Source organism: Pelophylax lessonae, assembly GCF_965119305.1.
Source record: "Pelophylax lessonae genome assembly, chromosome: 2".
In the NCBI taxonomy this organism is placed as follows: Eukaryota; Metazoa; Chordata; class Amphibia; order Anura; family Ranidae; genus Pelophylax; species Pelophylax lessonae.
The window spans coordinates 14208375-14352553 of NC_138769.1; the positions used below are offsets into that span (position 1 = coordinate 14208375).

Consider the following 144179-nt stretch of genomic DNA (forward strand, 5'->3'; position numbering starts at 1 on the left):
CTTCAAGGCTTTGGTGTTGACCGTGGACGTTCCGTATACGGGCAAGAGGAGGAGCGACATACGGAATAACTTTCATCTCCCGCCGCACCTCAAGGTCAAAAACTTTGAAGGAGTTTTTGAGGTGAGATCTTCTTTTTCCTTTCTGTAACTTTACATTCTGGCTAATAAGGGGCTAGTATCAGATAAAGGGGGAATAATGAAGCTTACATGAAGGCTTCTCATCAAAATCATCTCAAACTCAAAGATTGAGATCATTTCCTTTTTTTATCTTACTCTTTTTAGCCACTAAATCTACAACTTTGATCACTTCCAGCCAGAAATATCTTTTTATTTCATTCTGGTAAGAGTGGGAAAAGGTTGGAGCCCTTGTCAGGTTTTTATGGCTAAATATGTGAAAAACATCTGCATCATTTACTCCTGACCCCTAAACTCTGCTTCATTTACTCCTGACCCCTAAACTCTGCCTCATTTACTCCTGACCCCTAAACTCTGCCTCATTTACTCCTGACCCCTGAACTCTGCGTCATTTACTCCTGACCCCTAAACTCTGCGTCATTTACTCCTGACCCCTAAACTCTGCGTCATTTACTCCTGACCCCTGAAATCTGCCTCATTTACTCCTGACCCCTAAACTCTGCATCATTTACTCCTGACCCCTGAACTCTGCGTCATTTACTCCTGACCCCTGAACTCTGCATCATTTACTTCTGACCCCTGAACTCTGCGTCATTTACTCCTGACCCCTAAACTCTGTGTCACTTACTCCCGATCGTAAACTCTGTTTCACTTACTCCTGACCCCTAAACTCTGCATCATTTACTCCTAACCTCTGAACTCTGCATCATTTACTCCTGACCCCTAAACTCTGCGTCATTTACTCCTGACCCCTAAACTCTGTGTCACTTACTCCCGATCGTAAACTCTGTGTCACTTACTACTGACCCCTGAACTCTGCATCATTTACTCCTGACCCCTGAACTCTGCATCATTTACTCCTGACTCCTGAACTCTGCATCACTACTGACCCCTGCATCCCTTACTCCTGACCCCTGAACTCTGTGTCATTTACTCCTGACTCCTGAACTCTGCATCACTACTGACCCCTGCATCCCTTACTCCTGACCCCTGAACTCTGCATCACTACTGACCCCTGCATCCCTTACTACTGACCCCTGCATCCCTTACTACTGACCCCTGAACTCATGTACTCCTTACCCCTGAACTCTGCATCATTTACTCCTGACTCCTGAACTCTGCATCACTACTGACCCCTGCATCCCTTACTCCTGACCCCTGAACTCTGTGTCATTTACTCCTGACTCCTGAACTCTGCATCACTACTGACCCCTGCATCCCTTACTACTGACCCCTGAACTCTGCATCACTACTGACCCCTGCATCCCTTACTACTGACCCCTGAACTTATGTACTCCTTTCCCCTGAACTTTGCCTCAGTTACTACTTACCCCAGAACTCGGAGTCTCTTTAGGTCAGCGCCTATATTAAGTGCAATAAAAGCCACACCCAATTTTTGCTACGGTGCGCGCCACACTTTTTTCTTAGCCAGGGGAGCCCAACTTATTATCTTGTACACAGGCCCACTGCTTACAGAAATGCCCCTGTGGTAAATCTTCATGCCTGTTACGCCTAACGTATTTCCCAAAATTGTATATAGAGGGGGAGGGGGAATAAAATGGGTAGATAAGGGGGTATTATAGGAATCGGCATATTGGGTAGGATAATTTTAATGGGAAATATATAATAATCCATAACATCATATAGATATTACTTCATAGAAAGTTGGTTATGGTTTGGTTATGGGCTTACCTTGGTTGGTTATGGGCTTACCTTCCCATTGCTCCTTCTGGTGATATGGTTTCACTACTCATTCACAGCCTTTTCCACTTTTGATTTCCCCTTTTTTTCTACCCTTTTTTTGACCTACCCATCTTGGTATAGATCATCCCCATACCCCTTTATATTGTTGTCAATGTGGCACCAGTGCACCTTCCATATTAATTCACTTCCTATACACATTTATCGTTATAGATATCATGGGAGATCATTACCTCGATCTTATTTACCATTCATCACTTTGGTCATTCATATGCCATCCTGGTGTGCCTATTGGTTGTGCCCTGGCCCGCAGTTATGGGTTCCTTCAGCCTCCGGCGCAGACTCTATGGCCCTGGATCACTATCCACAACATTCTTATCCACATCAATTCCATCTATAAATATTGACCTGGGATACATCTGCTCCTGATGAAGTGGAAATGATCCACGAAACGCGTTGAACCTACCCTTGATGCATCCCCCACAACTATTATTATAATATTATTTTTTTGGATTTTATATATAGGCCCATCATCAATGACTCCCTTTACAATGTTCATCCTACTGTTTATGTATGATTTAACAACGAGATGTTTTTATTGTTGATTGATCCTTGTCATATGTATCTATCATGTACTTGTAGTATGTTATTATGATGATATTGATTAAAGCTTTACCCTTTAACTGATTATTGTACCATTTTATATCCCAAAAAAGTCCCGGTCCCCCCCCCCCTTCCCCTTTTTTACCTAATGTACTTTTGGAATATCGGCTTTCTATGAAGTAATATCTATATGATGTTATGGATTATTATATATTACCCATTAAAATTATCCTACCCAATATGCCGATTCCTATAATACCCCCTTATCTACCCATTTTATTCCCCCTCCCCCTCTATATACATTTATGAATAGGGAGGGAGGCACTTAGCCCTAGTATTGGCATTGCCTCCTAAAAGTCCCACCATGTTGTATTTGTGTGTGTTTGTGTCTTTTTTGTCTTTTGTCCTTTATGTTATGTTTTGTATTTCCCATAATCCCTTGGTACTGAACATAAGATGATGGAGTCACACTCTTATTTAAATATATCCAATTCTTTGCTGGTGTGAGCCATACATGAGCAGACTGTTTGTTAGCCTCAGACATGAAATATGCATATCCGAATAAGTCACTTCTGACTCCGAGAAAATAAGTGACATGGAAGGGAGCTCCAGCACACAGCCTGTGATTGACATCCTCAGCTCTGTTCCTGTGGGCTGTTTGAAGGGGGGAGTGTCCCTTCCCTCCAATCAGCTCTCACTGAGCTCTGCAGAGAGTAACTTTGGCTCCCCACCTCCTGTTTTCTGAAAGCTCAGACAGTATAAACTATGGACATTAAACAGCTGTAATAAAAAGAGGGCTGCAGATAAACAGGTACAACCTATGTAGGAGAATTTGTTTAATCTCTGTTTGTCATCTGAACCTCTGACCATCTCTTGTAGCATGTCCCCAGCCTCTGGCCATCTCTTGTAGTATGCCCCCAGCCTCTGGCCATCTCTTGTAGCATGTCCCCAGCCTCTGGCCATCTCTTGTAGCATGTCCCCAGCCTCTGGCCATCTCTTGCAGCATGTCCCCAGCCTCTGACCATCTCTTGTAGCATGTCTCCAGCCTCTGGCCATCTCTTGTAGCATGTCCCCAGCCTCTGGCCATCTCTTGTAGCATGTCCCCAGCCTCTGACCATCTCTTGTAGCATGTCCCCAGCCTCTGACCATCTCTTGTAGCTTGTCCCCAGCCTCTGGCCATCTCTTGTAGCCTGTCCCCAGCCTCTGGCCATCTCTTGTAGCCTGTCCCCAGCCTCTGGCCATCTCTTGTAGCATGTCCCCAGCCTCTGACCATCTCTTGTAGCTTGTCCCCAGCCTCTGGCCATCTCTTGTAGCCTGTCCCCAGCCTCTGGCCATCTCTTGTAGCCTGTCCCCAGCCTCTGGCCATCTCTTGTAGCATGTCCCCAGCCTCTGGTCATCTCTTGTAGCATGTCCCCAGCCTCTGGCCATCTCTTGTAGCATGTCTCCAGCCTCTGGCCATCTCTTGTAGCATGTCTCCAGCCTCTGGCCATCTCTTGTAGCATGTCCCCAGCCTTTGGCCATCTCTTGTAGCATGTCCCCAGCCTTTGGCCATCTCTTGTAGCATGTCCCCAGCCTCTGGCGATGTCTTGTAGCATGTCTCCCGCCTTTGACCATCTCTTGGTAGGTCCACAGTCTCTGGCAGTCTTCTGTACCATTACATCTACATAATATTATGTGTGGCCCCTGGTGATGTCAGAGGCAGCAGTTGAGGCCCCCAAACTGTAGTAAGTTGGCCTGCACTGGTCTAAGTGTCCCACATTCCATCTGAAGCCTTAGATACACTTTATTCTTTCTTCTCTCTATAGGATCAGTGCGGCCCTGACAACTATGGTGTCCCAGCCAACACCCTTGACCCTTCTATCAGCTGGAAGGATATTTATTGGCTCCGGAATCTGACCCGCCTGCCAATCATCATCAAGGGAATACTGACAAAGGAAGATGCAGAGTTGGCGGTAGAGCATGGCGTCCAGGGTATCATCGTATCCAATCACGGGGGGCGCCAGCTGGATGGAGAACTTGCCACGGTACGTAAAATACTTGGGGAGAGAGAGAGATACAACAATTGATGTTGGTAAATCCAACTGAACAATTCATTCCACAATTGTAGTAAATACTGTTTATAGGATATGTTTTCCTTGCAAATCTTTGCAAAGTAATTTAATGTTGAACTGAATTGACTTTATTTTCAACCAGACTTACTACGTAACTATATGTAACTATGCTCTGGAGTCACAGGGGTCATGGCATGACACAGGGTGTTCTAGAGTCATGGGGTGTCGCGGATGTTCAGGGTGCCTTGAAGTCATAAGTGTCCTTGGTTGACATAGGGTCATGGGGTGCCACTTGATTCTTAAAGTGCACTGGGATTGTGGGGTGACACAAAATGCTCAGGGTACTTTGGAGTCACTAGGGTCATGACATGACACAGGATGCTCAGGGTGCTCTGGAGTTACAAGGGTCATGGGGTGGCGTGGGTTGCTCAGGATGCTCTGGAGTCACATGGGTCATGGGGTGGCGTGGGTTGCTCAGGATGCTCTGGAGTCACAAGGGTCATGGGGTGGCGTGGGTTGCTCAGGATGCTCTGGAGTCACTAGGGTCATGACATGACACAGGATGCTCAGGGTGCTCTGGAGTTACAAGGGTCATGGGGTGGCGTGGGTTGCTCAGGATTCTCTGGAGTCACAAGGGTCATGGGGTGGCGTGGGTTGCTCAGGATGCTCTGGAGTCACAAGGGTCATGGGGTGACAACGGTTGCTTATGGTGCTCTGGAGCTACAGGGGACATAGGGTGACATGGGTTACTCAGGGTGCTCTGGAGTTACAGGGGTCATGAGGTGGCATGGGTTGCTTAGGGTGCTCTGGAGTCACAGGGCTCATGGGGTGGCGTGGGTTGGTCAGGGTGCTCTGGAGTCACAGGGGTCATGAGTTGACATGGGTTGCTCAGAGTGCTCTGGAGTTACAGGGGTCATGAGGTGACATGGGTTGCTTAGGGCGCTCTGGAGTCACATGGCTCATGGGGTGGCGTGGGTTGCTCAGGGTGCTCTGGAGTCACAGGGGTCATGAGGTGACATGGGTTGCTCAGGGTGCTCTGGAGTCACAAGGGTGATGGGGGGACACAGATTGCCCAGGGAACTCCAAAGAGGTGACCTGGCACTGGAATGGAGGAGAGGGGAGTGTGACCAATCAGCAAGAAGCTTGAGCATTACTCATTGCAGAACTATATGTGGAAGGCTCTGGCTGTACTATAGTCACATGAACCGTCCTGGTGAATTATTGAGGAAAGGCACAGTCCTGGCATTCCTCTAAAACTTCTAGTGCAGTAAACATACAGACATTGCAGGGAATGCCTGTGTTGGGATCTCAGATTCTGTTCCGTAAAGCAAAAGAATGTAATATAGGTGTCTGTACTGGATTACTGACTGTTTGTGTCTCCTTTCTGACGCTTTCCAAACCTTTTCACAGATCGATGCTCTCTCCGAGATAGTAGAGGCAGTCCAGGGCCGAATTGAGGTGTACATAGATGGCGGCATACGAACAGGAAGTGATGTCCTGAAGGCCTTAGCCCTGGGAGCAAAGTGTGTGTTTATTGGACGGCCCATTGTGTGGGGTCTTGCCTACAAGGTGTGTGTACAAAGATATCTTCATTGTCAAATATTACAATTTTTACATGGTTTATATACCAAATATATCCTAAATATACAACCATTTATCCAACTGTCCGAACAGAGCCTCTGGTTTATAGACCGGATACATCCTAAATATAGAGCCATTTATCCAACTGTCCATCCAGAGCCTCTGGTTTATAGACCAGATACATCCTAAATACAGTATAGAACCATTTATCCAACCCAGTGATAAACACAGCTGTTAATATTTTTGTTACATTGTAATTGTTGGAGTCCCTGATTATTGATTTTTTGTTATATAGAATGTTACTTTTGTAGCCAGCTAGATAGGATAGCTTAGATAGGAATTAAAATGTATGCATTGCCAGAACTGTTTCATATAGAGTAGGAAATGGTTCGGATTCCTGGTCATTTTTTCATGCCTTTGGGGCGATTTCCCTTCCCGTCCCAGCAACATAAGAGGAAGTAAGAGGAAATCACTCCAAAGTGAGTAGAAATCTCCACTAAGGCAGTTGTCACCAATAAAGGTGTCCCCGTTGGAAGATTTCCCTTCTATTCCTCCAATAGTTTGGATTTCCCATCACAGTCTATACCAGAGACAAGAGTCAGTAGGACAAATAGAGAAAGTGAATCTTCATAGACGGCAATAAAAAAAAAAAAATTAAAAAAAACTTAAAAGAAAGTTTTAGCTTTACATGCATTTTAACAATTTAGGGGTTCTAGATTGAATATATCATTCATGTTCTTCTATCTCTTATTTTACTGTTAGGGAGAAGAGGGCGTCCGGGGGGTGCTGCAAATTCTTACCGATGAATTTCGCTTGTCCATGGCACTTTCAGGTAGGATTGTGACATCACAGTCACACACTATTATTATTATACATTTATATAACTCTGACATTTACCGCATTGATGTACAGAGATCACTGAGCCAATCACATCTGTCTCTGTACCAGAGGAGCTTACACTCTAATGTCCCCTCCCCCACAGTCACATCAGTCTCTGTACCAGAGGAGCTTACACTCTAATGTCCCCTCCCCCACAGTCACATCAGTCTCTGTACCAGAGGAGCTTACACTCTAATGTTCCCCCACAGTCACACACTATTATTATTATACATTTATATAGCTCTGACATATACCGCAGTGCTGTACAGAGATCACTGAGCCAGTCACATCAGTCTGTGCAGCAGAGGAGCTTACACTCTAATGTCCCCCCACAGTCACATCAGTCTCTGTACCAGAGGAGCTTACACTCTAATGTCCCCCCACAGTCACATCAGTCTCTGTACCAGAGGAGCTTACACTCTAATGTTCCCCCCACCAGAGGAGCTTACACTCTAATGTCCCCCCACAGTCACATCAGTCTCTGTACCAGAGGAGCTTACACTCTAATGTCCCCCCACAGTCACACACTATTATTATTATACATTTATATAGCTCTGACATATACCGCAGTGCTGTACAGAGATCACTGAGCCAGTCACATCAGTCTCTGTACCAGAGGAGCTTACACTCTAATGTTCCCTCCCCCACAGTCACATCAGTCTCTGTACCAGAGGAGCTTACACTCTAATGTCCCCTCCCCCCACAGTCACACACTAGTATTATTATACATTTATATAGCTCTGACATATACCGCAGTGCTGTACAGAGATCACTGAGCCAGTCACATCAGTCTCTGCACCAGAGGAGCTTACACTCTAATGTTCCCTCCCCCACAGTCACACACTATTATTATTATAGATTTATATATCTCTGACATATACCGCAGTGCTGTACAGAGAACACTGAGCAAATCACATCAGTCTCTGTACCAGAGGAGCTTACACTCTAATGTTCCCTCCCCCACAGTCACACACTATTATTATTATACATTTATATAGCTCTGACATATACCACAGTGCTGTACAGAGATCACTGAGCAAATCACATCAGTCTCTGTACCAGAGGAGCTTACACTCTAATGTCCCCCCACAGTCACATCAGTCTCTGTACCAGAGGAGCTTACACTCTAATGTCCCCTCCCCCCACAGTCACACACTAGTATTATTATACATTTATATAGCTCTGACATATACCGCAGTGCTGTACAGAGATCACTGAGCCACTCACATCAGTCTCTGTACCAGAGGAGCTTACACTCTAATATCCCCCCCCCCCCCCCACTGTGTGAATCGGGAAAATACCATATTATGGCCACTAGATGGTGCTGAGCTTCATAGCAATTCAGTATGCTACCTCAAGTCCATTACTGGCCATAAGGTGGTATTTTCTCCATTTACACCGGGTTTTGTTTTTTTTCTTCATTGAATGACATTTGATCTGCAGAGAAAATACGCTGAAAACATTTGATTTTGCACAGAAAAAAAAAGTCTTGATGGATGATTTTTATTTTATTTTTTTTTTGTTGTTTTATAATTACACAAAAATAATTGTCAGATGGTCCTAATTGTAAAGAACTGTCCTTGTTCCTATCATTGAGCCCATGAACAATAGATGACCTCACAACCCAGAACTCTCAGCTGATGTTCTATTCTCCATCGTTTCTCTTTTTTTAGGCTGCCGAAATGTCTCCGAGATCAACCGAAACCTTGTTCAGTTCTCCAGACTTTAGATTGCGGCGCCATCGCTGTGCAGGAGCTGGAAGAACAGGAACTGCAGGAATCCCATCCCCGACATTAACCAGGATCCAGTCCGGGGGGAGGGGTGGGGGGAGTGGGGGATTTAAATGCCAAAATCTTTGTCTCATTTTGAGTTAATTGTGAATTATATATTTGATTGGTGGATCATTCCGCCCAGTGCCTTATGATAGGGCGGATATGAGCCCATGTGATTGTAGGACGGGTCCTCTTTATATGAAAAAAAATGGAGACTAATTTTTTCCTAATCAAAAGAAAATCGCTAAAAAAAACCCCCTCTGCCAGGCCTGACAACTGCATTCTCTTCTGAAGAAAAAGAAATAAAAGGGCCCGTCAGATCTTGGTATCCTGCAGTATTAACGCACGTGGGCTGGCAGTCTGAGAAACCAGACATGCACCATTTTTTGGCAAACGCAGCACACCACAACCCGTGGCACCGCATTCATGCTGCACTGCCTAAGGCTGCGTTCACACTATACAGATGCAGCAGGAGATGCGTACGCTCCCTGCGGGTCGGGGGCCCAATGGAACCCTTTGTTTGTCTTTATCCGGCCCTTGGGGTACTGTTCCATCCGCTGACACCATCCAAAGGGCACATTTCCTCCCACTGACACCAAAGATGGAGCACCATTCCATCTATTGACACCAACAATGAAGCATAATTCCTTCCACTGACACCAATGATGGGGCACTATTCCTCCCACTGACACCAATGATGGAGCACCATTCCTTCAATTGACACCAAGGATGGGGCACTATTCCTCAAACTGACACCAATTATGGTGTACAATTCCTTCTACTGACACCTACGATGGGGCACAATTCCTTCCGCTGACACCAACAATGGCCACAATTCCTTTCATTGACACCAACGATGGGGCACTATTCCTCCCACTGACACCAACGATGGGGCACAATTCCTCCATTCCTCCCACTGACACCAATAATGGGGCACAATTCCTTCTACTGACACCAATGATGGGGCACTATTCCTTCCATTGACACCAATGATGGGGCACAATTCCTTTCACTGACACCAACGATGGGGCACTATTCCTCCCACGGACACCAATGATGGGGCACAATTCCTTCTACTGACACCAACGATGAGGCACTATTCCTCCCACTGACACCAACAATGGGGCACAATTCTTTTATTGACACCAATAATGGGGCACTATTCCTTCCACTGGCACCAATGATGGGGCACAATTCCTTCCACTGGCACCAATGATGGGGCACAATTCCTTCCACTGGCACCAATGATGGGGCACAATTCCTTCCACTGACACCAATGATGGGGCACAATTCCTTCCACTGATACTAACGATGGGGCACGCCAGGACATTTTCCACTCCTACTGACCACATTGCAGCCCCCTAAAGGTGAGAATGATGTTTTTGTCCTCGCCCCCACTCCAGGGATCTACGCATGTGCAGATGTGCTTCAGGGCTTCAGGAAGTGAGTGATCCTTGCAGCACATGTGCGGGTTCCCCAGACATTCACAAGTGTGAATGGAGCCTTGGTTCACACCTACATATGCAACCAGTGCAAGCGCATTTTTCACGCGTTCCCGAGCATCACATTCAGTACAGCCGATTTATATTAATAGCAGGCGCGTGGGGAGCGCGTTTCGTTGTGCGTCAGAAAAGTACGCAATTCTGCAGCATGCACAAAGATCTGAACCTAGCATTAAACCACACTTAAACTATAGTAGCGTGTGAGCGCACGCAAACTTTGCGCATGTTCACAAAACGAGCCAAAAAAAGCACTGATGTCATTCGTTGTTAATCGCACCCAAAAACGCACCAAGCAAGACGCTCACAAAAATGCGCGCCACATGTGGCAAAATGTGAGGTTAAACACACGAAGCCCAAAAAGGTACACAAGATTGTTTGCCATGCCTAGGAGAGGCCATTGAAATGAACCGGGTGCCCTGTGCGCGCCAGCGTGATGACGTGCCTACGTGCGACGCCACATAGTGTAAATGAGAGTTAAGGGGCCAAAAACGCTTCCCTGCCGCTGTGCATTGCATTACAAACATTGGGCGTTAGGTTAGGTACATTGGGCATTGCGTTGGGTACATTGGGCATTGCACAAACCACAATGCCCAACGGTGCTTCACCATGCGTTGTGATGTGTCGCGTTTCCAAAAATGATATATGTCTGTTTTTTTTGGACATTTTGGTGTTGCCAGTCCTTTTCATATCAATAGGAAACCTAAATGTAAAAGATAAAGAGCATTAACACACGTGGGTTATTGTAACGCACCAAGACGCCAAGGTTTAAATGGACCCTTAATTCTGCACAGCGCTGACGGTACTGCGCAGGATATCGTTCTCACGGCGCTCCATCTCCTGGTAACAGCGACAGGAAAGCAGCACCAGCCTCTTACCTCATCCAGACAGACGTCCAGACCTCACCATCAACCAATTATTCCAAATCTTTCTACTGCTATCCCACCCCGGAGACCAATCTGATTATCTGATCTGATCAATCTGATCAAATAAAAGGTGGAAATTAACATGGCCGTGATGTCTTTCCTTTACATTTTATTTCATGAGATGTAAGTTACCAATTTCCATACTAGTCCTAACAGTCCCGGATTTGGGGGGGCAGTCCCGGATTTGGAGGGACGGTCACGGATTTGGAGGGACGGTCACGGATTTGGAGGGACGGTCCCGGATTTGGAGGGACTGTCCCCATACTGGAACCAAATCTCTGTTAGTTTGCTATTTTCTCCCTGGGTTGAATGTTAACCACTTTAGGACTGGAGGATTTTCCTGCTTTACATCCAGGCCACTTTTTGCAACTTGGCACTGTGCGACTTTAACTGACAATTGCGCGGTCATGCAACGCCATACCCAAGCGAAATTTACGTCCTTTTTTTCCCACAAACAGAGCTTTCTTTTGGTGGTATTTGATCACCTCTGCGCTTTTCATTTTTTGCGATATTAATAAAAAAAGAGCGACAATTTTCAAAAAATAACAATATTTTTCTACTTTGACAGTTAAAAAATATACAATATATTACATTTTTGTCATATATTTAGGCCAAAATGTATTTAGCTACATGTCTTTGACCAAAAAAATTCTCAATAAGCGTATTTTTAACCGCTTTAAGACTGGAAGATTTTACCCCATTCCTGACCAGGCCATATTTTGCGATTCGCCACTGCGTTACTTTAGCGGGCAGGTTAGGTGTGCCCTATGGCAAGTCCGGGCCTGATTACATCCTGTGGATGGTCTCTGGTCTACAAGACTAGAAATGGTCTCTAGCATGGGGGAAGAAAGTTTCCATGTTTGGAGCTGTGGAAAGATGCAGCCAGGACCTCACTGTTCTGTTCCAGTTTATCCAGATATCCAGTGTAAGCTGTTGACGTTCAACTACCAGAGCTAAGTATTATTTGACCTTTTCTTGGAGATATTGGAAGTATTATTGGATTTTTTGGGATATTGGGATTAGGAGTGTATGTTTAAGTCTTGTTATTTGGTGTATTGTTTATAGTAACTTTTATGCGTAAGAAGCTTTATGTATTTTGATGTCCAGTAAAGTTTTTTGTTTTATGCTTTTTATAAGTCCTGTGACAAAGCGGTACTTCCGCGAGACATGTCGTCACGGCAACTGGGTATTGTTTGCGAGTCAAGCTGGCTCTGAATTCCTGTTTCATCACATCCGGTAGTGACATCCTTCCGGTTTCCGGCTGCACGCATCCATCCCGCTCCGCTGAGCTCTGCAGCATAGGAGGTAGAAGGAGGAAGTGTTAGTGCACACCGGCTGGTTCGGTGTGCTCCCCTCCCCTCGCTGCACAATCAACCAGCTCAAGCTTTCTCCATCAGAGAGCGGACCCCATCCGGCCGGCGATGCTTGGTGTACACCCCTCATCCATCAGGGACTTCACATACCGGATTGGATTTTTATTCTCAACTATCAATTTTCAAAAAACTATATTGGTTCATGTTGGCTGTGGTTCCCCTTTTTCCACTGAGGGTAGCGCTGATCTCCTTGTTTTCTGTGTACTTTTGTGCTGGTTCAGCACCTTTATTGGCATCACCACAGGTGGAGTTATTATCAATCATCAATTGACACTGCCACAGCTCCAGCACTGGAATCTCTTTGGTTTTACTAGATATTTTAGTGGCTGTGCAGTATACCTTCATTAAGTTGGCTTGGAAGAGCCAACTTACTGATATTGTATTTAAACTTATTATTATTCTTCTTCTTATTATTATTTTTCTGGCCGGTAAATTTTTGGACACTATCTCCTCCTAGACCGTTTAAGCTACATACTCCAAACTCGGCACAGACCTTCATACTGTTCTGACTCGGTGTGCTATATCTTTTCAGACTGGTTTGAGTTACGGTTTTCCTAAAAATTAAAATTAAAAACCCAAAAAATGCCCATAGACTTTCATTGACAGGATGTTCAGATGACCCAAGCTCCAAATCCCATTAGACTCAATCAACATGCTAGTAACTTTGATAATCATGCTTGTCTTTAAAAAAAACAAAAAAAAATCCCATGACTTCTATTGCTGTCGCAAGGCAGACAGACAGACAGACAGACAGACAGACAGACATACAGACAGACCGCGGGTGGGGGGGCGGTAAAATTTTTTTTTTTTTTTTTCTATTTAGCTTGTATTTAAAAAAACAAAAACAAATCTGATGACTTATATTGCTGTCGCAAGGCAGCCAGACAGACAGACCGCGGGTGGGGGGCGGTAAAATTTTTTTTTTTTTTTTCTATTTAGCTTGTCTTTAAAAAAACAAAAACAAATTCGATGACTTATATTGCTGTCGCAAGGCAGCCAGACAGACAGACAGACAGACAGACAGACAGACCGCGGGTGGGGGGCGGTAAAAAAAATTTCAAACCTTATCTATCTATCTATCTATCTATCTATCTATCTATCTATCTATCTATCTATCTATCTATCTATCTATCTATCTATCTATCTATCTATCTTCAAAACTTTTCTATCTATCGATCGATCTTCAAACCTTTTCTATCTATCGATCGATCTAAACTTTTCAAACATTCTGGTCAGGCTTTCTCAAGCCAACTTAAAGTTTGTCTCGACGAACTTTTTTTTCTAGTTATAAATATTGTTGTTCCCACATTTGATACAACCGGCGTAGTCGGCTGGATACTGCATGGTCACTAAATATACAGTAGAATATTTGGATGGAATATTGTGTTCTAGAGCAGTGGTCCTCAACCCTGGCCTACAGGGCCCACTAACAGGCCAGATTTGCAAGATAACTGAAATACATCACAGGTGATATCATTTGCTGCTCAGTGATTGCAGTACTCTAGTCTGCATCTCCCCAAGGTAATACCTAAAATCTGGCCTGTTAGTGGTCCCTGTAGGCCAGGGTTGAGGACCACTGTTCTAGAGGGTGTATGAGTATTATTCATTGAATTGCTGCTAGAGTCAGCAGTTTAGTGAATAAGCCCTTAGCACAGTCACTTTGAGCCAGGACACTACATAAAGATTGTGATTGTTGATTTTGCATTTTTCACCCCCTGAGAGTAGAGATGCATACTCTGTTTAAAAAAAAAAAGAGAGAGCGGGAGGGAAGGAATCGGCTTCTAAGCATGGGGCGATTCCAACGGTACTGGAAACCCATTGCAGAGGAATTGATTAACCACTTGCCGTCTGCTCACGTTGAGCCTACTGCGGCAAAGTGGCTCGTTATCGTCTGGCGATAGACCTACGTCGCCAGACACTCCCCTTTCTCTGCGGCGCGTGCGCGCTGCTGGAGGCTCGCTCCCGCTGTATTCAGTCACAGCGGGAGTCGGGCCAGGGGAGGAGCAGCGGCGATCGCCGCTGCTCTTCCCCGATCGTCGGGGAATCGAGTGTGGAGATCCGCCTGCTTGTGTAAACACAAGCGGGCCGATCTCCTAAGTGACAGACAGGGTCAGATTGCAGGGTTCAGCATAGCTGAACCTGCGATCTGTCCCTGTGTCACTCAGTCACCTTCCCCCACACACGTTAGTAAGCACCAGGCATACATTAACCCCTCCCTCTCCAATAAAATTAACCCCTTCCCTGCCAGTGCCATTTTTACAGTAACAGTGCATATATATAGCACTGATTACTGCAGTAATGTCACTGGTACCCCCAAAAGTGTCAAAAATGTCAGTCAAGGGTCTGATCTGTCCACCGCAATGTCGCAGTCCCGCGAAAAAAAATCGCAGATCGCCGCCATTACGCGTTAAAAAAAAAACACCAAAAATGACAGAAATCTTTCCCTTTGTTAGTAAACACAATAACTTTTGCGCAAACCAATCAAAATACGCTTATTGTGATTTTTTTTTACCAAACATAGGTAGCAGAAAACAAATTGGCCAAAAATTTTAAAAAAATTAGATTTTTACATTTTTTGGGGGGAATTTCATATAAAATTTTTTTAAAAATATTGTTATTTTTTCAAAATAAACGTTTTTATTTTTTTGTTTATAGCACAAAAAGTAAAAAGCGCAGAGGTGATCAAATACCACCAAACGAAAGCTCTGTTTGTGGGGAAAAAAGGACATAAATTTCGTTTGGGTACGGCGTCGCATGGCCGCGCAATTGTCAGTTAAAGTCGCACAGTGCCGAATCGCAAAAAGTGGCCCAGACGTAAGACAGCAAAATCCTCCGGTGGTAAAGTGGTTAAATATGCTGCTCCAATCTATTCAGACCTTGGTACTGAACTTGGTATGCAGGTTTTGCGTTTAGATTTGAGCGTATATTCTAAGGAGGAGCGGAAAGCCGCTGCCACTACTGGGTGGTTAGTCATGGAGGCCCTTTGCCACGAGGTGCAGAAGAATGAAGAACTTGAGAAAGAGTTGCAGGAATTGAAGGAGATGTTGGTTATGGCCAAAGAATATATGCAGGGGCGTAACTACAGGGGTTGCAGGGGTTGCAATCGCAACCGGGCCCCATGCTCAAGGGGGCCCATGTGGCTCCCCTGTACACCTGAATAGGAGGGGTGGCGGGGGCAGCATGTAGAGAAATCGCTGTCCTCCTTTTTCCTTCTGTAGCTGCAGGAGGAAAATGGAGGAGATTGGTTCCTCTGTATGCTGCCCCCGCCACTTCTCCTATCCAGTATACTTATGTTCTGCTGTCTCTGGTCCCCCCCCCCCACTTCTGTGCTGCCCCCCCTTCAGAATTCTCCCTTCCCTCACCGTAATAAAGGGCCCTGCAACTAGAGTAAAGGGCTCCAGGGCGCCAGGGGTCCAGGGGGCCCTTCATGGTTTCTTGCACCGGGGCCCTGAAGGTTCTAGTTACGCCTCTGAATATATGTGTAGCACTGTCCCCGCAGGGCCTGCTGAAAAATGACTTGACGGCACACTGTTACCAGGAGATATAGTTTGTGGATCTCTCCTTGCTCCTGATGGCTTGTCACACAAAATAAACAGTCTAGGGGTGTTGGGTTTTTTATGTTTATTTGGAACTTGGATAGGAGAAGAAAATAGTGGGATACTCCAGTTTGAACTATTCTCATTGGTTGATGACTTCTATCTCTAAGCCTTCTAGGTTGATTGGAAACAGCTAGGCTGCTTAGTCCACACTGCCACAAGTGTAGAAAGGGTTAGGTCTCTTGCTCGTCACTTTCTAGCAAAACAGCTTAGTGGATGATAACTTCTCTTCAGGACACTCTCACTAGCATCCCCTTTCAACCGACATCAGTCCACTGACTATCCTAGGAGCAGGGGCGGCCTCCCTCAGGTCAAGCCACTTGACACGAGATTCTGTACTCACTGTACTGCAGAGACAGATCCTCCAGTGTAGAGGGCTGCATTGGGTTTAGGCTCCCGCGGGACCCAATGCAAATCTTGCGGGAGCGGGCGGTTTTACCTCTGCTGCGGGCGGGAGTGGGTGGTCAAAAACTTTTGCAGAGACCCGCAGGGAACGGTGCAATTTGGTGTAACGTATTTTCCGGTGTATAAGACGACTTTTTTTTATAATAAAAAAGATACCCCAAAAATCGGGGGTCGTCTTATATGCTTCAGCTAGTTACAGAACATCCCTATTGAAAATCTTAGTCCGCTGGATGTGTATACAGTACCAAAATACGTCTGTGAAAATGCCCGGAAGGGGAGGGCGAAACGCGTGGACGCAATTTCCGGTCTACGGACATCGGCACGTCACTTCCGGCACGGGTGGAACGCAAACCGGGGCCAGGTGCCATCCCGAGAGCATCCACGGCCAGGAAGACTTTTAGACCCGCCTGATTTGTCTTTTTTGCCTCAATACATCTCAGCAAATGTGAGTGTAATTATTGTTTTTAACTACCATTAAAGTGTTACCAGAATTACACTATTGTGGGGTCTCTCCTTTCTCCTATATTGGAGCAATAAGGACTACAGGGACCATTGGCTACTAACCCCAAGAATACACCTACGTTCCTTACTGGGACACCAGCTCTATTTGACCTTTTTAGGCTATATGGCTTATGGGGTCAACTTAGTCCGGTAAGTGGAACATCCACAGGGGGCGGACTGTCGCCATTGTCTCACTTCACTGGATAAGGCATGCTTTTGCACTGCGTTTTCAGCACTTAAGCACTTTACATTGGGACTTTTTGTGGAATACATGTGGACTGTTGCACGCAATTATTAGCACGTTTTCGGACTATTATTGGTCTTGCATTTCCGTTAATAATACCCCGAGAGGGGGATATTATTTTCACTTTTACATGTATTTGGTATATAATTGCACATTGCATATTGCACTTTAAGTTATGAGTGATACTAATTTGGTTTTCCACTTATTTGATATTTTACCATTATACCTGTTTGCGCTGGTATTTGGCACTATACAGTACCTTTGGCAACTTGCAGAACGTCCCTGTGCTGTAATACTCTATGTACCGTGCTAAGCCAATCACGGCAAGCGGTGTATTCTATTAATGCATACAAAGCCTGCTCGGATTGGCTGAGTCAGAGAGGCGGGCTTATACAATCCGAGCAGGCTTTGCATGCAATAATAGAATACACAGCTTGCCGTGATTGGCTCAGCGTGGTACATAGAGTATTACAGCACAGGGACGCTCTATAAGTAGCCAAAGCTTACTGTATACACATCCAGCTGGCTAAACTATGTTCCGTATGTAGCAGAAGCTACAGTACATATTAGGGCACATCCAGTGGGCTAAAATATTTAATAGGGACATGATGGCTCCACTGATGTTATGAAATGGTGTTGCCGCAGAAGAAGGGGTAGTCTTATATGGCGAGTATAGGGCAAAACTGCAGGAGTGGACACAAACATTGTGGGTGCGGGCGAGAGTTGAACACAAACATTGTGGGTGCGGGCGGTCCTGGTCATACATTCAGCGTGTGCGGGTTTAATAAATCAGTCCCGCGCAGGGCTCTACTCCAGTGTCTCCCCTCTCAGTCAGTTCCTCACTGCTACTCTCCAGGCCCTCAGGACGACCCCCTGAGGCTTCATTGGCACCTCTAGGAGGAGGAGGCAGCCGCCCCCCCTCCCTCCAGGACTCCGCTATCAAGACAAAAGCCCACAAGCACATGTGCTCCTGGCTTTTATACAGTATCCCAACATGCACCGAGGCAACTTTCCCTCCGCCAATCATCAGGACTGTATGAAAAGCCTGTGCACCCATTCGTCAGGTTTCCAACCACTGTCCAACATGCCTCCCTATTGGACCAGCGTGAAACATTCTCTAGACATAATCCTGAGCACAATGAGCAGACCTCACTAACAGATCCTGCTCTCTGATAGGCAGAGAACAATATAGATTTACCTGCAGCCCCTCTGGCAAGCAGACAGAGCTCAAAACTATACTCTCTCACTATCACCTACCTAGGAGGGTGCAACATATGCAAAGTAATGAATGTTGAGTAGTTACCTTAGAGGCAGAGGCGTAACTAGAACCTTCAGGGCCCCGCTGCAAGAAACCATGAAGGGCCCCCCAGACCCCTGGCCAGGGCCCTTCCCTTCAAGCCTGGGGCTCTTCCCACTGATCCTGGGGCCCTTTACTCTTGTTGCGGGCCCTTTATTACGGTCCTGCAGCGGGACCCTTTGACAAGTTCTGCAGTGGGCCCCCTTCCTGCCATCTTGGGGCCTCCCCACGGTGGTGGAATGCCAGGGCCCAGTTGCAAGTGTGACCTTTGCGATCCTGGAAGTTCACCCACTGGTGTCAGTAGTTTTTATTTTTTAGTATTTTAATTGTATTATTTTTTATCATTTTATTTTATTTTTTTACAATGTCACTGACTATGAGTCTGTCCATTCAGAAAAGGAAGGAGCTGGTAAATTACATATTTACTGACCTCTTGCTGGTTCTCTATTGTGACACATCTCCTGCAGCAGCCGGCAGGAGAGGGAAGGGAGCACAGTGGGGGGGGGGGGGGGGGACCAGGGGAGCACACAGGGGCCCAGAGACAGCAGAACACACAAGTGAACAGGATAGGAGGAGTGGTGGGGGCAGCATATAGAAGAAAGAATCTCCTCCATTTTCCTCCTGCAGCTTCAGGAGGAAAAAGGAGGACAGTGATATCTCTACATGGTGTCCCTGCCGCCCCTCCTATCCAGGTGTACAGGGGAGCTGCACGGGCCCCCTGGAGCATGGGGCCCGGTTGCAATTGCAACCCCTGCAACCCCTGTAGTTACGCCCCTGCTTAGAGGAAAAGTGTAAAGCGAGAGCGATGATTGCAGATCCCACATGGAATCCTGAAGACACGCTCCAGTCTGATGATGAGTATGTGTCCTACTCAGATGATAGTGATGATCTGGATGAGTGTCAGGCACGTCCAATAATCACACAAGAGAGAAAAAGGAAAAATTGTGAGCATGGTGGAGAGAATGGATATTGCTCGTGATGAACTAAATGAAGTGGTAAAGGGTGTAACACGGGGGGCTGTTAGCTCAGTGGCAGATGCGTTTTTCAAGGCATTCACGTCAGTCAGCACTTTGGTTTTAGGGCATGGCAGCCCATTTTTCATAAAGAGGCATAAGGAAAGTCCATAACATATAGGGTTTCCCTCGCAGGGGTTCTTCTCCAGTCAATATATGATAAACAGAAAATGCTAGCCAACCTGGCTCTTAAGCTCTCACTAAGCTTTTCAGTTGCAGTACCTCTGCTCTTTATGCTGGTCCCCAGACCCTGAATTCCCCTGAAGCTCAAGCTGACAGCTTCACTATGGCCTTAGTCCTCAGGCCGTCACCTGTCATTTGCAGACACACACGTACTCTGGCTGCCACCTGCAACCTTTGACTCCTAGAGACCTCCTGTCTCTCTTGGGTGGAGTCATTTCCAACTGGGAGCTCTGAGGTATTCCTTCACTTCCATTATAAGGGCTGTCTTATACTGATGCTCCATGGGCCGGGGGGGGCGGCATACCGACCGCACCATACCCCTCCCCCCCCCGGACCACACCAGCCCCCCCCCAACCACAGGGAGACAGGGGAGACAGGAGAGGAAAAGAGAGGATAGACAGGACTCCCCCCCCCCCCCCGGTCACTCACCCCCCCGGTTACTCACCCTGCAAGGATGCAGCAGCAGGCAGCGGCAGCTTCGGCTTCTTCCCTGTCTATTGCATCTCCTCCCTCCTCCTCCATGCCCAATGGCATGGCTTCTCCTTTCGACCAATCGGGAAACGGGTCTCAAAACCCACTTCCTGATTGGCCAGGAGGAGGATCCGTGTGACAATAGCGAATTTTCATTCACTATTGTCACACAACTGGGTGGGCTCGGGGAGCACTGCTCTGCGCCCTGAGCCCACCCTTTTTTTTTAGTCTGTGAGAGCCTCTGGCTCTAATCATATGGTTAAAAAAAAAAAAAAAGCCCCATTAAACTCCATGCGTCCGGCGCCCCGCATGTAGATTAGGGGGCCGGACGCATGGATAGGGTGGGCGGTGCCCCTGCTCCCCATATGACCAGCCGCTACTGTGTATAACTATGTATTGGTCCTATGTATTGATATCCTCCATATATTGACATCCTTACCTATCTATTAGCTCTATGTATTGATATATTATTGATCTAAGTTGTCCTATTCCCAGTCTATCCAGTTGCGGTGATTGTACTCTCATTGTAGAGAAGCCCTCCCATCTCTTGTATGAATTGAGCTGTTTTGCAATTAGTTTCTTCGCCTACAGTGCATCCGGAAAGAATTCACAGCGCTTTGCTTTTTCCACATTTTGTTATGTTACAGCCTTATTCCGAAATGGCTTAAATTCATTATTTTCCTTAAAATTCTACAAACAATCCCCCATAATGACACCATGAAAGAAGTTTGTTTGAAATCTTTGCAAATTTATTAAAAACAAAAAAAAATCCCATGTACATAAGTATCACAGCCTTTGCTCAATACTTCAATACTTTGGTGAAGCTCCTTTGGCCCCAAATACAGCCTCAAGTATTTTTGAGTATGATGCTACAAGCTTGGCACACCTATTTTTGGACAGTTTCTCCCATTCTTCTTTGCAGGACCTCTCAAGCTCCATCAGGTTGGATGAGGAGCATCGGTGCACAGCCATTTTCAGATCTATCCAGAGATGTTCAATCGGGTTCAATCTGGGCTCTGGCTGGGCCCCTTAGAGATATTCACAGAGTTGTCCCGTAGCCACTCTTTTGTTATCCTGGCTGTGTGCTTAGGGTCGTTTTCCTATTGCAAGATGAACCTTCGCCCCAGTCTGAGGTCCACAGGGCTCTGGAGCAGGTTTTCATCAAGGATGTCTCTCTACATTGCTGCATTCATCTTTCCCTCAATCCTGACTAGTCTCCCAGTTCCTGCCGCTGAAAAACATTTCCACAGCATAATGCTGCCACCACCATGCTTCACTGTAGGGATGGTATTGGCTAGGAGATGAGCGGTGCCTGGTTTCCTCCAGACATGATGCTTGCTATTCAGGCCAAAAACTTCAATCTTTGTTTTATCAGACCAGAGAATTTTGTTTCTCATGGGCTGAGAGTCCTTCTGGTGCCTTTTGGCAAACTCCAGGTGGCTGTCATGTGCCTTTTACTGAGGAGTGACTTCCGTCTGGCCACTCTACCATACAGGCCTGATTGGTGGAGTGCTGCAGAGATGGTTGTTCTTCCGGAAGGTTCTCCTCTCTCCACAGAGAAACATTGGAGCTCTGTCAGAGTGACCATCGGGTTCTTTGTCACCTCCCTGACTAAGGCTCTTCTCCCCCGATTGCTTAGTTTGGACGGGCAGCCCGCTCTAGGAAGAGTCCTGGTGTATCCAAACTTCTTCCATTTATGGATGATGGAGGCCATTGTGCTCATTGGGACCTTCAATGCTGCAGAAATGTATCTGTACCCTTCCCCCGATCTGTGCCTCCATACAATCCTGTCTCAGAGGTCTACAGACAATTCCTTGGACTTCATGGCTTGGTTTGTGCTCTGACATGCACTGGTAACTGTGGGACCTTATATAGACAGCTGTGTGCCTTTCCAAATCATGTCCAATCAACTGAATTTACCACAGGTGGACTCCAAGCAAGTTGTAGAAACATCTCAAGGATTATCAATGGAAATAGTAGTTCAATTTTGAGTGTCATGGCAAAGGGTGTGATATTTATGTACATGGGATTTTTTGCTTCTTATTTTTTTTTTTAATTTGCTAATATTTCAAACAAACTTCTTTTACGTTGTCATTATCGGGGATTGTTTGTAGAATTTTGAGGAAAATAATGGCTTGAATCATTTTTGGAATTAGCCTGTAACAAAACAAAATGTGGAAAATGTGAAGCTCTGAATCCTTTGCAGATGCACTGCATATTCAGATCTCTCTTATCTCAGCACACAAGGACAGAGAGGGGGAGCTGCGCCTCTTTAATCTCCAGCTCAGGGTCGGTTGAGGGAGAAGGGACATCCTGGGATCTGGTGAAGGACACATTGTAAATTGTTCTCTATGTATCATTCGGAGTGCAGACCTCACTCAGATCTATGAAGAACGGATTCTGATTGTGCGTGACGAGTCTACAGTGATGGCGGTGAAGCAGTCTGAAGGTTTAAAATGACCCTGCGATCTGTCCATACGAGGCAACGCAGTGGGTTCCCTTTAAGAAAACACTTAACCTTTTCAGGGCAAAGCGGCAAAAGAGCCCCCCAAACCCCTTATGTGGCAACTTATCATTAGATGTGGTGGCTGCATGAGGTTTTCCTCTACCTTTACCCAGTAATCCTGCCAGTACCACACTTTATACATTCTGAAGTGGGTGGTATCTAGCTAACTAAATTCTTTTGTAGTCCCATTTGAGTCTTTGGTGACATTCTTTGATATGCGGATGGTGATTAACATAGACTTGTCACTTCCAAGGCTTGTTGTCTAAACAGGTCTTCAAAGGTCGAGATAGCAATCTAACAGCTGGAGCTGTAAATGGCTTTTGAACACAACAGCTGTTATACAATATGACTTCTCACAACATATACATCCAATATATCTACTTACCATATACTCGAGTATAAGCCGAGTTTTTCAGCACATTTTTTTGTGCTGAAAACATCCCCCTCGGCTTATACTAGAGTCAAGAAAAAAAAAAGTCCCTGGCCGCTCCGATGGGCTTAAGCTTTAAAAATGGCGCCGCCCATCGCATACATGTCACCACGCACGCGCCGCCGCCGCTCGGGAGTGGCCGGGAATAGCCGAAAGTATACGAGCGGCGGCGGCACGTGCTCAATGACCTGTCGGCGCCGGGCGGCGCCATTTTTTAAATGAAGGCGCCTCTGGAACAGGTAAGTGAAACAGCTGCACTACCTGCCATTATGCAGGGCTGCGGGCACACTACAAGGGATGCAGTGCTGCGGGCATGGTCCACCTGTACCATGCCCACAGCACTGCATCTCCTGTAGTATGCCCACAACCCCGGATCCTCTTGTACCATGCCAGTACCCTGCATTCTCCTGCACCATGCCAGTACCCTGCATTCTCCTGTACCATGCCAGTACCCTGCATTCTCCTGCACCATGCCAGTACCCTGCATTCTCCTGTACCATGCCAGTACCCTGCATTCTCCTGTACCATGCCAGTACCCTGCATTCTCCTGCACCATGCCAGTCACCCTGCATTCTCCTGTACCATGCCAGTACCCTGCATTCTCCTGTACCATGCCAGTATCCTGCATTCTCCTGCACCATGCCAGTCACCCTGCATTCTCCTGCACCATGCTAGTCACCCTGTATTCTCCTGTACCATGCCAATATCCTGCATTCTCCTGCACCATGCCAGCCACCCTGCATTCTCCTGTACCATGCCAGTATCCTGCATTCTCCTGCACCATGCCAGTCACCCTGTATTCTCCTGTACCATGCCAGTATCCTGCATTCTCCTGCACCATGCCAGTCACCCTGCATTCTCCTGTACCATGCCAGTCACCCTGCATTCTCCTGTACCATGCCAGTATCCTGCATTCTCCTGCACCATGCCAGTCACCCTGCATTCTCCTGTACCATGCCCGCCGCCCTGCATTCTCACCCTAGGCTTATACTCGAGTCAATGATTTTTCCCATCTTTTTGTGGTAAAAGTAGGGGCCTCGGCTTATACTCGGGTCGGCTTATACTCGAGTATATACGGTAATCATAAATACATATTTGATAATCATAAATAAATGTTTGATAAAAAAAATGGCTGTTCCCTTTTCCCCATCAACAAGTGGTTTCCCACACAAGGGGCTGCAGTGCGAACTGTGTGATCCGTAGCGCCCTATCAAGGTAATATCCTGCAAAAGGACTATTTATCCTGTAAAAGACACCCCTGTGGGCCTGATTTCCATGCAGTCTCAAAATGGAGTCAGATTTCTGGAGTGAAGCTGCCAAACAGATCTGATTCTCCAACTGATTATTACTACTACATTCTTTTTTTTTTCTCTCTCTCTCTCTTATTGCCTTTGTTTTCTGTGGTTATTGACGTTATCTCTCAACCTAGGTTGACCGCCATTGGAGGCTCCCTCTGCTGATTTCCACCCACCCTCAACTGGGGTTCTACTAGTGGTGGATACATGCTGATCTGCCTCCATATGGATTGAACTCAGTTACTGGACGCAGTGATCCTATAGATCCAGTTGGTTTGGACACCTGTTAGTTTTGGGTATAGGCAGTGGTGTATTTAGGTTTTGTGCTGCCCTAGGCCTGACTAAACTTGGGCACCCCTAATTTAAATATGACCCACCCCTTCCTGTAAAGGCCACACCCTTTCCTGTTTATGACCCGCCCTGTCATCTGTAAACCACAGACCACAACCACAGTCTATCAGTGCCCATCAGTGCAGCCTCATCAGTTCCCATAAGTTCATCCTTATCAATGCCCATCAGTGCAGCCTTATCAGTGCTCATCAGTGCAGCCTCATTACTGCCTATCAGTGCAGCCTCATCAGTGCAGCATATCAGTGCGACCTCATCAGTGGCCATCAGTACAGCCCCATTAGTGGCCACCAGTGCAGCCTCTCAGTGCCCATTAGTGCAGACTATCAGTGCATCATATCAGTGCCCATCAGTGCAGCTTATCAGTCCTGCCTCATCAGTGGCCATCAGTGTAGTCTATCAGTGCCCATTAGTGAAACATATCGGTGCCCATCAGGGCAGCATATCAGTGCAGCCCAATCAGCTTTTTTGCTGCCCCCCCTGCAAAGTGCTGCCCTAGGCCTTGTTGGCCTAGGCCAAAATACAGCACTGGGTATAGGCCATTATCTGGACCCCCCTTCCGTTTTAGGGGTGCCAGACACCGGCAGGAAAAGCTGGGTTGATTTAATTTTTTGTTATGTGTTGTTTGTATTGTGTTTGGTTGCTCTACGCCTCTTTAAAGTCCTGTGTCATCATGCTGCCCACTTTGTGTTGCCCTGCAAGATACTTCTCTATTTCTGGTTAATGACAAAACTGGATGTCTATGGCACCCCGTGATGCTGAGGTTATCTCAGTTCTCTCCTGGAACATGAGAGGCCTCAATTCTAGAATAAAGAGAGCACTACTCTTTCAATACGCCAAAACATATAACCCCACATACCTATCTTACAGGAGGGTCTTATATGAGATAGAAAAACATGGGTATGACCTGATAGTAGGGTATTTCCATCTCAAGACCTCTGTCAGATTCGCTGACAAGGCCCATCTGGATAAATCCCCAGTGGATGACTTTGTGGGATGGGGTCTATCTAGGTCTGGTGAGAGTTGATGACTCTTAAAAGACCGTGGGTTCAAAAGGCATTTCATGCTTCATATTCCACTTATGCTAGGGGTGTATGTATATTTGTGAACAAATCATTGGCTGGTATAATTGAAGCAGCTCACACAGACCCACAGGGGAAATATGTAATATTAGTTGTACAATTATGGCATAAGCGCTATATTCTTGTTGGTGTTTACATTCCTCCAGAATTTCAACCAGCTCTGATGTACTTAATTCTGGAGAGGATCGCCCCCTACTGTCCCGCCAATTTACTTCTAATGGGTGACTTTAATAATGGGCTCTCACCAGACCTAGATTGACCCCATCCCACAAAGTCATCCACTGGTGATTTATCCAGATGGGCCTTGTCAGAGGATCTGACGAAGGTCTGGAGATGGAAACACCCTACTACCAGGTCATACTCATGTTTTTCTACCTCATATAAGACCTCCTCTAGAATTGGCCTGGCATTTGCTAACCCCACTATGCAGGCTGACATTGTGTCCGCGGACTACTTACCAAGTGGACTGTCGGACCATAGTCCCTTGGCCTTGACTCTGAGATCCCATTCGGTGAATGGTGGCTCCATGTGGCGTCTTGGCGCTCACTGGATTTCCCACCCCGATATAGCTGATCAACCTCTGCCTGCCTTGAACTATTGAGACTATTGGGACATAAATGCGGGGTCCTCCTCCCCAGAATCAGTCTGGGATACCTTTAAGGCATTCACTAGAGGTCATAATATCTCGCTCATCAAGGCAGTCAAGCTGAATAACCAAACAGTCACACCTTCCTTACAAGCAGAAGTTCAGAATATGTCTGATAGCTACACCGCAGACCCTTCAACTGTTAATTTTGATTAACAGCAGACTACTAAGAGAGCATTGCACTTGCATATGTCAGAGGTTACCTGTTTAGATTTCTATCATTCCAAACAACGAATTTTCGAAACAAGGGTACAAAAATGGGAAATTGTTAGCCATGTTGTCAAATCATGATGCCCCACACACAGTGGTCTCTGAGGTTACCTCTCCCACAGGTGAGGCCATTTCTTCTCCCACGGTTATCCTTAGTGAATCTCGAAATTTCTACCAACGCCTCTGTGATTCCATGCTGCCAATATGACTTTGACCCGTCCTCTTTAGCCTCACTGCTGGACCCAGTAGCTCTGGGATGGCCTTCGGATGAGGAGCGGTCAAGCTTAGTGCGTCCAATCACTTCGGATGAGGTTTTATCAGTAATCCAATCCCTCTCGGTAGGCAAATTCCCGGGGCCTAATGGTCTTCCCATGGAGTTTTATAAAGCACACAGTGCTCTGTTAGCCCCCTTACTTGCTTCCCTTTATTCACACTGCCTAGCGGAGGGCATCCTGACCCCCCTTCGATGTCGGAGGTGCATGTTATTCCCATTTATAAATCCCCTAAGGATTCCAAACAATGTGCCTCATATAGACCTATTGCACTCCTCCACTTAAGCCCCGGAGGATTTGGCTGCTAAAAGACCAGGGGGTATTTTGCGATTCGGCACTGCGTGACTTTAACGGACAATTGCGCGGTTGTGCGACGCTGTACCCAAACGAATTTGACGTCCTTTTTTCCCCACAAACAGAGCTTTCTTTTGGTGGTATTTGATCACCTGTGCGATTTTTTGATCATGCGCTATAAATAAAAAAAGAGCGACAATTTTGCAAAAATATCAATATTTTTCACATTTTTTTCCCCCCCAAAAAAATGTAAAAATCTAAATTTTTTAACATTTTCGGCCAATTTGTTTTATGCTACATATGTTTGATAAAAAAAATAGCAAAAAGCGTATTTTGGTTGGTTTGTGCAAAAGTTATCGCGTTTACTAACAAAGGGAAAGATTTTTGTAATTTTTGTTGTTTTTTTTTTTTAACGCGTAATGGCGGCGATCTGCGATTTTTTTTTTTGCGGTACTGCGACATTGCGGCGGGACAGATCGGACCCTTGACTGACATTTTTGACACTTTTGGGGTTACCAGTTACATTTCTACAGTAATCAGTGCTATATATATATATATATACACTGTTACTGTAAAATTACACTGGCAGTGAAGGGGTTAACTTTTTTGAGAGGGAGGGGCTATGTGTGTCCCTAGGGGCATGATTCTAGCTGTGATTGGCTGTGGCTTGAGATGTATGAACAGTGATCAACGGTTCTACATAGTAGAACCGTATGATCATCATTCATACACCGGGGAGAATGACAGGCGGCTTGTTTACACTAGCCGCCTGACTTTCTCCCTCTGCAGCGGCGATTGCGAGTGACCGGCGGACAATCGGGTCCGCCGGTCACACGCGCGGGGGGGTCCGTGACCACTCGGGAGCGGGAGCGTGCCTCCGGGGGCGCACGCTCGCTTCCTTGACCCTCACAGGCTAGCGACGTAGACCTACGTCACTCTGCCTGTGAGGGGCTGACCGCCGCAGTAAATAGTCGTGCGGCGGTCGGCAAGTGGTTAATAACGATCTTAAGATCTTAACTAAACTCCTTGCTTCTTGATTTGCTCACGCTCTACCCTCCATAATTGATTCAGATCAAACCGGTTTTATTGCTCATATAAATCAACAGATATCAACTTATGCAGGCTATTTACACATATTCATGCCAAACATGACAATCAGGGCTCTAGGGTCATTGCTTCCCTGGATATAGAGAAGGCAATTAATACTGTGAAGTGGCCTTTTCTGTGGGAGACCCTTTGGAGAATGGGGTTCCCCTTGGCTTTTATTTAATAGCTAAGGGTGATATACTGCTCCCCGACGGCTGTTATTAGGCTAGGAGGTCTTTTATCGCCCCCATTTCAGTTACACCGAGGTACACAGCAGGGCTGTCCTTTCTCTTTGGCTCTCTTTGGTATTGCCGTGGAATCAGTAGCTGAAGCTCTTCATATATCTCCCCATATTAGAGGCCTTAGGTTGAAGTGGCCAGAGGAGAGGGTAGCTCTGTACGCAGACGACCTCCTGCTATTTCTCAATGACGCAAACCCATCTCTGCAGGGTGCATTGCAGATCTTAAACTCATTCTCTGAAGTGACGGGCCTCAAGGTGAACTGATCCAAGTCCCTGTTGTGTGCTATTGACCCAGAGGCTAAAGCCCCGTACACACGTACCGATCGTCGGCCGAACGATCGGCCGTCTTTTGTCCAGGGCTGTCTTGTCTGTTGAAAAGTGCAAAAGACTGCACACGAATTTTGTCGGCCAACAACAGCCGACTGCAGAAGTGATGTCATGTGATGGTTAACTTTCCGTGTGTTTTTTCTCCTCTGAGCATGCCCAGTCTTGCAAATCTGCTGATTGTCAGCCGAATTCTGTACTGACTGGCGAACAATCGGCCGTTCTGGTGTCGGCGTACAAAAGTTTTAATGCCTGCACGACAGATTCTGTTCGGCCGAAAATGTGCTGTCGGCTGTCGGAAGCATCATACTAACAAGCCGACAATCGGCCGATCGTTCGGTATATTTGCGGCCGACAATCGGTACGTGTGTACGGGGCTTAAGGATAGCGTAATGTCTGACCTGCAATTGTAATATGTAGATACCTTCACATATCCACCTCACAGAAATTATCTCCGGTAGTTAAGCAGGTTAGAGCTAAACTGAAAGCATGGGAGAACCTCCCCCTGTCCCTCCTGGGGCGGATTATTCTCATTAAAATGAACATTTTTCCCAAATTCAAATACCTCTTTTCAGAACCCAGTTCCCCCCTGGGGAAAGTCAGCTGGTGGCCTCAGACTTAGAAAGGATCTTGAGTGATGAGAGTCTAGAAAAGTCTACTTCTACCCTATATGCACACCTCCTTAGGGTATCCCTTCCTGAATTGGTGGTGTTGCGCCCATGCTGGATCACTGAAGATCCTGAGTTGGATCCCGAGGACTGGGATGACGTATGGGATTTTCCATTCAGAATTTTGGTCTCCTTGAGAGACTGTCTTATACAGGTCAAATTGGTACATAGGGCATATTATACCCCTCACTGACTACATAAAATGGGGCCTACCCATTCTCCAGCATGCTGGCGATGCAACCACCCCAGGGGGGGGGGGGGGTTACTTTAAACATATATTCTGGTCCTGTGTGTATTGATCTCAGGTGCTGGAAATGATCCAATTAGTGAGGAATATCTCCATCACTTCCTCCCCTAGAGTGTGTTAATTGGGTTTAGTGGAAGATGTGACTCCCAGAGTGGCGTATAGGACCCTTGTTGGTATCTTGCTATTTATGCGAGAAAAGCACTTCATTGGAAAAAACAGAACCCTCCCGGGAAAAAATTGGTGAATTACGCTCTCCCCTTCTACAAAGATACATATTTCCATAGGGACTGTCGTAAAAAAACATGACAGAGTTTGGGCAAAATGTTTAACGAGCCCTCCACGGCTGTGGGTGGTTAACAGTTGTTATGGCCAAAATAAAATATTTTCCCAGCTAAAATTGTAAATGCTGACCAATACTCTCGGTTGAGGGGGGGTGAGGCTGGAGCTCCTGATGAACACGGGTATATCCACTTGTTTGGGCTGCACAGCTTTATGACCTTCAAATTTATCTAGTCCTACTTCTGTTGTATTGTTTCATTTATGTTTCCTTTTTGTGCCCCTGCGTGGGCTTTATTTATGCTATTGACAGACTTATTTGAGGTGTAAGTGCACTGTTTTAGGTTTTAACAAAAAAACAATAAAATCGATTTTCAAAAAAAAATATATATATATATATATATATATATATATATATATATATATATATATATATATATATATATTATAGCAATAGCACTACATATGTTGCCAGTCATACACTTCTTCAGGCAGTGGAGGGCGCTGTTTTTTTTCACAAGGCACTTTCCAATAGTAATATTACAGCAATAGCACATGTGTTGCCGGTCATTGACTTATCCAGACAGAAGAGGGCGCTGTTTATCCACATGGCATGTTCCAATAGTAATATTACAATAGCACTACATATGCAGTGCATCTGGAAAGTATTCACAGAGCTTCACTTTTTCCACATTTTGTTATGTTACAGCCTTATTCCAAAATGTATTAAATTCATTATTTTCTTCAACATTCTACAAACAATCCCCCAATAATGACAACGTGAAATAAGTTTCTTTGAAATCTTTGCAAGTTTATTAAAAATAAAAAGGAAAAAACTCCCATGTGCATAAGTATCACACCCTTTGCTCAATTCTTTGGTGAAGCTCCTTTGGCACCAATTACAGCCTCCAGTATTTTTGAGTATGATGCTACAAGCTTGGCACACCTATTTTTGGGCAGTTTCTCCCATTCTTCTTTGCAGGACCTCCCAAGCTCCATCAGGTTGGATGGGGAGCGTCGGTGCACAGCCATTTTCAGATCTCTCCAGAGATGTTCAGTCGGGTTCAAGTCTGGGCTCTGGCTGGGCCACTCAAGGACATTCACAGAGTTGTCCCATAGCCACTCCTTTGTTATCTTGGCTGCTTGGTGCTTAGGGTCGTTGTCCTGTTGGAAGATGAATCTTCACCCCAGTCTGAGGTCCAGAGCGCTCTGAAGCAGGTTTTCATCAAGGATGTCTCTGTACATTGCTGCATTCATCTTTCCCTCCATCCTGACTAGTCTCCCAGTTCCTGCCACTGAAAAATATCTTCACAGCATGATGCTGCCACCACCATGCTTCACTGTAGGGATGGTATTGGCCAGGTGATGAGCGGTGCCTGGTTTCCTCCAGACATGACACTTGTCATTCAGGCCAAATAGTTCATTCTTTGTTTCATCATCAGACCAGAGAATTTTGTTTCTCATGGTCTGAGAGTCCTTCTGATGACTTTTGGCAAACTCCAGGCGGGCTGTCATGTGCCTTTTACTGAGGAGGGGCTTCCGTCTGGCCACACCCATACAGGCCTGATTGGTGGAGAGCTGCAGAGATGGTTGTTCTTCTGGAAGGTTCTCCTCTCTCCACTGAGAAACGCTGGAGCTCTGTCAGAGTGACCATCGGGTTCTTGGTCACCTCCCTGGCTAAGGCCCCTCTCCCTCTATTGCTCAGTTTGGCCAGGTGGCCCGCTCTAGGAAAAGTCCTGGTGGTTCCAAATTTCGTCCATTTATGGATGATGGAGGCCACTGTGCTCATCAGGACCTTCAATGCTGTAGAAAGTTTTCTGTACCCTTCCCTAGATCTGTGCCTCCATACAATCCTGTCTTGGAGGTCTACAGACAACTCCTTGGACTCCATGGCTTGGTTTGTGCTCTGACATGCACTGTTGGGACCTTATATAGACAGGTGTGTCCTTTCCAAATCATGTCCAATCAACTGAACTTACCACACTGGACTCAAATCAGGTTTTAGAAACATCTCAAGGATGATCAGTGGAAAGAGGATGCACCTGAGCTCAATTTGGAGTGTCATGGCCAAGGCTGTGATACTTATGTACATGGGTTTTTTTTTTTTTGGTTTTTATTTTGATTAAATATGGAAAGATTTCAAACAAACTTCTTTCACATTGTATTAGGCTGCATTCACATGTCAGCGTATTGATCGCGGGCAGAATCACCGCGATTCCGACCGCGATCCGGAAATCATTGCAAATCGCGGGACGCCTGTGCGTTGCCCGTGATTTGCAATGGCACCCCAAACGCTGTGCGATGTCGCCGCGATTTCCGCCTGCCGAATCGCGGTAACATCGCGCACAAAAAATTGCGGGACGCATTACGCCCAAAGAAGCTCTTGTACTTTTTTGGGCGTAATGCGTCCCGCAATTTTTTATTAGCGCAATGTTACCGCGATTCGGCAGGCGGAAATCGCGGCAACAACGCACAGGGATGCTATTGCAAATCACGGGCAACGCACATGCGTCCCGCGATTTGCAACAATCTCCGGATCGTGGGCGGAATCGCGGCGATTCTGCCCGCGATCAATATGCTGACATGTGAATGAAGCCTTATGGGGGATTGTTTGTAGAATTTCTAGGAAAATAATAAATTAAATCAATTTTGGAATAAGGCCGTAACATAACACAATGTGGAAAAAATGAAGCGCTGTGAATACTTTCCAGATGTACTGTATGTTGCTGGTCATACACTTCTTCAGACAGGAGAGGGCGCTTTTTATCCACATGGCACTTTTCAATAGTAATATTACAGACCTATACATACCACCAAAATTTTACAAAAAATACTCTAAAGCAGAGCTAAAACATGATAGGGTTCTTACATCTAATTTCAGAGACTCCTTAACCGGTTGCCGAGCGCCGCACGACTATATACTGCGGCGGTCAGCCCCGGCCAGGCAAAGTGACGTATCGGTACGTCACTTGCCTGTCACTTCCTTGTGAGCCAATAGCGGGCGAGCGCCCGCCGCGGCTCGTTCACAGGGAAGTTAGTGCGTGTGACCGGCGGACCCAATGTCCGCCGGTCACTCGCCGATCGCCGGTAGAGATGGAGAAAGGCAGGCGGCTGATGTAAACAACCCGCCTGTCATTCTCCCCTGTGTAGAAACAGTGATCAGACGGTTCTACTATGTAGGACCGTTGATCACTGTTCCTACACTAGTAGCCACAGCCAATCACAGTAGAAAGCACGCCCCTAGGGACACACTTAACCCCTCCCTCCCCAATAAAGTTAACCCCTTCCCTGCCAGTGTAATTTTGCAGTAACAGTGCATATGTATAGCACTGATTACTGCAGTAATGTCACTGGTAACCCCAAAAGTGTCAAAAATGTCAGTCAAGGGTCCGATCTGTCCGCCGCAATGTCGCAGTACCGCAAAAAAAAAATCGCAGATCGCCGCCATTACGCGTTAAAAAAAAAAACCACCAAAAATGACAGAAATCTTTCCCTTAGTAAACGCAATAACTTTTGCGCAAACCAATCAAAATATGCTTTTTGCGATTTTTTTTTAACAAACATATGTAGCATAAAACAAATTGGCCAAAAATGTTAAAAAATTTAGATTTTTACATTTTTTGGGGGGGGGGGGGATTTCATATAAAAAAATGTGAAAAATATTGTTATTTTTGCAAAATTTACGCTCTTTTTTTTTTGTTTATAGCGCAAAAAGTAAAAATCGCACAGGTGATCAAATACCACCAAAAGAAAGCTCTGTTTGTGGGGAAAAAAAAGGACGTCAAATTTGTTTAGGTACAGCGTCGCACGACCGCGCAAAAAAATCGCAAAAAAAACCCTGGTCGGAATGGGGGTAAAATATTCCGGGGCTTAAGTGGTTAATGCATTAGGAGTCCATCCCAGCAAGAATCCATGGCTGTGAAAGTTGGACTCTAAGGTAGGCTGAATGCAGAATAATGGACGCTTTGGAACTATGGTGTTGGGGAAGACTCTTGAAAGTCCCCTGGATAGCAAGAAGATCAAACCAGTCAATACTGAAGGAAATCAACCCTGAATATTCACTGGAAGGACAGATCATGAAGCTGAAACTCAAATTGGCCACCTAATGCGGAGAAAGGACTCATTGGAAAAGACCCTGATACTGGGAAACATGGAAAGAAAAAGGAGAAGAGGATGACAGAAAACAAGATGGATAAATAGCATCACTGAAACAATAAACATGAAGCTAAGCAAGCTCTGGGAAGCAGTGGAGGACAGAAAAGCCTGGTGCGCTATGGTTGATGAGGTCACGAAGAGTCGGACACGACTAAACGACTGAACAACAACAACAATGTTGTCCAGCTAGCAGCTATGTTTTAGATATTATTCATAATGGTTTATGGTTTTACACCTAGCGCAGCTGATTGTTTCAACTTACTATTTACATACCACAGAATGGGAGAGGAGCACTTCCCTAGGAGGGCCATGATATTGCTTGGTCACATTGCGACCCCCAGTAGCTCTTGAAGACATCTGACTGCCAGTGGGAGCCTGCTGTGGGAAGAGAACAAAGCAGATACCCTCTAAGGAAGGGGTCCCCAATCCCCTGGCCATGGATCTGTAACGGTGCTTGGCCTTGGTGCTTGGCCTATTGGAAGCCGGGCCACACCACGGGGGTTGGTGACAGGCAGAGTAAGCCTGTATAACCTGCACTATGTAATGTTCCGGTACCTTTGGTACCCTAAATTACACTTTCCACAAGTGTATGCGCCCCACCATTTACTTTTGGAAAGGTGCGCATACACCTTTAAGACTGGAGCTGTCATCACTCAGCGCCGGACTAGATGGCTATTTAAGGCGTCGGCTCTCACTCACATGTGTTCGTTCAAACACCCTTACCTGGATGCTAACCTTGCTTGAAGCTTCCATGCTTGCAAGCTTACCTCGCTGACGGAACCTCGCCGCGCTGATCCCTGTATCCCGCTACTGGATCATCCGCCTCTCCTGAACCACCCTTCGGCTGTATCGCTAATAGTGCTAAGTACCCCACAGGGGAATTCTCTATAAACTTATACTAAGCTTACACTATCTAGCTCTGCATAGTAAAGACTGTTTATTACATCTGCATAACTAGATTGCTAGCTCTTGAGACTACTGCTACTTTTCTGCACTGGGTTGATCTCTTTTGTATGTCCACCTGCTATTCTGTCATCTGCTACCATACAACATTGCTAAACCTTCCTGCATCCATCTGCTACTGTCTCACCTTCAAGTGTCTATCACCTACCACCTCCACTCAACCTATCCCTCAACCTTCATCATTGTGTTACCACATACATAAAGTCACTCTAGGAACCAGCTTGCTAATTGTGTGTATTTACTGGCTGAAATAAGACCTTCCACACATGATGAGTCATTGAGGTTGGGAATGGTATCTCAGCATATCTCTTACATGACTTCTGACGTGGAAACTATTTCTGCAGCTGAAAATCCACACCATATAAGAAACGCAGGAGCGTTACACACTACCACCCTCTGACCACCAAAGGCCGTCTACTCCCCCTCTCCTAGCACCACTACTCCCTTCCCTCTCTGTGGTCACGAAGGAGGAGAAGGGGAGGGAGGAGAGCAGGACCGGGGACAGGATCTCATGGAACTTGTGAGACCTAGGCTACACCCCCCCCCCTCCACCCCAACCCCGAGGTGACCGACTGCAACCACCACACACACACCGCCAGGTAATAAGCTGCATCCCCCCTAAGGTATACAGTCCTTGTCAGGGCTTTTTTTCAGCTGGAACTTGGTGGAACTCCAGTTCCACCACCTTTGTCTCAGGCCCTCTGCTTCCTGCTCACCACTAACTCTCATAAACACAGAGGTCTGGCTTCCTGTGTCTTCAAAGTGCAGTACAGGGACAAAGGAGATGCCGGTGCCTGGGGTGCGAATGCTGACACCCCCACTGGATGATCTCCCTGCAAGTGAGAGAGGTAACGCTAGCTACAGTGTGAGGGGGAGGTACTAGGGAAGAAGAGGCATAAAGGTGAGGTGTGGATGGGGGATGCAGAACTAACCAGGTGTGGAAGACAGCTGAACTCTGCACTCTGCGTGTTGCACACCCCTATACTCTGCACTCTGTGTGTAGCGCACCCCTGAACTCTGCACTTTGTGTGTAGCACACCCCTAAACTCTGCACTCTGTGAGTAGGGCACCCCTGAACACTGTACGCAGCACACCCCTGAACTCTGCACTATGTACATAGCACACCCCTGAACTCTGCACTCTGTGTGTAGTCCATCCCCGAACTCTGCACGTAGCACACCCCTGAACTCTGCACTCTGTGTGTTGCCCATCCCTGAACTCTGCACTATGTAAGTAACACACCCTGAACTCTTGCATGCAGCACACCCATGAACTCTGCACTATGTAAGTAGCACACCCCTGAACTCTGCACTGTGTAAGTAGCACACACCTGAACTCTGAACTCTGTGTGTAGCGCACCCCTGAACTCTGTACGTAGCATTCCCCTGAACTCTGCACTCTGTTTGTAGCGCACCCCTGAACTCTGTACGTAGCACACCCCTGAACTCTGTACGTAGCACACCCCTGAACTCTGCACTCTGTGTGTAGCGCACCCCTGAACTCTGTACGTAGCACACCCCTGAACTCTGTACGTAGCACACCCCTGAACTCTGCACTCTGTGTGTAGCGCACCCCTGAACTCTGTACGTAGCACACCCCTGAACTCTGTACGTAGCACACCCCTGAACTCTGTACGTAGCACACCCCTGAACTCTGCACTCTGTGTGTAGCACACCCCTGAACTCTGTACATAGCACACCCCTGAACTCTGTACGTAGCAAACCTCTGAACTCTGCACTCTGTGTGTAGCACACCCCTGAACTCTGTACATAGCACACCCCTGAACTCTGTACATAGCACACCCCTGAACTCTGTACGTAGCATACCCCTGAACTCTGCACTCTGTGTGTAACCCCGCCGAACTCTGCACTTTGTACATAATGTACTCCTGGTATTTGACCCTTTAAGACCCTCCCACTGTTAGTAAAATTTTGACCAGTTTTGGGAGGGGGTTTGGGGGGGGGGGGGGTAGTGGTTGAGTTCCTGCAACTTTTTTATGAGAAAAAAAAGCCCTGGTCCTTGTACATGGCTGGGTGACATAACGCGCAGCCTTGAATGTGATGAGTGTCTGTTGTTCAGCAGATAAGAGAATCTCCTTGGGACTGAGTGATGCTGAAGGACAGAAGAAGAAAAGCGTCAGTTAAAGTGATACATCTCTAGGTTATCATAACAGAAGAAGACATGTCACTAGCTAAATGGAACTCACACCACCCAAACCTCTGAGAACTCAGAATATACAGTCTGATACAAGAACATTACTGGACGGATGTGCAAAGTCGCCCTCGCAGAGACCTTCACATTTGGTGCTGAGAGCCCTGCTCTGCGCAGCATGAAGGGGGTCAGCACTGCAAAGAGTAAATGGCAGTTAGTCGCCCAATATGTAATCCCATCCATACCTCCCGGCCTCAGAACTTCAGAAAGAGGGGCACACATACACCGCACAACACAGCACGCTGCACTCCTTGTACCTACAAAGTACTCCGTAACCAACTCCAGTTCCTCTTCTGCCACTTTCGGTTCACATGTAACAATCAGTATTTTTTGCTAGAATATTATTTATAACCCCCCCAAACATTATATACAGTATATATATATATATATACAGTATATCTATCTATCTATCTATCTATCTATCTATCTATCTATCTATCTATCTATCTATCTATCTATCTATCTATCTATCTATCTATCTATCTATCTATCTATCTATCTATCTATCTATATATATAAATATTAAAGCAGAGGCCTTAGAGAATAAATTAGTGGGTTTTTGAAATTGAACACCTTCTCGTCCGGCTGATAACAGATTGACAGCCAGCGGTTTTGAGTGGACATCATATGACGTCCCTCAGAACGAGCCACTCATGCGTGGCCCCCCCCCCCCCCTCGGGGACGTGCAGTGACACAGCACATCACCAATCACGGTAAAGTGCCAATGACGTAGGCTACATCAGTGCTGCCAGTAGGTGCACATCAGTGCCGCCTATCAGTGCCCATCAGTACTGTATATTAGTGCCTCCTTATCAGTGCAGCCTTTTAGTGCCCATCAGTGCAGCCTCATCAGTGTAAACTATCAGTGCCCATCCCCAGCGGACGCTTTAAAACCTTTAGAGGTCACCACTTTACATGTGCAGAGGAGGTTTGATGCTAGAATTACTGCCATGATCTGATGTTCACGGTGATACCTCACATGTGTGGGACGATCGCTGTTTGTGTACGTACGTGGCCCCCCCCCCCCCTCGGGGACGTGCAGTGACACAGCACATCACCAATCACGGTAAAGTGCCAATGACGTAGGCTCTTTACCATGTGATCAGCTGTGTACCATTACAGCTGATTGCAGTGTAAATAGGAAATTCTGGTTTTCGCAAAATTTCTCTCCTCATGCTGACAGCGTGTGAGGAGAGAAGAGCTGATGAGCGTCATTCCTTAGTAGGGACATCTGCACTGATAATCAGTACCCGGATTATCGGTGCAGTTACATCAGTGCTGCCAGTAGGTGCACATCAGTGCCGCCTATCAGTGCCCATCAGTACTGTATATTAGTGCCTCCTTATCAGTGCAGCCTTTTAGTGCCCATCAGTGCAGCCTCATCAGTGTAAACTATCAGTGCCCATCAGTGCAGCCTCGTCAGTACCCATCAGTGCAGCCTCGTCAGTGAGCGCAGCCTCATCAATGCCCATCAGTGCAGCCTCATCAGTGCCCATCAGTGCAGCCTCTCAGTGCCGCCAATCAGTGCCCATCAGTGCAGCCTCGTCCGTGCCCATCAGTGCATCCTCATCAGTGCCCATCAGTGCAGCCTCATCAGTGCCCATCAGTACCCATCAGTGCAGCCTCATCAGTGCAGCCTCATCAGTGCCCATCAGTGCAGCCTCATCAATGCCCATTAGTGCAACCTATCAGTGCTGCCTATCAGTGCCGCCTCGTCAGTGCAGCCTCATCAGTGCCCATCAGTGCAGCCTATCAGTGCCCATCAGTGCAGCCTATCAATGCCCATCAGTGCAGCCAATCAGTGCCCATCAGTGCAGGCCTTGTTAGTGCCCATCAGTGCAGCCTCATCAGTGTCCATCATTGCAGCCTAATGCCCCGTACACACGCGTCGATAGTTGGCCGTGAATTTTCGGCCAACATCCGATCGGCCGATTTTTGGCTTGTTAGCATGATGTTTCCGACAACCGACTTTTCGGGCCGAACAAAATCTGGTGTGCAGGCTATAAAATTTTTGTTGGCCGTCAACACAACGGCTGATTTGCCGTCAGTCAGTACAGATTTCGGCAGACAAAAATCTGATGAGCAAGACTGGGCATGCTCAGAGAAGAAAAAACACACGGAAAGTAAACCAGCACATGACATCACTTCTGCAGTTGATTTTTGTTGGCCGAGAAAATTCGTGTGCAGTCTAGAGCACATTTCAACCATCAAAACACCACTCTGGACAAAAGACGGCCGATAATCGCTGCGTGTGTACGAGGCATTACAGTGCCCATCAGTGCAGCCTCATAAAAAACCACACGGGCAAGAGAGGGGAGAGAAGGGATACTTTAGTGATGCCCAGAAAACTGTTCAACAATAGTGTGAATAAAATTCAAATATTTATTGAGATAAACAATAAAATAACTCCAAAGTAAACCTCATGGGAGAAAAATCAAGAACATGACACATAATAGCATAAAAACACCACATATAATAAAGCGGTAGAAAAAGGTAACTGGTAGTGGATTGCCAAGTGTAAAATAATAAGATCATAAATGGCATGGGTCCAGAGCCCTGACCTGTTTGGACTTGATCAGTCTTCCTTAGGTGGGTGGTGAGTATTGGCATGACAGAAAAATCTCTAGAAAACATAAATATGCAAGTATAGACAGTCCAGTGTACACTCAATAAAGCAAACCATGCACTTAAAGGTGAGCATTTAACTTACAAAATCATACAGGCTGAAAACATTATTCTGGAGGTCCACATAAATAATGGAAATGCCCTGAATCCAAATCACTGTGTCCCAAACACAAGGGACATAAAGAATCAACCTAATTCGTTTAGGTGTGTATTCCTGAAAAGTGAAAATGCCAGAAAAAAAATAAAAAAAACAACAATAATATGAGTATGAAAAAAGGGTAATCAGGTTTTAATAATTAGGAATTCTTGGGTGCCTGTAGGCAACCCGAGTACACAGGTACCTGAAAGCTTTCACTGATGTAGCTGGATCTATTAGGATCAGTGGCAGCCCGCCCATAGGGGCCGCAGGGGCGCCGCCCCCCCCCCCCCAAACACAAGCAGAAAAAAAAAAAGATTAAATAAAAAAAATTAAAAAAAGTAAATTTTTCGCCCACTAGGGGCGCCGGACTTAGTGCTGGGTATGGGGGGTGGGGTTTTTGACCCCACCCTCGCCTGGCAGAGGCGCCGATTGGCGCTCTTCTGGGGGTGTGTCGGGGCGCAGAGCAATGCGCCCCGACACACCCCACTTTAACGATGTCCGGGCTGTGACTGGCCCAGAGTCCAGCCTGGACCAATCACAGGAGGACATCGGACCTGGTGACGTGACGCCTGGGGGCGGTGCACCGCCCCGGCGTCACGATCACCTTCCGTTCCCGCCCGCGGCCCGACGCAGAGAGAGAGGACTCGGAGCGGCGATCGCCTCGCAAGAGCAGCGTGACCGGCGTGGAGGAGCTGACAGTCAGGTGGATCGGACATCGGAGCGCGTGGAGGAGTGAGTGAGCCGTAGCCGCCCTCGGCCAGGACGGTAGGAGACATCCTGAATCCTGGCTCACCCCACCACAGACCGGCAGTCAACTTCAGGCAGTCCGCAGGGGCGTAGCCAGGGAGGGTGAGTAGACACAGTCCCAGGCTCCCAGCAGTGTGTGAAAGACCGTCAGGGACCAGCAGCAGCCCAGCTAACGGTAAGTGAAGAACTTTGAAGTGGCGATATAAGACAATATGGCGGCGGCGCACTGTGTGGTTTTTGTGAAGCTGCATGCCTGTAAATTGAGCTGTGCCATCATGCCTGTACATTGAGCTGTGCCATCATGCCTGTACATTGACCTGTGCCATCATGCCTGTACATTAAGCTGTGCCATCATGCCTGTATATTGACCTGTGCCATCATGCCTGGACATTGACCTGTGCCATCATGCCTGTACATTGACATGTGCCATCATGCCTGTACATTGACATGTGCCATCATGCCTATACATTGACCTGTGCCATCATGCCTGTACATTAAGCTGTGCCATCATGCCTGTATATTGACCTGTGCCATCATGCCTGGACATTGACCTGTGCCATCATGCCTGTATATTGACCTGTGCCATCATGCCTGGACATTGACCTGTGCCATCATGCCTGTACATTGACATGTGCCATTATGCCTGTACATTGACATGTGCCATCATGCCTGTACATTGACCTGTGCCATCATGCCTGTACATTGACCTGTGCCATCATGCCTGTACATTGACATGTGCCATTATGCCTGTACATTGACATGTGCCATCATGCCTGTACATTGACCTGTGCCATCATGCCTGTACATTGACCTGTGCCATGCCTGTACCATGACCTCAAAGTCACGCAATTTTTTTACCGCGTTTTTTGCTGCGAAGCAATACCTATTACATTTTTCTTTTTGCGCCCCCCCAAAATTTTTGAGCACCAGCCGCCACTGATTAGGATCTAGCTAAAGGTCCTCCAAATACATAGACTGTCCCTCCGCAGCAGCAGGGGGACACAAGGTCAACCCCCAAAAAGGCTCTGCATAAAACAGAGCGAGGAACCTGAAAGTGTAGCAATGGAGATATTTATTATAGCCTGTATATAAATATACACATACAGGCATACCCCACTTTTAAGTACAAAATGGGACCAGAGCATGTATGTAAAACGAAAATGTACTTAAAGTGAAGCAATAACTTGTTAAACTTCTCATTGCATGTAAATACACTGTCTCTATGGGAAATCTTGGTCAGCTTGACATGGCACTGTTCCCGTTTTTTTCACATTTAACATTGGTGTCTATGGGAAATCTTGGTCAAATTGACATGGCACTGCTCCCGTACCATAAGTGACAGGGATACCAAACTTGGGGAGCACGTTAAGGGGACCCAGGACTACGACATGGTAAATAACCTAGGCAAACTGGTCGAGCCCTGACAGGAGAAAGCTGTCTCCAATGTCCCCCACCATCATCAGTCATCAGTGCCCATTAGTGCAGCCCATGGGTATAGCCTATCAGTGCTCATCAGTGCAGCCTCATCAGTGAGTGCCCATCAGTGCAGCCTCATCAAAGCCCATCAGTGCAGCCTCATCAGTGCATATCAGTGCAGCCTCATCAGTGCCCATCAGTGTAGTCTCATTGGTGCCCATCAGTGCAGCCTCATCAATGCCCATCAGTACAGCCTCATCAGTGCCCATCAGTGCAGCCTATCAGTGCAGTCTCATCAGTGCCCCTAAGTGCAGCCTCATCAGTGCCTATCAGTGCTTCTTCATCAGTACCCATCAGTGCAGCATCATTAGTGCCCATCAGTGCAGCCTCATCAGTGCCAATTAGTGAAGGAGAAAAGGTACTTAATTACAAAATTTTAAAACAGAAAAACATTTTTTTTTTTTTTCAAAATTGGGCATTATGAATAAGGAGATTGGCCCCGTCATGTGAGCCTGCAGGGCCAATCCAAAAAGAGCAAAACAGCAGGGGAGTTGTGAAGCTAAGGGCTGACAGGAGACAGCTGTCTCCAATGTCGCCCGCCGTCATCAGTGCCCATTAGTGCAGCCTCATCATTGCCCATCAGTGCAGCCTCATCAGTGCCCATCAGTGTAGTCTTATCAGTGCCCATCAGTGCAGCCCCATCAGTACCCATCAGTGCTGCTTCATCAGTGCAGCCTCATCAGTGCCCATTAGTGAAGGAGAAAAAGTACTTATTTACAAAATTTTAAAACAGAAAAACATTTTTTTTTCAAAATTTTCTGTCCTTTTTTTTTTTTTGTTTGTTTAGCAAAAAAAATAAATAAAATAAAACTCAGTGGTGATTAAATACCACCAAAAGAACTCTGTGTGAAAATAATGATAAAAATATCAAATGGGCACATTCATAGTGTGACAGCGCTGAAAGCTGAATATTGGCCTGGGCAGGAAGAGGGTGAAAGTGCCCGACATTGAAAGGGTAAATGTATAAAAAAAAAAAACAATACATAACCCAATCTTTCTGTAAAATATAAAAAATAATGTTACGCTGAGTAAATCGATACCAAACATGTCATACTTTAAAACTGCGCATGCCTGGGCAACGGCGGCGACAAACGACGTACATTTTACTATCCCCAGCGGACGCTTTAAAACCTTTAGAGGTCACCACTTGTGATGTGCAGAGGAGGTTTGATGCTAGAATTACTGCCATGATCTGATGTTCACGGTGATACCTCACATGTGTGGGACGATCGCTGTTTGTGTACGTGCGTGTGGAACCAAAGCGCGAGTTTGCGCGAGCATGGGAGGACGGGGGCACTTTAAAATTATTTTTTTTTTCATTAGTCATTATTTTATTTTTTTTACATTGTTGCTTTACATTTTTTTTTTTATCATTTTTATTGCTGTGAGAAGTAATGTAAACATCCTTTGTGACAGTGATAGGCAGTGACAAAGAGATCTGGGGGTCTAAAAGACACCAAACCCCTCCTCTGCACTAAAAGTATTCAAAACACCAAGATTGTGGCTGGTTAGGAGTATGTAATACAGCTTACAGAGTACAATGATCAGGAGCAGGGCTGCTGATAGGGGGGGGGGGGGACCACTGATCCTCTTATGGGGGGCCCGAGCACACAGAGGGGGCCACACAGAGCGGGGGATTAGGGGATTAGTGATGAACGACATTTACAGAAATCTACCTCCAGCAGCTGAAAGCTGATCTCTCCCCCTCCCACCTGCTGCTAGCTTTTATCTGCTGAGAAAGAGACAGGTATCCATTAGTAATTCCTCTCCCTGTGTGCCCCCCTCCCAGCCCTGGCTCTAATGTTAGCTCTGCTCCTGAGTTTGTTATCTCTGCAACTTTGTTTCTCTCCCTGCAGTTCTTCCTATACTCCTTGTCCCAGCCTGTATATTTTTTTCATCTCTCCCCCTTTGCTCTGTCTTCTGGACACAGTCACAGCTGATCAGCTGCATTCCCATGGGGTGAAGAATTTACTGTTACACCGGTGCCATAGCTGCCTGTTATCTTGTCCCAGTGCAGTTTAGTGCGCTTTATGTAGCTGGGCTTCCCACTCCTCTCCCCCAGACTGCTTCCTGATCTATGCAACTTTGCTTCTTCTCCCCTACACTGTCAGTTCCCTCTGCATCCATGTATCAACTCCTATTTACCCATTTACTAACTGATCTGGCAGGAGTAAACCCCAATTTTTTATTTTGTATCTACAGCTAGGCCTATAATAGGGCTTAACTGTAGGATCTGTGAATGTCTTATAAAGGTAGCAGCCGGTGATAGCACCAGCGCATGTGCACTGCGCTCTCATTGGATGACATACCACCCATTGAGAGAGCTGTGCTGTGACCATGACACCCGCCCGCATGCGAGTGAGTTACATCATCGCAGTTTGGCCAAACGACTGGAGCCCAAGAACCCAAAGAGAAGACCAGATGAAGATGGAATCTCCATTAGTAGTGACAACACATCGCTGGAGAGATCTGTTTTTTAGGTTAGAAAAATATAATTAGGGGCTTCTGGCTTTGTGAAGGAGGGGGTTGGGCTGGAGCCGCCTGTCATTCTATGGGGATGCAGCGCCTGTATGGACACAGCCGCAGGCTCTAATTGGACAAGTGTGCAGGTGAGCGGTCCACAAATGCACACTGCCTGTGTTTGGGCCGTACATCTGCACCCCCACGCCTGTCAGATTAAGACCTGCAGCTGTGTTCATACAGATCCCACGTGGCTCAAGCCACATAAATGAACCCCTGATGCACAGACCACAACACCCATGTGCATGACCCCCCCCCCCCCCCACACACACACACAGATTTATTTATCAACTCAGTTGCCCTACCTCATGTTTGCTGTACGGGAGGTACTGCAAGCCTCCATCGGATTTTCCCCTTTTGAGTTGCTGTATGGCCGACATCTGAGGGGTCTATTCGATATATCATAAGAGACCAAGAGAGAACAAGAGGCAACCCCACTCAAAAGCGTAGTGGAGCATATTGCTCAAATGCAAGACCGGATTGGAAAAGTCATGCCCATTGTTAGATCCTACTTGCAACAGGCTCAGCAGGCTCAGGCCAGAGTCTATAGCTGTTCAGCCAAGACAGTGACAGAGTTCTTGTGCTGGTACCTACGGTGGAGAGTAAATTTCTGGAGAAATGGCAAAGGCCATACGAGGTTGTAGAACGGGTGGGGGAAGCTACCAAAGAGTACACCAGCCTGGCAATAGGAAGCCCTACCAAATCTACCATGTCCATTTATTGAAGCCCTGGAAAGACTGAGAATCCCTTATGGTCCAAGCACCCTTGGCCATGACTACCGCAGGTCCTTCTATGGTGCCTGGGGTAGAGATCGCTGAGGCATTGTCAGTAAGCCCAAAACAAGAGACCAAGGAATGTCTGCTAAGAAATAGGGAGTTATTTTCTGATCTTCCAGGGGTAGCTTCAATGATAAAGCATGATATTGTGATCGAGCCCGGGGTGAAAATTAACTTAAAACCCTACCATATCCCCGAAGCTTAGCGCCAAGTAGTCTCGGAGGATGTTGGATCTTAAGGTGATAGAAGAATCCCATAGTGAGTGGTGTAGTCCAATCCTCCTTATTCCCAACAGGGCCGGATTAAGAGCATCATGGGCTTGGTGCTGAGGATTTTGAAGGGCCTTAAGGGCCGTGCCTTGCCATGCACCCAAAGGAGGAAGGGTGCAGCCATGCATGCCTAATTCAACATGGGATGCTGTCTCTGAAGCCCATAAACACATCCATGCATCGGCAACTGTCCTTCCTTGTCCGGCCTTCGCGCTGTGTGGGGAGGTTCTGAGGGTGCTGCCTGGGGAAGCGAGCATAGAAGCCAGACTTCTGTGTTTACAAGTGCCAGAAAGGCGGTAACAGTGAATATGGCCAACCCGGGGCCTATATAAAAGGTAGGGGCCTGGAGCTGCAGCTCCAATAGCCCCTACGTTAATCTGGCCCTGATTCCCAAGCCGGATGGCAGCAACTGATTTTGTAATGATTTTCGAAAGCTAAATGAGGTTTCCAAATTTGCCGATTATCCAATGCCCAGGGTAGATGAGCTAATTGAGCATCTGGGACATGCTACATATATAACCACCCTGTATCTTACAAAGGGGTATTGGCAAATACAACTTATGAATCGTGCTAAAGAGAAGACAGCTTTTTCTACTCCTGAGGGGCACTGGTAGTATAAGAGGATGCCATTTGGCCTACATGGGGCACCGGACACTTTTCAGTTGCCGGTGCTGGATGATGGATCGTGTCCTTAAACCCCACCGAGCCTATGAATCTGCATATGTTAATAATGCCCTCTGTGGTGAGTATTTGACTGCTAATCCTAAAAAGTGTGCTGTGGGATTAGAGGAGGCACGATATTTGGGGTACGTTATTGGCCAGGGGGTAGTAAAACCCCAGGTCACAAAAATACATGCCATCCACAGTTGGCCAAGACCCCTCAATAAAAAATCAGGTGAGGGCCATTTTGGGGTTAATAAGCTATTATAGAAAGTTTGTCCCCAATTTTGCTACCTTGGCGGCCCCCCTTACAGATTTTTCCAAGGGTGGGAAATCCTCAGCGGTAACTTGGACCCCAGAAGCCGAGAAAGCTTTCCAGGACCTAAAGACAGCCCTGTGTAATAGCCCTGTCTTAATTACCCCGGATTTTACATGGGAATTTATAGTGTAGATGGATTTATCAGAAGTGGGATTAGGTGCAGTGTTGTCCCAAGTGGTGAATGGGGAGGAACACGCCATAGCAGTCCTAAGTAGAAAATTGACCCCCGCTGAAAAAAGATACGTTATTGTAGAACGGTAATGTCTTGCTATCAAATGGGCTCTGGAGAGTTTAAAATATTATCTGCTAGGGCGACAGTTTAGGTTCTTAACTGAAAATGCCCCTCTCAAATGGATGGCCCAAAATAAGGAGAGAAATCCAAGAGTTGGTTCTTGGCTCTACAGAATTTCAAATTTATAGTAGAACATAGACCAGGTAGCCAACAAGCTAAAGCTGATGCCCTCTCCAGAGTACACAGTTTGTTTGCCCAAGGTGCTCAACCCCATGAGTATGAGCAGTGGGGGGGATATGTAGCGGGGTGCCTGTGAAACGGGTTAAAATGGCAGGAAAAGTGATTGATGGGATATATGTTCCTCCGCGGATTCTTAGATTTTCAAACTAAGGTAATACCAGCAAAGACTTTATGGTAAAGAGAGATAGTTCTTTACCCTTTAATAGTAAAGTCTGTTGCGGGTCTGGTTTTACTGGGAGTCTGATAGAGCTCTGGGTGGGACAGATTCCCAATTCCGTGGACCACAGTTTAATGGTCTATGTCTAGGTCTTGATTAAGGCAGCTGGTCCTAGATCTGAGTGAGAGTGTGGATGTCTCCATGTGAGGAAGCAACTGGGAGCATGGCTGCTTATCCCTGAACCTTGGATGCAAATTTTTGCTCTGTAAAGAACACTTATCTTAGAACATGGGCTTTATCGGACACAGTAAAGCCTCGTACACACGCGTCGATAATTGGCAGGGAATTTTCGGCCAACGTCCGATCTGCCGATTTTCGGCTTGTTGGTATGATGCTTCCGACAACCAACTCCGACTTTTCGGCCGAAAAAAATCTGGTGTGCAGACTATAAAATTTTTGTTGGCCGTCAACACAACGGCCGATTTTCGTGCAGTCAGTACAGATTTCGACAGGGAAAAATCTGATGAGCAAGTCTGGGCATGCTCAGTGAAGAAAGAACACAAAGAAAGCAAACCAACACATGACCTCACTTCTGAAGTAGAATTGTGTTGGGCGAGAGAATTTGTGTGCAGTCTAGGCACATTCCAACCAACAAAACACAACTCTGGACAAAAGACGGACGATCGGTCGGCCGATAATCGTTGCGTGTGTACGGGGCTTAAGGCTCAGTAGAGCTGTACGTAGTTTACTTTTGTTTGTTTTATGGCAAGGAGCCTTTCTTTTGTTATGAATTTTCCTGTGGATTAAACATGACATTTTTTTCTAAAGAAACTGAGCATGTCCCTGCATTGAGTTTGATCCCCCCTACACAAGTTAAATAAAGCACATCCTGAAAAATGTCCACACTAGTCCTAATAAAATTTCCACAACAATATGGGTTAGGCGGTCAGCGAGTGGTTTATAGGGTAATACCAGGGCCATCTTACCGAATGGGCATGCTGGGCAGTTGCCCAGGGGCCCCAGTTGCCCAGGGGGCCCCACCACCCCAGTGACCTAGCCCCAGCCAAGCATTAGTCCAGATTCCCATGTGCATTCTGCCACCGAACTTAGCAGGTGGCAAGCGCCTGTCAGCCCTGCGCTGCTGTCAGGCTACTTGGGCCATGGAGGGGAGCCCACAACTGCAGTAATGCCTGTCTACCTCCACAGGAACAGCCACACATAGGACAGTTGAGTCTGACTCCCGTCCATGTGTGTGTTCACCGGACCCAGCTGCCCAACTTGGAAGCTGTCATTAGCCTGGCAATGTTGTACCAATAAATGTCGCCTTATCGATAATTTGCATTTTTATCCTCTTGGGTGATTGTATAGGCAGGGTCCCAGTGCACTGCATTGCCCGGGGGCCTTTAATGCTCTTAAGATGGCACTGGGTAATACAGCAGCACACAACTATTTATGTAGTGATGGAGGGAGGGATGGTTGGGGAGATGGAGGGAGAGATAGATGGATGGTTGGGGGGAGGGATGGTTAGATGGATTGATGGAGGATGGGATTGATGGATGGAGGGATGTTTGGAAAGAGGGATGAATGGATGAAGGGACAGATATATGGTGGGAGGGATGGTTGGATGGAAGGAGGGATAGAGGGAGGGATGGCTGGAGAGAGGGAGGGAGGGATAGATGGAGGGCAGGGGAGGACTGGACCAGGGAGGCAATTGCCCCCTGGGCCACTCTGATGCCCCGTAAAAAGACTGCACCACTTCTGCCACAGACATGCCTAAAGGACTCTGGTTAGAGAAGTAAAAAGTCCCCACTGCTGACCTACTGAGTGCAGGTTGAAGACAAGGACAAAGCGCACGCCTCCCCCCTCAGCATGGATGGTGTAAACTGTGTCTGAGCAGAGGCCAGTTCCATGCCCCACTGGAGATTCTTCTGCCCCGGCCAGCCCCAACCTGAGCTGTCCCAGCTGGCCAGGTTTGGAACCCGGATTTAGTTGGTAAGTAGACAGTATCTGGAGCAGGGCTTCAGCTTGGAATGGGGGTCAGGAGGAGGATTGGGAGAGTGGGGGCGAAAGTGGGAGGGGGGCTGAGTCGCTGTACAAAGGGCCTCTGGTTTGTACTTGCCCCCTGGGCCGAAAGTTGCCAGTCTGCCCCTGATGGAGGGATAGAACACACAGACATCCTATCCTGATGCTGCTCTTCTAACTTTCTGTATCACTCACTGTGAAAACAGTCACTGCTCTCTCATTTCTGGCAGCGGCTGTTTCTTTAGACTCAGGGGCTCACTGCAGAGGCTGAGAAATGATCCACCTGCCTCTTCGAATCCATCCTCCATAGCAGGCTGTGTTATCTCCACTCGTCTCCTGTCTCCCTCCTATCAATATTCTGACACCTCCTCCTAATACAGCTTAGCTTAGAAGTCAAATCGGGCAGGCTGAGGAAGTGGGCGGGTACAATGCTTTCTTATTGGCTTAAGCACACCCAAGCACCCACTGCCAGGGACAGAATTGGTCTGGGGACAGTGCCCTCAGTCCGGTAATGTCTGGTCACCCTACACTTCCCATCACTCCTCCCACTGTAGTGTCCTTGCCAGCCCCCCCCCCCCCCCCCATAACAGTGTTCTCTGCCCCCTTCACATCACCCCCTCACAGTATTTTCCTCTGCCCCCTTCCCCAAAGCAGTGTCCTCTGCTTATCTTCACATTAACACCCCCCCCCCTTACCCACTGTAGTGTCCTCTGTTCTTCTTCACCCCCCAATAGCAGTGTCCTCTGCCCCCTTCACATCACCCCCCCCCCGTAGTGTCCTTTGTTTCTCTGCACTACCCCATAGTAGGTGAGCCCCCCCCCCCATAGCAGTGTCCTCTCCCCCCTCTGTCGACATGTAGATGACAATCGATGGCTTGCGACCCCTTTTGAGATGATCATCTTATGAATACAGGCCCGGGTGTTCTGCTATTTCCTGCGGAGGCACTTTGTGGAGGGGAATTTCCTATCCAGGCAGTAATTCGGTCGAGGTGTGTTCTGTCCTGGCTAAAGCCGGCTATCTATAGATCAAAATGTAAGCAGTTCAACACAATGGAACCGCCCACATTTCTATCCATGTGTGGCCACTGAGATGAAATAGAAGTCCCTCTACTGACCAGTTTCTGTTCAACCGCCCAATCAGATAAAAGCCACTGGATCAGCTTCTGTTCAGCCGCTCAATCAGATAAAAGCCACTCAATCAGCTTCTGTTCGGCCACCCAATCAGATAAAAGCCACTTGATCAGCTTCTGTTCGGCCATCCAATCAGATAAAAGCCACTTAATCAGCTTCTGTTCGGCCATCCAATCAGATAAAAGCAACTCGATCAGCTTCTGTTCAGCCATCCAATCAGATAAAACTACTTGATCAGCTTCTGTTCAGCCATCCAATCAGATAAAACTACTTGATCAGCTTCTGTTCGGCCGCCCAATCAGATAACAGCCCATCGATCAAGCAGGATGGTGCTTTGTTGGGCTCCATAGACTTCAATGGAAGCACATCAGAAATACATGAAATGCGCACGTGTGTGTGATTATAGTAGGGTTTTGCTAATAACAACCTGTGTCCTCCTACAAAAAAAAAAACGCATGAAAACACTCTCTATAGAGAAACACTGGAGCTCTGTCAGAGTGACCATCGGGTTCTTGGTCACCTCCCTGACTAAGGCCCCTCTCCCCCTATCGCTCGGTTTGGCCAGGCTGCCCGCTCTAGGAAGAGTCCTGGTGGTTCCAAACTTCTTCTATTTATGGATGATGGAGGTCACTGTGCTCATTGGGACCTTCAATGCTGCAGAAATGTTTCTGTACCCTTCCCCCGATCTGTGCCTCCATACAATCCTGTCTCCGAGGTCCACAGACAATTCCCTGGACTTCATGGCTTGGTTTGTGCTCTGACATGCACTGGTAACTGTGGGACCTTATATAGACAGCTGTGTGCCTTTCCAAATCATGTCCAATCAACTTGTAGAAACATCTCAAGGATGATCAGTGGAATCAGGATGTACTTGAACTTCATTTTGAGTGTCATGGCCAAGGTGTCATGGCCAAGGCTGTGATTTTTATGTACATGGAATTTTTTTATTTTATTATTTTTTTTAATGAATTTCAAGCAAACTTGTTTCACATTCCATTATGGGGTTTTGTTTGTAGAATTTTGAGGAAAATAATGAATTTAATCCATTTTGGAATAAGGCTGTAACATAACAAAATGTGGAAAAAGTGAAGCGCTGTGAATAATTTCTGTATGCACTGTGTGTGTGTATGTTATATATATATATAGTGATATGTGTGTAACTGTACTGTCTCTCTTTTTATTGTATAGCTCTGTGCAAATTGTTGGCACTATACAAATAATGCATAATAATAATAATAATAATAATAATAATTTAATATAATTTAGCTCTGTGCAAATTGTTGTGACTATACAAAAGATGTAGAATAATAATAATAATAATAATAAATATTATATATATATATATATATATATATATATATATATATATATATATATATATATATATATATATATATATATATATATATATATATATACATATATATATATATATGTGTGTGCAACTATACTGTCTCTTTTTATTGTTTTGCTCTGTGAAAATTGTTGTCACTATACAAATATTGCATATTATTAGTAATATTAATAATAATAATAATAATAATAATTTAGCCCTGTGCAAATTGTTGACACTATACAAAAGATGTATAATAATTAAAAAAAAAAATGATATATATGTGTGTGCAACTCTACTGTCTCTCTTTTTATTGTATAGCTCTGTGCAAATTGTTGGCACTATACAAATAATGCATATTAATAATATTAATAATAACAATTTAATAATAAATAATTTAGCTCTGTGCAAATTGTTGTCACTATACAAAAGATGTATAATAATAATAATAATAATAATAATAAATATTATATATGTGTGTGTAACTGTACTGTCTCTCTTTTTATTGTATAACTCTGTGCAAATTGTTATCACTATACAAAAGATGTAGAATAATAATAATAATAAAAATAATAATAATAATAAATATTATATATATGTGTGTGCAACTGTACTGTCTCTTTTTATTCTTTTGCTCTGTGCAAATTGTTGTCACTATACAAATATTGCATATTATTAGTAATATTAATAATAATAATAATTTAATAATAATTTAGCCCTGTGCAAATTGTTGACACTATACAAAATATGTATAATAATAAAAAAAAATGATATATATGTGTGTGCAACTCTACTGTCTCTCTTTTTCTTGTATAGCTCTGTGCAAATTGTTGGCGCTATACAAATAATGCATATTAATAATATTAATAATAATAATTTAATAATAAATAATTTAGTTCTGTGCAAATTGTTGTCACTATACAAAAGATGTATAATAATAATAATAAATATTATATATGTGTGTAACTGTACTGTCTCTCTTTTTATTGTATAGCTCTGTGCAAATTGTTGTCACTATACAAATAATGCATAATAATAATAATAATAATAATAATAATAATAATAATAATAATAATAATAATAATAATTTAATATAATTTAGCTCTGTACAAATTGTTGTCACTATACAAAAGATGTAGAATAATAATACTAATAATAATAATAATAATAAAAAATATTATATATATGTGTGTGCAACTGTAGTCTCTTTTTATTCTTTTGCTCTGTGCAAATTGTTGTCACTATACAAATATTGCATATTGGAAAAAAGGGGTATTGGATGGGATTGTGGTATATCCACAGGGTGGGGACCAAGGGGGACCCAGTGGAATTCCCATATTGAAAAGCGGACTTTGAAGGGCTGGTATAGTAATTGGTGAGCAAACAAATATATAAAGATGTATAAATTTATTGAAAATTGTTATTAAAAACAGAGAACAACATGAATATGTCACATTTGGTAACTAGCAACATAGTTTGAACATGAAGGCATAAGATTAGTCCATAGACAACTCAACCATGTTGAAACGTTGAAGGTTGTTTCTTTGTGATGGTTCGACGCGTTTCACCGGAACAAAGTAATCGGCTTCTTCAGGAACCAGTTATTAGCGGCTAGAAAAGCCTTTAACATTAAACATTTACAAAAAGGAGAAGAAAAGACAATCATGAGTAACCTTCATTGCATATTATTAGTAATATTAATAATAATAATAATTTAATAATAATTTAGCCCTGTGCAAATTGTTGACAGTATACAAAATATGTATAATAATAATAAAAAAAAAATGATATATATGTGTGTGCAACTCTACTGTCTCTCTTTTTATTGTATAGCTCTGTGCAAATTGTTGGCGCTATACAAATAATGCATATTAATAATAATAATTTAATAATAAATAATTTAGCTCTGTGCAAATTGTTGTCACTATACAAAAGATGTATAATAATAATAATAATAATAATAATAATAATAATAAATATGATATATGTGTGTAACTGTACTGTCTCTCTTTTTATTGTATAGCTCTGTGCAAATTGTTGTCACTATACAAATAATGCATAATAATAATAATAATAATAATTTAATATAATTTAGCTCTGTGCAAATTGTTGTCACTATACAAATATTGCATATTATTAGTAATATTAATAATAATAATAATTTAATAATAATTTAGCCCTGTGCAAATTGTTGACACTATACAAAATATGTATAATAATAAAAAAAAAAAATGATATATATGTGTGTGCAACTCTACTGTCTCTCTTTTTATTGTATAGCTCTGTGCAAATTGTTGGCACTATACAAATAATGCATATTAATAATAACAATTTAATAATAAATAATTTAGCTCTGTGCAAATTGTTGTCACTATACAAAAGATGTATAATAATAATAATAATAATAAATATTATATATGTGTGTGTAACTCTACTGTTTCTCTTTTTATTGTATAGCTCTGTGCAAATTGTTGTCACTATACAAATAATGCATAATAATAATAATAATTGAATATAATTTAGCTCTGTGCAAATTGTTATCACTATACAAATATTGCATATTATTAGTAATATTAATAATAATAATAATTTAATAATAATTTAGCCCTGTGCAAATTGTTGACACTATACAAAAGATGTATAATAATAATAATAATAATAAATATTATATATGTGTGTGTGTAACTGTACTGTCTCTCTTTTTATTCTTTTTATTGTATAGCTCTGTGCAAATTGTTGGCGCTATAGAAATAATGCATATTAATAATATTAATAATAATAATTTAATAATAAATAATTTAGCTCTGTGCAAATTGTTGTCACTATACAAAAGATTGAATGGAAAAATATATGCTATATAAGTATATATCCCTCGCGCCTCTGGATGGTCTAATTGTAAATAAATAAATATATATGTGTCTATAGAGTGATATAAATAAATTAATATAATAGTGTGTTGCAGCTGCTAAAGTTTAAAAGTATGTGATAGTTTAAGCCCCTAGGGGTTAATATAGCGCTTGCTCCTAGTTAATCAGGGGTGAACAATTCCTTGTTTCCCACACCTGAAAGTTGTTTGTGTTGGTGGAGACATGAAGATCGGTTTTCAAACTCTCTTTTTATTGTATAGCTCTGTGCAAATTGTTGGCGCTATACAAATAATGCATAATAATAATATTATTTTTCCTTGGAATTAATAAAGTAATCTGAATAATAAAACATCTCCAGTTAATTTCCTTGAAGTCACAGCTATGAGGGATGTCAAGGGGGGGGGGGGGGATCCTGCATGGAGTGTGAGAAGTGGGTGGAGGATGGGAGATGACAAAACTTTACAATTGGGGGCAGTGACAGGGTGGGATATATGAGCTGTGAGCTCTTCAGGAGACACTCATTGCTCCAACCTCCACTGAGTCCTCATCCAGGAGATCCTCATCCAACTTCAGTAACCCTTGGGATCCACCTGCCACCATGACCGCCTGCTCACTCTCGGGGGTCTCCTGTCTGGTGACGGGGGCCAGCGGCTTCGTGGGGCACAGGATTGTCCAGATGCTGCTGGAGGAAGAGCCAGAACTGGAGGAACTCCGGGTCATGGACAAGGACTTGAGCGAGGAGCTCCTGAAGACCTGCCAGAGTGAGTGAGCTTTCTGGACATGCTGGGGGTTCCTGTGGGGTAGGGAAGTCTCTCTCTAGGGACGTTCACTTTCTCTTTTTGTCCTGGTGACCACCGACACTAAAAAATTCAACACTTTGAGTTGTCACCAGAACAGGAATAGAGAGGAAATCTTCTAATGGGGACACTTATTCTGGTGACAACTGTATGAAGGGATTTTCCTGTGGTGTCTACGGGACAAAAGCCCCGTACACACGTAGCGATTGTCGGCCGAACGATCGGCCGTCTTTTGTCCGGTGCTGTCCTGTCGGTTGAAAAAGTGCTAAAGACTGCACACGAATTTTGTCGGCCAACAACAGCCGACTGCAGAAGTGATGTCATGTGATGGTTAACTTTCCGTGTGTTTTTTTTCTTCTCTGAGCATGCCCAGTCTTGCTCATCTGCTGTTTGTCGGCCGAATTCTGTACTGACTGAGGAACAATCGGCCGTTCTGGTGTTGGCCAGCAAAAATTTTAAAGCCTGCACACCAGATTCTGTTCGGCCGAAAAGTCGCAGTCGGTTGTCGGAAGCAAGCATCATGCTGACAATCGCCCCCCCCCATGCAGCAGAATATTTTTTTTATTTTATTTCCTCTATGGACCTGTTTGTTTGGCAACAACTTTGTCATTACCGAATATAAGGCAATACATACCCTTTTTTTTTTTTTTTTTTTTTTTTTTTTTTTTTTGGGGGGTGGGGGGAGGGAACTAGGCCTCCTTTCAGCAATATTGTCCTACAAATCTTATATTTTATGTATGGAATTTATAACTTTAAAAAATAATTTTTTTTTTTGCTAGTTTGACAGTTTTTTTAACCACTTTACCACCGGAGGATTTTGCTGTCTTACGTCCAGGCCACTTTTTGCGATTCGGCACTGTGCGATTTTAACGGACAATTGCGCGGTCGTGCAACGCCGTACCCAAACGAAATTTACGTCCTTTTTTTCCCACAAACAGAGCTTTCTTTTGGTGATATTTGATCACCTGTGTGATTACTTTTTGCGCTATAAACAAAAAAAGAGCGACAATTTTGAAAAAATAACAATATTTTTCACATTTTTTTTTATATGAAATTCCCCCCAAAAAAAAAAAAATTTAAAAATCTAATTTTTTTTTATCATTTTAGGCCAATCTATATTCTGCTACATATATTTTTGGTGAAAAAAAATCGCAATAAGCGATTGATTTGCGCAAAAGTTATTTACGAACTAAGGGAAAGATTTCTGTCATTTTTGGTGTTTTTTTTTTTTTTTGCGGGATTGCGGCGGACAGATCGGACCCTTGACTGACATTTTTGACACTTTTGGGGGTACCAGTGACATTACTGCAGTAATCAGTGCTATACATATGCATTGTTACTGTAAAAATTACACTGGCAGGGAAGGGGTTAATTTTTATTGGAGAGGGAGGGGTTAATGTATGCCTGGTGCTTACTGACGTGTGTGGGGGGAGGTGACTGAGTGACACAGGGACAGATCGCAGGTTCAGCTATGCTGCAATCTGACCCTGCCTGTCACTTAGGCTGCATTCACATGTCAGCGTTTGGATCGCGGGCAGAATCGCCGCGATCCGGAGATTATTGCAAATTGCGGGATGCCTGTGCGTTGCCCGTGATTTGCAATAAACCCCCAAACGCTGAGCGATGTTGCCGCGATTTCCGCCTGCCGAATCGCGGTAACATCGCGCAAAAAAAAAATCGCGGGACGCAATACGCTCCAAAGAAGCTCTTGTACTTTTTTGAGCGTAATGCATCCCACGATTTTTTTTTTTTTTTTTGCTCGATGTTACCGCGATTCGGCAGGCGGAAATCGCGGCAACATCGCTCAGCGTTTGGGGGGCTATTGCAAACCACGGGCAACGCACAGGCGTCCCGCGATTTGTAATAATCTCCGGATCGCGGGCGGAAACGCGCCGCGATCCATACGCTGACATGTGAACGGAGCCTTAGGAGATCCGCCCGCTTTGTTTACACAAGCGGGCGGATCTCCACACTCGATTCCCCGACGATCGGGGAAGAGCGGCGGCGATCGCCGCCTCTCCTCCTCCCCCGGCCCGACTCCCGCTGTGACTGAATACAGCGGGAGGAGTCCAGCGACGTAGGTCTACGTCGCTGGACGATAACGAGCCACATTGCTGCAGTAGCAGCAATGTGAGCAGACCTAAAGTGGTTAAATATTTATTTATTTATTTTTTTTTTAAATCATTTTTTTTTTTTCTTAAATCATTTTTTTTTTTTAAATCATTTTTTTTTTTATCTTCCCCTCTCATTTTTTCTTATTTGGAGCCGGATCACACATATGCAATGACAGACATTTCATGTGATTCGCAGCGCACTGCTCTGCAAATCATATGCAATGCAAATTCAGCCATACAGATTGTATGGCTGAATTTGCATCGCATTCGGACCAAACTCGCACAGGATCCTTTTTTGGGTCTGCACCAGAATCATGAACACCTATGCGATCCTATTCATGTCCGAACTGTCAGTTCGCACTGCGATATGCGAACTGATCTGGGGGTGTCGTAAATTTTGTATTGACACCCCCAGCGATTTGCATATGGCAGTGTGAACTGCCGGCGAGTTGAGTGCGATGCGGGAACCCGCAGTGGATTGGCAGGGTTACCGCATTGCATATGTGTGAACCGGGACTTAAATGAAATTAAAATGTTTCTGGTACAAAGCATGTTGCAAATAAAAAAAAAAAAAAATTTAATTTTTCCTTTACATTTTGCACATTACCTTGTTTTGCAACAGTTAGGCCCCTTTCACGCGAGCACGCCGCCCGACGGAGTCCGTTCTGCTCAGCGGGGAATTGATCCGCCGATCCCCGCTGAGCAGGCAGATGACAGCTCCGTCTCCGCTCTGTGTCCTCTATGGGGGAATCGGATGAGAATAGACCGCCTATCCATTCTCATCTGATCCTCCAGATGGATGGAAAATAGGGTTTCCATCCGTCCGGATTTAACGGACAGGATCGGATCGGACAGCAGCGGGTGTCAGCGCAGATGTCTCCACTGACACCCGCTGCCCCATCGGGATGCATGGAGCATCCGATCTGGTCTGCCTTGAAAAACTGACAGGCGGATCGGATCGCCCGTGTGAAAGGGGACTTAAGGAATAACAGAAAAAAACAATCTATAATTAAAAATTATTTTTTTATTTGCTATTTTTACCACTTTCTTGTGTAGTAGTTTTACAGTTTCTTTTTTAACCACTTAAGCCCCAGAGGATTTGGCTGCTGAAAGACCAGGGGGTTTTTTGCGATTTTTTTTTTTTTTTTTTTTTTTTTTTTTCTGCATGACTTTAACGGACAATTGCACGGTCCTGCGATGCTGTACCTAAAACGAATTTCATGTCCCTTTTTTCCCACAAACAGAGCTTTCTTTTGGTGGTATTTGATCACCTATGCGATTTTTTTTTTTTTTTTTTTTTTTTTTTTTTTTATCATGCGCTAAAAACAAAAAAAGAGCGTCAATTTTGCAAAAATAATATTTTTCACATTTTTTTTTATATGAAATTCCCCAAAAAAAAATGTAAAAATCAAAATGTAACATTTTCGGCCAATTTGTTTTATGCTACATATGTTTGGTAAAAAAAAAATTGCAAAAAGCGTATTTTGATTGGTTTGCGCAAAAGTTATCGCGTTTACTAACAAAGGGAAAGATTTTTGGTGTTTTTTTTTTTTTTAACGCGTAATGGCGGCGATCTGCAATTTTTTTTTTTTTTTTTTTTTAGTACTGCAACATTGCGGCGGACAGATCGGACCCTTGACTGACACTTTTGGGGGTACCAGTGACATTACTGCAGTAATCACTGCTATACATCTGCATATACCTTTTTTTTTTTTTTTTTCTATAATTTGTCTCATTTAAAATTAAAATGTTTCTGATACAAAGCACAGCAAAGTTATTTGCAAATAAAAAAAAAAAATGGCATTTTCCAATTTTAACTTTTTCTTGTTATGCAAAAGTGAAAGAAATGACACAATGAATGAAAATGTAAACACATTTTAATAGTAGCAAAACAAAAAAGAGAGAAAATAGCAGAAAAATAATAGGTATATAGTTATTATATTTGGCTGAATATGAGCAGATAATATTGCCAGAAACACTTCAGAATTCATCCTGCTGCTTTTGTCAGCAGTCACATCATCAATAAATACAAGAAAACCAGTTCCATTGGCAGCCATACATGCCCACACCATGACACTACCACCACCATGCTTCACTGATGAGGTGGTATGCTTTGGATCATGAGCAGTTCCTTTCCTTCTCCATACTCTTCTCTTCCCATCACTCTGGCACAAGTTGATCTTGGTCTCATCTGTCCATAGGATGTTGTTCCAGAACTGTGAAGACTTTTTTAGATGTTGTTTGGCAAACTCTAATCTGGCCTTCCTGTTTTTGAGGCTCACCAATGGTTTACATCTTGTGGTGAACTCTCTGTATTCACTCTGGTGAAGTCTTCTCTTGATTGTTGACTTTGACACACATACACCTACCTCCTGGAGAGTGTTCTTGATCTGGCCAACTGTTGTGAAGGGTGTTTTCTTCACCAGGGAAAGAATTCTTCGGTCATCCACCACAGTTGTTTTCCGTGGTCTTCCAGGTCTTTTGGTGTTGCTGAGCTCACCGGGGCGTTCTTTCTTTTTAAGGATGTTCCAAACAGTTGATTTGGCCACACCTAATGTTTTTGCTATCTCTCTGATGGGCTTGTTTTTGTTTTTTCAGCCTAATGATGGCTTGCTTCACTGATAGTGACAGCTCTTTGGATCTCATATTGAGAGTTGACAGCAACAGATTCCAAATGCAAATAGCACACTTGATATTAACTCTGGAGCTTTTATCTGCTCCTTGTAAATGGGATAATGAGGGATTAACACACACCTGGCCATGGAACAGCTGAGCAGCCAATTGTCCCATTACTTTTGGTCCCTTAAAAAGTGGGAGGCACAAACTGTTGTAATTTCTACCTAAATACCCTCAAATTAAAGCTGAAAGTCTGCAGTTAAAACATATCTTGTTTGTTTCATTTCAGATCCATTTTGGTGGTGTATAGAGCCAAAAAGATAAGAATTAGAATTGTGTCGCTGTCCCCAATATTTATGGACCTGACTGTGTATTGATTTGTGCAAAAGTTATTGCGTCTACAAACTATGGGATACATTTTTGGAATTGTTTTTATTATGGTTTTTTACTAGTAATGGCGGCAATTCGCAATTTCTTTTTTTTTTTTATGGGACTTCGACATTGCGGCAGACAAAGCTGATAATTTTTGGAGACCAGTGACAAATACAGTGATCAGTAAACCCGTGCGGTTCGTTTCGTTCTGAATACATTTTTGGACTCATTTTTCGTTATTCAGATATATCCGAATACCTGAACTGCAGTATAAACAAAGTTTACCGATTGCTCCGAATAACAAAGCGAAATTTGTCTGAATTTCCGAAATTCGAATATAATTTTACATCGAATTCTAGTCAAATTGGAACAGTAAACATATTTCTGAAATCAAAGACTGCGTGTTAGATTAACATTTCAAAATAATGCTGTTTTTAAGCCAAAGAGGATTTAAAGCGATTCGGACATATCTGAATACCCGAATTGCAGTATAAATCAACTTTGTGCGATGCGGTACCCAAAAAAAATTGATGTCTTTTTTTTTTTTCCACAAATGTTGCTTTCTTTTGGTGGTATTTGATTACCAGTACATTTTTTTTTTTTGTGCCATCAACAAAAAAAGACTGTAAACTTTGAAAAAAAAAAAACCCAATATTTTTTACTTTAATGCTATAAAACATTCCCAATAAAAAAAAAATGTAAAAATCAAATTTATTTGTCAATTCAGGCCAATATGTATTCTATTACATATTTTTGTTAAAAAAAATCCCAAACTGGTGTATATTGAGGTGTGCAAAAGTTATTGCATCTACAAACTATGGGATACATTTTTGGAATTTTTTTTTTTAATTATTTTTTTTACTAGTAATGGCAGCAATTCGCGATTTTTTTTTTTTTTTTTTTTTTTTTTTTTTTTTTTTTTTTACGGGACTGCAACATTGCGGCGGACAAAGCTGATAATTTTTGGGGACCAGTGACACAATACAGTGATCAGTAGACATGTGCGTTTTCGTTTCGTTCCGAATAAATATTCGGGCAAATTTTTCATTATTCGGATATATCCGAATACCTGAATTGCAGAAGTTTACGGAATGCTCTGAATAACAAAGTGAAATTTGTCTGAATTTCCGAAATTCGAATATAATTTTACATCGAATTCCGGTCAAATTGGAACAGTAAACATATTTCTGAAATCAAAGACTATGTGTGTATAGAGTAACATTTCAAAATAATGCTGTTTTTAAGCCAAAGAGGATTTAAAGCAATTCGGATATATCTGAATACCCGAATTGCAGTATAAATCAAGTTTACCGAATGCTCCAAATAAGGAAACAAAATATGTCTAAATTTTAGAAATTCAAATAGAATTTTACTTTGAATTCCAGTTAAATTAGAACTGTAAACATATTTCTGAAATCAAAGACTGTGTTATTAGTGTGGTTTTTTTTTTTATTTCATTTATTATTGAAATATTGAAATATATTATTTCAAACTGATGCTGTTTTTGTTAAACCAAAGAGGACTTAAAGAGTCATTGTAATAATTTGATGAAGATTTTTCCTTTGTTCACCTTGCCACATTCGAATTAAAAAAAAGAAAAAAGAAAACTTAAGTTTTCAATTTAACCGACTTTAAAATGTATCGATTCGATTGTAAATGTCAATATGAATTGAATGAATTAACCGACCGGTTTTAACAAAACTAGAGTTTTAGATACTAGATTAAGGAATCGAAACAAAACACATTTTTTTTATCATGCACATGTCTAGTGATCCGTTCCAAAAAAAAACAATTTGCACTGTCGCTGTACTAATGACAATGGCAGAGAAGGGGTTAACATCAGAGGCGATCAAAGGGGTAAATGTGCTTTCTAACTGTGTGGGGGAGGTGCTTTGACTGGGGGAAGACAGAGATCCGTGTTCGTGCTTAGCAGAAACACAAGATCTCTATCTTCCCCTCTCACAGAACGGCGGTCTGTCTCTACTAAGGAAGGTCGCCGGGTGCCAGCGCACATCGGGTCCGCCGGACCCGCTGATTGGCTCCGGCTGTGTCTATTCACAACGGGACCTGGGCACACGCGTGTCCCAGACCCAGTGCACAAAATCGTGTACAGGTACGTGATTTCGCGCAGGGGGGGACGCCCTACCGGAAGAGGTTATTAATTGATTGAACAGTACTGACTGGAATATTCAAGGCTTTGGATAACTTTTTTTTTTTTTTTTTTATATCCTTTTTTAACGTAAAATAGTTCAATTTCCTTGTTACGCAGGTCTTTTGACAGTTCTTTACTGCTCCCCATGGCTCAGTAACTAGCCTGCTCAGTACATCCACGTGAGAGCTACCAAACTCATTTATTCTTTATACACAGACATTAATTGTAATTTAAAAAGCCACATCTGTGGGAAATGAACCTTTAATTGGCATTGTAACCTGTGTGTGTCACCTTGTGCTTTTGTACCAAGGAAAAACATTCCAGGGATGGGTGGAACGTTTCATCAGGGACATTTGGGTTATTTCTGTTATTATTATGATTTAAAAGGGAGCCAAACAACTATGTGATAATAAATAGCTTCATATCATCACTAAATAAAAGACAGTTTATGATCAGTCAGATTCTCAATATATAAAAAAAAAATAAATAAATAAAAAATGGATTTTTCATATCAATGCCAACATGTCACCATTTCTGCCAGAGGATGCAAACTTTTGAGCATAACTGTATATTATTGTATGTGAAATATTTAATGACTTTTAAAGCAGTTTTACTGTAAATGAAAGTATATATATAATATGCCCCATTTAAAATGTTTACTGAAATTTATGTTTTTGGTACAAAGAAGGCTTTTTGAAAATGGGGAAGAAAAACATGTTTTTTTTTTTAAATTTTGTGTGTGTGTGTGTATATGTATGTGTATATATATATATATATATATATTACGTCATCGGAGACCCGATTGAAGCCGCATCCGGCTTTGATCGGGACTCCGACCAGCCAGCGGAAGTGCCGGCTAGTTGCTTGGGTCTCCCTGTGGGACGGGAGACCCAGGCAGAGCTGCAGAAGGCAGCGGGAGGGGGGGCATCCCCTCCTGCTCGCTGGGGTAATGATTGAGTGGCTACTGAGCTGCATCGGTTGTTACCGCCTGAAAGCCGACCGCGGGCTCAAAAAATGGTACTGGGATCAGGGGAGGACTGGCCCAGGGGCAGGGGGGCAATTTCCCCCTGGGCCGCTCTGATGCCACATAAAAAGGCTGCACCGCTTCTGCTACAGACGTGCCTAAAGGATTATTGGTGAAGGGAAGTTAAAAGTCCCTGCCGCTGACCTACTGAGTGCGGGTTGAAGACAAGGACAGAGCGTAGGCTCCCAAGCATGGATGGTGTAAACTGTGTCCGAGCAGAGGCTGGTTTAATGCCCCAAAGGAGACCCCCCCCCCCCATCCCCCTGGCCAGCCCCAACCAAGCTGTCCCAGCTCCCCCCAACTGCCCCCAGCTGGCCAGGTCGGGAACCGTGAGTAGAGAGTACCGGGAGCGGAGCTTCAGCCTAGAATGAGGGTCAGGAGGAGGACAGGAATGGGGGGAGTGGGGCCCAGCACCATGGGCCTTTGGTTTGTACTTGCCCCCTGGGCTGAGAGTTGCCAGTCTGCCCCTGACTGGGATGATGCCTCTAGCTGCAGGCATCACCCCGGTACAACCACTTATTGCAGCCGACGTAGGTCTACGTCGATTTGCGGTAAGTGGTTAAAGTTTCAAACCTTTTTTCCTCGTTTTCCATATACAGGGATGGAGACGCTGCACTTTACCCGGCTTGTGCCTCATTTAATGTCTCAAACTGCCTTTGTTCTTGATTGAATCACTGTCAGCTATTAGTTACTGGTGGGAAAATAGAATACTGTTTGTGTTGGTGGTTCCTTAGATAATTAATTCAGGTTCATTCTATTTCTGTACACAATTTCATCTACATAGGATAATGTAATCAGGCACCTGTCCTGGTGGGGTAATCTGATCAGGAGGAGGATGTCCATCCTGTATATATTTGGTGTGAGTTTGTTCAATAAAGGTTCCAGTTCTATACAAGCTAAGTTTCGTCTAGTTTTGTATGGGGGGGCGGCTAGAATATTTGATATCTATGTTCAGACTGGAGGAAGCGATATTCTGACGGAAGCACACAAATAGTATGGGTCGCGGTTCCGTTACAATGATGAAGCAGGTTTGTGTTTGTGGGGATTAGCCCTTCCCAGTGCTTGCTGTGAAGAAGACAATGCGGAATTGAGAGACGAATTGGAACCTTTATCCATATTATCTCCTCTCTCTCGTTTTTCTGTGATTTATTTTGCTGCCACCTTTATGCCTTGCCTTCTTGGAAGGCTAATTTGAACCTCCAACATTTTCTTTTCCTTCAAGTGGGATTTAATCATGGCCTCATGTTCCTTATAATTCGGAGATTCCATAAATGGTTCTAGTTTTGAGTACACACCATCAATATCTTTTTTCTAATGACACAATACGTCTTTTGTATTCTTCCATCAGAAGTTTCATCATGCTCTTTGTGCATTGTTGTAGGTGATTTTCCCATCTTTTTTTTTTAAACATCTCATCAATGTTATCCAACGTGGGAAATAATTTGTATACGCAACCCTAGGGGAATTTATCTCTTCCTTGATGTAGCGCTCAAAACTTTCTATGTGCCAGAATAACAAAGCCTTTTTCTCCACTAATCTTTCAAGATGGAGAAAAATAGAAGCCCTTTCTGTCTCTGAAGTGTCTTTTTTACCTTTCTCTCTATACAGAGTCAACAAGGACTCAAATTCCTTGTCCTTGAACATTATGGAAATCACGTATGATCAGTCTCAGATACAGTGGTCCATTGGGGGCGCAGGGGCGCCACCCCCCCATCCATGCATCCGGCCCCCTAATCTACATGCAGGGTGCCGGATGCATGGATTCCAATAGGGCTTTTTTCTTGAAAAAAATGGATTCCAATAGGGCTTCAAAAAAGGGTGAGCTCGGGGCGCAGAGCACTGCGCCCCGAGCCCACCCAGTTGTAAGACAATAGCGAATGAATATTCGCTATTATCACACTGATTCTCCTCCCAGCCAATCAGGAAGTGGGTTCCCGATTGGCTGAAAAGAGAAGCGATTTTACTGGCCATTGGCCAGGAAGATGGAGGAGACGCATGGCCGGAGGAGAATCACAGCCACTCAGCCATCTGGGAAGGAGGAGGTAAGAATGCTGGCTGTCCGTCCGGCCGTCGGTCCCGCGCGGGGGGTGTTGGATTTGCCTGCCGGCTGAGGGGGGGGGGTTTTATCATGCAATGCAATTATCATGCACCAGCCACCACTGCTCAGATATATGAATACATATAGTTCAAAAGATAGTGAAAAAATGATATGCAGTATAGAAGACTATATAATGGTGAAATAAACAGGGGGGGGGGATGGGTATTTGCTACCCTGAATTAAATGTAGAGGTTTCACCGTTAGAGAGTCAGTCTGCCAACATCCCAGTATCAGATTGAACCAAGTATTCCCCTATAGGAGTGGGGATTTTTCAGGCAGGCATGACACCAATGTAAAGAAAACAAAAAGTATGCAATTTTATTTATTTATATCATAATAAAATGGGTAATAATGATGTATAATCAACAGTGTTGGGCATGTAACTTTTTAAAAAAAGTAATTAGTTATAGTTACTAGTTACTTCTCCCAAAAAGTAACTGAGTTAGTGACTGAGTTACATCAGTAAAAAAGTAACTAATTACCAGGGAAAGTAACTATTGCGTTACTTTAAAAAAATAATCAAATGTCAAATAACTTGTATGCCCCTTGTATGGGTGGTATTTGCTGAGTGGTACCTGCGTGGTACACTGGTACGGTACCTGAGTGGTATTTGCTGAGTGGCACTGGTGGTACCTGAGTGGTATTTGCTGAGTGGCACTGGTGGTACCTGAGTTTTATTTGCTGAGTCGTACTGCCTGGCTGCGTGTTGCACTGGTACCTGAGTGGTATTTGCTGAGTGGTACCTCAGTGGGTATTTGCTGAGTGGTACCGGCTGGCTGCGTGGTGATGATACACTGGGACTGGCAGTGGTACTTTATTTTTTTTTTCTACTCGAGTGGTACCTCCTGTTGCTGGTGGGCAGTGATGGCTGGTGGTGGGGGTACTGGCAGTGTGGTACAGTGAGACCTGACCTGAGTCTGACTCCTAAGTCCACTCCAGTCCTGACTGTGGTATTTTGTTTTGTTCTTTTGGTACCTGCTGGCTGGTGGTGGTGGTGGTGGTTGGTTGTGGTGTGGCACACTGGTGGGGTCTGAGTCCTGACTGTGGTATTTTATTTTTTTATTTATTTTTTGGTACCTGCTGGTGGTGGTGTGGCACACTGGTGGGGTCCGTCTGACTCCATCCTCCAGGCTGTCTGTGACGGGACTGTGACTGTCCGACTGACTCCTCCTGTGCTGCTGTCCCTCCTGCGACTGACCGAGCGCAGATGGCTATGCCTGTGGACAACTGCGAGGAGTGGACAGCGCCGGCCGGCAGGGTCATAGAGGAGTGAGGAGAGAGGAGTTACACTACTACCCTCTAGTGGTGGTAGATGTAATTGCGGTAACACCACTTAAGTAATGGGAACGGCGTTACCACAGAGGGAAAAGTAATCAATTAGATTACTAGTTACTATAACGCTCCTGCGTTTTACGTATGATGTGGATTTTCAGCTGCAGAAATATTCCACTTCAGTAGTCATGTAGAGAAACGCTGAGACACCAATCCCAACTCTCAATGACTCATCATGTGTGGATGATCTCAATTCAGCAAGTAAATACACACACTCAATAAGATGTTTCCTAGAGTGACTTATGTATATAGTAACACAGTGATGATAGGCTGAAGAGACAGGTTGGGTAGAGATGGTAGATGACAGACACTTGAAAGGAAATGTTCTTGAAAGTAAGATAGTAGCAGATGGGATGCAGATAGGTTTAGCAATCATGTATGGTAGCAGATGACAGAGTAGCAGGTGGACATACAAGAGAGATCAACCCAGTGCAAGAACAGGTGGTAGTAGGCTCAAGAGCCAGCAATCTTAGATAATGCAGATGTAGTAACAGTCCCCAGTATGCAGAGCCAGATAGTGCAAGCTTTAGTATAAAGGCCATAGAGGTTTCCCCTGTGGGGTACTTATCACCAACAGCAATGCAGCAGAGGAGAGGTCCGGCAAGAGCAGATGACCCGGCAGCGGGACACAGGGATCAGCGCAGCGTGGCTCCGACAGCGAGGTATGCTTGCAAGCATGAGAGCTTCAAGACAGGTTAGCATCAAGGCACAAAGCAGTTTGAACGAACACATGTGAGTGAGAGCCGGCGATCTAAATAGCCATCCAGTCCGGCGCTCAGTGATGACAGCATCAGCCTTAAAGGTGTATGCGCACCTTACCAAAAGAGAATGGTGGGGCGCATACACTTATGAAAGAGTAATTAGGGTACCCAAAGGTACCAGAACATTACAGTTACCCGCAAAAGTAACGGCGTTAGTAACGCTGTTTACTTTAAACGCCGTTATTCCCATCACTGATAATAAAACCAAAACAGGTACAATGGAATGAACAACCAGCATCTTCATGACAATATGCATCCTAATGTTGTGAAGCATAAGTAATACAAATATACTCCACATCACCCGACGCGTTTCAGGTTGCTATCCTTTCATCTGGGGTATATGATAGGGAGATTGCATGAATTAATTTGCTTCTGTTAATTAAAAAAATATGACATTGTTTCAATAATCATCATGAAAGATAAAACATTGTATGAGAATGCCATCCAATAATCAGGTACCTACCAGCCTGGGGTGAAGAAGGATCAACAGCCATAGGACAATAACAAACGTATGTGAATATAAAGAGGCCCCCACTAAGATGATCAGGGCAGCCATCAGAAATTTGGGGCCCCTTACACAGTTTTAGGCCTACCCCCCTCCCCCCGGGCCTGACCGCCAACATTCCCCAGGGCCCTCTTACCATGTCGTCATCCTCCTCCAGTCCCATGTCCTTCTTCATCCCATGTCCTCCTTCTCCTCCAGTCCCATGTCCTTCTTCATCCCATGTCCTCCTCCTCCTCCAGTCCCATGTCCATCTTCATTTTATGTCCTCCTTCTCCAGTCCCATGTCCTTCCTTATCCCATGTCCTCCTTCTCCTCCAGTCCCATGTCCTTCTTCATCCCATGTCCTCCTTCTCCTCCAGTCCCATGTCCTTCTTCATCCCATGTCCTCCTCCTCCAGTCCCATGTCCTTCTTCATCCCATGTCCTCCTCCTCCTCCAGTCCCATGTCCTTCATCCCATGTCCTCCTCTTCCTCCGGTCCCATGTCCTTCTTCATCCCATGTCCTCCTTCTCCTCCGGTCCCATGTCCTTCTCCATCCCATGTCCTCCTTCTCCTCCGGTCCCATGTCCTTCTTCATCCCATGTCCTCCTCCTCCAGTCCCATGTCCTTCTTCATCCCATGTCCTCCTCCTCCAGTCCCATGTCCTTCTTCATCCCATGTCCTCCTCCTCCTCCAGTCCCATGTCCTTCTTCATCCCATGTCCTCCTCCTCCTCCAGTCCCATGTCCTTCATCCCATGTCCTCCTCTTCCTCCAGTCCCATGTCCTTCTTCATCCCATGTCCTCCTCTTCCTCCGGTCCCATGTCCTTCTTCATCCCATGTCCTCCTTCTCCTCCGGTCCCATGTCCTTCTTCATCCCATGTCCTCCTTCTCCTCCGGTCCCATGTCCTTCTCCATCCCATGTCCTCCTTCTCCTCCGGTCCCATGTCCTTCTTCATCCCATGTCCTCCTCCTCCAGTCCCACGGCCTTCATCCCATGTCCTCCTCCTCCAGTCCCATCTCGTCCCACCCGAGAAAAATAAAGTTGAACGGTTCTAGCAAATGCCGCCCCTCCTGTCCAAGCATGAATAGCTGGAGAAGAGGAAAGGGTGGGGCCTACAGCTGTGTGTGAGGGCTAGTGAGGGGCAGGACCCCCCACATAGTGCCAGTCTGCAAGGGAACGGCGGAGCTTACAATTGAATGGTATTGCGAGGACAGGTGGCAACCCTACCCTGTTTGGGGCCCCTCGGGATTCCCAGGAAAAATCCCCACTCCCTTTCTAGGAAAATATACCCCCCAAAACATCCCCTCCCAGCACAAATCCCCCCACCGTATTAGTTTTTCTAGAGCAAACCCCCCAAATCTTCACTCCTGGCACAAATGCCCTCCTCCTTCCTCTCAACACAAATCAGCACTCCTGGCTCACCTCCCCAAATTTCCCCTCCTAGAACAATTCTTACTTCCTGTTGCCCCCCCCCCCAAAATCTCCCTCCCAACACAAATTCCCTCCCCCCAATCTCCTTGTGATGACCTCACATGATACCACAGTGCCCAGGGCAGGCACTTGCCCACCCCTGCTTCTGGGTTTAGGACGCACACGTGCACGCCCCCCAGGAACTTGTCAGCAAGTCCCAGCCAATGATTAACAGCTAAGAACTGCTGATTCACTGGGTCCAATCACAGCCCAGCGCTCTGTGTTGACATTCAACACAGAGCTCTATACACAGGGAGCGATCTCTTGTGTTTCTTATCCCTGCAAAGCAGGTTTGAGAAACTGAGAGATCATTAGTAAAAAGCGGCACTCTGTACACACATTACACATAGTTAGGCACATGTTCAACCCTTTGATCGCCTCTAGATGTTAACCCCTTCCCAGCCAGTGTCATTAGTACAGTGACAGTGTACAGTATTATCACTGATCACTGTATTTGTGTCACTGGTGATGTCAGTGGCAGTTAGTCAGTTCCCCCCAAGCGTCAGTTAGTATCAGATTGGCCGCCGCACTATCGCAGTCCCATTATAAGTCGCTGATAGTTGCCATTAGTAGTATAAAAAAAAATACAAAAACAAATATTCCAGTATATATCACATAGTTTGTAGGCGCCATAACTTTCATGCAAACCAATCAATCTACACTTTTTGGGGGTGTTTTTTAAATCAAAAATATGTAGCAGAATACATTTTGGCCAAAATTTATGAAAAAATTCGCTTTTTTTTTTTTTTTTTTTTTTATGTTTTATAGCAGAAATTAAAAAAAACATTTTCAAAATTTTTGTCATTTTTTGTTTATAATGCAAAAAATAAAAAACCGCAGAGGTGATCAAATACCACTGTAACAGATCAACTGGCACCCAGACTGGGTACCTCCGTTGACAGATGCTCCAAGCACTCCACCAGACACCATAACCACCTCAGACCCCACGAACCGCCGCAGCTTGGTTGGGGTCTCGCCGTCTCCTATCCACCCTGGACCTATGACAAGGCTCCAGGTTCCAGTGGGTGAACCTCTCTTTCCCCAGAGAGTGAAGCAGGAACAGGAACAAGCTCTTACAAGAGCTTAGTGATTATTCAAGGGAGTATGAAGAGCATAGCAATCCCTTGTAGCATATTCCCCCAATAAGAGACAGGACTCTAGATTGAGGGTGAAGTAGAACTCTTTATTGAACCCACTCACACACATTATATACACTATCAGGTCAGGTGAGTCTGATCACATTAGCATAAGCAGATGGAATTGTATACAGAAACAAAATTAACCTGAACTAGCCATCTGGACAGAACAATGTGAGGTCATTACCATTTAACAATGGGACAGGCAGACTTAACACAATCCACATCCCACCTCAAAACAGACAATAGGACAAGACTTCCAATCACAGTCTGTCCGTCTCCTAGTACATGGAATACACATCTACATATTGCTATGATTATTTAGGTGTCAAAAACTTCATGGCAACAGGCTATAGGTCTCAGTGTAAAGTGGGATTAAATCTTCATATTTCTTGAGAGATATTGTTAATAAATATTACTCTCCCATTTGAAGTTATCCAAACCATTTTCTCAGCGTCCTTTAAGTATCTGTCTTTCACTCCTCGTGACGGTGAGTACCGTCACAACCACCAAAAGAAAGCTCTATTTGTGGGGGAACAAGGACACATTTTATTTGGGTACAGTGTCGCATGACTGCGCAGTGGTCAGTTAACCACTTACCGCATACTAACGTACCCATACCTCGGGTAAGTTTGCGGGGTTATACCGGAATGATGCCTCTAGCTAGAGGCATCATCCCGGTACCGTGGTTTGAAGCTGACGGTCGGCTTTCCGTCGGTAACGACTGATGCGGCTCGGGAGCCGCTCGATCGTTACCCGGGTGAGCGGGAGGGGACGTCCCCTCCCTCCCGCCGCCTTCCGTGGCTTTGCTCGGGGCTCCCGTCCCACCGGGAGCCCCGAGCACCCAGCCGGCACGTCCGCCGGCTGGATGGAGTCCCGATGAATGCCGGAAACGGCATCGATCGGGTCTCCCGATGACGTAACACGGAGGCGGCGTCCATGACGTCACTTCCGGGTTACTGTGCTGCAAAAGGCGGCAAATTTGAAAAACGGCTGTATGCAGAAACGCCGTTTTTGGCGTTTTGCATACATGGAAGTGTAGTGGAGGGGTCTAGGGTCTTTTAGACCCTCAATCCCTCCATAAAGTGTACCTGTCACTATATATTGGTGTCACAAGGGATGTTTACATTGCTTGTGACAGCAATAAAAGTGATCAGATTTTTTTTTTTTTTTTAAAAACCTGTAATAAAGTTAAAAAAAAATAAATAAATAAATGGGAAAAAAAAAATAAATAATTTAGCCGCCCCCGTCACCGTTGGCTCACACACAAAAAAAAAAACGTATACGCAAGTCGAGCCGCGAATGAAATCGCTGTTCAAACCACACATGTGAGGTATTGCCGCGATCACCAGAGCGTGAGCAATAATGTAAAAAAAAGAGCTACACTCTAACTCTAAACTGGTAACCGTTAAATAAATTAAATTTAAAGCGTCGCCGATTGAGATCTCTATTGACCGTAGTTTGTCGCCATCCCACGGGGGGGGCACAATTTTAAACCGTAACATGTTGGGTATCTATTTACTCGGCGTGACATCATCTTTAACAATATACAAAAAAAAATGGGCTAACTTTACTGTTTAGTATTTTTTAAATGCAGTGAAATGTGATTTTTTTTTCAATTTTTTTTTTTCCAAAAAAATGGCGTTTTAAAGAATGCTGCGCAAATACCGTGTGACAAAAAATTTTGCAATGACCGACATTTTATTCTCCAGAGTCTTTGCTAAAAAAATATATATAATGTTTGGGGGTTCTAAGTAGTTTTCTAGGAAAAAATACTGGTTATAACTTGTGAACAAAAAGTGTCCGAAATAGGGCTGGGGGTAAAGTGGTTAACCACTTGTGGACCGGAAGATTTTCCCCCTTAAAGCGGAGTTTCTGGGCACAAAATCGATATTTTTTTTTTTTTGTGCCCCTCCGCTAGTTCGACATCACCTGAAAAGGAATTGGATAGTTCGTTTTTTTTTTTTTTTTTTTACTCACCTTGTAAATAAAGATCGTAAATACTCACCTCAGAGTACTTCCTCCCTCGGCGCCGCGGCTCACCCCGTCACTTACTGTCTCGCTATGATTCCTGGGAGCTGAACGTCATCGCTCCCAGGAATCAATGCGACGGCACCGGCCCCGCTCGTCCCTTCCGGGCGACGCCGCATTCCCCTACTAAACAGCTTCTGGGCGTGCCGGCGCGTTCTGGGAGAAGACGCAGAAGAGGACCGCGCCGGCTTCAGCTGCCCACAAGAGAGATGGAAACGCTGTGGAAGAAATTTTCTAAGTGAGTATTTCTTCTAAAAGGTAAGTGCGAACTGGGACAGTTCAGAGGCTAGCCATTGTGGAATGTGCTAGCCCTGACTGTCCCGGGGGTATGTTCAGTGAAAAATGACTTCTGTGCCCGGAACTCTGCTTTAACCTCCCTGGCGGTATGATTCTTTCGGATTTTAGGTGCTGAAAGCGGTACCATTAATTTGCATGTAATTCTTGTGAATGAGCAGCCCAAACCTACTGTATACATTATATATATATATATATATATATATATATATATATATATATATATATATATATATATATATATATATACAGTGGGTACGGAAAGTATTCAGACCCCCTTAAATTTTTCACTCTTTGTTATATTGCAGCCATTTGCTAAAATCATTTAAGTTCATTCTTCTTCCTCATGAATGTACACATAGCACCCCATACTGACAGAAAAACACAGAATTGTTGACATTGTTGCAGATTTATTAAAAAAGAAAAACTGAAATATCACATGGTCCTAAGTATTCAGACCCTTTGCTCAGTATTTAGTAGAAGCCCCCTTTTGATCTAATACAGCCAGGAGTCTTTTTGGGAAAGATGCAACAAGTCTTTCACACCTGGATTTGGGGATCCTCTGCCATTCCTCCTTGCAGATCCTCTCCAGTTCTGTCAGGTTGGATGGTAAACGTTGGTGGACGGCCATTTTTAGGTCTCTCCAGAGATGCTCAATTGGGTTTAAGTCAGGGCTCTGGCTGGGCCATTCAAGAACAGTCACGGAGTTGTTGTGAAGCCACTCCTTCGTTATTTTAGCTGTGTGCTTAGGGTCATTGTCTTGTTGGAAGGTAAACCTTCGGCCCAGTCTGAGGTCCAGAGCACTCTGGAGAAGGTTTTTGTCCAGGATATCCCTGTACTTGGCCGCATTCATCTTTCCCTCGATTGCAACCAGTCGTCCTGTCCCTGCAGCTGAAAAACACCCCCACAGCATGATGCTGCCACCACCATGCTTCACTGTTGGGACTGTATTGGACAGGTGATGAACAGTGCCTGGTTTTCTCCACACATACCGCTTAGAATTAAGGCCAAAAAGTTCTATTTTGGTCTCATCAGACCAGAGAATCTTATTTCTCACCATCTTGGAGTCCTTCAGGTGTTTTTAAGCAAACTCTATGCGGGCTTTCATGTGTCTTACACTGAGGAGAGGCTTCCGTCGGGCCACTCTGCCATAAAGCCCCGACTGGTGGAGGGCTGCAGTGATGGTTGACTTTCTACAACTTTCTCCCATCTCCTGACTGCATCTCTGGAGCTCAGCCACAGTGATCTTTGGGTTCTTCTTTACCTCTCTCACCAAGGCTCTTCTCCCCCGATAGCTCAGTTTGGCCGGACGGCCAGCTCTAGGAAGGGTTCTGGTCGTCCCAAACGTCTTCCATTTGAGGATTATGGAGGCCACTGTGCTCTTAGGAACCTTAAGTGCAGCAGAAATCTTTTTGTAACCTTGGCCAGATCTGTGCCTTGCCACAATTCTGTCTCTGAGCTCTTCAGGCAGTTCCTTTTGACCTCATGATTCTCATTTGCTCTGACATGCATTGTGATCTGGAAGGTCTTATATAGACAGGTGTGTGGCTTTCCTGATGAAGTCCAATCAGTATAATCAAACACAGCTGGACTCAAATGAAGGTGTAGAACCATCTCAAGGATAATCAGAAGAAATGGAAAGCACCTGAGTTAAATATGAGTGTCACAGCAAAGGGTCTGAATACTTAGGACCATGTGATATTTCAGTTTTTCTTTTTTAATAAATCTGCAACAATGTCAACAATTCTGTGTTTTTCTGTCAGTATGGGGTGCTATGTGTACATTCATGAGGAAGAAGAATGAACTTAAATGATTTTAGCAAATGGCTGCAAAATAACAAAGGGTGAAAAATTTAAGGGGGTCTGAATACTTTCCGTACCCACTGTATACATAAAAAGTACAGTAAAACTGCAGGAAAGGGCACTGGGGGGCAAACTAATGTGATTTTATTTTTTTTTTTGCATTGTATCAGTGTGTTTGGTGTGCTTTTACATTTGAATTTGCCGCCGGTTCCACCCCCCTATGAACGTCACGTCGCAGGAGACGGAAGCCGGGGCACGGAGAGGATCGGGAGGAAGAACCGCCGCGAGACACCGCCGGGACACATCGCTGGATCCCGGTGACAAGGTAAGTAACCCCTCTACCAGGATCCAGCGATGCTTCTGGCGGTACCCCGAGTGTGGCTCGGGGTTACCGCTTTTGGCTCTGAAATTTCACCCCGAGCCACGCTCGGAAATACCGCTAAGAAGGTTAATGACCAGGCCATTTTTTTGCAATTCGGCTCTCTGCTAGTTTAACTGACAATTCGCGCCGTTGTGTGACGCTATACCACAATAAAATTTATGGGTTTTTTTCCCCACAAATTGAACTTTCTCTTGGTGGTATTTGATCACCTCTGCGATTTTTTATTTTTTGCGCTACAAACAAAAAAATTGCGACAATTCTGAAGAAAAAAAAAAAAAAAAAAAAAACAATATTTTTCACTTTCTGCTATATAACATTCCCAATTTAAAAAAAAAATGTAAAAATCTATTTTTTTCATCATTTTAGGTCAATTTGTATTCTGCTACATATTTCTGGTAAAAAAACAAAACAAAATCCCAATAAGTGTATATTGATCGGTTTACGCAAAAGTTATCGCGTCTACAAACTAGGGGAAAGATTTATGTTTTTATTTTTTTTACTAGTAATGGTGGCGATCTGTGATTTTTTTAGCGGGACTGCGACATTGCGGTGGACAGATCGGACCCCTAACTGACATTTTTTACACTTTTGGGGGGACCAGTGACATTACTACAGTAATCAGTGCTAAAAATATGCACTGTCACTGTAATAATGACACTGGCAGGGAAAGGGTTAACAGCAGGGGCGATCAGAAGGTTAAATGTGTCCCTAGCGGGGTGCTTTCTGTGTGGGGGATGGGCTTTCTGCATCAACACAGAGAGCTATGTTCCTAAATAGGAGGATCCCTGTGTTCATTGGTGACAGAACAGCGGTCTGCTGTGTTTACAATAGCAGACCGCCGTTCTGTCTGCACGAGAAGCGCCGGACCCACTGATCGGCTTCCTCTGTGGCGAGTGGGTACAGTTACATCGTTTCACGGGACAAAGCTGACCTGCCGCAGTAAAACTGAGGCGGCCGGTCTTTAAGTGGTTAAGACTTATTAGGATTTTTTTTTTTTTTTTTTTTTTTTTTTATCAAAAACGTAGCAGAACAAATTTTGGCCAAAATTTATGAAGTACTTTGATTTTATTCATTTTTTGATTGAACCTCTTGCCGACCGCCCACCGTATTATTACTGCGGCAGGGTGGTTTGGCTGCGCAAAATCACGTAGTATTACGTGATTTCGTGCACAAGGTCTCAGCGGCGCGTGGGCGCCGCCGGAGCCGCTCTCCTGCTGTGATTAGATACAGCGGGAGGCGGGCCGCGGGCGGAGCGGCGGCGATTGCCACCGGCCTCCCGCGATTGTCAGAGAAACTGACAGAAGACCCGCCTGCTTATGTAAACAAAGCAGGCGGGTCTTCTGTCAGACAGGCAGGGAGAGATCAGGGAGTCTCAGCTAAGCTACAACCCTGATCTCTCTGTCCCTGTCACAGAACCCTTCCCCCACACAGTCAGTAAGCATATTTAGGCACACATTAACCCCTTTGATCACCCCCCAGTGTTAACCCCTTCCCTGCCAGTGTCATTTATACAGTAACTGTGCATATTATTTAGCACTGATTTACAGTAGTTATGTCACTGGTCCCCAAAAAGTGTCAGAAATGTCAGTTAGGGGGCCCGATCTGTCCACCGCAATAATGCAGTCCCGCTAAAAATCGCTGATCGTCGCCATTACTAATAAAAACAAAACAAATAAAAATTCCAAAAATCTATCCCTTGTAATACGCTTTTTGGGATTTTTTTTTTTTTTTTTTTACCAAAAATATGTAGCAGAATACAAATTGGCCTAAACTGATAAAAAAATATTTGATTTTTAATTTTTTTTTATTGGGAATGTTTTATAACAGAAAGTAAAAAATATGGCGTTTTTTCAAAATTATCGCTTTTTTTTTTTTTTGTTTATAGTGCAAAATCTAAAAAACGCAGAGGTGATCAAATACCAGCAAAAGAAAGCTCTGTTTATTTAGGAACAGGGATCTCTTTATTCATTCAGTAAGCCCACCCCCCTAGGGACACATTTAACCCTTTGATCGCCCCTGATGTTAACCCCTTCCCTGCCAGTGTCATTAGTACAGTGACAGTGCATGTTTTTAGCACTGATTACTGTAGTAATGTCACTGGTCCCCCCCAAAAGTGTCAAAAATGTCAGTTGGGGGTCCGCTCTGTCCGCCGCAATGTCGCAGTCCCACTAAAAATCGCAGATCGCCGCCATTACTAGTAAAAAAAAAAAATTTAAAATGACATAAATCTTTCCCCTAGTTTGTAGACGCGATCACATTTGCGCAAACCAATCAATATACGCTTATTGGGATTTTGTTTACTAAAAATATGTAGCAGAATACAAATTGGCCTAAAATGATGAACAAAAAAAAAGATTTTTAATTTTTTTTTTTTAAACGCTTACTACCCGCCCGCCGTCAAATGACGGCGGAGCGGTGTACCTATTATCCTGGGACGCCGTCATATGACGGCGCACCAGAACAGCCTCTCTCGCGCGCCCCCGGGAAAGAGCGGAGCGGCGATCGTGACTGCGCTGTGTTGCTAGGACACGGCGCGATCCCGATCTCGGTAAAGAGTCAATGACATGGCTCTTTACCCATGTGATTGGCTTTGTCCAATCACAGCCGGTCACATATAAATGAGGAAGTGCCGTTATTCGGCTCACACTGTCAGTGTGTGAGGTGAGGAGAGCCAATCAGCGGCTCCTCCTCATAGGGGACACAGAGAAATGTAATCAGGGCACTGGTGATCACACAAGAGGGAAATAAAATGCCATAACTGCCCACCATCAGTGCCCACATTCAGTGCCCATAGTGCTGCCAGTCAGTGCCCATCAGTGCCTGCTCATCTAGGCACTGATGGGCACGGACTGGCAGCACTATGGGCACTGAGTGTGGGCACTGTTGGTGCCGCTCATCAGTGCCACCTATCAGTGCCCAGCAGTGCCACCTATCAGTGCCCAGCAGTGCCACCTATCAGTGCTCATCAGTGCCGCCTATCAGTGCTGCCTATCAGTGCCACCTATCAGTGCTCATCAGTGCGGCATATTAGCACCTCCTCATCAGTGCCACCTCATCAGTGCCCATCAGTGAAGGAGAAAAATATATTTATTTTCAAAATTACGCACAGAAAATAAGAAAAACTTTTTTTTTTTTTCAAAATTTTTTTCTTTCTTTTTTTTTTTTTTTTGTAAGAAATAAAAAACCCAGAGGTGATTAAATACCACCAAAAGAAAGCTCTATTTGTGTGAAAAAAATGATAAAAATTTCATATGGGTACAGTGTAACATGACCGCGCAATTGTCATTCAAAGTGTGAGAGCGCTGAAAGCTGAAAATTGGCCTGGGCAGGAAGGGGGTGAAAGTGCCCTGTAGGCAAGTGGTTAAATTGGGAATGTTATATAGCATTATATTATTGTATAAAACCATATAAATTGTATAAAAACATATATTGTTTGTTTTTTTTTTTTTTTTTTTTTTTTTTTACAGCACAAAAAATAAAAATCGCAGAGGTGATCAAAAACCACCAAAAGAATATCTGTGGGGGGAAAAAAAAGGACATCAATTGTATTTGGGTACAGCGTCGCACGCCCGAGCAATTTTTTGTTAAAATAACGCAGTGCTAAATCGCAAAAAATGGCCTGGTCATTAAGGTGGTAAAACCTCCCGGAGCTGAAGTGGTTAATGATTTATAGCAGAAAGCAAAAAATATTGTGTTTTTTTTTTTTTTTTTTTTTTTTTTCAGTCTTTTTTTGTTTACATAGCAAAACATAAAAAAAAAAAAAAAAAAAAAAACCCAGACTTGATCAAATACCTCAAAAGAAAACTCTATAGGTGTGAAAAGAAATGATATAAATTGTATTTATGTACAGCGTGGAACGACCGTGCAATTGTCAGTTAAAGTAACGCAGTGCCAAATAGCAAAAAATAGCCTGGTCATGAAGGGGGGGGGGGGGGTAAAACCTTCCGGAGTTGAAATGGTTAAGGGGCATCATAAGCAGATCGAATGTTCAATGAGCTACAGGGTGGTGAGGGGGGGGGGGGGTTACTCAGAAGATTGCAAAACTCATTGCTAATCTACAGAGGAATACAATAGTAAATACAATAGATTGTTACATTGTATATAACCAATGACATCGGCCTCGTTCCCACGGCTGATTACGTTACAAGGCCATGTTTTGACGGCATGGAGATGCACAGGTGTTGCTTGCATACCGTGCCAGCATTCCCATAGAAATATATGGGGGGGTATATTTATTGGGGGGGGGGGGCGCTGATATGGGGGGGATATTTATTGGGGGGGGGGGAGCGCTGTGTCCCAATGTGACCTCTGTGTGTTCCCAAACTCACCCTAGGTAATGATTAACCTCTTCAGCTCCAGAAAATTAACACCCCCCCCCCTTTCATGACCAGGCCAATTTTTCGATGTGGCACATTGTTAATTTAACTGTCAACTGCGTGGTCGTGCGACGCTATACCCATATAAATTTAATGTCCTTTTTCTTTTTTCCCCCAGTTAGGAGTTAGGGTGTATAATTCCGCGCAGGGCCAGGACAAGGGGTGGGCAGGAGGGACGGCTGCCCTGGGCACTGTGGTATCATGCAGGGTTATCTTTATCACAGGGCAAAAGGGGAAGCTGCCCTGGGCCCAGTCATTGTTGTGGGGCGCTTACCAGCTGCCTCTTAAGCTGGGACTGCCTGCAAATAGTTGATAAGTGTAGGGCTGAAACAACTAATCGACTAAATCGATAATAATCGATAATGACAATCGTTGTCAACGATTGTCGTTATCGATTAGTTGCCGCCGATTCGTTGGTCTGCGTACAGGACTTTTCTCCCTGCCTGTCAGTGGCATCCCGTTGTTCCGTGAAAATTCACTTCCGGTGCACCTACGTCATGGAACAGCTGAGCAGCTTACCACTGCGCATGCTCACAGCTCCGGAGGGTAGGGAATTCTCACTGGGTAGGGTTTTTAACGTTACACCACATCATCTGTTGCCGCGGGTACATGAAATCATCACCGCTGCAACATTAAATCATCTCCGCTCCTACCCCTGTGACTTCCCTGATCTCGGCTCCTAAATGTTAACCACTTGCCGACCGCCGCCCGACTATATACGGCGGCGGTCGGCCCCTCCCAGGAAAGTGGCGTACCGGTACGTCACTAGCCTGGGAGCGAATAGGGGGCGAGCGCGCGCCGCCCAAGGCGCGCTCCCGCCCCCCGCTCATACTCTAAGAAACCGGCGCGTGTGACCGGCGGACCCGATGTCTGCCGGTCACTCGCGACCATCAGGTGGAGAGGGAGGAAGGCAGGCGGCTAATGTAAACACAGCCGACTGTCACTCTCCCCTGTGTGAAAGCACTGATCATACAGTCCTGCTATGTAGGACCATTGATCTCTGCTGTTACACACAAAGCGACATCCAATCACAGTAAGAAACACGCCCCTAGGGACACACTTAACCCCTCCCTCTCCAATAAAGTTAACCCCTTCCCTCCTAGTGTCATTTTTACAGTAACAGTGCATATGTATAGCACTGATTACTGTAGTAATGTCACTGGTACCCCCAAAAGTGTCAAAAATGTGAGTCAAGGGTCTGATCTGTCCGCCGCAATGTCGCAGTCCCGCAAAAAAAAATCACAGATTGCCGCCATTACTCGTTAAAAAAAAAAACCAATAAAAATGACAATCTTTCCCTTAGTTAGTAAACGCAATAACTTTTGCGCAAACCAATCAAAATACACTTTTTGCGATTTTTTTTTTTTTTTTTTTTTTTTTTTTTTTTTTTTTTTTTTTTTTTTTTCCCCCAAACATACGTAGCAGAAAACAAATTGGCCTAAAATGTTAAAAAAATTTTGATTTTTACATTTTTTTTGGGGGGGGAATTTCATATAAAAAAAAATGTGAAAAATATTGTTATTTTTGCAAAATTGACGCTCTTTTTTTTGTTTATAGTGCATGATCAAAAAATCGCACAGGTGATCAAATACCATCAAAAGAAAGCTCTGTTTGTGGGAAAAAAAGGACATCAATTTCATTTGGGTACAGCGTTGCACGACCGCTCAATTGTCCGTTAAAGTCACGCAGTGCCAAATCGCAAAATAGGCCCTGGTCAGGAAGGGGGTAAAATCTTCCGGGGGTTAAGTGGTTAAAGCGGCAGCGGGTCTATGAAAATTTTAATCACGGAGCCGAGATCTCCGTGATTTATATTGTCATACACCCGCCGCTTTTACATTTAGTAGCCGAGATCAGGGAAGTCACAGGGGTAGGAGCGGAGATGATTTAATGTAGGAAACGAACTGGAAAACAGCGACAGCGAAACGGAGTTACTTGAAGAACTGAGTGATAGCGATTGGTGGGAAAATTGGTCATCAGATACGGAAAGTGACGACAGCGACGATTCTGATGTCTCTTTCTGGCACATCGCTCCGTTGGAAATTCTGAAGAATCATTTGATAAACTTCCCAAATTCCACAAGCGATGTGCCAGAAATAGACATCAGAATCGTCGCTGTCGTCACTTTCCGTACCTGGTGACGAATTTTCCCACGAATCGCTATCGCTCAGTTCTTCAAGTAACTCAGTTTCGCTGTCGCTGTTTTCCAGTTTGTTTAACCACTTGCCTACAGTGCACTTTCACCCCCTTCCTGCCCAGACCGATTTTCAGCTTTCAGCGCTCTCACACTTTGACTGAGAATTACTCAGTCATGCAACACTGTACCCATACAAAAATTGTGTCCTTTTTTTCACACAAATAGAGCTTTCTTTTGATGGTATTTGATCAATACTGGGTTTTTTATTTTTTGTGCTATAAATAAAAAAAGACTGAAAATATCGTGAAAAAACGCATTTTTCTTTGTTTCTGTCATAAAATTTTGCAAATTAGTCATTTTTCTTCACAAATTTTGGCCAAAATTTATACTGCTACTTATCTTTGGTAAAAAAAACCCAAATAAGTGTATATCATTTGGTCTTTGTGAAAGTTATAGAGTCCACAAGTTATGGTGCTATTCATTGAAAATTGATCACACTTGATCACACCTGATGTACTGAAGGCCTATCTCATTTCTTGAGACACTAAAAGGTCAGGAAAGTACAAATACCCCCCAAATGACCCCTTTTTGGAAAGTAGACATTCCAAGGTATTTAATAAGGGGCATGATGAGTTTTTTGAAGTTGTAATTTTTTCCCACAATGCTTTGCAAAATGAAGATTTTTTTTTTTTATTTTTTTTTTTTTTACAAATTGCCGTATTAACAGGTTATTTCTCTCACACAGCACATGTATACTTGCAACTACACCCCAAAACACATTCTACTACTCCGCCTGAGTATGGCGATACCACATGTGTGAGACTTTTTCACAGCCTGGCCACATACAGAGGCCTAACATCCGAGTAGCAGCGTCCGGCATTCTAGGAGCACAAATTACACATATCATTTCCTGACAACCTATCGCACTTTTGAAGGCCCTGGAGCACCAGGACAATGGAAACCCCCATAAAATGACCCCATTTTGGAAAGCAAACAGCCCAACGTATAATTTTTGAGGCATAATGAGTCTTTTGAATATGTCATTTTTTTCCACAAGTTTTTGGAAAATGTGGAAAGAAAATGAAAACACATTTTTTTTACACAAAGCTGTCCATTTATGCAATATTTCTAACACATCGCATGTACATAGCAAAACTTGCACCCCAAAATACATTCTGCTATTCCTCCTGAGTATGGCGATACCACATGTGTAACACTTTTTCACAGCCTGGCCACATACATAGGCCTCACATCCAAGTAGCGCTTTACACAAAGTTGTCCATTTATCCACTTTAAGACTGGGCCTATTTTTGACACTTGGTGTTTACAAGCTAAAATAATTTGTTTTGCTAGAAAACTACTTTGAACCCCCAAACATTATATATTTTTTTTTAGCAGAGACCCTAGAGAATAAAATGGAGATCGTTGCAATATTTTTTATCACACCATATTTGCGCAGCAGTCTTCCAAATGCGATTTTTTTGAAAAAAATTCACTTTTTTGAACTAAAAAATAAGAAAACAGTAAATTTAGCCCAATTTTTTTCCATAATATAAAAGATAATGTTACGCCGAGTAATTAGATACCCAACATGTCATGCTTCAAAATTGCGCATGCTCACAGAATGGCGCCAAACATTGGTACTTAAAAATCCCCATAGGCAACATTTTAAAAATTTCTGCAGGTTACTAGCTTAGAGTTACAGAGGAGGTCTAGGGCTCAAATTATTGCACTCGCTCTAACGATCGCGGCGATACCTCACATGTATGGTTTGAACACCGTTTACATATGTGGGCGGGACTTGCGTATGCGTTTGCTTCTGCGCGCGAGCTAACGGGGACAGGGCGCTTTAATTTTTTTTTTTTTTTTTTTTCCTATTTATTTTATTTATTATTTTTTTATTTTTACACAGTTTAAAAAAAAAAAATGTTTTGATCATTTTTATTCCTATTACAAGGAATGTAAACATCCCTTGTAATAGAAATTGGCATGACAGGTCCTCTTTATTGTGAGATCTGGGGTCAAAAAGACCTCACACCTCACAACTACACTAAAAAAGAAAAAAAAAAAAAAAAATTGTTGAAAGAGGGAAAAAAAAAAAGCAAAAAAAAAAAGCGGCCCTTTAAACCGGTTGCTAGGCAACGTCTTTTGACGTAGCTCCGGTCCTCCAAGACCATAGAGTTGAGTGAGGGCCATCTTGCCCTCACTCGACTTCCTGTCTCTGAGGATCCGGGACCGGATAGTTTTCCCCGCTGCCGGCGGGTCCGGTAAGCTGGGAAAACGTCTGGGACGCGGCAGGAGGGGGGGGGGGCACCTCTTCCCCTGCACCGTAAGGGTAATTCCGCGGCGAATCCGCCACTGGGACCACCCTTATCTGAAAGCCGACCGCCCGCCGTTTCAAAAAATACCGGGGTTATGGGGGCTATCTGCTGCCATAACCCCAGTATTTAGCTTTTAATGGCCGACGCATATAGTCGTTAGGCGGTCAGTAAGTGATTGCATGTATATGGCAAACAGGTGACGATGACTGACGGGGTGACAGGTGACGATGACTGACGGGGTGACAGGTGACGATGACTGACGGGGTGACAGGTGACGATGACTGATGGGGTGACAGGTGACGATGATTGATGAGGTGACAGGTGATGATGATTGATGAGGTGACAGGTGACGATGATTGATGAGGTGACAGGTGATGATGATTGATGGGGTGACAGATGACGATGATTGATGGGGTGACAGATGACAGTCACTGACGGGGTGACATGTGATGATGATTGATGGGGTGACAAGTGACGATGACTGATGGGGTGTCAAGTGACGATGACTGATGGGGTGACAGGTGACGGTGATTGATGGGGTGACAGGTGACGGGCGATGGTCACTGATGGGTGACAGGTGACGGGCGATGGTGCACGGCGGTACTGATGGCAGTCTCTGGTGACCGGTGAACTTTAGGCTATGTTCACATGTGAGCGTAGCGATCACGGTCAGAATCACTGCGATTCTGCCCGTGATCCAGAAATCATTGCAAATTGCGGGGCGCCTGTGCGTTGCCCGTGATTTGCAATAGCACCCCAAACGCTGTGCGATGTTGCTGCCATTTCCGCCTGCCGAATCGCGGTAACATCGCGCAAACAACGCATGACGCCCCAAAGAAACTCTTGTACCTTTTTTGGGCGTCATGCGATGTTTGCGCGATGTTACCGCGATTCGGCAGGCGGAAATGGCGGCAACATCGCACAGCGTTTGGGGTGCTATTGCAAATCAGGGGCAACGCACAGGCGTCCCGCGATATGCAATGATTTCCGGATCGCGGGCAGAATCGCAGTGATTCTGCCTGCGATCGCTGCGCTCACATGTGAACGTTATGGGTGTCAATTTCTGGGCACTGATGAGGTGACTGTTGGGTGACAAGTGACATTGGGGGGGGCTGAGGACTGTGTGGGGACCTTTATTTGTGTGATTTTTACTTTGTGACATGTGTACAGAGCAGTAACTCACTATTTCTAGCTCTTCTCCCCTCATACTGGAAGCTGTATGAGGAGAGAAGAGCTAGTAACAGTCAGTTACTGCTCTTTGTTTACATTTTCTGATCGGCTGTGAATGGATTCACAGCCGATCACATAGTAAACAGTCACTGTCAGTGACTGTTTACTACCGCCGGTGACAGCTGTGTTCCTACGGAACACAGTGCCACCGACATGACCGCGCTGCGCGCTCCCGATCGCGCATGCGCGGTCATCTAGTGGGCGCCTTCATTGTGATCGGCTGTGTCATTGGAACACAGCCGATCACGTGGGAAACAGCCGCGCCCATTGGCTGTTTCCCCCCTGCCGGTGACGGGGGTGTCCCGGGGACACCCCGACACCGGCAGTGCAGGGCGGCGCGCCCGCGATCGCGCGCCTGCCCTGCTTAAAGTGCCGCCGTCATATGACGGCGGCCCAGGATAATGGTCGCTCCGCTCCGCCGTCATATGACGGCGGGCGGGCGGCAAGCGGTTAAAAGTGCTTTTGCGCAAAAAGAACGCTTTTTGGATGCCATGGTCGTTCTCTATTTTCCAGGCATAAAGAACCGGAAAAGCACAGGCAGGGCACTGGAAAAGTCACCAGGTGAAATCCTGTGGTGAATGGGATGATACAGTGTAATCCGATCACAGCTTTTTATCATCTCATTTGGTGTATTTACATTTAATTTGCCGCCGGTTCCACCCTCCTGCGTCGCAACGCTCGCCAGGAAGGGAACCGGAAGACAGGTGCCGGTGTTCTGTCAGAATACCATACCCTATCAGAATTTCATACCTCCGTCATTTCCGGTTGCGGATCAGCTGTGGCTTTGTCATGAATGAGCTGTAGCCGCGTCACAAGTCCTACTGCGCATGCGCAGAATAGGTAGGGCATTTTGATAGGCAAAAGACCTAGTGTGCATGTGCCGGCGCATGCGCACCAACGGGTCGGGCAGCGGGATCTCTGATAACAAACATTTATTCGATCTCCATGGCCCACACTGCGCTGACCCGACACAGCGCCGAGCCGACAATCCGATCTCAATGCCACATACTGCGCCGGCACGACAATGAGACAGTGGGCGTGCGCGTGTGGGTAGGGAATAGGATTGTTCTATTGTCGGCTCGGTGCAGTGTGTGCCATGGAGATCGGATGGATGTTTGTTATCAGAGATGCCGCTGCCCGACCTGTTGGTGCGCATGCGCCCGCTCATGCGCAGTAGGACTTATGCCTCACCCTTTACGATATTATCAAAATTCCCTACGACGTGTGACGCGGCTACAGCTGGTGCATGACCAACCTGCACCGGAAATGACGTAGGTAGGGAAATCTGATGGGGTAGGGAAATCTGATAGAACACCGGCATCGGCCGAGCACAGAACGGAGATAGTGGGAGGATGCGGGGGAAGGACGGCGGGGGATCGCAGGGAAGCGGAGTGTGATTCTGGGGTAATCCTGAGTGTGGCTCTGGGTTACCGCTTTTGGTACTGAAAATTAACCCTGAGCCACACTCGGGAATACCGCCAGGGAGGTTAATGTTTTGCAGAGACTGTGAACTTATATTTCATTTGAATTTCTTAAATATTACACATTGTTTCCCGTGCATTTTGTACAATAGGAGCAGTTTTTTTCACATAGATTTTTTTTTTTTGCAGTTTTTTATTTTTGGATACAGACAGTGAAATGATACTTTTTATTTTTGTATAGAATGTGGTGACTTTTTTTAGTTTCAGTGCATAGAGTAGTGCCACACCTCTATCCCTATATATACAGTGTGTGTATGTATGTGTATATGTATGTGTATATATATATATATATATATATATATATATATATATATATATATATATATATATATATATATATATATATATATATATATATATATACACACAGTGCCTTGCGAAGTATTCGGCCCCCTTGAACTTTTTGACCTTTTGCCAGATTTCAGGCTTCAAACATAAAGATATAAAACTGTAATTTTTTTGTGGAGAATCAACAAGTGGGACACAATCATGAAGTGGAACGAAATTTATTGGATATTTCAAACTTTGTTAACAAATAAAAAAACTGAAAAATTGGGCGTGCAAAATTATTCAGCCCCTTTACTTTCAGTGCAGCAAACTCTCTCCAGAAGTTCAGTGAGGATCTCTGAATGATCCAATGTTGACCTAAATGACTAATGATGATAAATAGAATCCACCTGTGTGTAATCAAGTCTCCGTATAAATGCACCTGCACTGTGATAGTCTCAGAGGTCCGTTTAAAGCGCAGAGAGCATCATGAAGAACAAGGAACACACCAGGCAGGTCCGAGATACTGTTGTGGAGAAGTTTAAAGCCGGATTTGGATACAAAAATATTTCCCAAGCTTTAAACATCCCAAGGAGCACTGTGCAAGCGATAATATTGAAATGGAAGGAGTATCAGACCACTGCAAATCTAGGAAGACCTGGCCGTCCCTCTAAACTTTCAGCTCATACAAGGAGAAGACTGATCAGAGATGCAGCCAAGAGGCCCATGATCACTCTGGATGAACTGCAGAGATCTACAGCTGAGGTGGGAGACTCTGTCCATAGGACAACAATCAGTCGTATACTGCACAAATCTGGCCTTTATGGAAGAGTGGCAAGAAGAAAGCCATTTCTTAAAGATATCCATAAAAAGTGTCGTTTAAAGTTTGCCACAAGCCACCTGGGAGACACCAAACATGTGGAAGAAGGGGCTCTGGTCAGATGAAACCAAAATTAAACTTTTTGGCAACAATGCAAAACGTTATGTTTGGTGTAAAAGCAACACAGCTCATCACACTGAACACACCATCCCCACTGTCATACATGGTGGTGGCAGCATCATGGTTTGGGTCTGCTTTTCTTCAGCAGGGACAGGGAAGATGGTTAAAATTGATGGGAAGATGGATGGAGCCAAATACATGACCATTCTGGAAGAAAACCTGATGGAGTCTGCAAAAGACCTGAGATTGGGACGGAGATTTGTCTTCCAACAAGACAATGATCCAAAACATAAAGCAAAATCTACAATGGAATGGTTCACAAATAAACATATCCAGGTGTTAGAATGGCCAAGTCAAAGTCCAGACCTGAATCCAATCGAGAATCTGTGGAAAGAACTGAAAACTGCTGTTCACAAACGCTCTCCATCCAACCTCACTGAGCTCGAGCTGTTTTGCATGGAGGAATGGGCAAAAATTTCAGTCGATGTGCAAAACTGATAGAGACATACCCCAAGCGACTTACAGCTGTAATCGCAGCAAAAGGTGGAGCTAAAAAGTATTAACTTAAGGGGGCTGAATAATTTTGCACGCCCAATTTTTCAGTTTTTTATTTGTTAAAGTTTGAAATATCCAATAAATTTCGTTCCACTTCATGATTGTGTCCCACTTGTTTCTTCACAAAAAATTACAGTTTTATATCTTTATGTTTGAGGTCCGGTTCACACTGATGCGATGCGGGAAGGCTGCGAACTCGCAGCCTGTTCCCGCATCGCACACGCACCCCCGGCAGTTCACACTGCCATATGCGATACGCTGGGGGTGTCAATGTAATCTTTACGACACCCCCGGTTTGATCGCATATCGCAGTGCGATCGTGCAGTTCGCACAGGATCGGATCGCACAAGTGTGAACCGCTGTGCGATCCGATCCTGATGCGGCTGCAAAAATGCCTCCTGTGCGTGTTTGCTGCGGGAGCGATGCGAATTTAGCCATACAGTTTGTATGGCTAAAACTCGCACCGCACAGCTGATCGCATGTAATGTCGGAGCAGTGCGCTCCGACATGACATGCGAACCCCGCACACGCACAAGTGTGAACCGGGGCTCAAGCCTGAAATGTGGCAAAAGGTCGCAAAGTTCAAGGGGCCGAAAGCACTGTATATATGTGTGTGTATATGTATATGTGTGTGTATATGTGTGTATATGTATATGTATATATATATATATATATATATATATATATATATATATATATATATATATATATATATATATATATATATAATCTCTATACGGTATACCTATCTCAACGGGCATTACCTAGATAGTAGTCGGATTGGGAGTCGCAGTTTCTACCACTTTATATAACATCCAAGCAGATTTGACATAGAAGTTAGTACCCGGAAGTAACATAGAGCAGCACCAACACCCACTTATTTTGGTGGTATTTGATCACCTCTGTGATTTTTTTATTTTTTGCGCTATAAACAAAAAACGAGCGTCAATTAAAAAAAAAACAAAAAAAAACTATTTTTTAACTTTTTGCTATAAAACACTTCCAATTTAAAAAAAAATGTAAAAAAATCAAATTTATTCTTCAGATTAGGCCAATATGTATTCTGCTACATGTTTTTGGTAAAGAAAAATCTCACTAAACGTATATTGATTAGGTTTGCACTAAAGTTGGGATATATATATATACAGTGTGTATGTGTGTGTATGTGTGTGTGTATATGTATATGTATATATATATATATATATATATATATATATATATATATATATATATATATATATATATATATATATATATATATATATATATATATATATATATATATATATATAATATAATATAATTTCCTACTAGTAATGGGGGCGATCAGTGACTTATAGCGGGACTGCGACATTGCGGCGAACTAATCGAACACTAACTGACACTTTTGACACTTGTTTTCAGGACCAGTGACACTAAAACAGTGATACTGTCACTGTACTAATGACACTGCAAGGAAAGGGAATAACGGGCGATCAAAGAGTTAGCTGTGTGCCTAGCTAGTGTTTTCTTACTGTGGGGGAGGTGCTTTTACTAGGGGAAGGCATAGATCCATGTCACGGGATCCATGGGTTCTGTACTGACAGAACAGCGATCTGCCTTACATAGGCAGATCAGCGTGCTGGCTCTGTATCGAAGGATCAGTGGGTGCCGGCGGACATATTCCACGGAACCGGCTGATCAGCTCCTGTTGTGTATAATCACAGCGTGAGCGGGCCGGGGGCGATGTGTGTCCCCCAGACCCGGACATGTTGGATTGGGTACCAGGTACGTGATCAGGCACAGCCATGCCACTTTGCCGCTGTATATCTAAGTTACACAGTCTGAAAACGGTTAATGAAGCTTGGCAAATGCCCTGTGTGCTGATTTTTAATTTGTTTTAAATGGGCCCAGTAGAACCCCAGCTCTGTAGTACCCCCACTAAGCAGATCCCCAGCTCATGAGTACCTCTGTTCAACAGATCCCCTGCTCAGTAGTAACCCCAGCTCTGCTGATGCCCCATTCACTAGTAACCCCCAGCTCTGCTGGTACCATGCTCAGTAGTTACCCCCAGCTCTGCTGGTGCCCCATTCACTAGTAACCCCCAGCTCTGCTGCCCTCCCCCCCACTCAGTAGTAACCCCCAGCTCTGCTTCTCCCCTTCTCAGTAGTAACCCCCAGCTCTGCTGATGCCTCGCTCTGCTGGTCCCCCCATTCAGTAGTAACCTCCAGCTCTGCTGATGCCCCACTCAGTAGTAACCCCCAGCTCTGCTGATCCCCCACTTAGTACTAATCCCCAGCTTTGCTTATCCCTACGCTCAATAGTAACCCCCAGCTCTGCTGATCCGCTCTGCTCAGTAGTAACCCAAAGCTCTGCTGATCCCCCCTGCTCAGTACTAACCCCCAGCTCTGCTGATCCCCCCCCCCCCCCACACTCAATAGTTACCCCCAGCTCTGCTTCCCCCGGCTCAGTAGTTACCCCCAGCTCTGCTGATGTCCCATTCAGTAGTAACCCCCAGCTCTGCTAATGCCCCTGCTCAGTAGTAACCCCCAGCTCTGCTGAGGTCCCTGCTCAGTAGTAACCACCAGCTCTGCTGATGCCCCCGCTCAGTAGTAACCCCCAGCTCTGCTGATTCCCCCCCTGCTCAGTAGTATCCCCCAGCTCTGCTTAACCCCCCTGCTCCAGAGTAACCCCCCAATCTGCTGATTCCCCCCCCCCCCCCGCTCAGTAGTAACCCCCAGCTCTGCTCATCCCCCCCCCTTGCTCAGTAGTAGCCCCCAGCTCTGCTAACCCCCCCCCACTTGCTCAGTAGTAACCCCCAGCTCTGCTGATGCCCCCGCTCAGTAGTAACCCCCAGCTCTGCTGATGCCCCCGCTCAGTAGTAACCCCCAGCTCTGCTGATGCCCCCGCTCAGTAGTAACCCCCAGCTCTGCTGATCCCCCCCCCCTGCTCAGTAGTAACCCCCAGCTCTGCTGATCCCCCCGCTCAGTAGTAACCCCCCGATCTGCTGATTCCCCCCGCTCAGTAGTAACCCCCCAGCTCTGCTGATCCCCCCACTTAGAAGTAACACCCAGCTCTGCTGATCCCCTCCCCCTCTTGCTCAGTAGTACATTCATGCAATTACGGGGATGCATGTAACGGAGTGAATATAGAACTAAAAACATCACCCTTTAAAATTGAGTGACACTTGATAAAATGAATTCGGGAGCGTGCTACGTTTGTTCATTTCATCAAGTGTCACTCAATTTTAAAAGGTGATGTTTTTAGTTCTATATTCACTCCGTTACATGCATCCCCGTAATTTAGAGGAAGACTTATGTCCTTCCTAAGCGCACTAGTTATTACTGTTTCCCTGGGGATCGTAGTGCGGCTTCTCTCTTCCGAATGTCCTGGGCCTCTGAGGCGGGAACTTCCAGTGGAGTCGTGTTGACATCCGCTCCCGGAAGTGACGCTGCCCCCACTCGGGTCATCCGGTTCCGATAGTGAGGCTTGGTTACAGGCTGGGGCCTGATTGAAGGAATCAGCGGCGTGTAGCTGGAATGATGATGAACACCCGTGCTAGCTTAGATGGCTTTTTCCATCTTGTACATTTACAGGCGGGGATTTCCGGCATATGGTTGCTAATACCCACTCCCGGGAAGTGATGCCGTCTCTTCTAGTGTAATCCATGTTTGAAAGTGAGGCTTGAGATGCACGCCGGCGCCATCTTGGAGGGGATGGTGGCGTGCATCTACAGCTGAATCAAATGCCAGACCTAAATAAGGGTATATTTATATAAAGCAATGGAGGTGGTAAATCATTATGGCAGCTTCCTATGATGATGTCTTATTAGACGAAACGCGTTAGTATTGTCAGTCTTTGTATTTTCCTGCTCATATTCACTGGATGCCTGTAAGTGTGTCTTGACTTTTTTTTTTTTTTTTTTTTTTTTTAAGAATAAAAGTTTTAGCAGTTTTACACTATGTCGGCTTTGTCTGGCTTGTTCCTCCATGTATCACTGTGAGAGACCTGCATGTTCCTGTACGAGACATTCTGGCCACCTCTTCACAACATCAGGGTGTTCCAGCTATCGTTTGGAAATTACATCAACTACCAGCCTGTATGACCCATATACTATAAGGTATCTTGGGTCCATACCCTTCGATGAGTGCATCCACTGTCTCTTTTTGGTGTGGGGATTCTCTACATGGTTCACCTTCATTTATAAATTGGATGCACTAATTTATTTCGGAATACACTTTGGACTCACTCTATGAACTTTTTTTTTTCATTTTCTGTATATACAGGTCCTTCTCAAAAAATTAGCATATTGTGATAAAGTTCATTATTTTCTGTAATGTACTGATAAACATTAGACTTTCATATATTTTAGATTCATTACCCACAACTGAAGTAGTGCAAGCCTTTTATTGTTTTAATATTGATGATTTTGGCATACAGCTCATGAAAACCCAAAATTCCTATCTCAAAAAATTAGCATATCATGAAAAGGTTCTCTAAACGAGCTATTAACCTAATCATCTGAATCAACTAATTAACTCTAAACACCTGCAAAAGATTCCTGAGGCTTTTAAAAACTCCCAGCCTGGTTCATTACTCAAAACCGCAATCATGGGTAAGACTGCTGACCTGACTGCTGTCCAGAAGGCCATCATTGACACCCTCAAGCAAGAGGGTAAGACACAGAAAGAAATTTCTGAACGAATAGGCTGTTCCCAGAGTGCTGTATCAAGGCACCTCAGTGGGTAGTCTGTGGGAAGGAAAAAGTGTGGCAGAAAACGCTGCACAACGATAAGAGGTGACCGGACCCTGAGGAAGATTGTGGAGAAGGACCGATTCCAGACCTTGGGGGACCTGCGGAAGCAGTGGACTGAGTCTGGAGTAGAAACATCTAGAGCCACCGTGTACAGGCGTGTGCAGGAAATGGGCTACAGGTGCCGCATTCCCCAGGTCAAGCCACTTTTGAACCAGAAACAGCGACAGGAGCGCCTGACCTGGGCTACAGAGAAGCAGCACTGGACTGTTGCTCAGTGGTCCAAAGTACTTTTTTCGGATGAAAGCAAATTTTGCATGTCATTCGGAAATCAAGGTGCCAGAGTCTGGAGGAAGACTGGGGAGAGGGAAATGCCAAAATGCCTGAAGTCCAGTGTCAAGTACCCACAGTCAGTGATGGTCTGGGGTGCCATGTCAGCTGCTGGTGTTGGTCCACTGTGTTTTATCAAGGGCAGGGTCAATGCAGCTAGCTATCAGGAGATTTTGGAGCACTTCATGCTTCCATCTGCTGAAAAGCTTTATGGAGATGATTTCATTTTTCAGCACGACCTGGCACCTGCTCACAGTGCCAAAACCACTGGTAAATGGTTTACTGACCATGGTATTACTGTGCTCAATTGGCCTGCCAACTCTCCTGACCTGAACCCCATAGAGAATCTGTGGAATGTTGTGAAGAGAAAGTTGAGAGACGCAAGACCCAACATTCTGGATGAGCTCAAGGCCGCTATCGAAGCATCCTGGGCCTCCATAACACCTCAGCAGTGCCACAGGCTGATCGCCTCCATGCCACGCCGCATTGAAGCAGTCATTTCTGCAAAAGGATTCCCGACCAAGTATTGAGTGCATAACTGAACATAATTATTTGAAGGTTGACTTTTTTTGTATTAAAAACACTTTTCTTTTATTGGTCGGATGAAATATGCTAATTTTTTTAGATAGGAATTTTGGGTTTTCATGAGCTGTATGCCAAAATCATCAATATTAAAACAATAAAAGGCTTGCACTACTTCAGTTGTGTGTAATGAATCTAAAATATATGAAAGTCTAATGTTTATCAGTACATTACAGAAAATAATCAACTTTAAATATGCTAATTTTTTTAGAAGGACCTGTGTGTGTATATAAATATATAAAAATTCACATTTTCATGTGTTCATTCAATTATTTATTTAGCACTGCACTTTATGTTATATTTTGGTTTACACAACTGGTGTCAGTTGATGTGCTAGCAGCTTAAGTCTTATGTGTTTTTGTGGTTAGCGCGGTTGATTATTATATTTTACTTCGTATTATAAAAGGGTTTTATTTGCTTGTCACAAAGTTGTAAAAATGCACTGATAGGTGGCACTGATAGGCAGCACTTATGGGTAAGAATAGGTGGCCCTGATGAGAACTGATGGGCAGGACTGATGGGTTCTGATGCGTGGCACTGATGGACAAGGATAGGTGGCACTTATGGGTAATGATAGGCGGCACTAATGGGCACTGATAGGCGCCACTGTTAGGCGGCACTGATAGGCGGCACTGATGGGAACTGATGGGCATGACTGATGGGCAGCACTTATGGGCAAGGATAGATGGCACTGATGGGCACTGATAGGTGGCACTTACGGGTAAGCAGCGGGTATTGTACAGGGGCTGCGGGCATGGTACAGGAGGTGCAGGGGCTGCGGGCATGGTGCAGGAGATGCAGAGGCTGTGGGCATGATGCAGGGGCTGCGGGCATGGTGCGGGAGATGCAGGGGCCGTGGCATGGTGCAGGAGATGCAGGGGCTGCGGGCATGGTACAGGAGATGCAGGGGCTTCGGGCATGGTGCAGGAGATGCAGGGGCTGCGGGCATGGTGCAGGGGCTGTGGGCATGGTTCAGGAGATGCAGGGGCTTCGGGCATGGTTCAGGAGATGCAGGGGCTGTGGGCATGGTGAAGGAGATGCAGGGCTGCGAGCATGGTGCAGGGCTGTGGGCATGGTACATGCAGGGCTGTGGGCATGGTACATGAAGGGCTGTGGGCATAGTACAGAAGATGCAGTGCTGTGGGCATGGTACAGGAGATTCTCCTGGAATATCTCCTGTACCGTGCCCGCAGCACTGGGGCTGTGAAACCCCTCCACAGGGGCTGTGGAGGGGTCTCACTTACCATTTGGTGAGGCGCCTTGTCTTTGCATTTAAAAATGGTGCTGCGTGGCACCAACTCGTCACCATGCATGCGCCGTCTGCCTGAGAATAGCCGAGCATGTACGGGCTTTCCTGAGCATCACCGCGCATGCGCAGTGTACCTGTCGGGCCGGCCGCGGCCATTTTTTTCTCAGATGTCGGTGCTGCAATGCTGCGTTGATCTTCATCCAGCCCCAGGGCAGGGGGACTTGTCCTGGCAGCGCCTGCTGTGACTCATCGGACAAGTCTTGTCCTGTGAGTAACTGACTGCGAGCTGTGATGGCCGCATGCACAGTGCCCCTGTTGCCCATGGCGCCCTGTGGGCAAGGATAAGTGGCACTTATACATGGCACTGATGGACACTGGGCACTGATGGATGGCATTGATTGGCACTGATGGGCACTGATAGGCAGCACTTATGGGCAAGGATAGGTGGCACTGATGGGCACTGATAGGTGGCACTTGTGGGTAATGATAGGTGGAATTGATGGGCATTGAAAGGCAGCACTGAATGGCAATTGGCATAATTAATAATTAATGGGCCTCACTGCAACTTATAATAATAAATATTAAATCATATTTTTCATGTTGTTTTCCCAAAAACAAAAGCCGTTGTTCCGTCAGAATCAGATTCGGTAACCGAAGAGACGTTCCATCAGAACACTGCCACGCCCCTCTTGGTACACCCTGCACTTGGCTGCAGTAAGCCTGCACTCAGAAGGTGGCAGTGGACATCTTGTTACACCCAGCCCATATAGTGAAGCATTAAGCATCGGAGTAAGTACTCTGTATCGGCGCAAGTATCCGTATCGGTGCAACCCTATTTAAAACCCATGTCTGTTTATTTTGTGCAGCCTGTGTCCCCATTGCCAAGGTTTCCTGTCACTTCCTGTCCCAGAGACTCAACAATAGAGGAAAATCCCCCACAGTTGTCGTTGGGACAGGTGTCCCCATTGGAAGACTTGACCACTCTTCTTTACTCCTGTTCAGGTGACAACTGGAATATGGCAATGGTCACCTATACAAAGGAAGAAAGTGAATCTCCGCAGTGGGGACACAGAGGGTCAAACCCCTCCCCACTCCATCCAAACCTAAAGTTTTTCCTTCCCATAGACTTTAATAATCAGAAGAAGTCTTTATAGAAGAAAATGGAATATTTTCGAAATGAACTCTTCCTTGTAATGTATCGAGCGGAAAGATCTTCCTTGTAATGTATCGAGCGGAAAGATCTTCCTTGTAATGTATCGAGCGGAAAGATCTTCCTTTGTAATGTATCGAGCGGAAAAAAACAAAGTGATAATCGGGGACACAAAGGTTACATTGTATCATGTAATGCTGACAGTATTTCCAGGTGGCGCTGTTCCTGGCGATATCAGCCTATAATAGTGCAATTTATAGACAAATCATATTTTCTTTTAGACCTCGTTCCCGCTTGCGGTTTTCAAATCACGATTCCGCGTTTCGCGCATATGGAAGCTCATTCACTTGAATAAGCTCCTGCTCTTTTTTGACCGACAAGGCGCATGCAAGTTTTAAAGGTGTGTTTTGCCACGCGAGTCTCATGCAACAATCGTGGCAAATCGCACCGCGATTAAGATGCTGTTTAGACTGAATGCCGCCCAAAAGGCGGGTCGCGTGTTTTGCGATTGCGCCTACGATTCCAAATGACAAAGTGTGAATGGGGTCTTGTGCAGAGCGCCACCGAAAAACTACAAGCCAAAAAAAAGAATGGCGCATGAGGCCTCGTGTACACATGCGGTAGGGGGGGGGGGCAAAAATTAGCAATTTCGCCACATTTTGGCTGCCTGCCAACTGCCCCCTCTTAAGCTGCAACAGGCAGCAGACTGGGGGGTGTTTGCAGGCTGCGATGTTTTGCACCCACAGCAAAGTTGACCGCACTTGTAGCAATTGGAGGCTAGCAAACCCCCCCCCCCCCCCCCCCACACACATACACACACACATTCAAATCAATGGGAAAGCGCTGCAAACTCCCGCCGCAAAAATGGGGAAAAACCAGGTGGTGAAGATCGGGCTTCAGAGGCATGGAGGTTTAGATCCCTGTCTAGATCTCTCCTGGGCATGCAGGCGCCTGCTAAATTCTCCCCTGGGCATGCAGACGCCTGTCTAGATCTTCCCCTACGCATGCAGACGCCTGTCTAGATCTTCCCCTACGCATGCAGACGCCTGTCTAGATCTTCCCCTACGCATGCAGACGCCTGTCTAGATCTTCCCCTACGCATGCAGACGCCTGTCTAGATCTTCCCCCTACGCATGCAGACGCCTGTCTAGATCTTCCCCCTACGCATGCAGACGCCTGTCTAGATCTCTCCTGGGCATGCAGACACCTGTCTATAGATCTCTCCTGGGCATGCAGACGCCTGTCTAAATTCTCCCCTGGGCATGCAGACGCCTGTCTAGATCTTCCCCTACGCATGCAGACGCCTGTCTAGATCTTCCCCTACGCATGCAGACGCCTGTCTAGATCTTCCCCCTACGCATGCAGACGCCTGTCTAGATCTTCCCCTACGCATGCAGACGCCTGTCTAGATCTTCCCCTACGCATGCAGACGCCTGTCTAGATCTTCCCCTACGCATGCAGACGCCTGTCTAGATCTTCCCCTACGCATGCAGACGCCTGTCTAGATCTTCCCCTACGCATGCAGACGCCTGTCTAAATTCTCCCCTGGGCATGCAGACGCCTGTCTAGATCTTCCCCTACGCATGCAGACGCCTGTATAGATCTCCCCTGGGCATGCAGATGCCTGTCTAGATCTTCCCCTAGGCATGCAGGCGCCTGTCTAGATCTTCCCCTAGGCATGCAGGCGCTTGTCTTGATCTCCCCTAGAAGATAAAATAAAACCAGCTTTTGCAAGCAACATTCATATTCGATCCAGATATTTCCCAAGAGTACCTTTTTTCTGCCACCAGGTGTCCCAGTCTGATGGGCAGCATCAGACTACTTCCTCTGAGCCCTGGTCATTTTGGACACCCCCCCCCCCCCCACTCTGCTATACAGGGACTGCAAGAAGCTGATTCCAGGTACTGCTTGTATTTATTGATGTATTATTGATGGCATAGCTGCTATATATGCCTGGATTTCAGATTTAACTTGATAAATAAAAGAATTGATAAGATATAGAAGAGAAGAATTGCTGCATACAAACTCAGATCTGATAATCATCTACGTGAGTCTTCTCTCCAGCCAGAACCATTTTTAGGTGGAGTATGTATGGTCAGGACTTCTATCTGTGTCTCTTATGAGGAGATTTGCCCACTCTATGTCCTGGTGACTACTGTGTCACAGAAAATCCAAAATGGTACAGTCAACAGAACAGGAAGAGAGGGAAATCTTTTAATGGGGACACCTCTACCGGTGACAATTAGGAGGGATCCCCCCCTAAATTTTAGGGAGATTCTCTTCCTTCCTGCTGTGTCACCCACACAGGAAGCGAAAGCAAGGATAAAGAATGCAAATATATGTATAGAACGGGATTGAACCCCTTTCCATCAAAAAGCAAGTTTGCCGTTATATACAGTGCGTCCGGAAAGTATTCACAGCGCTTCACTTTTTCCACATTTTGTTATGTTACAGCCTTATTCCAAAATGGGTTAAATTTATTATTTTCCTCAAAATTCTACAAACAATCCCCCATAATGACAACGTGAGAGAAGTTTGTTTGAAATCTTTGCAAATTTCTTAACAATAAAAATCCCATGTACATAAGTATTCACACCCTTTGCTCAATACTTTGGTGAAGCACCTTTGGCACCAATTACAGCCTCCAGTCTTTTTGAGTATGATGCTACAAGCTTGGCACAACTATTTTTGGGCAGTTTCTCCCATTCTTCTTTGCAGGACCTCTCAAGCTCCATCAGGTTGGATGGGGAGGGTCGGTGCACAGCCATTGTCAGATCTCTCCAGAGATATTCGCTCGGGTTCAAGTCGTTGTCCTGTTGGAAGATGAACCTTCACCCCAGCCTGAGGTCCAGAGGGCTCTGGAGCAGGTTTTCATCAAGGATGTCTCTGTACATTGCTGCATTCATCTTTCCCTCAATCCTGACTAGTCTCCCAGTTCCTGACGCTGAAAAACATCCCCACAGCATGATTCTGCCACCACCATGCTTCACTGTAGGGATGGTATTGGCCAGGTGAAGAGTGGCGCCTGGTTTCCTCCAGACATGGAGCTTGCCATTCATGTCAAAGAGTTCAATTCTTTGCTTCACCAGACCAGAGAGTTTTGTTTCTCATGGTCTGAGGGTCCTTCAGGTGCCTTTTGGCAAAATCCAGGCGGGCTGTCATGTGCCTTTTACTGAGGAGTGGCTTCTGTCTGGCCACTCTACCATACAGGCCTGATTGGTGGAGTGCTGCAGAGATGGTTGTTCTTCTGGAAGGTTCTCCTCTCTCTGCACAGAAATGCTGGAGCTCTGTCAGAGTGACCATCGGGTTCTTGGTCCCCTCCCTGACTAAGGCCCTTCTCCCCCGATCGCTCAGTTTGGCTGGGTGACCCCTTCTAGGAAGAGTCCTGGTGGTTCCAAACTTCTTCCATTTATGGATGATGGAGGCCACTGTTCTCATTGGGACCATCAATGCTGCAGATTTTTTTTGTACCCTTCCCCCGATCTGTGCCTCCATACAATCCTGTCTCCGAGGTCTACAGACAATTCCTTGGACTTCATGGCTTGGTTTGTGCTCTGACATGCACTGTTACCTGTGTGACCTTATATAGACAGGTGTGTGCCTTTCCAAATCACGTCCAATCAAGTTGTAGAAGGAACTCAAGGATGATCAGTGGAAACCAGATGCACCTGAGCTCAGTTTTGAGCGTCATGGCAAAGACTGTGATACTTATGTACATGGGATGTTTTCACACTTTTTTCCCATTGTCATTATGGGGGATTGTTTGCAGAATTTTGAGGAAAATAATGAATTTTATCCATTTTGGAATAAGGCTGTAACCTAACAAAATGTGGACGAAGTAAAACGCTGTGAATACTTTCCAAATGCACTGTAAAATTTTAGTAAGGGCTCTGTTAGAATTTTTAGACTTGCCCAGGGCTTTTTTTTCTCAGAAAAAGGTGCAGGAACTCAACCACGAACCCCCCCCCCCCCCCCTTCCAAAACTGGTCAAAATTTCACGAACAGTGGGAGGGTCTGAAAGGGGGGTCAAATACCAGGAGTATATTATGTACGGAATTTGGCAGGGTTACACACAGAGTACAGAGTTTGGGAGTGTGCTACGTACATAGTGCAGGGTTCAGGGGTATCCTGCGTACAAAGTTCAGGGGTGTGCTACATACATAGTGCAGAGTTCAGGGGTGAGCTACGTACATAGTGCAGGGTTAAGGGGTGGGCTACACACAGAGTGCAGAGTTCAGGGGTGTGTTACGTACATAGTGCAGAGTTCAGGGATGTGCTGCCTACATAGTGCAGAGTTCCAGGGTGTGCTACGTACATAGTGCAGAGTTCAGAGGTGTGCTATGTACATAGGGTAGAGTTAAGGGGTGGGCTACACACAGAGTGCAGAGTTAAGGGGTTGGCTGCGTACATAGTGCAGGGTTAAGGGGTGGGCTACACACAGAGTGCAGAGTTCAGGGGTGTGTTACGTACATAGTGCAGAGTTCAGGGGTGTGCTGCCTACATATTGCAGAATTCAGGGGTGTGCTACGTACATAATGCAGAGTTCAGAGGTGTGCTACGTACATAGGGCAGAGTTAAGGGGTGGGCTACACACAGAGTGCAGAGTTCAGGGGTGGGCTAAGTACATAGTGCAGAGTTCAGGGGTAGGCTTTGTACAGAGTTCAGGGGTGCGCTACACACAGAGTGCAGAGTTCAGGGGTGCGCTAGGTACATAGTGCAGAGTTCAGGGATGTGCTGCATACAGAGTGCAGAGGTGCACTACACACAGAGTGCAGAGTTCAGGGGTGTGCTACGTACATAGTGCAGAGTTCAGGGGTGCGCTATTTACATAGTGCAGAGTTCAGGGGTGTGCTGTGTGCAGAGTTCAGGGGTGCGCTACACACAGAGTGCAGAGTTCAGGGGTGCGCTACACACAGAGTGCAGAGTTCAGGGGTGCGCTACACACAGAGTGCAGAGTTCAGGGGTGCGCTACACACAGAGTGCAGAGTTCAGGGGTGCGCTACACACAGAGTGCAGAGTTCAGGGGTGGGCTACGTACAGAGTGCAGAGTTCAGGGGTGGGCTGCATTCATAGTGCTCGACTAATAGTTGTCCTGTGGACAGATTCTCCCACCTGAGCTGTGGATCTCTGCAGCTCCTCCAGAGTTCCCATGGGGCCTCTTGGCTGCTTCTCTGATGAATGCTCTCCTTGCCCGGCCGGTCAGTTTAGGTGGACGGCCATGTCTTGGTTGGGTTGCAGTTGTGCCATAACTCTTTGCATTTTCCCATGATGGATTGAACAGCGCTCCGTGAGATGTTCAAAGCTTGGGAGATTATTTTATAACCTAACCCTGCTTTAATCTTCTCCACAACTTTATCCCTGACCTGTCTGGTGTGTTCCTTGGCCTTCATGATGCTGGTTGTTCACTAAGGTTCTCTAACAAACCTCTGAGGGCTTCACAGAACAGCTGTATTTATACTGAGATTAAATGACACACAGGCGGACTCTATTTACTAATTAGGTGACTTCTGAAGGCAATTGGTTCCACTAGAATTTTGTTAGGGGTATCAGAGTAAAGGGGGTGAATACAAATGCCCCACCCTTCCCCCACACTCACACACACACACACACACACACTTTTCACTTTTCAAAACCTTGGATTGGGAGCATAATTGGTTCTGGAAACATGCTTGTAATCCAAAGCACTCTTATATCAAAGTGAATTTCCCCATAAGAAATAATGGAAACTCGGATGATTCCTTCCACAACCATTTATTCATAACTCCGTCAATTTATAGTCCATATAAAAAGATTGTAGCAATGTGATTGGTTGTGTAACCGTAAAATGTCCATCCACAAATGGTGCCTCCACAAGGGGAATAGAAGCAAAATCTAGCAGGAGCTACACAGTATAAAAGAAGAGAGGGCGCCTCCAAGTGTAGCAATATGGTTACATTTAATGACGGCACAACATTTAGCAATTTACATGGTTGACCACTTGCCAACTGCCAGCAGTACATATATTGCAGCAAGTCGGCTCTGTCCTGGGAAACTACATAACTGTACGTCGTTTTACGGGACCGCTAGTGGAAGCTACATGGAGGGCCAATCGGTGGGTCCGGCAGCCACGATTGCCGCCGGGCACCCGCGTTCGCTCCCCGTGGAGACAGAACGGCGGTCTGCCATTGTAAACAAGGCAGACCGCTGTTCTGTCAGTGATGAACACAGGGATCATCCAATTTAGGAACACAGGTCTCTGTGTTCATGCAGCAAGCCCATCCCCCCACACAGTTAGAAAGCACCCCATAGGGACGCATTTAACCCTTTGATTGCCCCTGGTGTTAACCCCTTCCCTGCCAGTGTCATTAGTACAGTGACAGTGCATATTTTTAGCACTGATTACTGTAGTAATGTCACTGGTCTCCCCAAAAGTGTAAAAAATGTCAGTTAGGCGTCCGATCTGTCCGCCGCAATGTCGCAGTCCCACTAAAAATCGCAGACGTAAATTTCGTTTGGGTACAGCTTTGCATGACCGCGCAATTGTCAGTTAAAGTCGCACAGTGCCAAGTTGAAAAAAGTGGCCTGGTCATTGAGCAGCAAAATCTTCCGGTCTTAAAGTGGTTAAATAGAATCATATTGCTACACTTGGAGGCGCCCTCTCTTCTCTTTTATACTCGGTTGTGACATGACACTACTTGTATATCAAGACATCGCTTGTTTATCAAGTCAAAATTTATAAAAATAAATTTTGCTTGTCTTGCAAAACGCTCTCAAACCAAGTTACTCTCCCATCCAAGGTTTTACTGTATTTGTAAAAAAAAAAATTGGAAAACCCTTTATCATTTTCCTTCAATTATGTGCCACTTTGTTTTGGTCTATCACATAAAATCCCAATAACATACATTTTATGTTTTTAGTTGTAACATGATAAAATGTGAAAAAATTTCAAGGGGCATGAATACTTTTTTAAGGCTCTGTACATCCTTTGATCGCCATCTAGTGGCTATAATTTATTATTGCAGATTGAAATATTTCAGGAAAATACTGCATTATGGCCACCAGATGGAGATGGAAATATATTAGACACAATATGGTGATTATTCGTGACGGTTTGGGGCATTCACACAGCAATTTATTATTATTTTCAATAAATAGACCCCTGTAGAATTTGCATCTATTTTGGGAAAAGTTGAACTATTTGCACCTAGAGAATTCAGCCGGCTTCTGGATGGTATTGCCCATCACTGGTTGGCAGCGGGGGGAGGAGGGGGGTTTGCTGGCCTGGCATGGGATTTGTACATGGGGGGGGGGGGGGTGGGGAGATATGTGTAAATAGCAGTGTGCAGATGTTCCTGTATTCACCGAGTGTGAGAAGCATGGGATCGAATGTTCTCAGAGACACATCCTGGCCACAGGGACTGGGGGGGGGATCCAACCTGCTATTAATGGTTTCCTGCTATTAAAGATTTTTGGTTAGGGGGGATTCAACCTGCTATTAAAGGTTTTTGGTTTGGGGGGGGGATCCAACCTGCTATTAAAGGTTTTAGGTTTGGTTGGGGGGGGGGATCCATCCTGCTATTAAAGATTTTTGGTTGGGGGGGGAGTCCGACCTGCTATTAAAGGTTTTTGGTTGGGGGGGGGGGGTATCCAACCTGCTATTAATGTTTTTTGGTTGGGGGGGGGGGTCACTGGCAGGGAAGGGGTTAATACTGTGGGTGATCAAGGGGTTAAATGTATACCTAGGGGAGTGATTCTAACTGTATGGGGGCGTGGCTTCTGAAATGATCATAAAGACCTGTAATCCTATATAGAAGGATCACAGGCGCTCTGTGATCATTCCAGGGAGAAGAATGGTCAGATGTGTTTACAACAGCCGACCGCCGTTCTCTCTCAGCGGGGAGCAATCGCGGGTGTCAGGCGGCAATCGGAGCCGCCTGAGCCGTGGATCGGTGTCTCCGCCGCCGGCAGCTCGCGCTCGCCCCCTAGCTTCCTGCTCGCGACCAACTTACAGTTACGGCGGTTTGCGCAGGAGCGGCTGACTGGTCGTAAAAGCAGTTAAAGACACGTGAACTGAGTTCTCTTTTGATTCCCGGCAGGGTTCCAGGACAGGACGACAGTGAAGGTGCTGCAAGGAGACATCCGAGACAACGACTTACTGCACCGATCCTGCCGGGGGATCAGCCTGGTCATTCACGCCGCGGCCATCATCGACACAGTGGGCGAAGTGAGCAAAGACGTCATCATGTCCATCAATGTGACCGGTGAGATTATAAACCGCACATCCTCATAGCGGCCAACACAAGCCAAATGTTAAAAGGAGAAAAAATCTCCTCCTACCATAATAAGCACCTGCCTGTAAATGTATTTTTTATATTCTGGTTGGTCTTTTTTCTAAAATTTCCCTCCAACGTGTACACCGATCCTCTCCGGAGCCACCATTTAATTAACCACTTTAACCACTTAAGCCCCGGAAGATTTTACCCCCATTCCGACCAGGGGGTATTTTGCGATTCGGCACTGCGTGACTTTAACGGACAATTGCGCGGTCGTGCGGCGCTGTACCTAAACAAATTTGGCGTCCTTTTTTTCCCACAAACGGAGCTTTCTTTTGGTGGTATTTGATCACCTGTGCGATTTTTGATCACGCGCTATAAACAAAAAAAGAGCGTCAATTTTGCAAAAATAACAATATTTTTCACATTTTTTTATATGAAATTCCCCCCCCCCCCAAAAAAAATGTAAAAATCTAAATTTTTTAACATTTTCGGCCAATTTGTTTTATGCTACCTATGTTTGGTAAAAAAAATCGCAAAAGCGTATTTTGATTGGTTTGCGCAAAAGTTATCGCGTTTACTAACAAAGGGAAAGATTTTTGTTGTTTTTTTTTTCACGCGTAATGGCGGCGATCTGTGATTTTTTTTTTTTTTTTTTTTTTTTTTTTTTTTGCGGTACTGCGACATTGGGGCGGACAGATCGGACCCTTGACTGACATTTTTGACACTTTTGGGGTTACCAGTGACATTTCTACAGTAATCAGTGCTATACATATGCACTGTTACTGTAAAAATACACTGGCAGTGAAGGGGTTAACTTTATTTGGGAGGGAGGGGCTGTGTGTGTCCCTAGGGGCGTGCTTTCTACTGTGATTGGCTGTGGCTTGAGCTGTAAGGACACTGATCAACGGATCTACATAGTAGATCCATGTGATCAGTGTTTTTACACCGAGGAGAATGACAGGTGGCTTGTTTACACAAGCTGCCTGACATTCTCCCTCTCCCCCGACGATCGCCGGACATCGGGTCCGCCGGTCACACGCGCGGGGGGGTCCGTGACCACGTGGGAGCGCGCCTCCGGGGGCGCGCGCTCGCTCGCTCCCTAGACTCTCACACGCTAGTGACGTAGCCCTACGTCACTTTGCCTGTGAGGGGCTGACTGCCGACGTAGATCGGCGTTAGGCAGTCGGCAAGTGGTTAAGACCCCGCCTATTTCTGACACTTGGTGTTTACACGCTAAAATCTGTTTTTTTTTTTTTTTTTTTTTTTTTTTGCTAGAAAACTACTTGGAACCCCCAAACATTAATTTTTTTTTTTTTTTTAAGCAGAGACCCTAGAGAATAAAATGGAGATCGTTGCAATATTTTTTATCACACCGTATTTGCGCAGCGGTCTTCCAAACGCAATAAAAAAATAAGAAAATGGTAAAACTTAGCCCAATGTTTTTTCATAATGTGAAAGATAATGTCACGCCGAGTAAATAGATACCTAACATGTCATGCTTCAAAATTGCGCACGCTCGCGGAATGGCGACAAACATTGGTACTTAAAAATCCCTATAGGTGATACTTTAAACATTTCTACAGGTTAGCAGCTTAGAGTTACAAATTATTGCTCTTACTCTAACGATCGCGACGATACCTCACTTGTGGGATTTGAACACCGTTTACATATGTGGGCGGGACTTGCGTATGCGTTCGCTTCTACCCGTGAGCTAACGGGGACGGGCCGCTTTAATTTTTTTTTTCTATTTATTTTATTTTTTTTTTTATTTTTTTTACACAGTTTTAAAAAAAAAAAAATTTGATCATTTTTATTCCTATTACAAGCAATGTAAACATCCCTTGTAAAAGAAATAAGCATGACAGGACCTCTTTATTGTGAGATCTGGGGTAAAAAAAAAAAAAAGTTGTTGAAAACAAAATCGGGCCTTTAAACTGGTTGCTAGGCAACGACGTTTGACATCACTCCGGTCCTCCAAGACCATAGAGTCGAGTGGGGGCCATCTTGCCCTCACTCGATTTCCTGTCTCTGAGGATCCGGGACCGGATAGTTTTCCCTGCGGAAATTCCCTACCCTCGTCACTTCCTGTGCACGTACGTCATGGCTGAGCAGCTTCCCACTGCGCATGCTCACAGCTGCGGAGGGTAGGGAATTTTCATGGGGTAGTATTTTTTAACGTTACACCGCGTCATATATCAGCTGTTGCCAGTCCCACTGCGCATGCCCAGCCGGTAAATGAAATCATCTTCGCTCCAAGCCTGAGATTTCCCTGCGGGCGCGCGTCATTCATCAGCAGGTACGGCGTCCCACATGATCTCGGCTCCGTGATTTATATTTTCATAGACCCGCTGCCGCTTTTACATTTTGGAGCCGAGATCAGGGAAGTGTGACGGGTTGGAGCTGAGAGGATTTAATGTACGCGCGGCAACAGCTGATGCGGTGTATCGTTAAAAAACAGTAACCCGTGAAAATTCCCTACCCTCCGCAGCTGTGATCATGCGCAGTGGGAAGCGGCTCAGCTGTTGAATGACGTATGTGCACAGGAAGTGACGAGGGTAGTGTTTTTTCACGGAACACCGGGACGCGGCGGGAGGGGGGGGCACCTCTTCCGCTGCACCGTAAGGGTGATCCTGCGGCGAATCCGCCGCTGGGACCACCCTTATCTGAAATCCAATCACCCGCCGTTGAAAAGAATACCGGGGTTATGGCAGCTATCTGCTATCTGCTGCCATAACCCCGGTATTTAGCGTCAAAGGACAGACGTAAATTGACGGTGGGCATGTGGGCGGGCAGGCGGTAAGTGGTTAATTGTAGGTGCGTGCGCAAACACACCGCAGGGATCTGTGCCAGGTCTGTGGGACTAGGAAGATTCTGCAGTGTGTCTACGCTGTTTCTGCGCATGCACAATATACCGTCATCTGCCTCTTTTGAGGAGGGAGATTGGAGTCCCAGGAGGCAGCTTGCAAGGCTGGCCATGTGTGCAGAAACACTGTAATGGGTCTATATATACAGTCAGGCCCATAAATATTGGGACATCTGCACAATTCTAATCTTTTTGGCTCTATACACCACCACAATGATTTGAAATGAAACAAACAAGATGTGCTTTACATGCAGACTTTCAGCTTTAATTTGAGGGAATTTACATCCAAATCAGGTGAACGGTGTAGGAATTACAACAGTTTGTATATGTGCCTCCCACTTTTTAAGGGACCAAATGTAATGGGACAATTGGATGTTCAGCTATTCCATGGCCAGGTGTGTGTTATTCCCTCATTATCCCATTTACAAGGAGCAGATAAAAGGTCCAGAGTTCATTTCAAGTGTGCTATTTGCATTTGGAATCTGTTGCTGTCAACTCTTAATATGAGATCCAAAGAGCTGTCACTATCAGTGAAGCAAGCCATCATTAGGCTGAAAAAACAAAACAAACCCATCAGAGAGATAGCAAAAACATTAGGTGTGGCCAAATCAACTGTTTGGAACATCCTTAAAAAGAAAGAATGCACCGGTGAGCTCAGCAACACCAAAAGACCTGGAAGACCACGGAAAACAACTGTGGTGGATGACCAAAGAATTATTTCCCTTGTGATGAAATCACCCTTCACAACAGTTGGCCAGATCAAGATCACTCTCCAGGAGGTAGGTGTATGTGTGTCAAAGTCAACAATCAAGAGAAGACTTCACCAGAATGAATACAGAGGGTTCACCACAAGATGTAAACCATTGGTGAGTCTCAAAAACAGGAAGGCCAGATTAGAGTTTGCCAAACAACATCTAAAAAAGCCTTCACAGTTCTGGAAAACATCCTATGGACAGATGAGACCAAGATCAACTTGTACCAGAGTGATGGGAAGAGAAGAGTATGGAGAAGGAAAGGAACTGCTCATGATCCAAAGTATACCACCTCATCAGTGAAGCATGGTGGTGGTAGTGTCATGGCGTGGGCATGTATGGCTGCCAATGGAACTGGTTCTCTTGTATTTATTGATGATGTGACTGCTGACAAAAGCAACAGGATGAATTCTGAAGTGTTTCGGGGAATATTATCTGCTCATATTCAGCCAAATGCTTCAGAACTCATTGGACGGCGCTTCACAGTGCAGATGGACAATGACCCGAAGCATACTGCGAAAGCAACCAAAGAGTTTTTTAAGGGAAAGAAGTGGAATGTTATGCAATGGCCAAGTCAATCACCTGACCTGAATCCGATTGAGCATGCATTTCACTTGCTGAAGACAAAACTGAAGGGAAAATGTCCCAAGAACAAGCAGGAACTGAAGACAGTTGCAGTAGAGGCCTGGCAGAGCATCACCAGGGATGAAACCCAGCGTCTGGTGATGTCTATGCGTTCCAGACTTCAGGCTGTAATTGACTGCAAAGGATTTGCAACCAAGTATTAAAAAGTGAAAGTTAGATTTATGATTGTTAAACTGTCCCATTACTTTTGGCCCCTTTAAAAAGTGGGAGGCACATATACAAACTGTTGTAATTCCTACACCGTTCACCTGATTTGGATGAAAATGCCCTCAAATTAAAGATGAAAGTCTGCAGTTAAAGAACATCTTGTTTGTTTCATTTCAAATCCATTGTGGTAGTGCATAGAGCCAAAAAGATTAGAATTGTGCTGATGTCCCAATATTTATGGACCTGACTGTATGTGTATGTGTGTGTGTGTGTGTGTGTGTGTGTGTGTATATATATATATATATATATATATATATATATATATATATATATATATATATATATATATATATATATATATATATATATATATATATATATATATATATATATATATATATAATGTTTGGAGGTAATTTTATAGCAAAAAAAAAAACATTTTTACATATATATGAGAGAAGTGTCAGAATTGGCCCAGAAGTTGCAGTGGCTTGAGGAATCAGACCCCCCACCTCACATGTAAGCATATATGCCAACTGTCCCGTTTTTGCCGGGACAGTCCCTGCAAATAGGATCCTGTCCCGGGTAATTTACATTGTCTCAGCAATGTACTTATTTACACTTTGCACTTTTCATTTATATTTCCATATTCCATTTTGTGTATGGTCACACCTGAGCACATTTCACACTTTAGAATTGCAGGGAATTGTGATGAGAATTTTAAACTTTAGGCAGAAGTAGTGAAGTTGAATGGGAGAATTATTCCAACTCTGCTACTTTGGCCTTAAGTTTGAAATTCCCTTTTCAATTTCCTGTAATTCTCTAATTTATTGAGTAGACCCCTATAATCTGATAAGTAGGCGGAGATTAATTATGTGGAGTGGGCGGCGCTTCAGGGAAGTGGGTGTGGTAAGTAATTGATAGGTGTGCTGCAAAGTGTCCCTGGAAATTTTTTTCAAATGTTAGCAACTATGCGTAAGTAGATCTGCAGAATTTAGCTGCAGTATTGAAAACAAGAAGAGTGGGAGTGGAGTTTCTTAAAGAGAACATGTCTGGATAAAAACATGCCACCATTGTTAACACATTTCCAGAAAATAAATAATGATGCAAGTCTGGCGCTCCACAATGTCAAATGTTTAAGAGTCACCTGGACTGTTGTTATAGAGCAGTGATGGGGAACCTTGGCAACCCCAGATGTTTTGGAACTACATTTCCCATGATTCTCATGCACTCTGCAGTGTAGTTGAGAGCATCATGGGAAATGTAGTTCCAAAATATCTGGGGTGCCAAGGTTGGCCACCACTGTTATAGGGCATAAGATGGATCTGCTGTCCTTCAGGCTGCCATCCTCAGAGTGTGCACATGCTCTGTAAGGTGTACAAGAGAAAAGAGTGTGGGGGGGGGAGGCGAAACTAAGTGCAGTATAAATGAATGCATTTATTACAATATTACAAGTGGTTAAAAATACTTACAAGATTATAAATAATCATGGGCACATCTGGAAATGAAGGGTCTGGCTGTTTCCATTGTGCTCCCGGGGGACTGACCCGTTTCCAAATGCCATTAGGGATGGAAGGCTGGCTGTCCTCTGTGATGCTTCCACGTTGGGGGCAGCATGGAACGTGGAGGCGGAAGTGACCTCACCGGTACGGGGTGGGTAGGCCTGAACACTCAGGACTACCTACCCCGTACCGGTGACGTCACTTCCGCCTCCCCGTTCCATGCTGGCCCAATGCGGGAGTGTCACAGAGGACAGCCAGCCTTCCATCCCTGACCTTCTTGGTACCATACTGACCCTGAAAAAGCATGCATGGAAGTTTTGGGACAGCAAATACTGAATTGTGTCAGGGACTGACCAAATAATTTATGGAAGGCCATGGATGACAGTCCTGGAGCCCAAATGTCAGCACTGGCAGCTCCCATGTTACTTTTCTTTAACATGGCCGTGGTATGGGCTGCATAGCATTTGCCATTCGCGTGTTGGCTTTCCCTATTGGCTGGAATAGACCTTTTAATGCTTTATGCTTGGTTTTTCAGGGACGGAGCAGCTGTTGGAGGCGTGCCTACAGAACAATGTAAAGTACTTCATCTACACCAGCAGTATAGAGGTGTATGGACCAAATGCCCAAGGGGACGCTATTGTTAATGGCACAGAGGAGACAGTGTATGACAGTAAGCCGGGCTTCTGCTATGCAGAAAGCAAGAGCTTGGCGGAAAATAAGGTCTTGAAGGCAAACGGTCAGAAGCTCCAGGATGGAGGAACTCTGATCACCTGCTCGCTCCGCCCTACATACGTCTACGGTGAGGGGTCAAAGTTCCTCCAAATTCATTTAGACCAAGCTCTACTGAACGGTGACGTCTTCCATAGGATCTCCAAGAAAGAGGCCTTGGTCAACCCAGTGTATGTCGGTAACGTTGCCTGGGCCCATCTGTTGGCAGCTCGGGCCATGAAGGACCTAGAAGGAACCAAGAAGATAGCCGGGAACTTCTACTTCATTACGGATGACACGCCCTACATGAGCTACTCAGACCTGAACCATGCTCTGGGCAAGGAGTTGGGACTAGGGGTGGAGAGCAGGTTGGCCATGCCTCTCCCTATCCTCTATATCGTTGCTTCCTTAATGGAGATGGTCAGCTTTGTTCTTCAGCCATTTGTAAGGTTTGTGCCACCATTTACCAGGCACCTGCTGACTCTCCTAAACACCCCCTTCACCTTCACTTACAAGAAGCTGCAGAGCGACATGGGGTACAAGCCACGATACAGCTGGGAGGAGTCCAGGCAGATGACAAGTGATTGGATGGCATCAGTGATACCCCAACGTAGGGAGCACCTCAGAAAGAAATAATAAGAATTTATGGACAACTCTAGCCAAAACATTCTGCCTCATCTTAGATACAGTGTAGGGGTTACAGCCCCTGTGGTCCCTTAACCACTTCAAGACCACAATACGTATATATACGTTGCGGCTTTGAAGTGGTTTACTGGGGGTTATGGCTAAAGATATCAGCCATAGCCCCGGCATTTTCTCTTTCAGCCGAGCGGCTGGCGTTCTCATGAAAGAGTTCCGAGCGACTCCAGAGCCACTGGAACGCTTTCAGGATGTCCCCTCCCGCCATTTCCAGAGAGCCAATTCCAATGGTGTGGCTGACTGGTCCCAGAGACGATCAAAGACTAGATCTTCTTGGATGGCCTCTATGGCCTTGAAGGACCAGAGAAAAGTCATGATGTCACCTCCGATCCAGAGTGAAAGTAAAAAAAAAATGTATTTTTGGGATCTTGTACCTATAGAGGCCCGAGGCACGGGGCCAGCGGCCGCGATTGCCGCCGAACACCCACGATCGCTCCACGTGAAGAGAGAATGGCGGTCTGCTGTTGTAAACACACCAAACCGTTGTTCTCTCAGCTATCAACACAGAGCTCCTGTGTTCCTCCTATTTAGGAACACAGGTCTCAGTGTTGATATTACAAGCCCACCCCCTTCCCACAGCTAGAAAACACCCCCTAGGCTCACACTTAACCCTTTGATCGCCCCTGGGTTAACCCCTTTATTGCCAGTGTCATTAGTACAGCGACAGTGCATATTTTTTAGCACTGATTACTGTAGTAATGTCACTGGTCCCCCCAAAAGTGTCACAAATGTCAGTTATGTCCGCCGCAATGTCGCAGTCCTGCTAAAAATTGCTGATCGCCGCCATTACTAGTAAAAAATAAATAAAATGACATAAATATTTCCCCTAGTTTGTAGACGCGATAACTTTTGTGCAAACCAATCAAAATACGCTTATTGGGATATTTTTTTTACCAAAACTATGTAGCAGAATACAAATTGGCCTAAAAATATGTTCCTGTACTGGAGTAACGGAGGTAGAAAATGTTGAATATATCCCCTCACAGAAAAAAAAAAAACACTAAAAGAAATGTTAAAGCTGAATTCCAGGTATAGATTTTTTTGCATAGCCCAGCTTTGACCAATGTAAGTATACTATACCTATATATCCAATAATATTAATGTAAAAAGCAATTAAGTAATGAAATAATTGAGTAATTATGTTTTCCACAAAAATCCCCCGTGCTTAGTCAATCACATAGATGTATACTATATACGAGAGCTGCACATCTTCAGTGGTCTCACGATTCGATTACGATCCTGTCAACGATTCGATTCCACGATGCATCACGATTACTGCCCATGGTTTTCATCAGCAAATTCAAGTAGAAGAACTGAAGGATGAAAGAATGAAAAGAAGGATGGAGGAGTCTGGGGATAGGGAAGGAGGAATCCATGAATAGCAAAGGAAGTATGGAGGAGCCTGGTTAAAGGGAAGGAGGAATCCAGGAATAGCAAAGGAAGTATGGAGGAGCCAGGGGATAGGGAAGGAGGAACCCATGAAAAGGAAATAAAGGATGGAAGATCCTGGGGATAGGGAAGAAGGAACCCATTAATAGGAAAGGAAGGATGGAAGAGTCTGGGGATAGGGAAGGAGGAATCCATAAATAGGAATAGAAGGATGGAGGAGTCTGGGGATAGGGAATGAGGAATCCATGAATAGGAAAGGAAGGATAGAGGAGTCTGGAGATAGGAACTAAAGGATGGAAGAGTCTGGGGATAGAACTGAAGGATGGAGGGGTCAAGGGATGAGAATTGAAAGATGGAGGAATCCATGAATAAGAAAGAAAGTATGGAAGAATCTGAGGATAGGAATGGAAGGCTGGAAGAGTCCAGGAATATTAGTCTGAGAGGAGTTGATAGGAACTGAAGGATGGAGGGGTCCAGAGATAAGAATGGGTGGGACCTCAGATTGTTCAGGGTTGCATGGGGTGGGGATGGGAGACTGAATGGAGGTGATTTGAATGGAGTGGGAAGGAGTGCATATGCGATTTTGCCTCTCCATGAGTGGAAGGTGATTCCTTGTGGTGAGTGGCCATTGTAATTGGATTGGTGACACATATCAGTGGTCTCCGGCGGCATGAGCTTTGAGTCGAACATAAGTTCACAGGAACTTCAAGTTCCTGCATTATCATGGACTCTGACCTCCTGATTCCAATAAATGACCTGCTGGCCAGAGCAATCAAACCCACAGCCATCTCATTGCAAGCCTGGTATTCTACCACCTACACCACCGTTAAGCCTGCTTAAGCTAATCACACCCTCCCTAACTTTTATCTCATCCACTGTGTGTAGGGTGAGATAGGAGTTAGTTAGGCAGGGAAAGTGTGTTAAGCCTAAACATGCTTGATGGTGGCATAGCTGGTAGAATACCAGGCTTGCAATTGTGAGGTTGTGGGTTCAAATCCCTTGGCCATAAGTGGAATTCTCTAGTTAACGATACATTGCTGGCAGGGAGAGAGAGTTTTGCTTTTTACAGTTTGCTAAAATCAGAGCAGTGTAGTGTATACCACAAATTTATATATATACTGTGTGTGTGTATATATATATATATATATATAGAGGCACTTCAGTTTATGTCAGTATTGCTGGAAAAAAACGGCGTGGGGTCCCCCCAAGTTCATACCAGGCCCCTCGGGTCTGGTATGGATTTTAAGGGGAACCTGTACCAAAATTTAAAATAAATGGCGTGGGGTTCCCCCTAAAATCCATACCAGACCCTTATCCGAGTGCCCCCCCCATCCTGAACCATACCCGTCCACATGCCCTCAACATGGGGGGGGTGGGTGCTTTGGGGCACCCCCACCCCAAAGCACCTTGCCCCCATGTTGATGGGGACAGGGGTCTCTTCCCCACCCAGGTCTGCGGGGGGAGGCTTATAGGAATCTGGAAGCCCCCTTTAACAAGGGGGCCCCCAGATCCTGGCTCTCCCCCCCCCCCCCATGTGAATGGATATCAGGTACATCGTACCCCTACCCATTCACCAAAAAAGTGTACAAAAAAAATAAAGACAAAAGCCAGTTTTGGAAAAGTCCTTTATTAACCACTTAACCCCCGGAAGATTTTTCCCCCTTCCTGACCAGGCCCTATTTTGCGATTCGCCACTGCGTGATTTTAACGGACAATTACACGGTCGTGCGACGCTGTACCCAAATGAAATTGATGTCCTTTTTTTTTCCCACAAACAGAGCCTTCTTTTGGTGGTATTTGATCACCTGTGCGATTTTAACTTTTTGAGCTATAAACAAAAATAGAGCGACAATTTTGAAAAAACAACAATATTTTTCACATTTTTTTCTATGAAATCCCCCCCCCCCCCCCCCCCCAAAAATGTAAAAATCTAAATTTTTTTAACATTTTAGGCCAATTTGTTTTCTGCTACATATGTTTGGTAAAAAAAATTGCAATAAGCGTATTTTGATTGGTTTGCGCAAAAGTTATTGCGTTTCCAAACTAAGGGAAAGATTTCTGTCATTTTTGGTGTTTTTTGTTTTAACGAGTAATGGCGGCGATCTGCAATTTTTTTTTTTCGTGACTGCGAAATCGCGGCGGACAGATCGGACCCTTGACTGACATTTTTGACACTTGTTGGGGTACCAGTGACATTACTGCAGTAATCAGTGCTATACATATGCACTGTTACTGTAAAAATGACACTGGCAGGGAAGGGGTTAAGTTTATCGGTGATGCAGGGGTTAAGTGTGTCCCTAGGGGCGTGCGTCTAACTGTAAAGGGTTGTGGCTAGTGATGTAAGCACAGAGACATACGATCCTACATAGCAGGACCGTATGATCTCTGTTCTTACACAGGGGAGAATGACAGGCCGCTTTGTTTACATCAGCCGCCTGCCTTTCTCCCTCTCCACGGGGAGATCGCGAGTGGCCGGCGGACATCGGGTCCGGTCACACGCACGGACTTGTTAGGGAACGAGCGGGGGCGGGAGCGCGCTCGCCCCCTAGAGGCTCATAGGCTAGCGACGTAGTACTACATCACTTTGCCTGTACGGGGCTGACCGCCGCAGTAAATAGTCGTGCGGCTGTCAGCAAGTGGTTAAAAAATAGTGTCCCCTGATGATCAGTTGCCCACACTATGAGCTGTTTCCATTTTGACAGCTCTTTTATATATTTTTTATCTGTATTGCCAGACGCCGACAATACATTACAGCCGCGAACAAGTTTAAATGACATTTTCTCCTTTAGCAATGTCAGTATTGCTGCAGCAGGCTCTATACATTGTACAGATGCACCACTTTACAGTCACATTAAGGGGACCCCCCAGGCACGATATTTAACCACTTAAGCCCCGGAAGATTTTACCCCCATTCCGACCAGGGGGTATTTTGCGATTCGGCACTGCGTGAATTTAACGGACAATTGCACGGTTGTGCGACGCTGTACCTAAACGAATTTGGCGTCCTTTTTTTCCCACAAACAGAGCTTTCTTTTGGTGGTATTTGATCACCTGTGCGATTTTTTTGATCACGCGCTATAAACAAAAAAACAGCGACAATTTTGCAAAAATAGCAATATTTTTCACATTTTTTTATATGAAATTCCCCAAAAAAAAAATTTAAAAATCAAAATTTTTTTACTTTTTTCGGCCAATTTGTTTTATGCTACCTATGTTTGGTAAAAAAAATCGCAAAAAGCGTATTTTGATTGGTTTGCGCAAAAGTTATCGCGTTTACTAACAAAGGGAAAGATTTCTGTCATTTTTGTTGTTTTTTTTTTTTTAACGTGTAATGGCGGCGATCTGCGATTTTTTTTTTTTGCGGTACTGCGACATTGGGGCAGACAGATCGGACCCTTGACTGACATTTTTGACACTTTTGGGGTTACCAGTGACATTTCTACAGTAATCAGTGCTATATATATGCACTGTTACTGTAAAAATACACTGGTAGTGAAGGGGTTAACTTTATTTGGGAGGGAGGGGCTGTGTGTGTCCCTAGGGGCGTGCTTTCTACTGTGATTGGCTGGGGCTTGAGCTGTAAGGACACTGATCAATGGATCTACATACTAGATCCGAGTGATCAGTATCCTAACAGCAAGGAGAATGACAGGTGGCTTGTTTACACAAGCTGCCTGACATTCTCCCTCTCCCCCGCCGATCGCCGAGTGACCGGCGGACATCGGGTCCGCCGGTCACACGCGCGGGGGGGTCCGTGACCACGCGGGAGCGCGCCTCCGGGGGCGCGCGCTCGCTCGCTCCCTAGACCCTCACAAGCTAGTGACGTAGCCCTACGTCACTTTGCCTGTGAGGGGCTGACTGCCGACGTAGATCGGCGTTAGGCAGTCGGCAAGTGGTTAAAGACATTTTTCATTTTTATTGTTTCACTTTAAGCATTATTAAGATCACTGCTCCTGTAAAAATTTTTTTGCATTGATTAATGTCCCCCAGGGCAGTTCCCGGGTCCCCATACATTATTTGCGGCAATAACTTACATTTAAGCCTTTAAAATGAGGACATTTGATTTTTCATGTTTGTGTCCCATAGACTTTAACAGAGTTCGCATGTTGCCCTCATTGAATCTGTAAGACTAGAAGTTCAGTGCACCCTCCCCCCCCCCTTTATATCAGATCTCAAGCCCCCCCCCCCAACCATCAAAATGCAAGAGCTCCCATCCTTCCTTACTTCACGGTGCACCCCCCCTTACCGTGTGCTGCTGTGGCGAAGAAGGGGGGGGGCAGAGAAGAGAAGCAGAAAGTGCAGGGTCTGGAGAAGGACCAGAGGGGGGCTGGAGTCTGAAAATGCTGAGACCAAGGGAGGAGGAGGTGAGACTAGAAGCCCAGAGCACCCCCCCCCCCCCCAATCTTACATCAGATATCAAGAGTCCCCCAACCATCAGAAGTAAAGAGACCCCCCCCTTACATCACAGTGCACCCCCTTACCTTATGCTACTGCCAGGTCTGAGATGATGTCATCAGTCTGCTGCAGGCAGGAGGAAGAATTTCCTCAGTCTCCTCTCCCCCAATAGTCAGACTGCAAGATTGTAAGCTTTTAACAAGTAACAAGGTGAGAGCCTGCAGCAGGGGCTCATCATCTGTGTCAGATATTTGTGAACACAACCAAGAACTACAAACACCAGGATTTACAGTGTATGACTGTGTCATCTCAGCATCTTCTTGCAGGAAGAAGATGGTGTCCTTGAATGATGCCTAAACAAAGATGGTGCTGTCCTTCCGGAGAAAAATTTGGATGAAGGCATTCTCCTTAATGAGAGAGTTAATAAATGCCTGGAAGCGTTATTTGGCATGATGCGCTTAATATGAAAATAATTCTGATGACCGGTCCACTTGAATTATATCGTGTTAAATTGAAAATTTTTTGTCAATAAAGAATAAAGCAAAAAATAAAGAGTCCATATTGGATTGCAGCGTGTATAAAATACTGTGTGTCACTAAGAGGAACACCAATTATATCCAATCCTAAATTTATATATAAAAAAAGGTTCTACTTTCACTTTGTCACTGCACACCACAGCCCTCCTACCTCTGCCACATACTACTCCGCCCATCCTACTCCTGCCAAGTACTACTCCCCCTATCCTACCTCTGCCACGTACTACTCCCCCTATCCTACCTCCGCCACGTACTACTCCCCCCATCCTACCTCCACCATGTACTACTCCCCCTATCCTACGTCCGCCACGTACTACTCCCCCCATCCTACCTCCACCATGTACTACTCCGCCCATCCTACCTCTGCCACATACTACTCCGCCCATCCTACCTCTGCCACATACTACTCCGCCCATCCTACCTCTGCCACATACTGCTCCGCCCATCCTACCTCTGCCACATACTGCTCCGCCCATCCTACCTCTGCCACGTACTACTCCCCCCATCCTACCCCTGCCACGTACTACTCCGCCCATCCTACCTCCGCCACGTACTACTCCCCCCATCCTACCCCTGCCACGTACTACTCCGCCCATCCTGCCTCCACCATGTACTACTCCCCCCCCATCCTACCTCCACCATGTACTACTCCGCCCATCTTACCTCTGCCACGTACTACTCCGCCCATCCTACCTCTGCCACATACTACTCCGCCCATCCTACCTCTGCCACATACTGCTCCGCCCATCCTACCTCTTCCACGTACTACTCTGCCCATCCTACCTCCGCCACGTACTACTCCCCCCATACTACCCCTGCCACGTACTACTCCGCCCATCCTACCTCCGCCACGTACTACTCCCCCCATCCTACCCCTGCCACGTACTACTCCCCCCATCCTACCTCCGCCACGTACTACTCCCCCCATCCTACCCCTGCCACGTACTACTCCCCCCATCCTACCCCTGCCACGTACTACTCCCCCCATCCTACCTCTGCCATGTACTACTCCCCCCATCCTACCTCCACCATGTACTACTCCGCCCATCTTACCTCTGCCACGTACTACTATACCCATCCTACCTCCACCACGTACTACTCCGCCCATCCTACCTCCCCCATGTACTACTCCCCCCATCCTACCCCTGCCACGTACTACTCCGCCCATCCTACCTCTGCCATGTACTACTCCGCCCATCCTACCTCCGCCACATACTACTCTGCCCATTCTACCTCTGCCACGTACTACTCTACCCATCCTACCTCCGCCACATACTACTCCGCCCATTCTACCTCCACCACATACTACTCTGCCCATCCTACCTTCACCTCATATTATTCTGTCCATCCTACCTCCACCATGTACTTCTCCGCCCATCCTACCTCCGCCACATACTACTCTGCCCATCCTACCTCCACCACGTACTATTCTGCCCATCCTACCGCCACCACGTACTACTCTGCCCATCCTACCTCCACCACATACTACTCTGCCCATCCTACCTCCACCACGTACTATTCTGCCCATCCTACCGCCACCACGTACTACTCTGCCCATCCTACCTCCACCACATACTACTCTGCCCATCCTACCTTCACCTCATATTATTCTGTCCATCCTACCTCCACCATGTACTTCTCCGCCCATCCTACCTCCGCCACATACTACTCTGCCCATCCTACCTTCACCTCATATTATTCTGTCCATCCTACCTCCACCATGTACTACTCCGCCCATCCTACCTCCGCCACATACTACTCTGCCCATCCTACCTCCGCCACGTACTACTCTGCCCATCCTACCTCCACCACGTACTATTCTGCCCATCCTACCTTCACCTCATATTATTCTGTCCATCCTACCTCCACCATGTACTACTCCGCCCATCCTACCTCTGGCAAATACTACTCCGCCCATCTTACCTCCGCCACGTACTACTCTGCCCATCCTACCTCCACCACGTACTAATCCCCCCATCCTACCTCTGCCACGTACTACTCCGCCCATCCTACCTCCGCCATGTACTACTCCGCCCATCCTACCTCCGGTATGTACTACTCCGCCCATCCTACCTCCACCACGTATTACTCCGCCCATCCTACCTCCACCACATACTACTCCGCCCATCCTACCTCTGGCAAATACTACTCCGCCCATCCTACCTCTGCCACGTACTACTCTACCCATCCTACCTCCACCATGTTCTACTATGCCCATCCTACCTTCGCCTCATACTATACCGCCCACCCTACCTCCACCACGTACTACTCCCCCCATCCTACCTCCGCCACGTACTACTCCGCCCATCCTACCTCCGGTATGTACTACTTCGCCCATCCTACCTCCACCACGTACTACTCCGCCCATCCTTCCTCCACCACGTACTACTCCACCCATCCTACCTCTGGCAAATACTACTCCGCCCATCCTACCTCCACCACGTACTACTCTGTCTATCCTACCTCCACCACGTACTACTCTGCCCATCCTACCTCCAGCACATACTTTGCCCATCCTATCTCCAGCACATACTACTCCGCCCATCCTTCCTCCGGCATATACTACTTCGCCCATCCTACCTCTGGCACATACTACTCCGTCACATACTACTCCGCCACATACTTCTTCCATCCTACCTCCGACACATACTCTACAAATCCTACCTCCAACATATACTCCACCCCATCCTACCTCCGACACATACTCTACCCATCCTACCTCTGACACATACTCTAGCCATCCTACCTCCGACACATACTCTAGCCATCCTACCTCCGACACATACTCTACCCATCCTACCTCCGACACATACTCTACAAATCCTACCTCCAACATATACTCCACCCCATCCTACCTCCGACACATACTCCACCCATCCTACCTCCGGCACATACTCCACCCATCCTACCTCCGGCACATACTCCACCCATCCTACCTCCGGCACATACTCCACCCATCCTACCTCCGGCACATACTCCGCCCATCCTACCTCCGGCACATACTCCGCCCATCCTACCTCCGCCACTGGGAGAGTTCAGCTATGACAGACTGCAGACTTCACTACCTTTATCATTGAAACATATCCTTGTCTTATAATGTCAGTATAACTGTCTGAAATGTTTCCTATATTACCTTCCTGCTATCCGCTACAGAGCAGAAATTATGGTGGAAGGCTCCGCATTGTGAAATACGTTTACCCCCCTAGCTCCTGTATTCCTCTGGAATTTACAATAAACTCGGCTGGGAGGAGTACTGTGAGTGAACTGCGTGTAACCAGTTGTGTACACTGGGTGTACTGTACATACCCAAACAAATCTCATCAGCATACACAGAGCAAGTGTAATTCCTCATCCTGACTTCCGTCCCACTCCTGCTGACCTGGGACTTTCTGCCAATTGCCAGCTGTAAAAATGACAGCCTGGAGTCTCCATGTAAACATAGAGTATATCTGTAGCAGCTGCTGATGTAAAAAATGGACCATCTGAACAGTGTTTATAAATGTTTAGACTGAGAGATAGATACTACGGCTCCGTTCACATCTAGGCGTTGCTATTTTTCCAGGCATTTTTCTGGAATTTTTTCTAGCTTTTTTGCAGCATTTGTGTAGCATTTTTGTGCAACGTTTTTACGGCATTTTTGTGCAGGCGTTTTGAGTTGGCAAGTGACCAATGAAAAGCAGAAAAACGCCTGTAATCTGCCAAAAAAGATCATTTACTTTTTTGAGCGAAAGGAGCTTTACTTCAGGCGACAAAACGCTCAGATATAAACGGGGCCATTAAAGGGAATAGGATTTGTCTTGTTGGATGTTTTTAGAGCTGAGCCTTAGTGAAGAAAATCACCCAAAAAATGCCTAGGTATGAACAAAACCTAAAGCCAGGTTGTTTATAAACATTGATCAGATGGGTGATAGAGAGATACAAAGTAACATTGTTTATAAACATTGATCAGATGGGTGATAGAGAGATACAAAGTAACATTGTTTATAAACATTGATCAGATGGGTGATAGAGAGACACAAAGTAACATTGTTTATAAACATTGATCAGACCGGAGATAGAGAGATACAAAGTAACATTGTTTATAAACATTGATCAGATGGGTGATAGAGAGATACAAAGTAACATTGTTTATAAACATTGATCAGATGGGAGATAGAGAGATACAAAGTAACATTGTTTATAAACATTCATCAGACAGGAGATAGAGAGATACAAAGTAACATTGTTTATAAACATTGATCAGACCGGAGACAGTAAGGCCCCTTTCACACTGGGGCGACGCTACTTGCCGGGGCGACCTCATAGCGGCCGGCACGAACTTCATAACATTGAAGTCTATGCAGGTCGCTCCGGGTCGCCCCAAAGAAGCTCCGGACCCTTTTTCTAAGTCGGAGCGACTTGTGTCGCTCCTATTAGAACGGGTCCACAGCTTCTCTATGGCAGGCGACCTACGGCGACCCGTCAGGCGACCAGGTCACCTGACAGGTCGCCCCAGTGTGAACGGGGTCTGAAAATCAAAGTCAGGCCTGGTTTTTAACCCCTTCCCCTTGTCCCCTTAACTTCTTCCCGACCGCCAGCCGCCTATTTACTGCGGCAGTGCGGCCCTCCTGTGCAAACCGACGTACACCTACGTCGTTCACGTGCCTGCAGCTAGGGCAGCAGGGACTCCGATGCACAGGGCAGGCGGCTCCAATTGCCGCCTGACACCTGTGATCGCTCCCCATGGAGAGAGGACGGTCGGCTGTTGTAAACACAGCTGACCATTCTTCTCTCTGGAATGATCATAGAGCGCCTGTGATCCTTCTATATAAGAACACAGGTCTCTATGATCATTTCACAAGCCCAACCCCCATACAATTAGAATCACTCCCCTAGGTACACATTTAACCCCTTGATCACCCAGTGTTAACTCCTTCTTTGCCAGTGTCATTATTACAGTAACAGTGCATATTTTTAGCACTGATTACTGTAGTAATGTAACTGGTCCCCCCAAAAGTGTAAAAAATGGCAGTTAGGGGTCTGATCTGTCCGCCGCAATGTCGCAGTCCCGCTAAAATTCACAGATCGCCGCCAGTACTAGTAAAAAAAAAAAAAAAAAACAGTAAAAATGACATAAATCTTTTCCGCAGTTAGTAGACGCAATAACTTTTGTGAAAACAAATCAAAATATGCTTATTGTGATTTTTTTTTTTTTTAACCAAAAATATGTAGCAGAAAACAGATTGGCCTAAAATGTTAAACAAAATTTGATTTTTTAATTTTTTTTTGAGAATGTTATAAAACAGAAAGTGAAAAATGTTGTTTTTTTTCAGAATTGTCGCTATTTTTTTGTTTATAGCGCAAAAAATAAAAATCGCACAGGTGATCAAATACCACCAAAAGAAAGCTTTATTTCTGGAAAAAAAGGACATCAATTTTATTTGGACACAATGTCGCACGACCGCGCAATTGTCCATTAAAATAACGCAGTGCCAAATCGCAAAATATGGCCTGGTCATTAAGGGGGAAAATCTTCCGGTCCAGAAGTGGTTAAATATTATTTTCCTATTTTGTTTTGTTTTTTTGTTTCTTTTTTTTTTTTATTTCTTTTTTTCTAACCATTTGTTTTTTTTATAAGTATTGCATTAGGAAAAAATCTAAATTGGAAATAAAGCAGAGCCTGTATTTAATTTGTGAATTGTCTTTGTAATTCTTTTTATCAGACTATGTATTACTTTGCTATCTTAAGTAATGGAGTAATGACAATATTATTTCCTAATAAACAGGCGCATGGTAGAAATATAAAAATGACTCTGATACATTAGGAAGGGGGGGGGGGGGGCAGTGGTGTGGGACTTAATTGGCTGAGAACTGGCGGTTTTCCAGCACGCCGCCACACTGGATTTGGATTCCCGCTACTGTGAGTGGTTTCTTCCAATGACATAATTGGATAATATTGCGCTGCACTCGGCCCGCTGCTCCCATTTTCGGCGGTCATCCAATACGCTATTAGCCGTAATTTGTTACAAAGTGGCCGGTAGATTATTTCATTGGCATTGTATGTGGCCGGGGCTTTTAAAGGGATGAAACGTTCCAATGTGTGCATTCATTGGAGCTAAAGTGCTTTAATAAAATGGCTTGAAAATTGCTCAGCAATTAGGTTACATTAAGGGTGACTAGGGGGACACGGGGGGGGGGGGGGGTCTCTGCTTTCTTCATTAAAGCTGAATTCAAGCATAATTGTGAAGCAAATAGGGGAGTTGTCTTACCTGCCTAAGGATTTTAACATCTGTCCATCCAGTCCTGAGCAGGGCTGCTAATAGAAATCGTGGGGCCCCGTACAGACTACCACCTGGCAGAGTGCCCCCCCCCCCCAACAAAATATTAAAGCTATATTTAGATAAAAATACAATCAAATTATTATTAGCATATACAAATAAAACATAACTCACAGTATTCCCGCTAAATCTAAAAGATGAAACTGAGTTGATAAATAAATCTGTGTGTGGGGGGGGGGGGGGGGTAGGGGTGTTGGGGGTCATGGACATGCTGTGGTCTGTACAGTGTGAATCAGTGGTTCATTTATGTGGCCACCTGGAGTTGTACGAACACAGACGTGAGGATGGGAAATGACAGTGAAGGGGAGAAGAAGCAAAGTTGCATAGGTCAGGGAGCAGCCTGGGGGAGAGGAGGGGAAGCCCAGCTACATAAAGCGCACTAAACTGCACTGGGACAAGATAACAGGCAGCTATGGAACTGGTGTAACAGTAAATTTTTCACCCCATGTGAATGCAGCTGATCAGCTGTGACTGTGTCAGGAAGACAGAACAATGGGGGAGAGATGAAAAAATATACAGGCTGGCACAAGGAGTATAGGAAGAACTGCAGGGAGAGAAACAAAGCAATCACAGCCAGGACATCACGAAAGTGGGGAGTGTCGGGCACATTGCTCTGCGCCCCGATGACCCCCAGAAGGCCGCCAATCGGCGCCTCTGCCCGCCCCACGTGGGGTGAAAAATCCCACCCCCCCTCCCCATAGCAACCAATAGGTCCGGCGCCCCTAGTGGGCTGAAAATGGAAATTTTTTTTTAATCTTTTTTTTCTCTGGCCACATATTGGAGCAACTTGGAGCAATGGGGCTTTACCACTGGTCCAAGGCTCCAAGCTGTCCATAGAGCTCAGTGCCTCTAACAAGAAGTCATCCTCTCAGTCTGCTGCAAACAGCGTGTGCCAGCTTGTATTTAACTGTATGTAGCTTCTAACAGGCTGCGCAAGGAGCCTCGTATCTCGGGAACCATAGGTGCTAGGAGCCCCAAATTTTGACCAGTGGTGGGGTAGGACTTTGGCTACCTATTCTCACATTTCTATAAGCTATGACCCTCAAAGTTCAATCGTTTATTTATTTTTATTTTTTTAAGTTTATGTTCAAGGCAGGGGAGGCAGAGCACATCCCTGCTTTAGAGTGCATCACAATGACACCGTACAGTGCTTGTGGTGCACTGAATGAAAAATAAAATGGTGAAGGTCTGATTTATGGTCCCTTGTGGTGTGTTGGCAGCTCATTCAGATGAATGTCACAATAATGTGCCACAAACAAGTTAACGGGCATAATGCACTCAAACAGAGATGGTGGGAACCCCTCCAAATGTGCACAGCGGGTGTACAGACTCGGGAACTCAGCACAGGGATGGTGGGAACCCCTCATAATGGGCACAGCAGGTGTACAGACCCAGGAACTCAGCACCGGGATGGTGGAAACCCCTCATAATGTGCACAGCAGGTGTACAGACCCTGGAACTCAGCACAGGGATGGTGGAAACCCCTTATAATGGGCACAGCAGGTGTACAGACCCAGGAACTCAGCACAGGGATGGTGGAAACCCCTCATAATGGGCACAGCAGGTGTACAGAGCCAGGAACTCAGCACATGGATGGTGGAAACCCCTCATAATGGGCACAGCAGGTGTACAGACCCGGGAACTCAGCACAGGGATGGTGGGAACCCCTTCAGATGTGCACAGCAGGTGTACAGACCTGGGAACTCAGCACAGGGATTGTGGGAACCCCTCATAATGGGCACAGCAGGTGTACAGACCCGGGAACTTAGCACAGGGGTGGTGGGAACCCCTCATAATGGGCACAGCAGGTGTACAGACCCAGGAACTCAGCACAGGGATGGTGGAAACCCCTCATAATGGGCACAGCAGGGGTACAGACCTGGGAACTCATCTATAAAGTCCCCAAAACATAGAAGGAACTTTCCGGAAATGTAACTCTCCAGCATCCACCAAACACTAAAATAACAGTTCTGAGTGGACTGACCCTTTACATTTCTATACCCTCATGTAGCACATTACTATAGAAGATAATAAAAGCTGAAAAATGTGATTTGGGTGGGTTGACCCCGCTGTGCGCTGACCGCGTTTCGTCATCTTTCACGATCTCACAGGTGGATACATTTTTAGAAATTTCTCTATTTTTCATAAACTGGTCCGCAGAGAAGAGACGGGTATTGTATCAGGCCGTGCCATTCCAGCATAGGCAGCCAATTGTTGGGGGGGGGGCATCAGACTGGCAAAACAAGACATCCACCCCCCCTCAAAAAGCTGAAAGGACAGCGAACGTCCTGCAACCGGGTGACACAGCGCCCAGAGGACAACACTCGCCCTTTGTCAGGAGGGCAGAGCTCAGGCTGGCTAAACAACGCCAGGGTCCAAACAAGCACACAGGGTCCTGGCTAATGATTCATCGCATTAACCTTGCCAGCGCTGGAGCCAGGAGAGCAGCACCAGACCCTGCTCACACGCAGAAAACCTTAATACCGGCTCACCTCCTATAATCCGTTTATCACCACCTGATAGGATCACCAGAGAGGTCACCGGAGAACCTCGGGACATGAGCATGGCCGGGCGAGGGATGGCGGTCCTCATCGCCAGCCTACTTACCTCCATCACATCGACAGGTGAGTTATTGATTTATTACAAGTATTATTATAGCACCGTCGCTTTACATAGCGCTTACAATCTAAAGTCCCTATCTCACATGCATACACTCATACCAGGACAGGAGCCAGTAAACCTACCAGCGTGTCTTTGCAATGTGGGAGGATACCGGAGTACCCATGCAAGCAACATACAAACTCCATGCAGATAGTGTCCTTAGCGTGATTCAAACCAAGGACCGCAGTGCTGCAAGGCAGAAATACTAAGCCACTGTGCTTCCTGTATTTTACTATTATTACTATTATATACTATTATATACTATATTATATACTATTATTCTACTAGATACAGTACATCCTAAACAGAAGCACTTTATAAATGACCCTTAATAGTCATGTGACTTTTAACCCCCCCCCCCCCCCAGGGCTGGAACAAGGAGTGGGCAGGAGGGGGCAGCTGCCCTGGGCACCGTGGTATCATGTGAGGTAGGGGGACACCACAAGTATATTTTGGGAGGGGGGGGAGAGGATTCATGTTGAGATGGGGAATTTGGGGGGGGGGGGGGGTGACAGGGGGTAAGAACTGTTCTAGGAGGGCAAATTTAAAGAGGTGTGCATTTGGGGGTGATTTAGGGGAATTCGTGTGGTGATTTGGAGGGGATTTGTGTTGAGAGAAAGGACGAGGGAAGATGATTTGTACTAGGAGGGGGATTTTGGGGGTTTGTGCTATAAAATAAAAATGGTAGAAGGAAGATATTTTTTTAAGGGGAGTATATGTGCTAGGGGGATTGGGGGAGAGGACTTGTGCTGGACGTGGATCATTTGGAGTGGGGGGAGGATTTGTGCTAGGAGGGAGAAATACTTTTTCTTCTTTTTTTTTTTTTAAGGGGGGGGGGGGGATTTGTGCTGGGAGCATATGGGTAGAGGATTTGAGCTGGTGGGGATGGGGGGGACAAAGATTTGTGCTGAGAGGGGGGATTTTCGCAGGGGGGAGATTTGAACTAGGAGGAGGGGGAATTTTTGCTTAGGTGGTGAGCATTTAGATTAGCACTCAATCCTTTTTTGGGGGGGTTTTCGTTAACATTTAATGCTTATTCATTTTTTTTTAGGGGGGGATGCAATTTGGCATGTTCGCCCTGGGCTCCGGATAATCTCGTCCCAGCTCTGACACCCTAACCCCCCCACCCCCTAGGGGTACCTAGTTAAGGCAGAAATACCATACTTTGTTAATTTGTGTTATTTCTGCCTTAACTAGGTACCCCTGGGGGGAAGGGGGTTAAAAGTCACATGGCTAATAAGGGTCATTTATAAACTCAGGGGATCAAGTTAAGGTGCGTGTAAGGATTTGATCTTAAATAGTAAGATTAGAAGCAGAATGCATGCACAGAGCCGGTTAAACCCACTGGACTTTGAGGAAAGGCTGAACAGACTCCAGCCTAGGGCTGCCAAGTTGCTGGGGCATATTCATAGAGCAGAGCAAAGTGCACAGGACAGTAACCCAGGACTCAGTGCACTACAGTCAGGTAAATGCAAAGGCTGAATGCTGTTCAGTAGGTCTTTCAAGGACAGACATCAACGCCAATCAGCTTTCGTCATCTGTATATGGTTTATTCGGAGTATACAATGATCAATGGACCAGCAGCTGATAAAACTTTAACGCCAGCCTAAGGCGCTCGATTCTCAGACATGCGACTGTCACTTTCAAATTTAATTGGCAGCAACTAAAAATAACTGTCACTTTTTTTTTTTTATTTAAATAAGGAATATTTATCCTGATGGGTTGGCTTTTTAAAATTGACACCCAGTTGGGCTCACACTGCTGTTAAAGATTTGATAACTTGGTTTATGAATTGAACATTTTCTACCGGATTGTATAGAATATGAATGAATGGGGGTATGACTGCATTGTGGTTGGTCTCCATGTCTGTTCCCCCTCAGTCTTATTAAAGATAGATTGCAATCCTATGAAAAGTGATCATGACACTTCTCTTTTCAGCATTGGCGCAGCAGGCGGAGCCTCCCACCCCCCCTGCCTGCGGCGCTTTCCAGACGTCGGGATTTTTCCAGGACCACAAACTCGAGGTCCAGTTCCTCCTTTACACCCCTCGCAACCCCATCTGTGCACAGATCATCCATATCAACCAATCCGGAAGCATCGAGAGCTCAATGTTCAACGCCTCTCTGGATACCAAAATTATCATACACGGATTCAGGTGGGAACAGAGATTTAGACTCATAGGGGGTCTATGTATAAAAAATTCACAGCAAGGAAGTCTTAAACACTCACACAGGCATCACGAATAGTTGCTGTATTGTTTCTAATATGGTTATCTTCCATGCTGTCCACCGCCATCTAGTGGTCATAATGTGTTTTTCTCTAATATATATACTGTATATCAGGAAAATACCACAATATGGCCGCTGGATGGAGCTGACGATCATAGGGAAACATGGCAAACAATACGGCAATCCTTCAAGGGACCTGTGCGACTTGGCTTCTGCTTAAGTCCTACATGCAGCAATTTTTTCTCCTGCAAACCCCTTAAAATGACTGTACAAAATTTTACTATATTGTTCTTATTATACAAAGTACTAAAAAATATATAAAAAAATACTAATACTTAAAAAATATTATTTAAAAATATAAATACTAAAAATACTAAAAATATTAAGTATATATTTTTTTATTTCTTTATAGTAGGGAAATTGTGACAATTGACATGTCAATTTTCCATGTGTACCATACATAGTTGGCAGGTGTGACAAACTCACTCAGGACAGGGGCTTTTGGAGTGGACTGCAGGCTATCCTCTTGCCTACTGACTATGGGCCCCGGCTTGTAAGGGAACACTGCTCTTTGTGGGGGGTATGCTGAGGGGACCCTTTGAGTAATGCTACTTTGGATTTAAGTCCACATCTCCCCAAGACACACAGACTCTGGGAATCTAGGCCTAGGATCCATGTTAAAGGCTGCCTATTGCCAATAGGGGACTGCTCCGCAAGTCAGACTCATGGCAGATGCTAATGTCATCAGCTCAACCACCTGTCTTCCACACATTGTTGATTGTGCTGATTAACTCACCTATTGTCTACAGTGGGGGTGTGTTTACACTTATAATAATGTGTATTGTACTTCAGGGGCTCGGTGAGGTCAAGTCTACTAGTTAATTAGCTCAAGTTAATTAAATCACTGTCATCTATTAGTTGCTGAGGGGAAAGTAGAATACCGTTTGTGTTGGTTGTTCCTTAGATATGTTAATTATATTTCTGTACACAATTTCATCTGCATATGATACTGTAATCAGGTACCTTACCTGGTTGGGGTTCTGTGAGGCCTACACCACTAGGGTCCCAGACCTGTCTCAACCTCACAACTACGCCCGGGCCCGGGTTCAGAACAATGCCTTTGCCAGTCTAACCAAAGAGTGGGGACCCTATACAGCCCACCTGGGAGAGGAGACAGGCAGAAACTTCCCAGGTCCTCTCCCTTTAAACGCCTTGTACAGAGTAAGGTGGCCTTGGAATTTTGCTATGACTATCCGTATGCTCCTCGAGAGATTATGGAGGAGATCAAGGAAAAGAGAGTGACTTGGTGTGATGAAGCCGTCTGTGACTATCTCTATGTCCCTAACCCATACTGGAACAAGTGCAAGACACAGCTATGGAACACCTTTCAATCTGTCAAGGCAAATTGGAATCTGGGGCAGTCCATTTATATTGATCAAGTGGAAGTCAACTGCCCAGATGGAAAAGGCCAAGCCTGGGCTATCAGCATTTGAAACTTTGAGGGAAAGATCATCCACATACTGCATCCTGATCATTACTACTGAGGTGTGCAGAGTTCTTGTTCCTGTCAGAAAAGTTGAATTATAAAGGGGCTAGCTGGCCTGAAGAGTTCCTTTGATACTAAAGTTGCTATTAGGGCTGGAGGCTCTGTTCCCGAATCCCCTTCTATCCTTGCAAAAGAAGATGGGATTCAGCAAAACTGCTACAGTTTCTTCACTTGGGAGAAGAACTTTTGCCACAAAGAGCTTCTCCTATTAAAGACAGGGGCGGCTACCTGGAGGGGGCAAACCCTCTACTTCACAGAGATTTCCTGTTTAGAGGACTTTTGTGAAGATCTTCTTGGCCTTTGGGCCACTGTTGTCACAAGAAGGAGTGTTGACACTCCTGTGGAGATCTTTTGGGCCAACGGGCCAGGATAACTAAGTGTTGAGAAAGGACACTTTGAGAAGATACTTTGTTTAATGGGCACTTTGTGAAGATCCCTTGGGCCAGTGGGCCAAAGAAATGCTGAACGAAACTTTGCGCGAGTTGCCACCTAGTGAGAGAAGGGTGGCGGCTCATTTCCTCTTCAGAGAAAGGGATGTCAGAGATTAATAAGTCCAGAGAGATCACCATTGGTTTTCTGCTAGATCTTATTCACCTCCATTGTAGCCGGTAATGCCGATTGTTAGCAGAGGAATTTTATCCCTGGGTTCTTTTGGTACTTGGGCTTGTTCTCTTGACAGCTGTGAAGGAGAATGAGATCCATCAGAAAATCAGTGGTTGGTCCCTTCTTACCTGTTTATGAATCTATCAGCCAATCAAGTCTTGGTTCTTAAAGGATAAAAGGCCAAAGGGGTTTCTTTTACTGCTTTATAACCTTGAAGGACCAAGCCTTGGCCAGTTGACAGATTCATAAATAGGTCCAAAGAGACCCACATTGGTTTTCTGATGGACTTCTTGCGCCTCCATAGTAGCCGATATTGTCAATGGTAAGCTGAGGAATTTCATCCCTGGGTTCTTTTGGTACTTGGGCTTGTTCCCTTGTCAGCTGTGGAGGAGAATGAGATCCATCAGAAAACCAATAGTTGGTCCCTTCTTACCTGTTTTTGAATCTATCAGTCGGCCAAGGCTTGGTCTTTCAAAGATAAAAGGCCAAAGGTGTTTCTTTTCTGGCTTTTTAACCTAGAAGGACCAAGACCTGACCAGTTGAAAGATTCATGAACAAGTTCAAAGAGACCACCATTGGTTTTCAGATGGATCTCTTTCTCCTCTATAGTAGCCAATATTGCCGATGGTTAGCAGAGGAATTTCACCCCTGGATTATTTTGGTATTTAGGCTTGTTCCTTTGTCAGCTGTGAAAGAGAATAAGATAAATCATAAAATCCATTGTTGGTCCCTTCTTACCTCCTTATGAATCTATCATCCAGTAAAGGATTGGTTCTTCAAGGATAAAAGGCCAGAATGTTTTCTTTTCTGGCACTTTAACCTTAATGGGCCAAGGCTTGGCCAGTTGAAAGATTCATAAATAATTTCAAAGAGACCACCATTGGTTTTCTGATGGATCTTTTTCTCCTCCATAGTAGCCTATATTGCTGAGTAATTTCATCCCTGGGTTCTTTGGAACTTGGGCATGTTCCCTCATGACTATACGGCTTAAAAGACAGGTACCCCATCAAGAATGTTACAAGAATTCAATCCACCAGGATTTAGTAGCTAGGGAGTTAGAACTGCTGAGTTGGTCAGGGCTTGGCCCCTCAAAATCATAATTCCAATAATATAAATGTGTCCTGGTTGATTTATTCTCTGAGGAGCCAAGAAGCTGCTAGGGCAAGAGACTTGGGTAATAATGCTTGCCTCTTGGCCAGGCAGGGTACTAAGCCCAGAAAAGTGCTGTAATTCGGTACTTAAATGCATTGGCCAGCCAAGATTGTAAGACCTGAAAAAGGCATTGTGAGCCGCTTGATCAATTTATGAATTCAGAGATGGAGATTGGCCAAGGTGGAGCTGGGGTACAGGGATATAGGCCTGAACTTGAGGGATACACTGGAGAGTCCCCTAGGTGGACCTCAAGATGGAATTTGAAGGAGAACTGAGAAGGGAACAGAGATACAGGATGAGAGATCAGCATATTTCCTCACTGCAGAATCCCATTGGTAACATTTAGAGGGGGCCATGAAGTTCCTTTAACTTAATTTATAAAACATTGTTTGGGGTGCAACAGTTTCTCACCACATCACGAAAGAAGGAAGGCAGTGCTGCCAAAATGATACTAGAATGTCAGTCTTACCCATTATATGGTAATAGATGACCAGTGGTGTATTTTGGTTTTGAGCTGCCCTAGGCAAGACTAAAATTGGGCGCCCCCTCCCCCTCCTTTGTAAATTTTCCCCACCCCTTCCTGTTTAACGGATGTGACTCCCTCCAAAATTGAAGGACTACAAGTCCCAGGAAGAACCCCTGAGATCTCATGAGAGGGGAGGTGAGAGGGAGTAGGAGAGAGAGAGGGGGGTGGGTAAGGGAGAGTGAGGGAGGATGAGAGAGGGAGAAGGTGGTGGGAGAGAGAGAGAGAGGATGGTGGGAGAGAGAGAGGGTGTTGGGAGAGAGAGAGAGGGTGATAGGGGAGAGAGAGAGGGTGTTTGGAGATATATATATATATATATATATATATATATATATATAGAGAGAGAGAGAGAGGGGGGGGGGATGAGAGAGAGAGAGGGTGTTCAGAGAGAGAGAGAGAGGGAGTGGGTGAGAGAGAGGGAGTGGGTGAGAGAGAGAGAGGGGGTGAGAGAGAGGGGGGATGAGAGAGGGGGTGAGAGAGAGAGGGGGGGAAGGAGAGAGAGAGAGGGGGATGAGAGAGAGAGAGAGAGAGGGGGGATAAGAGAGAGAGGGGGGAGAGAGGAGGGGGATGAGAGAGATAGGGGGTGAGAGAGAGAGAGAGAGGGTGGTGAGAGAGAGAGGGGTGAGAGAGAGAGAGAGAGAGGGGGGATAAGAGAGAAAGAGGGAGGATGAGAGAGAGGGGGGATGAGAGAGAGAGGGGGGTGGAAGAGAGAGAGGGGGGTGGGAAAGAGAGAGGAGGGGTGAGAGAAGGAGTGAGGAGAAGATGAAAGAGAGAGAGAGGGGACGAGAGAGCGAGAGAGAGGAAGGGATGAGAGAGGGAGAGGGGGAAAAGAGAGGGAGCGGGGTAGGGAGAGAAGGAGCGGGTAGGGAGAGAGAGAGAGAGAGAGGGGGGGGAATAGAGAGAGAAAGCGCGAGAGGTAAGAGAGAGAGAGAGAGGGGGTGGTGGGAGAGAGAGAGGGGGGTGGGAGAGAGAGGAAGAGTGGATGGGAGAGAGAGGGAGATGGGAGAGAGAGAGAGGGGGTGGGAGAAGTTGTGACATCACTGGTTGCTAGACGCCAGGTGGCTCTAGCAACCAGTGGCTAAAAGAGTCTCAGATGGAGGCAGGGGTGGCTATTTTGCTGCCCCCCTGCAAAGTGCCACCCTAGGCCTGGGCCTTGTTGGCCTAGGCCAAAATACAGCACTGTAGATGACCCCCTACTAACAAACACTGTTTTTTGCCAAAAACTACTCAAGGGATTTTGTATCACCAAAAGGTATCATTTCACTTCCTCAGAAAGGACAACAATGTTACCATTAGATGGCAGCAAAGTCCCACTAATGGACAATCCCAGCACACACTATATTCTAATGGGTGGGTCTGATAAAGCCCACATTTAGCCACAAACCTTTTAGATTTTTATCTTCGGATGGCAGAAGTAACATTTGGGTTTTGTCTTTTTTTTCTGTAAAAAAAACAAAACAAAAACAAAACATAAAATAACAAAATGCCTGGTTTTGGCACAATAACAGGTCCAAAATAGATGAAAGGAGCTTATGTACCCTTAGGAGGCATTTAAAGGCCTTTACACCCTTAAATTCCTTCCCTAATTTTGCCTTCCAATTCAGTTTGCCGAAATGGCAAAATATCACCCAAATCTCGCAATTTCCATCAAAATTTCAAAAGAAAAGAAAATGTTCTATTTTGTTTGCTTGTAATATTGATATAAGCAATGTGACTAAATGAAATATTTGATAAGTGCGTGTGTATTCTGCAGCCCCATACAACAATAAAGAAGGTGTGTTATTCACCATATTTTTAACAGGGTTTTGGGTACAAAGCCATCCTGGATTGAAAACTTTGTGGAGGCGCTGCTTGGTGCTGGAGAGGTGAATGTGGTGGTGATAGACTGGGTGTCCGGCTCTACCGCTAAGTATAAACAGGCCGTGGAGAATGTGCCGAAGCTCACTGCGTTGTTAGTGGCACTTATAAACCGCTTTTTGGTGAGTAAAAATTAAGATGATGATAAAGTTACATTGGTTTAGAAAGGTTCACAAAAATTGAATTACTGTGGAAATTGATCTTTACTGATAGTATTCAGAATTTACTGCTGCCACTACCCTACCAGTCCCACCATCTTTCACTGTGTTTTGTAGGAGCTCAGATCCACCTTGGAGTCTTTCCACCTGATTGGGGTGTCTCTGGGGGCCCATGTGGCCGGCAACATAGGCAGTCACTTTGGTGGCCGTATTGGATGGATCACAGGTAGGAAAATATAAAAAGCAATTCTGTGGATAACCATGGTAAGGTGAGGAACTGAAGGCAAGTGGGATATTTTTCACTGTCCAGATGGAATTGATTATAGACTGATAAAAAAAATGTAGCCACAATGTGAAGGTGAAAAAGGATAAGGAGCACCGAGCACCTATCATACCTACCCACCAACCATGACAACACACCTGCCATGATGATACTCCAGCCATGACCATACTCCCACCATGAACACACACCTACCATGACTACACACCAACCATGGCCACACACCTACCATGACTACACACCAACCATGGCCACACACCTACCATGACAACACACCTGCCATAACTACACTTCCACCATGACCACACACCTACCATGATAACACACCTGCCATGACCATACTCCCAACATGACCACACACCTACCATGACTACACACCCACCATGGCCTCACGTCCACCATGACCACACAGATACCATAACTACACACCCACCATGATCCCATATCCACTATGACCACACACCTACCATGATAACACACCTGCCATAAGCATACTTCCACCATGACCACACACCTACCATGACCACACACCCACCATGGCCACACGTCCACTATGACCACACACCCACCATGACCACACACCTACCATGACAACACACCTGCCATGACCATACTCCCACCATGATCACACACCTACCATGACTACACACCCACCATGGCCACATACCTACCATGACAACACACCTGTCATGATCATACTTCCACCATGACCACACACCTACCATGTTAACACACCTGCCATTACCATACTCCTAGCATGACCACACACCTATTATGAACTACACACACACCATGGCCACATGCCCACCATGACTACACACATACCATAACTACACACCTACCATGACCCCTTATCCACCATGACCACACATCTACCATGACTACACACCCACCATGACCACACACCTACCATGATGACAACACACCTGCCATGACCATACTTCCACCATGACCACACAACTACCATGTTAACACACCTGCTCTTACCATACTCCCACCATGACCACACACCTACCATGACTACACACCCACCATGGCTACACATCCACCATGAGCACACATGTACCATGACTACACACCCACCATGGCCCCATATCCACCATGACCACACATCTACCATCACTACACAGCCACCATGACCACACACCTACCATGGCTACAAGCCCACCATGGCCCCATGTCCACCATGGCCCCACGTTCACCATGGCCCCATGTCCACCATGTCCCCACGTTCACCATGGCCCCACATTCACCATGACCACACACCCACCATGACTACACACCCACCATGGCCACACACCTGCCATGACTATACACCCACTATGACTACACACCCACCATGGCTACACATCCACCATGGCCACACATCCACCATGACCACACATCCACCATGGCCCCACATCCACTATGACCATCATTATATCCACCACCCTCATAAACAACTGGCTGCATGTAAAGATGCTAAAAGCATCTAAAAATTATGCTATGCACTAATACAGTGCACAGCTTTGCACTACTTGTAAAGTATACAATTGTGTAACATTTTTATGGCATCTTCTTTAGTTGCCTCATAGTGAGAATACCCCATAGGCTTCTTAGATTGATAGTATTGTTCTCTCTCAGGTCTGGATCCAGCAGCGTACAAGTTCACAAGGACCCACCCGGAGGACAGGCTGGACCCTGGAGATGCTCTGTTTGTGGATGCCGTTCACACTGATACAGACAGTAATTTTCCATTCATTCATCATTACAAGAATATATTGCATATTGCTTAAACTATAAAGCAAAAGTAAATTGAAGGTCTACTAGATAGATAGATAGATAGATAGATAGATAGATAGATAGATAGATAGATAGATAGATAGATAGATAGATAGATAGATAGATAGATAGATAGATAGATAGATAGATAGATAGATAGATAGATAGATAGATAGATAGATAGATAGATAGATAATCAGGGGAAATCGTCACCAAGGTCACCTGGAGATCTCTAAATCCCATTCCCTACCTTAGCAATGCAAAATTGCTACAATCTCTAACCAGCACAGAAAACACGTATGCCTAAAACAGTCCTTCTCGGGCTTTAAAAAATCTCAGCGTGTTTCCTTACTAATAGCCTGATGAGACATAAAAAGAGTAAAATAGAGATTGATAAGGTCTTTATTAGGATTATAAGGTAGCTGTGTGCCCGTCCTTGAATTAGGTTTACTCTGGGGTGTATTTTAGAATTTCGCAGGGCATCCTGCGAAGATGCATGTACATTCATTTTGGTCAAATAGGGGCAAAATCAAATGTTATTGGGCATTTTCTCTTTAAGTCAAATCGTATTCATACATTTAAACAGAGGTGTGAGAAAATACCACATTATGGCCACTAGATGGCACTGCCTTTTTTTCTTATGATCGCTAGCACCATCTAGTGGCCACAATGCAGTGTTTTACCTCCCCCTTCATTATGTACTATCTTCTTTTTCAACTTTCAAATAAAACATTTTCCTGTTAATTCTTCCTTTCAGACTTCGGTATCCGCATTTCTGTGGGTCACATTGATTACTTCATTAACGGAGGCCGAGACCAGCCGGGCTGTCCCCATATCACCTCCAACCGTGAGTATTCCACAACTCATCTAATCTGTAAATTTGTTATAGTAGCACCAGGAACCCCATCTGTAATATGTTATGCACTCGTGCCCGATCACGGCGTTATGGCCTTGATTTTGATTACAGTTGGGCATGCACACGTTGGTGTGTGTTCTGGTTCAAATGCTGTTTTATGCATTGACATACGTCCTTAGACCCAGCATGTCTGGACAGTATGGTCTCCTGCTAACTTGGCACCATCCACAGGCCACTTAACTCTTCGTAAGACACAGAAGTTAAATCCAACGCAATTTTACTTCCCATAAGTGTAGTACAAAGGATGTTTTTCCTGAGCCCTGTCTCTGAGAAGAACTAACACTGGTTGAGGGAACATTGGAAATAAAGGGGAGAGTCTAGCTAGCATTGAACTAACAAGCAGTAAACAGGAGGGGAGGACAGAGGGAGATACCAAATCACATAAGTAAACAAGATGTAGTGAGCCTAAACCACCAGTAAATGTCAGTAACCAATAGTAGCTTGATCAAGATCAATAAAACAACACAAAAAATACATATAAGTGGGACAGAACAGTTTTTGCCCCCATGTATAAGAGCATACTCATGTTTCAAGGGGGGTATTTAAACCCTTTCCCTTATGGCAGCCATTGATATGACCTCTTGAACGCTAACCTGTGAGAGTGCTTTCCATGACTTCTACCGTTTCTGTAGCTGACCCAGGTTGCCTGACTCTGCCTGTGTTCCCTGTTCTCGTTGACAAACCTGCCCATTTCTGACTATACTTGCCTGCAGCCTACGTTGACCCCTACATGGAAACTTGGCTATCCTTGTCTACTACATGCCTAGACATGTGCCTAGAAACTTGACTATCCTTGTCTACTTGCCTGCCTTGACCCTTGTTTAGAAACTTGACTATCTTTGTCTACTGCCTGCTTTGACCTCTACCTAGAAACTTAACTATCTTTGTCTACTGCCTGCCTTCACCTCTGCCTAGAAACTTGACTATCCTTGTCTGCTGCCTGCCTTGACCACTGTCTGAAAACTTGACTATCCATCTCTGCTACCTGCCTTGACCTCTGCCTAGAAACTCGACTAACCTTGTCTATTGCCTGCCCTGACCTCTGCCTAGAAACTTGACTATCCTTGTCCAATCCGTTATAGGATTGTCATCTTGTTTTATTTCTGCTATTTCATTATTGAAAATCTACCATTGTGTGTTTACAGTATTGTTTTTATATTGCAATATTTACATTGTATCCCCCCTGTTCCAGTACTGCCCTCTATATCCTTTGTGTAAGATAGCGGAACAGGCTTCGTTCAGTGGTGCTGGATATCCGGATGAACGATGTATAAGAGATGGTGTCAGCACGCCGTCCACACCTTTGAAAACGTCTTCTTGGACGAAACTTCGTTGGGTCACGGCGTGTTGACGTCATCTCCTGAAACGTTCGATCTGTGCGGATGTGCCCAGCCGTCCGGCCGGCGGCTTCACATGCGATCTTGCTTCTTTTTAAATGTGAGTGTTATACCTTCTTTTAAGAATTAAAGTTGTATGGTTTTACACTATTTGCGCCTTTTCCTTCTATATTTGGGACCTGTTATCATCTACCTGGTGGGACTCTGAATATCCCTGGGAGCCATTCCACATCTTAATCGGCTCTGTCAATACATGCTGAGTGTTGGTGGGAACTTGCCCAGCCCGGTTTCTAACATCTTGCGAGTGTTTATATCCTGGTCCGGTAAGGGGCTCGAGTTGTTGGTGGTGGCTATTTGGAACATCTGAGGGAATTTATTATCTACCTTGCCGTTATCACCTTTAGTCTGGTAAGGGTCTCTCATATTGGTGGTGGATACTCCTCAAACCTTTACACTTTTTTTTGTCATCAGGCACCATAAGAGGTCTTTCTGTTTGCTGACCCACAGCTTTATTTATGTCAATTGAACGGCTCTGGTAAGCAGCTGCACAATTGGCGATTGATGCACCTTCCTTCTGATTTTCACATGTGTGCACTTTAGGGGGTTTAAGGAATTTTTTGTGGGATTTTATGCTATGGCGTCCTTTCTTTTTTTCACATGACCCCATGCCATCCAATCCCGTGAGTTTCAACTAGGGACTTCTGCAATCAAGTTTTTGGATGTAATACCCTGCTTTTACTAACTATAAATCTGGTAAGCACATTACCTAAGGGAACCTGGATTCTTCACTGTGCTGATCTGATTAATTCCATATTTTATTGGATCTTCTAAAGAGACTTTTTGAACATTTCACTAATTCACATTATTATCAGGACTTGATTAACTGATACTTTATTTTTGGACATTTATTTGTTCATCAATCACTAAGCGCGACTTATTTTTACTTAGTTTTTTGAGGGTGTGGTCACACTTGAAGTTGCTGCTTCATCACTATTATTTACCGTGATTATTTTTTCCTTTTTCATTTTATCCTTGTCCACTGCCTGCCCACAACCCTGCCTAGAAACTTGGCTACCCTTGTCTACTTGCCTGCCTGGCCCCCTGCCTAGAAACTTGACTATCCTTGTCTACTGCCTGCCTTCAACCCTGCCTAGAAACTTGACTATCCTTTTCTCCTGCCTGCCTGCCTGCCTGCCTGCCTTCACTGCTGCCTAGAAACTTGGCTATCCTTGTCTACTGCCTGCTTTGACGTCTGCCTAGAAACTTGACTATCCTTGTCTAATGCCTTGAACTCTGCCTAGAAACTTGACTATCCTTGTCTACTGCTTGCCTTAAACTTTGCCTAGAAACTTGACTATCCTTGTCTACTGCCTGCCTTGACCTCTGCCTAGAAACTTGTCTAACCTTGTCCACTGCCTGCCTTGACCTCTGCCTAGAAACTTGACTATCCTTGTCTACTGCCTGCCTTGACCCCTGCCTAGAAACATGTCTATCCTTGTCTACTGCCTGCCTTTACTTCTGCCTAGAAACTTGTCTATCCTTCTCTACTGCCTATCTTCACCCCTGCCTAGAAATTCGACAAGCCTTTTCTTCTGCCTGCCTTGACCTCTGTCTGGAAACTTGACTATCATTGTCTGCTGTCTGCTTTGACCTCTGCCTAGAAACTTGACTATCCTTGTCTACTACATGCCTTAACCTCTGCCTAGAAAAAATGACTATTCTTGTCTACTGCCTGCCTTAACCCCGGCCTAGAAACTTGACTATCCTTGTCTACTGCCTGCCTTGACCTCTGCTTAGAAACTTGACTATCCTTGTCTACTGCTTGCCTTGACCTCTGCCTAGAAACTTGACTATCCTTGTCTACTGTCTGCCTTAACCCTTGTCTAGAAACTTGACTATCCTTGTCTACTGCCTGGCTTGACCACTGCCTAGAAACTTGACTATCCTTGTCTCCTGCCTGACTTGACCCCTGTCTAGAAACTTGACTATCCTTGTCTACTGCCTGCCTTGACCTCTACCTAGAAACTTGATTATTCTTGTGTACTGCCTGCCTTGATCTCTGCCTAGAAACTTGATTATCCTTGTCTGCTGCCTGCCTTGACCTGTGCCTGAAAACCAACTAAGCTTACCTGCTGTCTGTCTCGGCCTCAATCTGGACCTAACAAATCTGTTTGGTGCCATTATGTCGCCTCCTTGTAGCATCCCTATTGGTGCTAGTCATTGGTGTGGCGACCCTGGGGGCTATGACCTAGTGGCATCTCACAGCAAAGCATATAGCGCTTACTGGCCTATTTCTCCTTGCAGAGTGGTGAATACTGAGAATTTATACTGTGGGTGAGCCTGTGGCATCTGCCAATGGTTAACATACTGTATATCAATATTGTACCTTTTATATAAGTTGGAGATACATTCTGTAACAAACAATCAGAATCTAGCTGTGTGGTTTGGAAAATGACATCTGACGACTGTTGGGGACACCATACTTCTCCAGTTTTTATAAAATATCTATATTATCTTTACCAGCATACCAATATCTCATCTGTGACCACATGAGGTCAGTGGCCGTGTACATCAATGCGTTGCGTGGAAGGTGCTCCTTCATTGGTTTTCCATGCTCCACCTACAAGAATTTCCAGGCAGGTCTTTGCGTGGATTGTGAGACCACAGATCTGTCATCTTGTCCCCGTTTAGGTACGTCATTCACACCTCTGTTCTTCTTTCACCTTGTACCCATTGTGCTGAAGGAAATCTGAATTATTTTGTACATACATATGGTAAGGGATGAGTGGAATTAGGAGTCTTCTTTCTGCCAACATTTCAGTAAGAATCAGAACATTTTGGTAAAATTTGGTCAAATGATGGTGATTTTTGTTGGTTTTAATGCTTAACCCCACAGCAACATACACAGATGAAATAAATATACTGTATAGCAGCTCTGTTACCTGCCAATGGATTTTTATTTCTGTCCTTCCAGTCCTGAGATTTACACAGTCTTTGCTACACATCACAGCCCTGTTTGACACAGTAGGGGACCTGATCTTTTACTGCCACAGTCCAGTAACACTTGCAGGTGTTGTATGTGACTCTGTGACTGGACAGTGAAAGGAGAAGGAGCAGACAGATGGCCTCATCTCTTTGTCACTCTGCTCTCTTCTCCTACCAGCATGTATTTTATTAGCACATGAGCACTACAGCTCAACCGATTGGCTTCTTGTACTGCTGGGAGATCAGCATGAAATGCCCTATGAGGGTTAGAGTTAGCTTTTTTCACTTATCTTGGACTCGTTCTTGCACCAAAAAAGCTAACTCTGACGGTAACCCTAGGCATGGTCCTAACGGTAACCCTGAACCTAACAGGATTCTTAAAGCGTAAGTATCTTCACTTTTTTACCTTTTCCCTAAAGGTAAGCCTATATTAAGGCTTACCTGTAGGTAAATTAATATCTCCTAAACCTGCACGGTTTAGGAGATATTCGCCCTGCATGTAGTCGCTGAAACCAGCGGCTCATGCGCTCTGAAGGTCCAGCGGACCTTCAGAGCTCTTTGCCGGCTCCTTGCTGGAAAGTGACGTCATCGCGGCTCCGGCCACTCACAGCGCCGGTGTAACGTTAAAAAACCATACCCCGTGAAGAAAGCATACCCTCGTCACTTCCGGTCTGAAACAGCTGAGCAGCGCAGTAGTGCGCATGCTCAGAGCCCCGGATACGTGATTGAAGAAGAAAGAATTTGAGAAGTGCGC

General features: G+C 45.3%; 3 protein-coding genes across 5 annotated transcripts in view; all 3 read left to right on the plus strand.

Annotated features, from left to right (window-relative positions):
- Positions 1 to 8726, plus strand: part of HAO2 (hydroxyacid oxidase 2) — a 65384-nt gene extending 56658 nt beyond the window's left edge. For all 3 annotated transcript variants that reach the window (XM_082246977.1, XM_082246975.1, XM_082246976.1), the window contains 5 exons: positions 1 to 121; positions 4245 to 4463; positions 5901 to 6059; positions 6834 to 6903; positions 8624 to 8726. The exon at positions 1 to 121 is cut by the window's left edge and continues 163 nt beyond it. In XM_082246977.1, coding sequence (XP_082103103.1) covers positions 1 to 121; positions 4245 to 4463; positions 5901 to 6059; positions 6834 to 6903; positions 8624 to 8679 — 625 coding nt within the window. In that variant the 3' untranslated portion in view covers positions 8680 to 8726. The remainder of the gene's footprint in view (positions 122 to 4244; positions 4464 to 5900; positions 6060 to 6833; positions 6904 to 8623) is intronic.
- A 46749-nt stretch (positions 8727 to 55475) lies between these two features.
- LOC309547186 (3 beta-hydroxysteroid dehydrogenase/Delta 5-->4-isomerase type 1-like) lies at positions 55476 to 112810 on the plus strand. The gene is made up of 3 exons (XM_082246973.1): positions 55476 to 55757; positions 105286 to 105450; positions 111910 to 112810. The coding sequence occupies exons 1-3, from the start codon at positions 55595 to 55597 to the stop codon at positions 112716 to 112718; spliced, it is 1137 nt and encodes a 378-aa protein (XP_082103099.1). The 5' UTR covers positions 55476 to 55594; the 3' UTR covers positions 112719 to 112810.
- A 14901-nt stretch (positions 112811 to 127711) lies between these two features.
- PLA1A (phospholipase A1 member A) lies at positions 127712 to 143225 on the plus strand. Its single transcript, XM_082246534.1, has 7 exons — positions 127712 to 128042; positions 130018 to 130234; positions 135933 to 136110; positions 136264 to 136372; positions 138050 to 138151; positions 138945 to 139034; positions 142964 to 143225. Exons 1-7 carry the CDS (start codon positions 127976 to 127978, stop codon positions 143191 to 143193), a joined length of 993 nt encoding a protein of 330 aa, XP_082102660.1. The 5' UTR covers positions 127712 to 127975; the 3' UTR covers positions 143194 to 143225.
- The last annotated feature ends 954 nt before the right edge of the window (positions 143226 to 144179 follow it).

Excerpts from the sequence above, each read along its gene's own strand:
- LOC309547186 (XM_082246973.1), top strand. The coding sequence starts at position 55,595 with ATGACCGCCTGCTCACTCTCGGGGGTCTCCTGTCTGGTGACGGGGGCC. Across the intron at positions 55,758-105,285 it reads GCTCCTGAAGACCTGCCAGA|GGTTCCAGGACAGGACGACA; the intron begins GTGAGTGAGCTT and ends GATTCCCGGCAG. Across the intron at positions 105,451-111,909 it reads CATGTCCATCAATGTGACCG|GGACGGAGCAGCTGTTGGAG; the intron begins GTGAGATTATAA and ends TTGGTTTTTCAG.
- PLA1A (XM_082246534.1), top strand. The coding sequence starts at position 127,976 with ATGAGCATGGCCGGGCGAGGGATGGCGGTCCTCATCGCCAGCCTACTT. Across the intron at positions 130,235-135,932 it reads ATTATCATACACGGATTCAG|GGTTTTGGGTACAAAGCCAT; the intron begins GTGGGAACAGAG and ends TATTTTTAACAG. Across the intron at positions 136,373-138,049 it reads CCGTATTGGATGGATCACAG|GTCTGGATCCAGCAGCGTAC; the intron begins GTAGGAAAATAT and ends GTTCTCTCTCAG.